The sequence below is a fragment of the Tachypleus tridentatus genome, chromosome 11 (assembly GCF_004210375.1).
Source record: "Tachypleus tridentatus isolate NWPU-2018 chromosome 11, ASM421037v1, whole genome shotgun sequence".
Lineage (NCBI taxonomy): Eukaryota > Metazoa > Arthropoda > Merostomata > Xiphosura > Limulidae > Tachypleus > Tachypleus tridentatus.
The window spans coordinates 3,093,281-3,237,459 of record NC_134835.1 but is presented as its reverse complement, the minus strand read 5'-3'; the positions used below and the strand labels follow the sequence as shown (position 1 = coordinate 3,237,459).

Sequence of the window (144,179 nt, the reverse complement as noted above, 5' to 3'; positions counted from 1 at the left end):
TTACCTCAACTCCTTAGTAATCTCCTTCCCTAAATTAAACTATACCTCCGATAACGAATTTATCATTTGCCAGATTCAAACCTTATCTACCCCCATTACACTAATCGCTATGTACGTCTTCCCACAAACAAAACCCGATACCACCACACTACAGCAAATTCACGATTCCTTTCCAAACTCCATTATAATTGGCGATCTCAATAGTAAACATACCGATTTTAACTGCCGAACAACCAACCGAAACGGAACCATTTTACACCAATTTATAGAACATAATAATCTTGTCACCCTAAACAACAACCAAACCACCCACACGCATATCAATGGAAACGAAGACATCCTCGACTTAGTAATAGCCCCAGCAGTCAGTCTAGATTTTTAACCAACTTCCAAGTCTTCCATGACATCGGTAGCGACCATTACCCAATTTATATACAAATTTATCCCAACACCTCACCGAAAACTAACGCACGCCCACCACTGCCCGACTACACCCGTGCCAACTGGAACCAACTTAACCAACTTATCGAAAAACAGTTACCTTCAGTTAAAACAACCGCCGTGTGTGAAACAGATATAGAAGATTATGCAGCTCAAATCACCAATACCATCCAAAAAGCCATATTAAATACCACACCTACCGCAACATACAATACCAATCCCAACTCCTGGAAAATCAACCCCGACATACACCAGGCAATAATCCAAAGACGCCGTCTACGACGACAGTTCATATCCTCTCGTAATCCAGCCATAAAAACCCAAATCAACAGCACCAACAACAAGATTAAAGCCCTGATAAAAACCCTCCAAACCGAAAACTGGAACAACCTATGTAATTCTATTGAAAAATCATACCCAAACCCATCCTTATTCTGGAGGAAAATCAAAGCCATTACTAACACCCAACCCTCCAACAATTACCCCGACATCATATACAACAATATCTCAGCAACCTCCGACCCCGACAAAGCTAAACTCTTCGCCCAGTATTTCACAAACACCTTTGTCACCCCAAATATCGCATCCTTCGATCAACCTCATTATCTTCGAACTACCCAAATAGTGAAATCAAACCCAACTTTGTTCTCCCCCCATTTTCCCATCACTCTCAAATCAGACAATCACCCCACTCTTACTACACTCGACCCATAACAATAACGGAAATCAAACTTATTCTTAAGAAAATCAAAACAAAGCTCCTGGACCCGACTGCATTAGTAACCAAGTTCTTAAAAACCTTTCCGACACTAACCTTAAGCACCTTGTCTCAGTCTTCAACCTTTCTCTACTCTCAGGATACTACCCCAACATATGGAAATCCGCTTTAATTAGAGTTATGCCGAAAAAAGACAAAGATCTTACTATTCCAAGTAATTACAGGCCGATCAGTCTCCTGAACACACTGGGGAAACTTATGGAAAAAACTATAACCAATAGGATTAATTGCTATCTCGAAACCAACAACCTAATCAGCGAAAATCAAAATTCTGGTAGGAAAACAGACAAACCACTGATCACCTCGCACGTCTCACAGAATCAATATTCAAAGGATTCAATAGGAAACAAACAACTGTCGCTACTTTTCTTGATGTCCAAAAAGCATTTGACTCAGTCGGGCATGATGGCCTTCGCCATAAAACCTTAACCATCGGCATCCCTCCTATCCTAGTTCGCTGGATATCCAGCTTCCTCATCAATCGTAAAGCAAGTATCAAGATAAACAACTCAATCTCACACCCTTTCAGTTTTAATGCAGGCGTCCCCCAAGGTTCAGTACTCAGCCCACTATTATATAATATATACGTTAATGACATACCTTTTCCCTCACTTAACTCAACCCTCATCTCACAATATGCAGACGATATCGCCATTTGGAGCACCTCATGTAATCCCCATACTGCATCCTCACGTATTCAAGCATCCCTGAATGCAGTATCCAAATGGTGTAATAAATGGCGTGTCATTTTAAACCCCTCAAAATCGTAAGCTATAAACTTCTATAGAAAAGCCAACAAGTATAAGAAAAATTCCAAAATATTAAACTCAACCTGAATAACACTGATATTGTTTTCACAAAATCTGTAACCTTTCTAGGTCTTACTCTAACTAACAATCTTTCCTGGACCCCACACTTTCAGGAAATCGCCAAACGAGCAAGCAATAGAATCTTTTTCTCGAAACGCATCAGTGGACCCAACAAAGGATGTTCCCCCAAAACCATAATCACCATATATAAAGCATTCATAAGACCACTTTTCGAATATGGTAACCCAACCACTTGTAACATGTCTGAAAAACAATATTCACTACTACAAAACTTGCAAAACCGGGTCATTAAAATTGCCTACCGTCTTCCCAACTACACTCCCCCAAGCTACCTCAACTCCCTAACCCAACTATCACCAATTAAGGACCGATTTACCAAACTCTCCAAAAACTATTATACCAAAGCTTATAACGGAAACCGCCAAACACGGCAATTATTTCAAATAGCAGATACCCCTCTTATCTGGACTAAGTATACTTCGCCCTTAAATTGGACCATTAACCATAGTGACCAATGCTAACTAACCAAGTGTATACATGCCATTAACACTTCTTTTATATTTCAGGTTGGGCACTGGGTGGGTAGATTTTTCGGCGCCCACCCAGTGAAAGTGGTTTTCTCCGGGTACTCCGGTTTCCCCCACACCAAAATTTTTTGCAACTAGGCCCTGAAAGGTCCGTCTATCCCTACACTTCTCTATCCATTCCTCCTATTCTTTCACTCTCATGCACTGTTCTCCATTCTTCAATTTTTCTTACTCTCTATAGCTACCTTTCTACCACTCTCTCCCTTCACCACTACTCTTGCCTCCATCTACGTTACTGGTCCCAAGAAAAAATGCAAGACCCGCTGCAGCCTCGATCTTCCTGCTCGTGATCCAGCTCTCCGACTAAAGCCTATCATCCTGGTTCTCCTGCTCCTCAACAACCAAATATCATAGTCACATCCTGACACATAACAATAAAATTGATATTCCCCCCTACACGACACATCACACCTAACTCATGTGTGGGGCTGAAGAGAAACAAAAGTTTCTGAGCGCCCCTGGTTTGCCTTAGGGATATCCCTAAGGTCTTTAAAACCAAAACTACTGTCAAGTCTAAAATAAAAATAACTCTAACACCGCCAAATTCCTTGGTGTTACAATCAATACAAGACTTACATGGAACTCCCATTTCAAAAACGTTAGAAAGAAAATGCTAACCAGAATCTCATACCTCTGTAAAATTAGTCACTTCAACCATGGTTGCAGGTCTGAATATGTGCAGACACACACTAAAATCTTACCAATTTCCACAGGTGTAACTAAACTTGCTTCCAAATACTTTAAAAAATCTACTCATCGTAACACACTCACTTCTGACTTTAAAAACATAGCAGCTACTCCTAAATCCTGGTGTAAATATTTATCGCCCTTTAATTTTATCCTCAATTTGTCTAAAACAATATAATTCTTGTTTCTCTTTTAAAAAACATCTTCAGTCTCGTTTCAGGTCCTATCCACCTCCCAAGTCCAGCATACTTCAAAGGCTTCTTTCGGTCCCGTTTATTGAAAGTGGGTTTTCTCGGGGTACTCCCGTTTCCCCCACACCTAATTTTGAGGTATTGGATCTTTAGATCCCTGCCAGGGCACTTTGATCCATCGATCCATGCCCGGCCCTGAAATGGCCCGTTTGGTTGTTATTTGTATTTATCCGACTTGCTTCTCGTCGTATTTCTCCGGTTCTCTTCTTCGGTGGGATTTGCTTTGCCTTCGCCTTGTTGCCTGCCACGCTTACCAGACAAGCATCTACATCTGTTAAATCAATCCATTAATCTGTCTATCAGTGTTATCCACAAACGCTATTTTATAAATTCCTATCTGGTGCGGAGTTGAAAGAGTACTAGTTAGTCTTCGAGCACCCCAGGGGATTAATGTTTAAGAAATATTAATTTTTAACCTAAACACATGCAGATATGTATATATATAGAGAGCGTAATAGTATCCGTCCACTAAGAGTACGGATGTCAAGTAACATACAATACGTCAAACAACACACTCCAGAAAATCCAAGTTCAACAGAACAGAATATTAAAATCTGCATTCAGTCTACCATCATTCACGCCAACAAATTATATACATCAAATTAGCAATTTACCAACACTAAGAGATAGAATAACGGAAATATCACTCAAATATTATCTAAAGGCAGAAAATAGAAACAAACTAACGGAATCACTACACAAATTATCAAGTGCACCAACAAAATACATTTCACCTTACAACATATTTCAAGAATCACCAAATTACTCAACAAAGAATCTAAATAAATAAATCCATGTCAATAATATGCATTCCTTTTTTTCAGATACCGGGCACACGACAGGCAAAACTTTCGGCGCCTGTCCTGTGAAAGTGGGTTTTCTCGGGGCACTCCCGTTTCCCCACAGCAAAAACTTAGGCATTGGATTTTTAGATCACAGCCCAAGTAACTTTATTGCCACTTAATCGTGCCGTTTGAATTGAATTGTATTCATGTTCACATTTGCTAGACTTCTTCCTTTCGTGACGGGTCCCGGCCATTCTTTCCGGTGTTGCCTTTGCCTACACCCAAAACAACATTTAGAGAGACATACTCCACCCAAAAAAAGAGTTAAAAAAATAAATAAATAAATAAAATAAAAACCAAAAAACTTATTCCTAATAAAATTCACGAAAGGGGACGAAGAGGAACCACAACGTTCCTGAACACCCCAGTTGGAGAGAGAACTTGTGATTTCTCTCTCTCTAAACCCCTGCCACGTTAGTTTGGGTTGTGAGCGTAACAGTAGGTCCGTTTCAAGGCCGCCGTCAAGCAGAGAAAACGTGTAAGTCGAGAGCTGCGAGACAAGGTATACTTTGTTGAAGTGCATAATTCCCAAGTTTTAATCTAAAAGGTTTACCCTTCGTCCTTATCAGGTGTAGTAAAACAAACAGGATGAAGAGGAGGAAGATCGCAACGCGATCTAACGGAAAAGCCCTATCAAACGAAGAAATAATTGAAATGCTCAACAAGGCAATCGAAGGACCAGCCTCATAATCCCTGAGCTGTTCGACAGAGAGTTCTGAAAGCGAATACTCAAGAGCAGAAGAATTATCGAGACAAGAATCTCAAGAAGCAAATGCGACCTCAAACAAGAAGAGGCTGAAGAAGAAAAAGGACAAGGTAAATATAGTTTCGGACAATACTACTAACCTTAACCTCAATAACACTACTAACAATACTAAAAATTCAAGTGTTAATAACGTAACCAATGTTAATAATGACAAAGCCACTAGTTCTAACAAAAATAACGCAACTAACCTGAATACTAACAGCACCGCTAACGCCACTAATTCTAAGAACACCACCACTGTCACACAAACACACGATTCTCCTCACTACAGAATCCCACCTCTGTTCATTGAGGGAGTAAACAACACAACACGAATCCCACAGATAGTCAAACAACTGAGGACCTATTACCCGGGCATCCGGTTTAAGGACATCAAACGCCTTCCTAATGGAAGAATCATGTTAAAGTGCTCTGAACCACAAGAATTTGCACATATTTTGGCCCACTGGCCCAAGATGCCTTCAGGGTCCAAGCCACCATTAGTACACAAAAAACAACACACCAAAATTAACTGTCATTATCAGAAGTGTCGATTTCGACATCGAAGATAACGAAATCACAGATGAATTAAAAACTCAAGGCTACGACATTGTATCAAACCGAATCGTATCCTTTAGAACGAAACAAAAAACGCCAATGATCAAGATAACCGTCAACAATAAAGACGATCAAGACAAATTATTAAAAAATGGTTGCTTCCTATTTTTCAAGAGACACACGACCGAACCGGAAAAAACACACCAAAAGCCCATTATTCAATGCTACAAATGTCAAAGGTTCGGACACACGAAAACCAATTGTATGGCCAAGGACAGATGTGCGAGATGTGGCGGACCTCACGAGGTTGCTCAGTGTCCTAACGAGCGTAACCAAGCGAGATGCGCAAACTGTCAGGGCCCTCACGCAGCCAGTTACAAAGGCTGCCCTAAATACACTCAAATACGTAATAGATTTATTTTCAAAACCACGAACAATAACAATCAATCCCACGGCACCCACATCACCAAACAACCTTTACTACAAACTCCGGCAGACTCACAAATCAAACACTCTCAACCTCAACCAACTCGTACTTTCGCAGACGTCACACGCCCGAAAACAACACAAGCATTCAACCCCACAGAATTCACCACAGACTTACTAGCAATGCTAATAGAATTGAGTGATCTCCCCACATTCGAATCGAGGCACGAGTCACTCAAGGCTGTTTGTAGCCTTGCAAGTTATTATTTTAACCTTCCTCACCTCAAACCACACCATCTTTCACTCAAAATTGATGCAAAGGAAATAAAACAACACAAAGATACAACACATTAAAATCTTACACATCAACTGCCAAGGAAATCTCAAAGACAAAAGGATAGAAATATACAACGTAAACAAACATATAAACGCCACATTAATCATCGTTTCAGAAACACTTTGCACAGAGAAACAAAACACCACAATCCCCGGATTCATCACGCACAGCATACCTCACTCAGAAAACAACAGAGGTATAATAGCTTACTTCAGTAAGAAAATATCGCATTTAATCTCGATAGAAGATTCCCCATAAATCTAACATTAATGAAAACCATTTTTTGCAATATACACTTTAACAACCGGCTAACTATTCCGATTCTAGCCATATATTGTTCACCATCTAAATATATATTTCCTTCAAAAATGTGTTAATCGCAAACCCAAACCAATTATTATTGGGAATTTTTATTCTCCGCATACAGAACTAAGGGGAAACAGAAACACACGCAGAGGTTTCTGCATAAAAAAATTTTCTTTTTAGTAATAAAATGCACCTAATTAACGACCATACACCTACACACTTTTCAGCCGCCAACGGCTCATACGATGTACTTGATGTCATCATAGCACCCAAGGACACAGTAAACAGAACCTCTAACTTTAAAGTACATGATGAAATCACTAGTGACCACTTCCCCATTCTGCGCTTGAAGAGGGTAAAGATAGGATGTACCTCTGAAAGGCTCTCGAAATTCTACGTGTATACAACCTATATTTTGCTTCATATTTTGTCGAGTTCTTACTATTCACTTCGAGTTTCACGCCAGTAGATACAAAGACAGAAGACCTTTTTACCATTTGAATTAGCCCGAGACAGCAAGTTCAACTTCGATAAACAACGGGGCGACATGCCGGCCGGGAAGTTGGAGATCAGGGAAAACGATATAGCGTCTGAAACTGAGGGAGCAAGCCCGTCTATATCAGGGACAAAAAGTAAGTTTAGTGACTGTGGCCATATAGAAAATTAAAATGTAAAATTAAAATATTTAATGTTTATAGCAGAAAAAGAATTAAAAGCAAAGTTAACGCCTATTAAAGAAAATACTGTTAGGACTAGAAAAAAAAGAAAACTAGTTAAAGATATTATACTTTCAGCATCTGAAGATAATGTAGCTAAGATTACGGATATAGACAATAATATGCCAACAACTAGCAGTTCTAGCAACCCAAACCCCACCCTGGATATTCCACAACAAAGAATTTCAGACAAAGACGAAGTTCTTTCTGACGACGAAAGCTTCACGCTTGTGCAGACTCGTAGTCAGAAAAAAACACATTAAACAAAGAACCACCACCACAGACACACGTACACAACTCGTACCGAAATTACGGAAGCATGCCATTATTATCCAAGGGATGCCTGGTAGTTTCAACCAGCCACAACTGGCAAAAGAAATATACAGGTGCAAACCTACCGCAACGATCACTAACATTAACTGTCTGCCTCCAGGGGGTGTTCTGGTTCAAGGAAAGGAACCCGCTGACTTTAACAGTCTACTAAAAGCTTGGCCTTCAGACGCATTTCAAACAGGACAAATTACAATCCACTTACCTGGTGACGGAGTAGACAGAGACGGACGACGAGAGCTAGTTGGATGAGACGGAGCTTTCACGTGACTCCTGATCAACTAGCTTACTTTTCAACAAGTATTCCACGTTACGTGAGTGGGAACTTAATCTTTACTCTTATCCCGTGTGTCTGCGTTTAGTCTCCTCAGCTGATACTACCTTTTTAATACAGATTTAAGCCCTTTTCAGGGCTTGTCTTAAAATTTTTTAAACGAGAACACGAGCCACCGGGTCGCCGCTTTCGGAAAACGGTAAATTAGTACTCCTCGAGTCTGCAGAAGCAGACATGCCTTCCTCTGAAAGTGAATCGCCGAACGTGTCAACTGACCTTGACACAAGCAGCTCTTCCGTCACTGGCACGAATTCCCCCGCAGGATCTCCAGGCTGTTTAAATGTCAATGAAAGCTGACAACAGGATTAAGTTAACAACCAAGAAACCATCCAAGCCATCAACATAGAAAATCAGTCAAGACTGGCCTCCCTACGCCGCTGGTCCGAATCACCCTGAATGATGTCGTTTCAGCTCATAAGCAATATCATAACCATGTGGTTTCTAAAACTTCACGTAGAGGAAACAAAACAACCCGCTGCAGTTACAGTACTGCAGTGCTTCAACTGTCAGAAATTCGGACACGCCAGGGTTGCCTGTAAAGCTACCCCTAGATGCGTAAGATGTAGTGGCACACACACAGTCAAGGATTGCCCAAAAAACCGGTTAGAGACATGCTGCGCTAATTGTGGAGGTCCACACGCAGCTTCCTATCGTTGATGCCCCAAATTTTCCAAAGTTATCTCCCTAAAGCGGAAAAAATTATTTAACTCAAACTATCCGGAAAACCTCAAGCCGAAAAATCCAACGAACAACAAAGACAGTCTGAACCCTCTGACAAACACTTATGTTAAGCCAACAACCCAGCCGAAAGACCACTAAAACCAGCCAGCCTCTCTCTCAGCCCCTACAACCCCCAAGCGAACTTACGCCGAGGCAACTGTCCGTAGTCGAGAAACTGCCCAGTCCACGCAGACACATCGACTATTCATCAAACATATAGTATCTTTCGTAACAGAGACTATACTTAGAGCAATGGGAGGCCACTACGACACCACTGATGAAGTGCTTGAAGGAATAGAAAGATCTTCACTCTACTATTTTGAGTTCCAACCCTACAGCCCCGAGAAACTTCGATATCATGTTTCAGAAGATAATGGAAGACCCACATCAAGTAAGTTCGTAAACATTTTAGCAGTTAACATTCAGGGCGACTTAAGTCACAAAAATATGAATTATTTAAATTATGTAAAAAATAAAGCATACATTTAATAATCATTAGCGAAACACTTCTAAATGATAATAGTAATTTTGGCCTACCAGGCTATCACTGTATCACCAAACCTAAAAGTCCCGATCGTAAAGGTATCGCCATGCTTCACATGAAACAACTCAATGTATCATTTCCTGATACCCACATCAACTCAACTAATTAATACATTCTAGCTACAATAAAACTATCGAACCAAATAAAAATAGCAATCCTAGCAATCTATACTTCTCCCTCTACCACTCCGGACACGAGCTTACTTTTTCAAGTAGCTAACAGCTTCCCGAATACAGTTAGCCTTGGCGATCTTAATTCCAAACACCGAAATTTCAACTGTAGAACAAACAATCGAAATGGCCTCATTCTCAATAACTTTTTTTCCCAGCATAACCTCATATTAGGTAACAACAATACCCCAACTCATACTCACCATGATGGGACCCAAGACATCCATGACCTTGCACTATACACGACAAGCATATTCCCCTATATGCAAGACTTCATAGTGCACAATGATATCGGAAGCGACCATTACCCCATATCTATAACTATAAATAGTGCCTACCCTCCACCCTCAAATACCCAACCAAGCATTTTTAATTACTCTGCCACTAATTGGAACTCTTTCTGGGAATATATTGACAGAACTTTACCACAAGTTTATTCTCGGGCAAATAACCCCAAATCTATTGATGATTATCTATTAGTCATCACTAACACGAAGGTGCACTGAACACAATAATTCCCAAGCACCGTATCAACAGTCAACCAAATTCGTGGAAACTCACCAGAGCAGTGCATTCACTGATTACCAAAAGATGCAAACTTAGACGACAATTTAAAACCCAAATAAACAGAGTAACGAGCCTCATCAGATGCCGAATCAACGAACAAAAAGATCAAAATTGATCCGAAGATTGTGCATCATTAGACAATTCATATAAAGATCTGGCTACATTCTGGAAAAAGTTCAAGAGCATATGCAATGACAACTCAATCAACAGGATTCCCAATTTAAAACACAATAGCAGCTAAGCAACTAATGACCTAGAAGAAGCCAACCTATTAGCCAATTGATAAAATTTTGAATTGTCAACAAATGATTGTGATCAAAGTGCGGCGAGTTGGGAGTGGTGAAAACCTGTTTGTAATAAAGATAATATAACATTATTCAGTTCGTATTTACCGTGCTATCTACCCCACAATGGTAATGTCCACATTACCGACCTCCAAAAACTAAGCAAACCAATAACTCCGGTTGATCTAAAACTAACAACCAAAACAGTGACCCAGGTGAAGATAGTATACGTAATATTATTCTCAGAAAATCATCTACCTCATTTTTAAGCCATCTAGCAGCCTTATTCAACCTCTTTTTATTCAGGGTACTACCCGCCTCAATGCAAATCAGCCATAAAAGTAATACCTGAAACGAACCATGCATCCAACAATCCCAAAGACTATAGACCCATCAGCCTAATTAATAATATTAGAAAATTACTGGAAAAAATGCTAGCCACTCGCATTACATGGTATTTGGAAAGTAATATGCCACTTTCTGAAATACAAAATGTCTTCCAAAAAACAAAGACAGACGGCCAATCATTTAGTTCGATTAACCGAATCAGTTATTCAAGGTTTTAATAGAAATCACACCACTGCCGGCTTATTTTTAGACGTTAAACAAGCCTTTGATTCTGTCTGGAACCAGGGGCTTAAATTTAAACTCCTTCAATTTAACCTCCCGTTCACTCTAACAAGATGGATAGCCAGCTTTCTTGACAATAAAACAGCTAAAGTAAGAATCAACAACGCTACATCCCACACTGTTCGCCTCTCAGCAGGAGTTCCCCAAGGTTCAGTACTCAGCCCTCTGTTGTATATGCTGTACGTTAACGATATCCGCTTTTCTGAGTTCAAATATACTTACGCGTCGCAATAAGCTGACGACAACGCTGTATGGAGTATGCCACGTGAAACCCTCCTCGCCGCCGCTAAAGTCCAATCCACACTAAATAGCATTACAACCTGGTGTAATACCTGGCGGGTAGCGCTTAATGCCACTAAATCACAGGCTATAATATTCAAACGTAGAATATTTCACCAGTGAAAGTGGGTTTTCTCGGGGTACTCCCGTTTCCCCCCACAAAATTCTTCTTACTTTGGATTTATAGATTCCAGCCCTGAAAAGAGGCCAGTCTGAGCACATCTTAGTCATCTCCAAATTTTAATATATTAGTATAAAATCACGAGTTTTTTACCAAGCTGACGTACTGTTTGCATCTCTCTGCTCACTCCACGTCAACCATATTTCCACTTTCACTACTCAATTCTTCGGACGCTTGTGAGTGTTGTGCTGAACTTTCCTCGTCGTCCTTCGTTCTCTCTCCGGCAGGCCGAACCGCCTCTCAGCTTTTCTTGACGCCCCTCCTATTTAAACATAATAATCTGTCAGCTTCGAAGTCATTCGTGACCATCGCTCACGATGGTGAGCGAAAAACAACAAACAAGCCACTCCAATTCAGTTAATTATCTCCGTAATCATTTGACTAATTTACTCTTGCCTTGTGTGGGGTGAAGAGAAACAATAGTTTCTGACCGCCCCTAATAAATTTTTCGTTCAACATTTGGAGAACGAAAGGATAATTTAACCTAAATACCTACCAAGTATTCCTTCCTTCCACTTACCTGGAGCTAAACCAACACCTAAATCATTTGTAACACGGGGTGTGCATTATTCAATAGAGACAGAAAACAAAGGGTGCGTTAAGTGCACCAAACATAAAACATTTCAGTGGACAGAATAATCTCACACATTACCAAAAAACCCACTAACGTCATCAAAGTAGTAACAGATAATAGCCAGATATTACACATTTCATCAATAATGGTATCACTATGTGGTACCAAAGGTACACGATTGAACAAAAAAAAACACCAGCAGTGGTTGTCACACAGTGTTACCAATGCCAAAGGTTTGGACATGTAGCTGCAGCATGTCAAGCAAATGCGCGTTGTGTGGGCTGTGGTGAGAATCACCAAATTTCACATTGCACTAAACAAAATCCCAAACCCAAATGCTGCAATTGTGGGGAGAAACATACGGATAACTATAAAGGATGCCAAAAATACAAGTCTATTAAGACACGTCAAAAACCAATGTTTTTTAACCTTGAATCAATTATACAAGCTTTAGACCATGAATTCTCAACCAGGGTTCACATGGACCCTAGGGGTCCATGGAATTTTTCTGGGGGTTCACAGGCAAAACATAACAAATTGGGGGTCCACAATGATATTTTGGTGGTCCATGAAGAAAACCAACTCAGAATTGTTTTTATTATTAAAAATTCAATTTCTATTGTAATTTTGGTTGGACCTGAAAAAAGTTGAAGTAGACATTCAAACGAATTTGGATGTATTTTCTAGATTTTGAAAAATTTCCAGAAAATTGCCTTGAAAGCAATAATAAAAAAAGAAAAAACAAGTGATAAGAGCTGGTTTTAAATATACGCCTCGGGCAGTCGGTTCTTTTCCTATTATATTGTCTGTCTGAACCTCGCCCTCCCATACTAATCTCCTTAGGGAATTTATTCCAGAAATACTTCGATCTGTCAAACCCTTCTAGGGGAAAATCTATTAAAATGTCGACTTGACCCAAGCAGTTCACTTCAGTTTAACGTTGAACTCCATCGTGAAAAGGAGAGAGATATTAAAAGTTCCTAGTGCAGACATTCTTTCGTATTTTTTTAATTTCTGCATTTCAATAATAAAAAAAAAATTATTGACCAGTATAAAAAGACTGAAGAGAAAAATGGAATATTTTTCCCGTTTTGAAACAAATTTCAAACATCAATTCATATCTTCGCAGTTATCTGATATAATTATCACCTTTGAGGAAGTTAAAAATGTCAATGGTAATGATAATAATGAATGACTTGTATAGTTATTTTTAATCATTCAAGTTATTTTAACTATAACATTTTTATTTACCAGTTTTACCTCGAACATTTACCATGCACTCTGTTTCTATATATGCGTTTTATTTGTCGAAAAATTTCTAAAAATGAATAGCAATATATATAGTTAGATATTATGAAATGCAATAATTGTATCACCAGCTGTATATATTTTTGCAGACATCCCATGGCTGTTCCTAGTAAAAAGAAGTGCCGACAGTACTCCGTTGAATATTTGTCTTACGGATTTATTCCAACACCACACAATGAAACGAAACCAATGTGCCTCATATGTATGGATGTACTTTCAAATGATAGTATGAAACCTTGTAAACTAAAAATCAATCTAGAAAAGAAGCACACAGGAGAGAAAGATAAACCAGTAGAATACTTTTAAAAACTTCGTAATAATTTCCAAGCTAGAAAAACAGCGTTTCAATTGTTTAATAACAAAGTGTGTAAAATGAGTGATGGTTTACTGGCATGATCCGAAATTAGCAAAATAATAGCAAAAGCAGGAAAACCCTATAATGTTGGTGAAACAGTAATTCTACCAGCAGTGTCTGTTATTATTTCGTGAGTTATGAAACAAAATGCAAGTGAAATTACTAATTCCATCCCTTTAAGCATTGATGAAGTGGCAGAGGATGTAGAAAAACAATTGATAGTCCATTTGCAAGTGAAACAGTTTGCCCTTCAACTTGATGAACCCACTTTAAGAGATAATGAGGCCATTTTATTAGCATATGTTAGATTTAACAATGATGAAGGACCCAAAGAGGAAATTCTTTTTGCTAGAAGTCTTGTGACAGACACAAAAAGGTGAAACAATTTTTAATGAAGTTGTTACTTATTTCCAGGAAAACAATATTCCACTCAAAAATATAATCGCTGTGCTACTGATGGTGCACTATCTATGACAGGCAGATACAAAGGTTTTATTGCACATTTAAAAAAAGCTGTCCCGGAAGTATTTTGTATTCACTGCGTGATACACCGTCAACACTTAGTTGCAAAGAAAATGAGTGCACGTTTCCATGATGCCCTTACTGTCGTAATACAAGTAGTTAACCATATTAAATCAAATTCTCTCCGAGACCGCCTTTTCATGAATTATGTAAGTAAAATAGAGAAGAGTTTGAGCGGCTTGTATTACATACAGAGGTGAAATGGCTATCAAAGGGGAATTGTCTTCAGCGTTTCATTGCACTTTGGGATTCTATTGTATCCTTTCTTGCTAACACACAACTTGGAGAACAGCTGCTTGCAAATAAATGTGATGTGTTTTTCTTATCAGGTATATTTGAAAAATTGAATTCACTTAATAAACATCTCCAAGGAAAAGATTCTGATCTGATATCTAGTAAAAGTGCTATTGCTGCTTTTCTGAGGAAACTAAAGTTGTATAAGAATAATATCAGTCGTCGTGCATTTGAACAGTTTCCTGGTTTGGCCTCTGTTGGCAGCGATTTGCAAGATGAAGATCTTGCATTATATGGTGAATATATGGAAAATGTGCATGAAGATATGCAAACTCGGTTTAGTGACCTACTCATGATGGTTATACCGACTTGGGTTTCAATTCCCTTCGAAGTTAATGTTGCCGATATAGACATATCTTTGCAAGAGCCTCTCATCAAATTACAAAGTGATGAAATAATGCGTGCAAAATTCAAAGATGGAAAGTACAATGTATGGAAGACAAATGATGTTGCTACAAAGTACCCTTTGCTCTGGGATAAAGCACAGCTCTACGTTATTGCTTTTCCAACATCCTATCTTGTTGAATCGGGATTTAGTCGTGTTTCTCAACTGTTATCAAAAGCTCGCAATAGACTTGACATTGTGAAAAGAGGTGATGTTCGACTATCATTAACATCGATGGAACCAGATATAAAGAAACTCGCCGAGCATCATCAACCACAGGGATCTCATTGAATAAATATGCTTATCTCTTTTTTTTTTTCTTATCACACACTTAACTTTAACTGGTTTATCGAAAATTTTAACCAGTGTACATAAATAAATGCTACAGTGAATTCAATTGCCTGAAGAGCTCTGATCTCCTTGGGCTTGACCATGGAAGAAACATGATAATATTGTAATACAAGATATTGGTAAGAAATTATTATTACAATAATTTTGATTATTATTATTATTACTAATTATCATTATTATAATTGTTGTAGAATACTTTATTTGCTTTAAATTAGTTTTCATTTAAAAATAAAGCTTAATTATATACTATTTCTTTGATTATTAAAACCTCAAAATTTATATTAGTGAAAATAGAATATTGTCTTCTTATGACCAATAGTTATGAAGGGGTCCACCAAGAAAAAAAGAAGGGAAAAGGGGTCCACGGGTTAAAAAAGGTTGAGAACCACTGCTTTAGACGAACAAGGCATTCCACATACCAATATACAGCGAATAATTTCAAAGAAAACATAAGCACCCACAAATCTTATACATATAAACATAGACGACAGTTACAACATTCTAAAACTAATTAATAATGGAATAACGCTTTGGTATCAAAAATACCAAGTAGAACAGCTAAAAACTCCGGCAATCGTAGTAACACAATGTTACAATTGCCAAAGATATGGACACGATTCTGCAGCCTGCTCAGCAACACCGAGGTGCTGCGGGTCTGGGGGTAACACCATATCTCCCAGTGTAAAAAAGATAAAGAAACACCCAAATGTTATAACTGTGGTCAAACCCACACAGTCAACTATAAAGGATGTGATGAACACAAATATATAAAACAACGTATATATCAGATAAGTACATCATCAGATCAAGAACAGCCAAGTACAAATAGGCAACCAAAAACAGACATATTAACAGCATTTATAAAACAATTAAAACCACAAATGCACAAATGTTAAAAGGAAAAAATCCAAAAACAGCACCACATTCCAAGAAACAAATGCTAACACACCTGATAAAACAAGCATTATTACTACCATAAAAATTTCCAGAATTTGTAACAGAATACACAAAACCGAACCAAACAACCAACTGCATCGATTTGCTGATTAATATGTTAAAAAAAAACACATTACACCTCATATTCCATACATAATAACAACACTTACCGGATACATGCTTACAACATAATGCTCACAGTTGCATATATCAACATCCAAGGTGCAACAGCTTCCAAAATACAGAAGATCGATGACCTTATACAAGAAACTAACCTCCAGTTATAATAGTAAGCGAAACTTTAATATAGAATAACAATAGTTTTAAAATACCCATGCACACATCAAGAAAGAAAGATAGAATTAACAAAAATGATAGAGGCAGTATGCTGCTCTACAAAACGGAACAATGAGTTATAGAAATTAGATTGAGCAGTAACAACGAACACGTCACAGTTGATATCCTGCAAAAAAACAAAAGTATCTGTTGCAGGAATTTACTGCTCACCAAATGAACAATTAAACACAGCATTACTCAACATCTTTTTCAACAACCATAACTATATATAGTTATTGGAGACCTAAATAGTAAAAATGTCAATTTTGGATGCAGATACACAAACAACAATGGAAGAAGTCTCCTACAGTTCATAGATGACAACAATATAGTCTTATTAAACAATACCACCCTTGACACTAACTCCAGTGACATACTTGAACAGTGCATTTGCACATATAATGCGAGCCAAAGGCGAATAAAATTCCAGGTGGGAAAAGATGTAGATAGTGATCACCTTCCAATATATTGCGTCTTCGATTAATTAATAAAGAAACAAACTGTCCTCCTACTTTATTTTTTGAAGCAAAACAAAAAAAAAGAATAAATACCATAGATAAAGCCAAAAAAATAATGTTAGGAAAAGACCGAAGAAAAATAATAAAATTCACTAATTCGTCAGAAAATTCAGAAAACGAAGAATAAGTAGGAGAAGCAACTAATACTGCGGTAGAGAAAGCTCCCAATACTAACAAATTAAATGTAATAGTAAACAAAACAAACCCCTTGGATGTTGGCATTACAATTACAAACAAAGAAAATTTCAATTATAAACTCCACAAACAACGAACTTGACACAGATGATCAAAACTGATTCACAATATTTACATCACAAAAAGAAAAAACACAAGGTAGCAATATAGCGCACAAAACCAAGCTTCCACAATACTCGATAATAATTTAAGGTATACCAGGCCACTACAATCACCCCTTCTTGCAACAGAGATTAAACGCTGCAACCCACAAGCATGTATTGCTAGAACCAAGGTCTGCCTCAGAGCAGCGTCCTTGTTCGAGGGTAAAAAGCCGCTGACCTTAATAAGTTATTGAAGGAATAGTCAGAAGACGCGTTTATATCTGGTAAAATGAAAATTCACCTATCTGGAAGCAAGCCCCAGTTTAAATTTATAATCGTAAGTGGGATGCAGTCTATAAACCCTGACACCGTTACACATGCGCTAGACAAACAAAATTTACCACAAATGCACGACAAATAATTTCAAAAAAATCATAAGCACCTACAAATTTAATACGAGTTGACAACTAAAGACAAACCTTATAAATAATTGAATAATGCTCTGGTATCAAAAAATATCACGACGAACAATTAAAACTCTGATAATTGTAGTAACTGAATACTACACAATCGCCATACTAGTGACAAACTAAATTTGTGTTTCAGAACATAACGAGCCGGAAACTAATTAAATTTCAGGTGGGAAAAGATGTCGATAGCGACCATATTATCAATATGTTGCATCTTCGATCTCGCCGCCCATAAAAATGCAACCTATAAAAGATAAACGTTTAATTACAATAAAACAAATTGGTAAAATTATGAAAAGGAATTAGACAATCAATTACCTAATAACGTTATAGGAGTAAAAATGAACAACATTCTGCAGCTTCGTGAAGAAGATTTAGCTGGTCTGAGTTGAATAATGCTTCACAAGTAGATCGGGAGATTCTTTTTCTGATCATCCTAGTTTGTTCTGACGTAAAATAAAAGTAATATTCAGAGTTAATGTTCAAAAATGCACGTGGGTATTCAGAATACCCGCGGACAATCACGTACACCCCATGAATTAAGGTCGAGATGAGATAAAGGCAGATATCACTAAACCGTTTTTCGCACTAACGCATAAAAATAAAACACGTCTGTTGATCACAACTTCTTAACTATAACTGAGTAAGATGCTTCAACAACCAAAAACTGGTGCAAACTAGGATTGAGAATCACAAGTTTTCGTCGAACGACGTCTCGACTCTAAATCCGATTTAATGGTTGGGAGAGCACGCAACAAGCGACCAATGAGAAGCTCTTTGATAGAAAGCGAAGTTTGAAAAGATAAACGAAAAGCAGGTGGGAACGACTCAACTGACCTAAATAAGTTTCTTAAGGGTGGCCGTAAGACGCGTTTAAACCACACGAGACTATTATACACCTACCTGGAAATAAACCACAGCCAAATCTGTAGTCACTCGTGGGGTCCATTACTCAATCACCACTGACGAGATACAAGAGAAATTAGAGGAACAAAATATTCCACACACACACGTAGAACACATTATATTTAAAATAACGCAAAAACTAACAAACCTTGTAAGAGTTGACACAGAACACAACATTTCAAATTTAATCAATTATGAAATTATACTCAGGTATCAAAAATACCAAGTAGAGCAAACACAAAATCCAGCAATTGTGGTAACACAATGATACAATTGTCAGAGATATGGACATATTTCATCAGCATATAATAATAATAAAATAGAGCAAAAGTAAAACAGGCCACCTACGTTCTAGACTTATTTTAAAAAATTAATAGTGATAATGATAAATAAATAAATTAAAAAAATATGACAACGTACAATTTGACAACATACTAAAAATCTACAAAACATATATTAGACCAGTAATAGATTATGCAGCTCCAGCACGGATAACTGTAAGCGACAAAATAATTAAAACCAAACTACAAACAATCCAAAACACACTCCTCACAACAGCATTCAGAGTACCAAGAACTACATCATCTCAATTCATACACAAATATTTGAACATACCAGCCATAGAAATATCTATACTATAAAGTAACAGATACTGTTGAACTCGTTAAAGTCGAGACAGAAATTCCTGTCTTTGCACACAACAAGTAAAAAAAGCACTTCACGTTATATTTTTAGTTAAGTACAAATCTAAACATAGGGCTATCTGTGATGTGCCCACCACGAGTATCGAAACATGATTTCTCACAGTATAAGTCTTTAGACATATCGATGTGCCACTGGAGGTACAATGCTTCACAAAGAAACGTCATTTTTATCTGTTTACTTATGGAGAAGTCTTATGGTTTACAAGTAATCTTTCAGCGACTTACGTGGACCAATTTATGATTCATACACATTATAACAATAGTAATTTGTAATTAAAATCTGTAATAGCTTGTTCTGTTTTGATTAAAACTATTGTATGTTACTTTATTATACTAATAAAAGCAACTTTCATTATAACGTTAAAAAAACGAAGTAGTATACGAACAAAGTGTAGATGTCATTCTCGTTATTTTATGATGACAGTAACACTTGGGAATAAAGAAGTGTTACATTTAGCAAGTACGTTGACGCAGTGAAGGGAGAACTCAAAAAACAAGGGAATGTACTAGTGAACTGTTATATTTTGCTTTAAACACGACGTTTCAAGCTTGACAGCACTTTGTACCATGTCGAATTTTCTGTCTCCTGCAAATGTGGGTAAAAATTGACTCTATAGTAAAGTATTCATTAATACAGGTCACTTAAAGACAGACAAACTTAACAATACTGCAATTTCAAGTTTTGTTGTTAATGGTGGAACGAAAACCAACTGGCTAATTTCTCTTTATCTTCCATTTCTATCCAGTTTTTTCTAAATATCAGGTAACGTCGGTATTCGAGGGAACAAGATCGCACTTTAATTTGTCTGCTCTGGTGCTGTGACTGCCGTGTCTGTTCCATATATGGACTATAGTCCTGTGTTCAAGGTTCGGCTCTGCGCCATTTGACAGTCGAAATGGAGTAAGCGACGTGATAACAAGCTTTTCCAGATCAGACCTTTTATTGCTTTTTGGCCATTTTGTTTTCCTAAGAATTCTGATAAGGTTACGCATCGGTTACAGTTTTTTTAACTCGTCGTTTTTCTTTATCTGCGACTAATAAATCAATGTGTAGCCTTTGTGACACTCATACCACAATAACCACGATTTACTGTCTTGTCGTCGTTACGACCGTGAATGACGGCACCATTTTAAACATGTTTTCCCACTGTATAGTGTCATTGGTGATGGTGACATTGTCCTCCTTACTTTTGCTTTAAAAATTTTAAGTGTTATTGGCCTTTTGAATTATTTACCCGAATTTTGGCCATTGCTTTATTTTAATTTGATATCTTTTTTACTTTTTATAATAGTTTTACTTTTATTTTATGCAAAATAAGTAAGTATGTCCACACTTTGAAACACTGAAATTTCTTTTTACTGATGGAGATTTCTTAAGACGACCTTGGACAAAGTCCAGGGAGGTTGACTGGCCGCTTCCACTGAAGAAAAGTGGCATAGTCCCAAACAGAAGGGTTTTCTCCCATTTCTCCTTCATTTAAGTAGAAATGGTCATTTTGATACAATGGAACTGTTGAGGTTTCCGTCTTAAGTTAGATGGCATTAAGGCCTTGATTGATTATTATTACACTAGAACACAACTTACCTCTCCGCAATAATGGTTATTTTACTTATTTTTATGTATATAGTCAGTCTTTAACTACTATTGATCTATCTATCTGTTTCTCTTTACTTTTCTCCCTTTTACCTCGGGTGAATAATAATTTCTTATAATTTTTATTGCGATTAGCTGTTATAAGTTCTACCCAATTCGAGTATCATGGAGATAGTTGGAGTGGTTCGTCTGTCTCTCTTTCATCTATCTCTTGGAACTCAATTCTTCTATTAGTTTTCATCTAATAACGATTTTATAAAGGCAGTAAGTGATTGTATTATTCAAGCAGCTGTTCACTTTCTTTCTAAAACCTCCATACCATTTTCATGGTACCTTTCCCATGGTGGTATCCCAGATGCTAGCAGGCATGTAAGGCTCAAATACGGGCTTTGAATACCTTTTGTATGTCACACTGTTTCAAACTGTATTATTTTCCAAGGCATCCATGTCCATGCTCGATAGGTGAGAAATAAGATGCACAAGAAATCTTGTATTACGTTCACAAGCAGCATCTCTTATTGTGCCAGTTCCAAACTCATTTGGAACAAAATTAGAAAGGTAAATGGTATGCATGCGTCCGACTATTTATCTGTGTTTCTCTCGGATGACATACAGTGATTTGCCAAGAATTTTCAGAGCCCTTTGCTTATATTTCCAGAACTTCTATTTTTCCCCCACCTTCTTGGCCATCAAATCTTGGACAGAATTATCACCCTCTTCCCTTTGGGCTGATCATCTCTATGATTACAATTACCACGTGTACACTAAAGGAGCTTAAGCTTGTTCTTCATTAGTCTGAAAGTAAATCAGTTGAAACTGATGACATTTGTTTCTAGATGCTGTGCCATCTCTTTTTTGCCTCTCCTGTTTTCCTTCTGGTTGTTTTCAATCAGATGTGGTAGGAGAACATTTTACCTATCGCCTGGCGCAAGTCTATCGTCCTACCCTTGTGAGGATGCGAAGATTTCTTCTAATTATTTTCAGATTGCCTTAACTAGATGCCTTTCGTAGGCCTGACAGAGTTTGGTTAATGCTTGTCTTTATAGTTCCTTAAATGAAACAACTTCCTCTTGCAGTCACAGTGAGGGTTCTATCGACAGCACTCCACCATGGACCACCTGATTCTACTTTAATCCTTTGTTAGGGAGGGTTTACTCTAGAGAACATATTTTTTATGTTTTATTTTGTCTTAAGAAGGCTTATTACATTACTTGAAAGTAGGAATTTTGCAGCACATACATTCTCATGGGCTGCATGGCCATTTGCCTATTTTTATTTATAATTGTTTATATGACAGTCGATTCCAAGTCTGTGTTCAATCCACCCATTACATAGCAATTTTTAGACCCTCAGGAATGTTGCCTGTGTTTTCAATGTGACAATCAATACTATGAATTGATAACTTCTTCTGACAGTTGCAAATGGCTTCTATTGTCAATGATTTCTACACACCGTGACAGTCATTAAACACGATATTATCAGCCTTAAACTGTCCTCAACTGCTTTTGAGTATACTACAACAAACGGGTTTACCATTTCTTCTCACAAATTATTTCCATATTATTTGGCAACCAATGGGGCTTACACCCCAATCACAATGTTTCAGTGATTGTTTTCTTCCCATGGTTATTGAGGCAAATTTCTGAAGGTGTTTTCAACCATATGCTTACTTTTACTTCTTATATCAAGCAGCTATATATTAGTGTATATGGCCACTGAAAATCTCTTGTGTCCTCTCTTGCATCTCTTGGAAGTGGACTGATGTTCTATGCTTAAGATCTATCGTGCTCTGAGTTGGTTGTAACTGGACTATGCATCTCTGCTTTATATTTTTGCCAGGGCCTTTGCCTTCAAGATGTTTAGTCCTATTCACCATCTTAGACATGAGGCTTTCCACACTTTTATTGACCAATGACTGTATACTGAGTTAAATGAACTTTCTCCTCACCTCTGCCATTCGCAACTTTTACTCCATAATCCTATCAAACTTCGATCCTTACAAAACTATCTCACCTGGGATTGTGTCTTCTTACATCAATGGGCTAAATTTTTCTACAATTTCTTATTTTGGCTCTGTCATTCGATTACTTTATTTTCTATAATAATCTGATATTCCTTTAGGACTAATTACAATCCACACATTTTACCTTTTTTTTGTCATCTGAGGAAGACGTATTCCCGAATGGAAGTTCCATCTTATCTTTGTCAAATATCTTTTCAACCATTCTTCTGTTCATTCTTTATGAATGGTTTAAAATTAAGTGACTCTGTGGGTTCTTTCTGCTGTGGTTTATTGTGGCTCGATTGTTACTTAAAGGATCTCCTTTACAGTTTTTGTGTTCACCGCTTCCTTGTATGTCATCTTTCTTGCTTTGGATCATGTAGAAACCATTCAGTACACCAATTTTACTATATACCCTCAATCTCTTAGCTGTCTATTGGAATTTCTTATGTTAGTTCTTACTCCGTTCTCGTCAACATTCAACAACAAATTACCTATTTTTCTTTATCTTCTGTTTCAATCCATTTTTTCTGGATACGTGACCATTTCAGAATTTAAAGGAACGAGCTTACTGATACTGCAGCTAAGTTTGTCTACTCTGGTGCCATTACAGCCATGCATGTCCCATATATGGACAATACAAGGCTTAGTTTCTTACCAGTTGGTAGTTTACTAGGGTGAACAACATCAAACGTGGAACAGTTAAGTTAATCAATGACTGGTAAAAGGAAACCGACGTTACAACAGTGCTATTCAAATAGAAGACAATGTAAGCGGAGAAGTGCGTGTAGAATAGCGAAGTGGAAGGCCAGTGTAATAAGTGGATCCCGTAGTGAAGATATGGTGTTTAGATATTTTCGACGTGATATCTGAGAGAAGATTATGCAACAAATAATGGTATAAAGTCAGAGGAAAGAAAACGTCGCTTGATTTCTCCAGATAGCCTGCGATTTGATGTGATATATGAACTTAATATAATAGGGTATTAGTGTTAATCTCTTAATTTGTTTTAATTATGGAATTTTCTTTATTATGGAGTGTTATGTAGCTAATGAATATTGTGTATAATTCAGTATGAATGAATGCGTTAAGTAATAATTATTACAACTATGAACAAGTTTATAATGAATACATGGTACACATACATATTTAAAGAAGATTGTAAATGGTGATGGATGTAATATGGAAACAAAGAGTTTGGCGGTGAAATTTTAAAAGTGGTAAAGTGAGGCATTGCAAAACACCTCAGGTGCTTCAGATAATATGCAATAAGGAGAAGTGTCATATGATGTACAGCTATAGAAGTGTCATACAGTGATGTACAGCTATAGAAGTGTCATACAGTGATGTACAGCTATAGAAGTGTATAAAAAATAGAAGTGTATAAAAAAACGAAATAATTACTTTGCGACAATGACTCAAGAGAAACATCTCGGAACATTCCGCTGTATGTTTAGAATATAACGAGCTGACGCTGTCAATCTTAGTAATAAGGATATGCAAGTTATGGACACTGCATTAATCGAAGCAGAACCAGGAAGAACCTTTGACCACTTGATAATGCAGTATGGGTTAAAGCTTCGAAGGTTTGATAATTATTGAGCTTAAAATTCCCAAAAAAGGTGTCATCCAGCACTTTGACAGAGCATCGAAAACAAGATTGTGATTTTAGAAGCAAGAGAATCTAACGATTCACCGTCTCCAGTTGTAACCAATAGAGTTGGTTTTCTTGTTCATTCTTGCCCACCGTCATAACGGAACTGTCCAATTAAGTATCGAAACTGCATGCCGGTACTTGTGCAATACCGTTTGATAAATCGAGAAGAAACTAAGGAAAATTTAAAATAAAACTTCATCACCTTAAACAAGACAAAGTAAAATATAGGTAAATTCCCAAGCAAAGTTAAATAATCTTTCACGTAAGGGGACGAAGAGGAACCACAACGTTCCTGACCACCCCTGATGGGAAGAGAATTCTTCAGACTTCTATCTCTCTTAACCTCTGCCAAGTTCGTTTGCGTTTCGGAACCGGCTTCAACTTACCTAACTTTATACGACTATAACCAGTACAAATTTTCGTGCCTCAGAACGTTTCACGTACTATGGCGAGTACCTTTACCATACTCTATCAAGGTGTAATTTACGTTTCGGCACTTTCTGAGGAATATGCCTTAGATGTATCCATTTAATTTTCCTACCAACTGGTTTAAATGAATAACGTTTTTCTTTCACCGTAAATCCGCCCAAACTCAACGCTTTACCAGATAAGTTACCAGATAAGAACGTACAACAAATGGCTGTGGACATTCAATTGAACCCTCTTCCGTATCTTTATGTAGCGCCGTATTTACGTCATACGGTAAAACTCGTTTTCACAATCGTAAAGTAAACAGAATTTTTCCGACCAATTTTAATATGATCCATAAGTTCCAACACAAGAAAGGTGTAATATCTCCATAACTAGATATATTAACTCGCCAACTAACCGGTGAAAATAAATCGAAGGACAGTACACCTCTAAAACCTTCGCATCTAAACTTGAACACCACGAGCTGTGATCGATACGAGTTAGTTGGAAAATGTGAGAATAATAAACAAACTCCGACCAAACAGTCCCTAAAACAAAAACTACCACTGTTATTAACACTACATAATCTTAGCGCGGCCCTCTCGCCGAGCTTCTCGTTAACTAGCGAAACTGTCGCCCACAAACTAAAACCATACACTGACAACTAAATAACAATCATCGAATTTTGTTTCGTTCCTCCTTTTCTCACACGATTATTTTATAATACCCCATCACAAGTCATTACCTTAAACAAGAAAAATACTGGCAAATTTCCAAGCAAAATGAAATAATCTTCCACGTGAGAGGACGAAGAGGAACCACAACGTTCCTTACCACCCCTGTTGGGGAGAGAATTCTTCAGACTTCTTTCTCTCCAAACTAAACCCCTGCCAAGTTCGTTTGCGTTGAACCCGTGACCCTCAGACTGCGAGTCGAACACTAGTTTAGTATAAAATAAACCATTTCATAACTGCTTATTATTGTTCATTCTTAAAATATAGTACGACAAATGTCAATAGAATCATCCAACAGTTATCTTTAAACATCACTGATTTCAACAATTAATTGAATAATTACTTGTAAAAAAAATATGTATTAAAATGAAAGTCCTGGAAAGAAGTTCAACTTCTTAATGTTTATGATTTCATGTTTCACATTAGGAGTTTTCAGGTTTTCCAAACGTTTTCTGCATTACGAACATATCAACAGATGCTGTGTGTCTCAGAAACTTACGCACCCTGTATTAAAGTGGTACCAAAGCCATCCGAGCAAGAATGGAGTCGGTTGGGAGGTCTGGCACACCAGATGTTTTATAATACAGAAGAACAGGCAACTCTATCTCACAACAGAATCTATATAAAAGGTATTCAAGACCAATTTCTGAGCTTTCGATGTCCACTGATAGCGGGAAAATACCATGGACGAGGATACTCTAATAAAGTTCTGGTGCTTTATCGTAAAAGAACAATATATTATCCTATCATAGATAGCAAAAATATTGTATTTTTTTTGTATAATTAGAATACAAAAGAATGGATTTCAACGGCCTGAAGCCTCTACTCGAATTGCTAGTTCTTGTTTTGGTGTTTTTATTTAATACACGTGATTATAGATATTATATCACAACGTGTTTGCCTTTTGATGAGCTTTAACAGGAATGTAATATATTTGTGATTATTTAAGTATTTTTTCGAGAAACTTGCAATTACTTGTGTTGTAACTAGCACACATTATTATCTCAGCGATGCTCAGGTGGTCAGTCGGCTCGGGAGTCACTGTGAGGTTCGCGCGTTCGACTTAAATACATTGTACAGTTCAGTCCTACTTCCATTCTGTTCTATCTTCGTTCGTTGTACGTTAGAGTTTTTCAATAAAGACTGTATTTTAGCCTGTTGAGTCATCTGGGAAACAGATTCTAATTATGGAAAGCAAGGAAGATCCTGAGTTGACGGCTGACTTGTCAAAGAAAACCACATTCACATCACCCCAGACTCAGAATTAAATAATGGAGATGTTCAGCCATCAAATATTGAGAAACATAGCACACGAAGTGCAGCAAAGTAAAATATTTGCATTAATGATTGATGGCACTCAAGGTGTTACAGGTGCTGAACAAGAAACAATATTTGTACGATACGTAGATGAGAACCTTGACGTCCATGAGACATTTCTTTGTTTGTACAATATTTTCAATACAACTGATGAAACAATATCCTCGACTATACTTGATGTATTGACTAGACTCAATTTACCACTGTCAGGATTGTAAATTGAACAGTCCACATAAGTGGTTGCAAAAATCATCTACCCATCGGGTGTAAAAAAGATACGCCTCTGCCTTAACAGGTACGTTCCTAAAGGATTTAACTTCAGGAGGAGTTTTCTAAGGTGTGGCAGTGATGTTTAAACTGCCATCTCTAGAACATATTTTTTTTATTTTCTCGGAAGAGCCAGCAGGCCCCTCTAATACCTTCTGGATAAAAAAAAAAGACATTTTTCCGGAGGCTTTCTCAGTCAAGAGATGTAAATTTGGAAAACGAGATTCAGGAATATTTTTGAGTGTTGACTGTATAATAGGAACTATATTTGGTCACTTATTAATAAAATGTTTTATGTATATTTGGAGTTGGTGGATCCATAAGAAAAAACATTCATTGTCCCCTAACTCTACTGATAGTCTTGTTAGGGGCTGCATTACTATGCCAGACAAGGGCACTGAAACAACTCCACGGCTTTGTGATCAATATACCGAAATACAAGCAAGAGACGTAATCTCCACATCACCTGTTGAAAACACCCAGTACTGGTACTCACTTCATTTTATCCCAACAGAGCCAGCTGAATGACCAGTCAAGAGGAATTCAAGGCCATAATGGTGTATTCAGGCATCCCCGACTAATTCTTCCTTTTAACGGGCCGTCCCACACGGAGAATACATAGATGGTTGTTCTGATCCCAGAGAGGGCAAACTGAAAGTACAAAATCTACGTTGGAGTTCACATTATTACATACAGGAATCCATCTGCAGGAGAAATTGAAAGAGACGACTATCTAATTAGTTTGTCGAACAGAAACAATTATAAATAAATTAAAAAATAAATAAAGCACTGATCACCTTGGTCACCTTACAGAAACAATTTTATATAAATTAAACAATGAGTAATGCACTGTTTCATATTTAAATCGTTATTTCACATTGGCTATTAGGCTTCTCATAGCATTGTCACGTCAATGTTGCAATTTGAAAAAATGCATCTATATCCTCAAGAAACTGATAACAACAACTAAATAACACAGTGGAATATGGCTCAAAATACCTAATCAAATTTTGTCCTCAAAATCAAGTAATAGTGTTCACAAAAGTAATAAAACTAAAACTGGACCCACCCAAATTATAAACGGACGGAAAACCGATCCAAACCACAACATCAGTCAGATTCCTAGAATTAGCCTATGATTCGAAATTGACGACATTTACTTATGTAAATAATATTTCTAAAAACGTTTATAGGAATAAAAATTATGTTAATAGTAACAGTGAAAAATAACAAAACCATAACAGACAGCATAATTAAAAGCTATAAAAGATACAAACGCCCAATAATATACTGTGGCTGTCCAGCGTGGCTAAAACAGCATCAATAACACAAATAAACTAAAGAGAATGCAAAACACATTACTCATTATATCAAACAAAGTAGCTCAAATCATTTTATCTAATTTCATAAAGGTACATAAATATCAAGAAAATACCCGACAGACTCCTACATAATTTACTAAATTATTTCACAAAAGAATGTAGAAATGGCATTGAGTTTACGAACTATGATATAGATAGCCCTAAATGCATCTCACAAGCTAATATTTGTATTACAAATGAACATTTAAATGCCCACCAAATGCCAGACTTAGAAATACACATTAGTTTAAGGTAAAAAAGACACCATTAAAAAGGGTATATTTTTATAAATCCTCTCTAATCAGAATAAAACTAATGAATGTTAAAGATATATGAACTCTTGACGAAATGAAGGACTATACAATAATGAAATAAACGAAAATGTATTATTTACATGAATATAAATGTTGGTACCTACAAGGATAAGCTCGTAAAATGGGGTAATAATAAGTGCGACCCTCAAGTAGTTTATATTCTATGAGAAAGAAACAGACAACATCCTTGAATAAGGGGAAAGAGGTCATATGCACCTGGTCCTCAGAGATCTTCAAGATCTAAATTCCAATGAATATATGAAGGGATGGAATCAAACCTTAACACTTCTGGTGTTAAGAAAGGTGACAATTTACTGCATATTATTTTTTCTCCATCTATTAACTATAGTTTGAATAATAGACGGCCATGCCGTACAATGTGAAATTCTTTAACATCAAGAAATGTAGCAACTGTTATATGTTTCCATGTAAACCCGAGATAAACTGGTTCATTAAGGCAAACCAAGTAATTCGCAATTTGTTGTTTACGTCTGGAATAATTCTGTATGTTAGTTATGATATTGTTTTTCTGTAGATAACAAGTGGTTTGAAATTATTTCTTCCAGGAATTTACCCATGTTATTTGGTCAGCTTTTGAGGCGGCAATTATTAGGGTTGTGCTATTCTGAATGTGTTTTAGGTATTTCATTTGTAATAGCTCATTTCCAGCAGATAGGATACTTTGTAATTATAAATAAGATATTATGAGTTTTCACAAGGTAATAAACATGTTCTTCTCGTGTAAAATTATTGATAATTGATCATCACTATGGCAGAGTTTTTGAGTGTTTTTATGGGTGTGTTTTTACCTGGTTACAACAGGTTGTGTTCTATTGATTGTAGTTGATGTTATTGTCAAGGTTTGAGTAGTTGAGATTAGGTGTGTATTGATGGAAATAAAATTGTGCAAAACTGTGAATGTTGTCAAACACAAAGACCATATTTGTTCCATTACTAACACGCAACTTGTAAATGCAATAACTGTATTAACAAATACTTTAATATAGAGCATATGTTTACACTTTTTAAAGTCTATCTTTCACTGCGTCTACGTATTTATTGAGCATAATACTTCTTTTTTCCCAAATGTTACTTATATGATAAATTAGCAAGGATTTCTCCGATATGCTGTTCGTTGATTTAACTTTATTATCTTATATGAAAGGTAACTTTATTATTATAACAAAATAACACACAATAAAGTTTAAATCCACCACAGACAGAAAAGGCTATCGCAGCTTTTTAATTGCAAATGACTATTATTGCAATATATATGTATCATAAATTAGTCCAAGTTAGTCGCCTGACGTTAACTTGTAAACAATAAGGCTTCTCCATAAATAAACACATAAAATTAACATTTATTTTTATGTGCAAAGAGTTATAGATTGGTTGATTTCTTGAAATTAAGTTCAAAGCTACACAATGGGGTATTTGTGATGCGCTCACCACGGGTATCGGAACTCGGTTTTTAGCGATGTAGGTACGTAGATATGCCACTTCTCCACTGAGAAACACGTACTCCATACAGGTAACAATATCACGGTTACCTTTTCCAAGAAAACTTTCAAAACAGCTCGGGTTTGTTCGTAGATGAGACCAGAGATGCACTTCACGCCGCCTATTAGAGCTAAATATCTATGGGTGGCTTCGTGATCTCCTGAATATTGTCTCTCAGTTCCTTATGGTGATGTCTTTTTTCACATTTTTGAAGCCCTTGCCATCTTTTCCGGTTGATTTTGTGTCGGGAAGAGTACTTACAGCAACACTGAATGCATTTTCAGTTACAATACTTAATTAACTTAAAACTAGTTTACCACAAAGGTTTATCGTATAAACCAGCTTACTGAATAATTGCAACAAGAGAAGGTAGGAAATCACCTTTTTCACTCCTGAACAATTGATTTAACTCTAAAGACACTAGAAAGAAATTTAGAATAGAAACACCATATTTTTATTATTAATTTTTCCTTTACACCGAATAAAGATATATAATTCACTTCTGTCGTCCTTTAACAGTGTACTTAATTTACCTGGCATGCTTAGATTAAACATATATGATATTGAGAAAATATGACCGAGAAAAAAAAATGTAACTGATACTTTACTACACATCACAATAAATAATCACAATACTACTAATAAATCACAAGTGACTTATTTATAAATTGCAACCTCTGCTAGATAATAAACACCACTGGCGTTACGGTCATTTCCCATGAGTTCAGAACTTATGTCAACCATAAGTAACCACATAATACACGTAACCAGACTCAATACCTCCAAAATTCTGTTGTCCGCCATGACTGACACAAAATGATGTGCTGCTTTTTGATTCAAAATTCTTCTGCTTGATTGGTATTTTCTATCTGTAGCCTCGTTTCTATCCCACCATATGTACTGCTCTTTAATATTTGGTTTACTCTCATTAGGTATTCTTCCATATATATCTTCGACAGTTTAACATGCCAACTTTGCGTTATACTTTATTTCATGAAGAACAATGTGAAGGGTATCAGATAATTAGCTGTTCACTATTTTTTACTGTTTCTCTTGCAGGTTCTTTTATAAATTACTTTACCTGGAACCCTAAATTATACCTTTAGAATAGTGAACTATTGTGTTTTGTGTTTAATATTTTCACATATCAGTTTTAATGACCAATCAATTATCCGCATTGCTACAGGGTGTTACTGTCGCCGAAGGAGGCGTTCTGCCAAGAATTCAGGTTGTCTTATTGCCCAACAAAACTGAAAAGAAGTAAGTTTGAAAATATCAACAATATATTTAATCAAACGGCCATTTTCAAGGCCACCACCTCCATCCTGCTGGAGAGATAGTACAGTTTCTTCACCATATATCTCATGTGAATAATTTGAAGAGAACACGTAACAAAAGGTATGTCTATTGTGTAGGAAAAACCTTATCCCACCTTCCATAATACACAAATATACAAACAAATATATAATCATTAAAAAATTTCACTGGGGTTCATGCGTTCGTACGATACACTATAAACAGTGTTCACTTTCGTATATACGTCATTACACGACGGTTGTCTTTCTAAGTTAACTGAGTATGTATGGTTCATGAGATGGTGCCACGTCATTACAACAAAAGGAAAACATTCCTCTATTTCTTTCTCTCTCTCCACGCCGTGGCCTGGCATGGCCAAGCGCGTAAGGCGTGCGACTTGTAATCCGAGGGTCGCGGGTTCGCGCCCGCGTCGCGCTAAACACGCTCGCCCTCCCAGCCATGGGGGTGTATAATGTGACAGTCAATCCCACTATTCGTTGGCAAAAGAGTGGCACAAGAGTTGGCGGTGGGTGGTGATGACTAGCTGCCTTCCCTCTAATCTTACACTACTAAATTAGGGACGGCTAGCACAGATAGCCCTCGAATAGCTTTGTGCGAAATTTCAAAACAAATAAACTCTCCACGCCGACACATAACTAGAACAGGCAGGATTTTTGAAAACCCTGTTCCATGTACATCGAGAGAGTGTAACAATTTAAAGAATGGAAAGTATTCGTTCGTTAACAAAGTAAAGAGATAGAAGCACGAGTAGACTTAATTCAAACATTATTGTAAGAGAAAAGACGGCTGCTTCTAAACTACAGCTCTTTGCATTTCTCATGTGCAAATTCAACTTGAAAAGATGTAAATTACTAACATAGTACAAGTAGCCGTGATGTGGTAGTGTGCGAATGGCATACTCTTTGTTCAGGATGTGGCGGGCCTGAAAAGGGCCGTTTATTTATTGGCGAGAGTAAGGTACAGTTCCTCTCTCCCCAATTAGGGTCGTTCTCCTTGAATTCTACGGGCGAGTTGGATGTCTTTCGGCCTGATGGTCACCCTCTTTGCATGAATGGCACACAGGTTAGTGTCTTCAGAGAGACCCACCCAGTGTGCCTTACTGGTCTTCTGTAGAGCCATGACAGCAGAGCTCTGGAATCTAAGGACAGTCTTGAAATCATGGGCAATTTCTCTCACCATTCTCTGGAAAGGTAATTTTCGAATGAGCAGATCAGTTGACTTCTGGTATCGATGGATTTTATGGAGGGTTACAGTTCCGGTCCTGTAACGATGGTTTTTTTTTTACACCTCCTCTACATGGAGGACTTTTGCGAGCAGTTTGCTTGGTGTAATTGCTTTTGTGGACAAAAACAACAACAATTATTTATATTTTTACTAGAGACTATACTATGTAACAATTTTTTAACACAAATGTTTCTTTTATGTTTAGTTGAGTTTGAATTAAAATGAGTTAATCAGTTACTCATTTAAGAGGACCTTTGGTAGATTTAGCCTGTCTCGCCTTCCTTGCGTGGGGTCATCTTTCTACGTGCAGGTAACTTGCAAGAAAATACTTATGAAACTTATGAAATTAGTTAAAGACACTTTGTGAATTAAAATATTTCTATTGTTCTCCATACCTTTTAAATTAGGTTTTAGAGTTCTTTGTTGCTAACACTGATTTGAAAGTTCGTATAACATAACAGTGGTTATTTCATACATTTTGTTGCTTCTTCAGTTCCTCACTATTTAATGATGGGGCGATCTTTTTCTTTTGATTCTGTTTCTTCCTCCCGTTGGTGTTGATTCCTGTATGTGCGAGGGAACCTCCTTGAGAGGGTTTCGTCCTTCCAGTTTACCTCCTCCAGGTTCTAAATACCCTCACACATGTTTGTTGTACTTGATGACAAGTTGAAGGTTGAGGAGTTCAACCCTAATGCACCACTCTGGTTTTCAATTCCTGTAGACAGGCAGCTTTGGGTGCCACTCCCAGGGTCAATCACGTAGGATCGACCCAGTACCAGTGTTGAATGTTCTCAACTGGTGTTGTAGATAATTTATCTTATACTGGTATTTGGGTATAGTGCTCACAAAACTCTGGCATTGCTGCATTGTCCCATTTTGGCAGTGTAGTGCATCCACTCATAGGACTCCATGGTGGGTGGGGTCAGTGGGCACTGAAACATTCTTTCTTTAGTGTGATCCTCCGAATCAATTTTATGAAAAAATAATGAAAATCAGGATTTGGGTAAATGACCACATCTTAAAAATTCTGAGCAGCAATGTTCAATTTACTGAACACATGTACCTCAATTTCTGATACTACATTGTTTAGCAAATATTTTGGGCAAATGTCTCCCTTTTTTATTTAGAAAGAAAAGATACTTTTGCTGGCTCTCCTTAGTCAATCAAAGGCTTTGTTCTTGTGACATAGTGGAGGAAGCATCCACTTGCAAATACAGTGAACTCCTCTTGCATTTGAGGGTCATTGGGGACATACCCATTGGTCTTACTCATCAGCTACTTTGAATTCGTCATGAAGTTTTATTATTAGAGATATTTAAGAACATCTCCGAGTCAGAGATCCTAGCTTATTTCACCGGTTATGTTCTGCTATGAGATGCATCTCCACTTGCAAAGATAGAATTATGATACCGATTAATATACTAATTTTAATATTTACATCACTATGTCCACCTGCAACCAAGTATGGCCACATATTCGAAACTGTCTCAGATGTTTCCAATTTAAGCAGTTCATGTCGTGGTTCTTTGACATGTTCTCATTGAAATGCCAAGGATCTCGATGCCCATGAGTGTGAATCCTCATTGTGTTAATTGTAGAGGTTTCAGCGGTCTTACTTTTGTTTATGCCCTAGGTGGTTGGAAGAAGAAGATATACAATGGTTGACACAAGGCTCGAAAGTTACTGTCTATCACTCGATCTCAGACATGTGTTGTTTCACTTCATTCCACTGTTACAATGGGAGTGTCTTCAAATAAATCATTCTCAAACTATGTTAAAAGTGTTTTACCTTCCATTATTAAGACAGTTTATGAATCAAAGTCAACATTCATCCCTGTCCCTAAAAATTCTTTCATCAGATCTCCAGATCCACTTCCTTTCATTCCAGGTTTGGGTATTTTCTCTAATTCATCTCCTTCTCCATCTCCGAGATGTAGAACAATTATTCGATCATTCTCTCAGTTGCTGGAATCTTCTTTTAATGACAGAGACCCGCCCACTCAATGCAGGATGGGATCCATGAAAGTTGATAGACCTCCTTTCAATAAAGAGAATAAAGAGAAGAGATGTCATCAATAACCGAAGAGGTGTCCACCTAATTCTTCTCCATGTAAATAAAAATGGCCGTTTTGATGCAGTGAAACTGTCGAAGTTTTTATATTAACTTTGATTTTATCAACGTGCTTATTTATTCCTATCATTCTCTGTGCCTTTTTTGACACAAAACACTTCTAAAACGTACTGATAGTCACCCATCAACAATTTTTTGTACAGAAATGACTAGTCGTTTGAAGTGTGAGGAGGGATGGTACTGCTTATCAATCAGGACGTATGTGCCTGCCCTGTACTTTGTCACTCGACACACCCTTGGAGGCTGTAGCCATTCATGTTTCCTTGGGTCACACAGTTACTGTTTTTTTCTCTACATATATCTCCTGGAAAGACCTCTGATCAATCAGACATTGATGCTCTCAGTTGCTGTCTTTCTTTTTAATCCTGGGTTACTTTAACAGAAATAACCCCTCTGAGGAAGTGCTCTTACATCAAAACCTTTCTCTCTTCATTACTGGTTCTTATACTTAGTGTCATGCACCTAGTTAGTCCTTTATTCATATTAATCTCTCAATCTGCTCCCCTACAATATTTTACCACTTTTCGTGAAGGCTGACAGTAACCCACTGGGTACTGATCATTTTTCTTTGATTTTGAGATATACTGGCCATGGGCAGTGCTACCTGACCTACTTGCACAGATGGAAGCAGGAACAAGCCATCTCGCCCTGTTTTAATTCTCTCATTAATTTGATGCTGCAGTCATCTGTAAGCCATCATTAGACCATTGCGTGGCAGCAGTATCTGACTATATTATCCATGCAGTTGCTTAATATATTTTTAATACCTCGACATGTCCTTGTCCATGGTGAAATCTTGCCTGTCACATGGTACGAAAAAGCTAAAAAAGGGCCTAAAATACCTTTCTATGTATCCCACACTTTCAAATTGCATTGCTTAGCAGGTAAGACTTCAAAGCCACAAGGAATCTTGGATTATATTCACAACCACCATCTCTTCTACTACAAGTTCCAAAGTCATATGGGACAAGATTTTCATGTTTACTTATCAGTATAATTCTGTCCCCCTTTCAATCTTGCTTTCTGATGGCCAGGAAGTTCCTGCAACTCCGAGAACTTTCAGCAAGTATCTGGTACTTCTGCTTGATCCTCCACTTTCTTAGCCAACAAAACTCATGCACAGTGATTACCTATTTCCATTCAGAGGTTTATCGAATGGCAGCTACTGATTACAATAAGTCAGTTACGGAAATGAACCACACCAAACGGTTATAACCTTTCTCTCTCCGAAACCATTTGCATGAACTTTTATTGCCATCAGTGTATTCACCTCAATCCCAAGCTTTGTCATTTGAGAAGTTGCAGTTCTTCTGGTTTCCCATACAAAGTTATTGTGGTTTATCTTTAATGTAAGCTGACATTTATACCACACATCAAGCAGCTATAAGTGAAATGTACAAGAGAAATAAACATCTTCCAACTCTTTGGTTGTGGATAATTGTTCTATGCTAATGATATATCATGCTTTCATTTGGTTAAGCTCGACTATAGTCTATGGCTCTGCTACGGCCTCGGTCGTGAAGATGCTACACCCAGGTCATCATCACAGGCTTCAGCTATGCACAGGGCTTTCAGCACTTCCCCAATCAAGAGTTAGTATACAGAGCCTCATAAACCTCTTCTAGACCTTTGCAATTAGCAATTGCCTTTGCTGTATGCTTTAAAACGTTGACCCTTTCCACAGATTCCAACTCAGGGTTGTGTTTTCAGAACATACGATCTGCTATTGTTCCTTTTGGCCTTGGTATCCAGGTACATTTGGATGCGTTCGGCCTTGTTTGGATGACACTGCAGTATCCCCTGGTCATCTCACCCCACCATGGATTATTACTATCCACAAATGTGTCCTTTCTTTCAGTCATCTGAAAAAAAACAGACACTTCTAATTGAAAGTATTATCTTTTATTTGCTAAAGATCTTTCAAACCATCCTTCTATTCCCGTTTCTACAGATGGTTCAAAATCAGGTGACTCTGCGGGCTCTGTCATGATTTTATGTAGTTTAGAAGTTGCACACAAAATCCCCTCTTCAGGTTCTGTGTTCACTGTCAAATGGTACACCATTTCTCTTGCCTTGGATTACATAGAACCTAAGCAATGCCCAAGTAGTACTATTTATATATACTAGAGCAGTTCTCAATTGGGCCTGGAATTGTTTCAGCTTAGTTCTCACCCTATTATAGACTGACCTATTTCTCTAACATCTACTTCTATGTAGTTCTTTTGGATCCCATGTAATGATGATATTGGAGAGAACAAGCTCCTTTACATCACAGCAAAATATGTCTGTTCTGGTGCTGTCACTGCTGTGCCTGTTCCATACATAGACTGTGGTCCTGTATTCAAGAGTCTGCTCGGCGCCTGTTGGCAGTGGACTTGGTGCGAGTAACGTGAAAACAAGCCAAAACTAGCCATTGGACTTTGGCTGTCTTTTTTCCATAAGAATTAGAAGAAGGAAGTTGTTCAACCTCGGCTGTGCAATGGTTACAGTTTTTAACCCACTATTTTCTTTTGTCTGGGACTGATGCACCAATGTATCGTCCACATTGTACGAAGTTAACGTCAGGTAAGTGTTAGGAATCTTGGCAAAGTCTGCAGATGTGTTTCGTTCATATGCAGTTTTGGAGGTTTTTTATGTGTGTTTTGTATTGTAAATACCGTTACTGGGTTTTAACCGTGTTTATTTTATTTGATATTTTGGGCAGTAATCTACCAACTTATTGAAAGGTTTTAGGATTTTTGTAACTGTGCACTTTCCCATACTGCTATATCATACTCGAATTGTGATGCGTAATTTTGGTCTTTTGATGATCTATTACTCATATAAATGAATAGAATAGGACTAACGACCCTTCCCATTGGAAGGCCAGCCTCTGATATTAATGGCTTTGATGAGGCTCCCTTTACATTTAGTGGGCTATTTATCAGGAAGTTACATCACCAGCAAATAATTCCCTGGCGTAGTTCAATTTCTTTCATGTGGTTTATTACTTCATTATGCAATTCTAAATCGATTTTTTTTTTATATCGAGAAAGCAGGCAACAGTGCAGTCGTTTTTATTTAAACTATGGAGAATTGTTTCTGTTTATCTTACCAGGTGATATGTAAACTGTCAATTTTCTAAATCGATTACGAATTTCTGAAGTTATTTCTAAGTATGTCTAAAATTTTACTTATTATTCTTCCGACAATGTTTCTTATACAGCTGGTTAGGCTAATCAGACAGTAACTCTTTGGTTTATTTGCTGGATTTTCTATTCTTGTAACAAGCTATTGCTTGCATCTAAGAAACTGGCGTATATCCAGAAATAAGTGATAAATTGAATATTTCTGATAAATGTTCATATAATCTCAGTGTCTTTTCGTTTTTTAGGAGGATATCTTGTATGCCATCTTCTTTTGGTGACTTTATGACTAGTTTAAATATTCATTTCCGTTATATTTTTGGGGAGGTGTTACATAATTCGATTCTCTGTACCATAAAATTTTTTTGATATAATTTACTAGGAACTTAGGTGTATACATAATTTTTGTTCAGTTGTATGAAGTTACTTTTTATATATAAAAATGTGTACATGTCTGGTTCATGGAGTATTTTAAACGTATTTTGTAAATGGTTTTTGAATACCTATTCTAAGTTAATGTATGCCGTTTTGTTGCGAGCTTTTAGTAGCAGGTATTCAGTGTCTCGGTTTCTGGTGTTAATGAATCGTTTCAGGCGTGTACAGAATACTTTAAAAGCGGTTTTCCAGTTTAGTTGTGAAAAGTTGTCCCAACTGTCTTGTTTCAGTTGTCAAACTTCATTTCTTAGAACATTTATTTGCGTCTTTAGTGCTGGATTTCTAATTTGTATGAATTGTCTTCGTAGATTTCTTCCTTTTATCATTGCTATTCTTTCTTTATGTTTCTTTTTTTTATGTGGTTGCCATGTTCATGTTCTTGTGACATTAGACAAAATAAGTGGTTGGTTCCGGTTAGCTTCAAATACTACTTGTCACAAGATTTATTTTACATGAAAATGTAGTGGGTAATGGAAAACAAACTTTATGCTTTACAGGTATAATAAAGAAATTTGAGATTAAGAATTAATTCATATTTTCATATACATTATAATTACATCCAACATACATACATAGTTAAATCTTTTCAGATGGATTAACTTTTTCAATTTTATTTACTTTAACTAAATATTCATTTCACACTATAGTACTTAATATGATGACCAATGCTTAAGAATAATGGCATTAGAATATTTACAAAGAGTTCGTGCGAGAAAATGTCTAATTAAGGCACTGGACATGTTAAAGTAGTGTCGAGAACTTGTGTAGAGCCTACAGGCTATTTCCTTCTCAGGAGAGAATTCTTTGTAAATAATGACAACAATTTGTTGTTGAGGGAGAACTTGTTGAGTCTGGAAACAACTTTTGTCACTGGAGAGCCGATGTTACGGCTGTTATATGAAGTTTCATTCGAATGTTTCCTGACGATCCATCAAATAACATGCACAACTAATCGCAAGTAGTTCTGATACTTAACTGATCATTTCTATCATGACCTTGGGCAGAACCTAATGACAAAATCAACTCTGACAATACACCGTCATTAGTTTCACTCTTCCTGTTGCATCAATATTCTATCAATGTGCAGCCTTAATTTCTTTTTCGTGAATTTTAGGCTCGACAATTATTAATCATTCACATCATTAGTACCAGCTGTCACGTTCTCAAAGGATCTTCCTGGTTCTAGTTCGTTAACGCAGCGTCCATAGCTTGCATATCCTTTTTACTGACATTGTTTAGAATATAACGAACTGACACTACCATACAGCAGAAAATTGTTCAACATGTTTTTCTTGAGTGATCTTCGTTATATAATCATTTCGTTGTTTTTTTTAAATATGCTTTTCTACCTATACTTCACTATAATCACATTTCTTATTACTTACAATTATCCGAGACATTTATGACATACAATGTTTCACTCCTCCCTATTTAAAAATAATTTTTTTTATTTCATAAAATTTACCACCAAATCTGTTTCATTATTTACACACAAGTCATCATTTACTATACTTTCATTATACTATTTCATTATCACGGAGGTGATTTGTAGACCTAATTATAGTGCAAAGGGATAGTTCTTCCTAGTTCATCATCCAAGTTTCATTCCATCTTTTAACCTTGAGAGCATCTAGTTCTTCCATTCTAAATATACAGCAGAAGTCTATCGGAGACTTTCTCCGAATGTCTTAAATAACTATTCTTTACCTTGATAGCGTCAGTTCTTGTTAAACTAGAAGTCATTTGATCATACGGCAACAACTTACTTGATATGGTTAGTTGTCAATATTCTATAAACAATTCTTCATAAACATATTTTGTTATCCTTCATTACTTCCCGTTTATTTGAATAATAATTTGAAATATCCAGATATCTAGCGATGCCTCACTGCTCTCTTTTTGAAGAAAAAAAATTCAACATTTCATCGCCAGAGCTCTTTGTTTCCATCCTTCCATTTACACATCGGTCATCGTTTGCTATTCTTCCATTAATATTATGTCTGTTACACATCTATTAAAAGCTCTACTCATTAATATTGATTAAAGTAACATATGAAATTACATATCTCTTAACTGCAACATTTAACAATATTCCTTTTAATAATAAACAACAACATTTAACTATATACTTTTTAATAATAAACAAAGGCAAATTAATAAAATTAAAAATATGAAACAAATTAGTATTAGTGCATTTAATATCACACTAGCTTCAATTTTGACAAATGATTAACATTCTTTAATTTACATGTACTTTCCTCGACATTCTGGTCAGAAATGTTGAAATATTGCCTCGTCGCTATAAACAATCCAATCAAAAAGGCAGTCGCTCTCCATTTTGCACAATGTTCATGTGGATACGAATAGTAAATACACATAACCGGGTCATTGATTCTCATCCTTTTATATGCTGGGCACTAAAAGTTCTCCAAATCTATACACGTTACTTCCATTACTAATGTGAGGGAAAATCATAATCACCATCTTTCCAAGTTGGTTCATGAAGATAAGTGGCACACAAATATACATCTTTGATCTTCACACAGTTTTTCCTTTGGAACTGGAGATTTCTAGCAAAATTTGTTGGTCCAACTGGTAGAACAGTTCAAAACAGATAGTTCTTTCAAGAAATATTTATCTTGTAATCGAAAACCTATCTACTATTATTGTGTTGGTTTTCCTGTAATAATTTAACTTGACTTCGGGTATCTAAAACAGCTTTAACTATGCCTCATTACAATATATCGGGTCATTACCATTTTTTTTTAATCACTTGGATTTCGTCATGGACTGAAGGCAATCAGTTACGCACTTCAATATTTTATACGTACTTTATACTTCTGTTTATAACCCCCGCTAGAACAGCGGTTGGTCTACGGATATGAAATTCTGAAATTAGGGGTTCGATTCCTCTGTGAGCTCAGCAGATAACCCCAATCTGGTTTTGCTGTAAGAAAACCAACACACTTGTCTTTATAACTCAATACTTTTCTGTTCACATTGTCTTTCTTGAACAAAACTTACTGTAGTAATTAAAAGTTTCCTTTTCATCTGTCATTGATCAACTGTTCTGTGATATTTCGCATCTCCTGTAGATAATTCATCTTGTTTCTCGGACACTGGTTCTCAAACATCCTTTGTCACATTGTATATCTTATTAATTTTCCTAATAATTTTGATCTACATATTTTATAATAAGCTCGCCTCGTCAATTGGTTAAAAAATAAATTTTGATATCAGCTATTATGAAATCACTCAACATCCAACTTCCGTGGCTTCTAACTAAGAAAGACAACTCTATTGTTGCCTGGCTCTGTTCTAATTTCATTTTTATTTTTGAATTTACACAGCCCATTTAACTTCCAAAATGTGATTAAAACCAATCTTTCACGTGCTGTATATAACACCACATTTACTAGTATTACTACTAAGCATAATGTTAACTGAATTAATCAACTTTCATTTATCTAACCTACTTCCTACTGATGTAGCTCTCAAGTGGTTTATATGTTGTTGAAATTCCTTGACACCTAACCCCACTCTCGAACAGTGCAAGTTTTGGATTTCATCTAATATTTTTGACAGTTCTTTAATATCTGAAATTAGGTTTATGTTACGAATTAATTGCGACTCTTATAAATCAGTAGCTCTTACCAATCAGGTAGTCTTATATTTAACGGAATTCCTGTATATTCAATTTTACTTCTAAAACTAGAGAATAATGTAATTCCTTAGCTATGAGCAGAACAATTTCTAGTTAATATAAGATATCTACTGTTCTTTAGTTTAATTACTTCATTTCGATAATCAAACTGATCTGCATTTGATTTAGAGCTTACTATTAATAAGTTCATCTTGTACATGAAATAACGAAGTTCCTTGCATATGTTTTTTCAAAGTAACATGATTTAGGGATAGTTATCTTTTTTAGACAATTTAGCTATTTTTAATTCCTGCAAATACTACATAACTCAAGCCATAATTGGAACTGAATAAATTGCTAATCTAGGGTAACATACTCTAATGGGTTCTTCTATACAATTTAGCATATCTTCTGTCATTTCCTCACAAATACGTTCACCACTTAACACTGCTACGTATGTGTGATTTTCTACAGTTAAGAGTCAATAAATGTTTAATGCTAATGGTGACGGAATGATTTTATATAATCTTAACATCCTGTCAGTTCCTTTCACAGGCATCTAAACATTCTTAGCGTATCCCTCACTGCTGGCTGTCTTCACATCAGGTCATGTACACTCAATTCTCTTGTGCAGAGGGAATTATCTTTCAATTTCATTTAATAGTTTTTCTAATTTACTTGGAGCTATAAAGTACGAACTCAACCTTCTACCTGCAGTTGCGTGTAATGCTTGTACTATCTCAATCCTATTTAACAACTGTAACTAATAATTGTTGTAAGTTATTCTGAATTCCAGAATTGAAAACTAATATTCTAAAGCCTGCTTTATGAAGCTGTGTCTTTTTCTAATATGTATCAAAGTGCTGAGTGCAGATAACATGTTACAGCTTCGTGAGTTAAATTTTATTTTATTCGATATTCGTTTCACTATGGTGAAATTTTCGCTATTCTTTACCCTACTGGACTCTAAGGAAGATGGGGCTAGTGAATAGCACAAATCTGTAAAATGTAAAAAAATGTAAAACAACGCAAAGACAAACATTAATTAAAATTCACGTTAAAAATTAAAATAACAATAAAATTATATTAATAGCAAAACTTCAAAGGGAATTATTTATTAATTCTCTTATACGTATTGTTTATAATTCTTGGATAATGATCAAATTGTCATTATATTTGATTGAAATATTTTTTTAAATGATTTGATATTGTTGTCATAGTATTCCTTTGGGAAGAAAATCAATGGATGGATTCATGGAATATCTGGTTGCCACTCATACATAATTTTGCAAGATTGCAATAAATTTCGTTTTATGTTCGACCCTGACATCCCAGCATGAGCAATTAAAGATTTAAATAAACTGAATTTTAAGTATTATCAGAACATACGTTATATTTAGCAATTTGTTTTTACTATAGCAACTCTCGTTCCACATTGTGGTCCCTTCAGTCCAGTGTTCTGTTCTAAATGGCACTTAAATATTTAATTTTTATACCATTTCAATTTCATTATTTAAATTTTTAAGTTATATTTTTAATGTTTCTGATATACTTTTAGTAAGATATAAGAAATCGACCACAAAAGTGACACCTGCCAAATAATGACATGTCCTATCCAGTCCAATCAACCTTCCAAGCAGCCCCCCCCATATCTTCTTCCAAGAATCTGCCAACCAGGTCTACATGCAGCCCGCCAGCCATAACCCAAGAAGGTGTACCACTGGAATACAGAGAGCATGACAACGCCAAGGAAATTAAATAGTCTTTTACAACCATTAAGTTCTTCGAGTTGAGACGCCTTCCTAAAGGTGGCATTAGTCAAAGCTGCCACCCCCATGCAATGTTAAACTTCTCCAACCATGACCTGATACTCCATTCAATGAGACAAAAAATCATCACACATGTTTCAGGTGCCACTCAGTCCAGATGCCACATCATAAGGAGAATTGCCTTAGATATTTACCTTAAAAGATGATAAGCATTAATCCACTCAACACTGAAAGAGTCAAATCCATCAAAACTAGCCAGCTGACTTCTCTGAACATCTCTACAGAAGACAAGAAAGACCCAAAACCAAACATTATCGGTAATGGTATGTTCGATTCACCAAGTACCCCACTGAACCCATAAAAGCCTCTCTAGCAGCTTCTGTATTATAATGTCACAATTTCCAAGGGTTCAGCCATACCAGATCCCTGGATAGTTGGCTGATGAATCGAGAGTTAACCATGTTATCGGGTATTGTGTGTACAGAGGCGAATCTTACATTTTCAGTTCTGAAAATGAAGTCCACTCTACGAGAAAGGAGACCCCAATACTCAAATGTATATTCCTGTCTCTTGTTTTGGCTTATATGGCTGGAGCACCAAACGAGCATGCAATATTGATAGGGCCACATACAGACTCAACCTTGTGAACTCGATAGTATGGGAGAATGAGCCAAAGTCTTTCACCTTACAACATATTTCAAGAATCACAAATTACTCAACAAAGAATGTTAATAAATAAATCCACGTCATTAACATGTATTACTTTTTTTTTCAGATACCAGACACACGACAGGCAAAACTTTCGGCGCCTGTCCTGTGAAAGTGGGTTTTCTCGGGGCACTCCCGTTTCCCCCACAGCAAAAAACTTAAGCATTGGATTTCTAGATCCCAGGCAACTTTATTGCCAGACCCTGAACCGCGCCGTTTGATTTGATTTGAATTCTATTCATGAATTGTATTCATGTTCACATTTGCTTGACTTTTTCCTTTCGGGACAGATCTCGGCCTTTCTTTCCGGGGCTGCCTTTGCCTCCACCCAAGACAACATTTAGAGAGACATCCTCCACCCAAAGAGTTAAAAATAATAATTAATTTAAATTAAAAAAAAACAAAAAAACTTATTCCTATTATCAATTCACGAAAGGGGACGAAGAGGAACCACAACGTTCCTGAACACCCCAGTTGGAGAGAGAACTCTTCTGATTTCACTCCATCTAAATTAAACCCCTGCCACTTTAGTTTGAGCGTGATGTTAGGAGATTGGAGACCAGACATTGTGATCATCAGACGTGTTTTTAGTCTGTGTTTTAGATAGAGTAAATTTGTTCATAATCCTATTTAGTGTTTAATAGGCCTACGTGACTAACGACAGGTATTGATACAACTATCCAGGTCCATGCACCTTAGGTTTACCAATACCAAATTTCAAAACCTACTCCCCAAAACATAAGAAAATGACAAGGAAAAGAGTCACTAGATCAACGAGTGAAGCTCTATCAAGCTCAGAGCAACTCGATCTCCTTCAAGAAGCTGCAGAATGTTGTTCATTCAGTGAACCTGAATCGGACAACATGCCAATTTCGGACGCCAGCGATAATAGTTCGTGCAATTCCCTTCAAAATAGGACAACCACCTCACAAGCAGCTGAATTCCCCGAATTACCATCCAAGTCCAAACACCAACAAACCTCGTCTCCTGCCAAGAATACCACTGACCCATCTCCCTCTACCAACACTCAAGCTCAACCAAAGCTACCACCAGCCGTAATCGAGGGAATCACAGCCACAGCAAGAATCTCTGAAATTGCCACCGAATTTAAAAAACTTTTTCCCCCATGTGATTTTCAAAGAACTAAGACGTCTCCCCAGAGGAGGTGTTATTGTCAAATGTGCCGACCCCCACAGCTATGGCACGACACTCAAGCCATGCCCAGTAATGCCTTTAAAGGCGCAAGTATTTCAATACGTGTTCCAGGTAACCAGCTTCCAGGCAAGGAAGTAGTCATTCGTAGTGTCCCTTTCGATATAACCCTAGACGAAGTCCAGGAAGAACTCGAAACCCAAGAAATAGAAATCAAAGGCTGAACCGAATTAAGTCACCCAAAACCGGCCTTCCAACACCACTAGAAAAATCAGCATCCCCAACGAAAAAACCGCCGAGAAAATTCTGTCTTCAGGAGTTATCCTGTACTATAATCACCATCAAGTAGAAAAAGTGAGAAACACTACCCCAAGAGTCATCCAATGTTTCAAATGCCAACGTTTTGGACACACTGCAAGTGCTTGCAGATTACTTATCCGCTGTGTCAGATGCAGTGGACCTCATCTAGTCACCGAATGCCCAAACGAAAGAGAAGCCACGCGATGCGCGAATTGCAAAGGACCCCATGCCTCTTCTTACCGTGGCTGCTCCACATTCCAAGCTGTCCTCAACGCGCAACAGCCATCGCCTGCCGCATCACAAATCTCCACCAATACCAAGAAATCAGTCCGTTTCGCCTCACCCTTAGTTCCCGAACCCACGGACACTATTACCAAGAAGAAGCCAACAACCCACTCCAGCACCTAACCCCACAACCAAGAAAACTTACGTTTCACGACGTCATTTAAACTATGGTGGTAATCATCACCGATGTCCTATCCGAATTACTTGGCGGTATCATCAACATGGATCATGTAGCTCTGCTAGCTTGTAAGAGCGCTAGCAACTTCCTACGCACCGACGAACTCCTCAACCCTGCACGAGTTGGTTTCCATCTCGAACAAATTAAGAGAAACCGAGGAAGACGCAAAAGAGCCTCCCAAGACTTCACCGAGTAATTTGGTAAGTACCCTCTCACCTTTCTTCAAAAATGGTAAACTTAATCCATATTAACGTTCACGGAGGTTTACATCACAAAAAGTACAAAATCTTTCAATTACTTGCAAAAAATAAAACAGAAATCCTATTTCTAAATGAAACCCTTTTAAAAGATAACACTAATTTTAGTCTCCCCGGTTATAACATAAAACACTCACCTCTTAACCACAATAAGCGAGGTATTACCGCTACTTTACCTCAATTCCTTGGTAATCTACTTCCCCAAACCAAACTATACTTCCGATAACGAATTTATTATCTGACAAATTCAAACCTCATCTAACCCCATCACACTAATTGCTATGTATGTCTCCCCACAAACAAAACCCGATACCACCACACTACAACAGATCTACAATTCTTTTCCAAACTCCATTATAATTGGTGATCTTAACAGTAAACACACCGATTTTAACTGCCGAACAACCAGCCGTAACGGAACCATTTTACACCAATTCATAGAACATAATAATCTTGTTACCCTAAACAATAATCAAGCCACCCACATGCAGAATAATGGCAGCGAAGATATCCTTGATTTAGTAATAGCCCCCAGTAGACAGTCTCGGCATTTAACCAACTTCCAAGTCCTCAGTGACATCGGTAGCAATCACTACCCAATCTACACTCAAATCTGTCCCAACCTCTCACCGTAAACAAACGATGCCTCTGAATAGGTAATCCCAAGAATTTCTTTACCTTCTTACATATTAATATACAAGGTGGACGTAATTACAAAAAAACGAACTTTTTGATTTAGCTATTAACTTAGATGCTTCTATTATTACAATTAATGAAACTTTACTCACCAATAACAACAACTTCGAACATTACAAGGTTATTTCTAAACCTAAAACCATTCACACCAGAGGTATTGCACTATTGCACAAACAGAACATAAACATCACCTTAATCGACCACAACGTACCAACTTTCCATGAAGATACACTTTGTAACATCAAATTACAATCACTGCCCAATACAACTCTTTTAGTCATATATATATCCCCTCAGGTTACCCCTGACACTACATTTCTATACTCCATTATTAACACATTAAACAATGTAGTTATACTCGGCGACCTTAATGCGTCGCATCCAACACTCCGCGGATACACTACAAACACTTCCCGCAGAATTCCAGCTAACTTTGTACTCGTACATATCTTAACTGTAAACAATAACTCACCGACACATACACATCATAATGGAACACAAAGTATAATTGATCTAGCGATCGCTACCCCATCAATTACTATGCCCTGAATCAGGTCATTTGTGTTCACATTTACTATTACAGCTGCCTTTCGGGACGGGATCTGGCTGTTTTCTCCAGTGCTACCTTAGTCTTGTTCATGAATGATATTAATTATGGCCAACTTCACTCTTTCACCCGAAAATAGTTAAAAAAACCAGCTAAATTCAATAACCTTCCACGAAAGGGGACGAAGATAAACCACAACGTTCCTGAAGACCCCAGTTGGACAGAGAATTCTTACGATTTCTCTCTCTAAACTAAACACCTGCCGGGGTAGTTTGCGTTTTGTAATAGTTATTCTTCTCCCTCCTTTTCGGTTGGGGTTCGTCTTGCCCTCGCTTTGCTGCCTGCCACGCCTACCAGACCAGACTAGCGTTTATACAAATAAAATTTATTTCCATCAATCCGATTATCCCCATCATCTATTCACTTTGTTATTCTCTTAATTTCTATCATGTGCGGGGTTAAGGAGGACTGTTTAGTCTTCGAGCACCCCTCGGGTTTAATGTTTCACTTGAAACATATCTTATAACCAAAAACCTGCCGAAATTGTGTGCGCGCGTAATGGTGAATACACACGACGAGTCATACAGTCACGACAGACGAGTCGAGTCACGACGACACAGTCTAAGTGAACGCTACTAGTTAACGTTTAGAGCAGCTAATTTTGTGAAGGTTCTCTACATTCCTAATTACTTCAGTCCTTTTCAGGGCTACATACTGTCTTTTTGTTCATACTAGACTCTTAATTAGAGCTTTATCGCAGGTGATATTTTCCCGACTTAGTCTACCAAAAACGAACGGCCAGGAAGAAGAAGATACCTAGGCCAACCACCCGCTCGCAGGGCCCCTCCCTTACCAACTCCGAGCGCCTGAAACTACTAGCCGCTGTTAGCACGGCTCTTTCAACCGACGAGAACCCGTATACATCAAGCGATTATCTGTCCACCCTCACTGCGACTTCAACTTCCTCGGCCAAAACCAACAAGTGCCCCGAACCACGTCCCATGGTAAACTCTAAAACTAAACTACCAATTCATCTAATTCCGCTACTACTAAAATGCCACCTGCAATTATCGTAGAAGGTATCCCCGCGACTATCAGACAACCAAAAATAGCTTCTAAACTTCGACGACTAGCTACGCTCGCGGTATTCTTAGACGTACAAAAAGCTTTCGATACAGTCTTGCACAATGGCTTAAGATACAAACTTAAAATTCAAAATACCCCCCCCCACTTTCCTTAGATGCATTTCAAATTTTCTATAAAACAGAACAGCTAAAGTCAGAATAAACTCAGTCATTCTCCTTTAACGCAGGTGTCCCACCGAAATCAGTTCTTAGCCCCCTACTTTTCTCACTCTTTGTTAACAACATTAACATTGTTAACAATGACCGACCACGTCATTCACCTATGCATCACAATATGCCAGCGACATTGCCTTATGGTCCACCTCATGGAACCCCCCCCCTTCACTAGCAGCTAAGAAAGTAAAAGAAGCTTTACATAAAATCATTCACTGATGCAAAAAATGGAGAGTCACACTCAATCCCTCTAAAACTCAGGCTATAATCCTCCACCGTAGGCTTAACAAGATATTAAAACGAGTAAATCTTTCAAAACTGTATCTTTATAACACCCCTATCTCTTTCTCTAACACCGCTAAATTCCTTGGTATTACAATCAACACAAGACTTACTTGGAACTCCCATTTCAGACATTAGGAAGAACGTGCTAACCAGAATCTCATCTCTGCAAAATTCGTCATTACACCCATGGTTGCAGGTCTCAAACTATTTTATACATTTACAAAACATTCATCAGACCTCTAATAGAATATGGAGCCATGGTAACATGCAACATTAATAAGAACCAATTACTACTCTGTAAGAGACTCCAAAATCGAGTTTTACGATTCGCACACCGCCTGACACTCTACACACCAGCACAATATTTTCAGAAACACTAAAATCTTGCCAATTTCCGTACAACTAATTAAACTAGCTACCAAATACTATAAAAAATCAACTCATCGTCTCTCACTCACTTCTGACTTCATGAAGAAACAAACATATTAAACTTAATTAAAAACAGTTTCACAGAGTTTATTACAGAATTAACTAAACCGAACCAATCCAATAATAACACCGACCTTTATTTTTTTATAAACAAAGCTAAAAAACATATACCACAACCAATAACAATTACTAAATACATGCTAAAATTATAAAATTTTACAGTTTTAAGTATCAACATCCAAGGTGCACTTGCTTCCAAGAAACACGAGATGGAAGACATAATAACAGATATAAACACTGATATTTTTATCATATGTGAAATATTAATTTATCCTAAAAAAATATTTAAAATATGGAACAATACTTCTGATAGTGGAGAGGGGTACGATTTATTTTCAGAATAGTGATGGGCCTTTTGTACAAATAAAAATAGATCAATGAATTTAGGGTTTACAAAACAATCGTTCTTGGTTGGTGTATTCCCCAGTGAAGGGGTAGGATTTTGTTTTTCGTGTGTTTTTCCCATCGAAAGATGCAGTCAATAACTGTTCTTCTCTGGAAACTGAAAATGGCTTAAATAGTTGGAAAAAAAAAAAAAAAAATTTCTGTACATAAGAATTCCCAAAGGATTCTTTCACAACATGGAAGGAAATGGAAAGGAGGCTGATAAAAAAAAGGTTTAATAGATGCACAGCTTCAAAATAACATTTCTAAAAAGAAGGAAAAATGGCGACAAGTACTTAAGAGGGAGTTATGCTGCATAATTATTTAGCCGCAGAAAATTTGGCCCTAAGTGGCCACAAAGTACCACTAAAAATGAAAAAAGAGGAGAGTCACAGAAACGCTGGAAATTTTATAGAACTCCTGGAGGTAGTTGAAGTGTTCATTCCAATCGTGAAGGGCCACCTTTTGTATGTGCAGCAAAAACCAGGATCAACTACGTACCTTTCACCAGAAATACAGAAGGAGTTCATCCAGCTTTTGGCATCTACAGTTGGAGAAAAACTAAATAAATTCCAAATACTATGGAATAATGTTTGATTCAACTCCTGATGCTGCTCACCAAGAACAAATGTTAGAGATCACTAGTTATGTAGATTTAAATTTCGAGGAAAGAACTGTACTTGTCAAGGAGACTTTCTTAGGATTCATTCAAGCCCATAAAAAAGATGCAGCAAGTATTGCAGACATTATATTGCAACAACTGGAGAACGATAAATTACCTTTCAAAGACTGTCGATCAGTGTTACGACAATGCCTCTGTAATGTTTGGCCACAAATTTTTCAGTAATGTGCAAGCTATCTACGTTTTTTTCGCGGTCAACTCTTCAATGGGAGAGACTAAAAATTGCTCTTGGTGTGTCAGTGAAGTCAGAGTCATATTCGTTGGAGTGCCAGAGTAGAAACTTAAACCGTACATGTTAAACTAAAACAATTGGTAGAACTACTGGAAAATATTGCGGATGATCAGGAGAAAAATTCAGATACAAGAAGTGAATAAGTTGAGTTGTTACATCGGATTCTAATATTTGAGTTTTTGGTTCTTTAGTTTTGGAATAGTGTAGTTCACAAGATTGACCGCGTTTAGAAAAGGCTTCAGGGACACCATGAATTTCCATTATGCTGCTCAAGATATTCAGGCTTGACAAGGGTATTTTCAAGAAAACAGTGACGCCATATGCAAGAATTTTGTTAAAGAATCAAAGTAACTGTGCAGTTCTTGTGATGTCCACATTGAGAGACAGCAAAGGAAGAAAACAAATGCCCGGATAAACAGCAGATCATACTGAACGTTGGAACATTTAGTGCCAGTTGTGAAAGGTCTTTCAGTAAGTTAAAATCCTGTCTTACCCGAGATCATCCATGGGACAGGAAAGATTGCCAGCCTTGGCTTTGCTAAGTGTGGAGCGAGAGGTTACCGACAGCATAAATTTTGAGGAACTAACCGATAAGTTTGCAGCAGCAAAGGCAAGAAGAAGTTTTTTTATGAAGTTACATAATTGCATCCAAATCATTTCAAACTATTTTCTTTACTTTGTTAACTTTTCAGGTTACTATATCCAAAGTAATGTTAAGTTTTTTGCAATGTTATATTTGACTATTATTTTAGAATAAACTAATTCTGTATTAAGTTGTTAAATGCATTCTTGTTCCTCATTCTGTCCTTCTCTGTTATTCAATAATATCTTCAAAGTTCCATTGTTGCCACAATTATTTCACTTTTTTCATTTCCTTTATACCCTTAAAATACTCCACGAAATGCAGGTTTTCATGTTCTAAAACTCAACTTTTCAGGAAAGCATGACGGACCCCTTATGGCTTACACGTTGTCAGGAAGGAAAGCAAAAACTATGTCCTTGGACCCTGAAACACTAGCTACGCCTCTGGTAAATACCTGTCAATAAAGGTTTTATGCAATGTGGCCAATAAACAATTGACAACATTTGATAAAGAAAAATATAGCGATTCGAGGTTGTCTCAGGATGGTGAATACACCTTCAACAATTTATGCTGGAATTCTTTGTTTGTTGCTAGAGCTAGAGTAGGTAGGTTTCAGAGAGTTTGGTGGTGATTTGGAATCGAGTTGTTGTCGTTAACGATATTAGAAGGTAAAACTTCGTTATTTTTCTTACCTCTTCTTCTCTTTAACAGTCTGAAAACCGTCATTTTCACTGTTATTATCATCATTGGAGGTGGGGTATCCGAGTTTGTGTCAGAGATCATGGACAGTTTTAAAGATTCCTCGTCGGTCACAGCGTTGTTAACAGCTCTTTCAAGTAAAAGTTCAAGTTAGGCACTAGTAAGCGGCGGTGCAGCAGAACGTGTCGTAACGTCTGGATTTTTTTCTGCATTATTCGACAATGTGGTATATTCTAGTCCTAATAAGGATCCTGTTTCTACTACAAGATACTACGAATTTAACGATTTCCTGGTAATATGACAAAACAAAGTGTACTATAGCTGTTGACTACCTATTCGAGGGAAAAATTTACTCGACCTCTCTCTTTCTCTCTCGCTTTATACACGAGAATGACTTGACTCATGATCATAACACTATTCACTCACTTACGTTTGGTACACTGTGACTTACAATCCAAAGTTATTTCAGCAACCAAACACTGGTATAAACTGGGATTCAGAATCACAAGTTTTCGTCCAATGGCGTTCCAACTCTGCATCCTGCCCATTGGTTGGCAGAGCACGTTATTAGCGACCAATGAGAAGCTCTCTGACGAAAACACAATGAGTGAACGACTCAGCTGACCTAAATAAGTTGCTTAAGGGGTGGCCAAAAGAAGGGTTTAAACCATGCAAGATTATTATACACCTACATAGATATATACCACTGCCAAAATCTGTTGTCATTCGTCAGGTCAAATTCTCAATCATCAGTGATGACATAAAAAATGAAATAAACAAAATATTCCACACACGCAAAAACCAACAAACCTGAACACACATTTTAAACTTAATCAATAATGGAATTATACCTTGGTATCAAAAATATCAAGTAGAGCAAACAAACACTCTAGCATTTGTTGTAACACAATGCTATAATTGTGAGAGATGTTTACATGCTTTAACAGCATGTAAACATTAACCAAGGTGTTGCGGATGTGGTGGGGAACATAACATATTACAGTGCAAAAAAGAAGAAAAACCGAAATGTTGTAATTGTGACAAGAACATACTGCAAACTATGAAGGTTGCGAAACATATAAACAAATAATTTACAAAATAAAAATACACCATTAAAAGAAAATGAAGCAACAGATAACAAAACACAGCAAACAAAACCAACTCTGAAACAAGACAAAATAACATATGCACAAACACTTAAAAAAGCTATCTTACAAATACCAAAACTAAACACAGAGTAAAAACCAACTTAAGCGATAAACAACAGCACTGAGATAAAACAGAACAATATCCACACTCAAAAACCACAAGACAACGATAACACTACCAAAGAAATAAACACTAAAAACAAAATAAACTTATTTATAAATATAAGTTACAAAACTAACACAAACAATAAATTGCTTTGAACTATTTATAAACATAGGAAAAAACACATGATACCTTACATCTCACAATTATTAACAACACTAACAGAACTCCTGCTTTCAACTTAAATTTACTGTTGTATATATCAACATCCAAGGTGCACTGGCTTCCAAGAAACATGAGATCGAAGACAAAATTCAACAAATTAACCCAGAGATTTTAATATTAAGTGAAATATCACTATACAAAGCCAGCAGATTTAAAATACCATACTACACAACCATCAGAAAAGACAGGTTAGATAAACAGAATAAAAACAGAGGAATGTTGCTGCTATACAAAACAAAGTTTTCAGTTTCAGAAATACAAATCAGCAGCCATAACGAAAATATAATTATCGATATCCTGTTAAGTAATTGCTCAACTGTCAAAAGTGAAGTTATTGTTCACCCACAAAACAAATAGATTTAAACTTATTAATAAACAACATCTTTTCCCACAGCCACAATATCATTTTAATAGGAGATCTAAACAGCAAACAAATTAATTTTGGTTGTAATTCAACAAATGTTAACAGAAGACTACTCTTACAAGTTATAGATGAACATAACACACCCTTTCTAAATGTTAATACTAGTGACATACTAGACGTATGCCTAAGCTTGCATATCATGAGCCAATAGCTAATAAATTTCAAGTGGGAAAAAGTGTAGACAGCGGTTATTCACCTATATGGTGTGTCTTCGATCTCACCCCCCTAACCATAAAAATACTATACATAGAAAAGAAAAATGTGATTACAGGCGTACGTATCTCCCTCTGCATACACCTATACCAAAACTGACTGGCTCACTTTCAATGCTACACTGGACACGTACCTTCCCCACCCAATTGAACATGCTAACAAGACAGAACTAGACAATTATGTAAATCAAGTTACAAAAGCCATACAAAAAAGCCATAAAAACACAATTCCTAAAACAAGAAGAAAGCAATCACATAATCAATGATCTTTAACACGAGAAATTCACGCACTGATAATCAAACGCCGACAATTAAGACGAATACACTACGTTACACGCGATCCACACATTAAAACAGAAATCAATAGAACAAATACAAAAATTAAACAAGATATTAAAAAAGCAAGAGAAAACAATTGGCAAAACTTCTGTAAAAACTCAAGAACAATCCAAAAGAATTTTGGAAAAAATTCAAGAGTATTGCTTCAGACAAAAATAAATCACATGCTACAACATATCACACACAACAATAAAATCGCAAGGACGGTCGTAGAGAAAGCTGACTACGACGAATTCTCCTTCAGCGACCTAAATTCAGTAGAATTTGACACAACAACAAACATCATGTCGACAACTTCATAAATATAAACGAAGCTTCATTCTCACCACAATTCCCTAACGAGACACTGGAAACATACCAAATTCCAAACATTATTTTGAAAAAAAGCTCTACTCTCCTATTACAACACCTCACAAACATCATGAACATTTCACTAACAATAAAATATTACCCCGATACTTGGAAAAAAAAGCCATCATAACCACGATTCCAAAGAAACAAACTAACAGGAACAATCCAGATAATTTCCGTCCCATCAGTCTCTTAAGCTGCCTTGGCAAACTGATGGAGAGGATTATCTCCAACAGTCTTCTTCACTTTTATGAAATTAATATCCTTCCAGAATCTCAAAATGCCTCCAGGAAAAACAGGCAAACAACAGATCACCTCACACGACTCACCGAATCAATCTACAAAGCTTTCAACAACAATCATGTAACCATGGGGGTATTCCTAGATGTCAGAAAAGCATTCGACAGCGTATGGTACAATGCCATCAAATACAAACTAAATCACCTGCAAATAAATCCCACGATAGTTAAATGGATTTCAAATTTCTTAACCAATAGAACAGCACAAGTAAAAGTCAATAAAACTATATCCAAATCATTTAATATAACTGCAGGAATGCCCCAAGGTTCAATCCTCTCTCCACTTCTATACATAATTTTCGTCAGTGACACACCTTTTCCAAATTAACATACACACACGATTCACAATACGCAGACGACATCGCTATCTGGAGCACCTCCAGAAACCCAGTGATGGCCATGTCTCGCGTGCAAGAATCACTAAATAACGTCTCAACATGGAGCAACAAGTGGAGAATCGTTAAATCCAACGAAAACAAGCAAATCACCTTCTATAGGAAATTAAAGAAGCAAAGAAAAATCTAGAAAAATTAAAATATCACTCGGAAACACAATCATTAACATGAGCAAAACATCACATTCCTTGGCATCACTTTCGACACAAAACTAACATGGAAAAAACATATAAACAATATGCACTCATCAATCAGAAAAAGGATTTCATATCTAAAGACTATAACTGGTAAACAATCGAAATGCTCACCAAACACCATTATACAAATATACAAGGCTTACATCCGTCCACTAATAGAGTACGGATGTCAAGTAACATACAATATGTCAAACAACACACTCCAGAAAATCCAAGCTCAACAGAACAGAATATTAAAATCTGCATTCAGCCTACCATCATTCACGCCAACAAATTATATACATCAAATTAGCAATTTACCAACAATAAGAGATAGAATAACGGAATTATCACTTAAATATTACCTAAAAGCATAAAATGGAAACAAACTAACGGCATCACTACACAAATTATCCAGTGCACCAACAAAATACATTTCACCTCACAACATATTTCAAGAATCGCAAATTACACAACAAAGTATCTAAAATAAATTCATGTCAATAATATGTATTCCTTTTTCTTTTTCAGATATCGGGCACAGAACAGGCAAAACTTTCGGCGCCTGTCCTGTGAAAGTGGGTTTTCTCGGGGCATTCCCGTTTCCACCCACAGCAAAAGAAACTTAGGCATTGGATTTCTAGATCCCAGGCAACTTTATTGCCAGACCCTGAATCGCGCCGTTTGATTTTATTTGAATTGTATTCATGTTCACATTTGCTTGACTTCTTCCTTTCGGGACAGGTCTCGGCCTTTCTTTTCAGGGCTGCCTTTGCCTCCACCCAAAACAACATTTAGAGAGACATCCTCCACCCAAAGAGTTAAAATAATAATAATAATTAATTAAAAAAAATACCAAAAAAACTTATTCCTAATAACAATTCACGAAAGGGGACGAAGAGGAACCACAACGTTCCTGAACACCCCAGTTGTAGAGAGAACTATTCTGATTTCTCTCTCTCTAAACTAAACCCCTGCCACGTTAGTTTGAGTTTTGAGTACTCTGGTTTGAAGGTCGTCGTCAAGCGGAGAGAACGTGCAAGTCGAGAGCTGCGAGAGACAAGGAATATTTTGCTTAAGTGCATTATTTTTAAGTTTTACTTTAAAAGGTTTACCCTTAGTCCTTGTCAGGACTAGTAAAACGAATGGGATGAAGAGGAGAAAGATCGTAATACGATCTAATGGAAACGTGTTAACGAACGAAGAGATAATAGAAATGCTGAACGAGGTGATCGAAGGACTAGCCTCAGAATCCCCGGGCAGTTCAACTGAGCTTGGAGAGCGACTACTCAGAATCAGACGATATATAACAAGACAAGAATCACAAAAAGCAAAAACTACCATGAACAAAAGGAGGCTGAAGAAAAAGGATAAGGTAAATATAGTTTCGACCAATACTACTAACCTTAACCATGGTACTAACAATACTAAACATTCCAGTGTCAATAACGCAACTAATGTAAGTAATATCAAAGCCACTAATTATAATGATAACAATGCCACTATTTCTAGCAAAAATAACGCAACTAAACAGGATACTAATAATACCGCTAAGAGTAATATGGACAACGCCACTAAGAAAATACCACAATCCCCGAATTTATCACGCACAGCATACCTTACTCAGAAAAACAGAGGTATAATACCCTACTTCAGTACAGAAATTTCGCATTTAATCTCGATAGAAGATTCCTTTAAATCTAACATAAATGAAACAATTTTTTGTAATATACACTTCAACAACCGGCTAACTATTCCGATTCTAGCCATATATTGTTCACCATCTAAATATATATATTTCCTTCAAAAAATGTCTTAATCGCAAACCCAAACCAATTATTATTGGGAATTTTAGTTCTCCGCATACAGAACTAAGGGGAAACAGAAAAACACGCAGAGGACTGTGCATAAAAAAAAAATTTCTTTTTTTAATAAAATGCACCTAATTGACGACCATACACCTACACACTTTTCAGCCGCCAACGGCTCATACGATGTACTTGATTTCATCATAGCACCCAAAGACACAGTAAACATAACCTCTAACTTTAAAGTACATGATGAAATCACTAGTGACCACTTCCCCATTCTGCGCTTGAAGAGGGTAAATATAGGATATACCTCTGAAAGGCTCTTGAAATTCTACGTGTATACAACCTATATTTTGCTTCATATTTTGTCGAGTTCTTACTATTCACTTCGAGTTTCACGCCAGTAGATACAAAGACAGAAGACCTTTTTACTATTTGAATTAGCCCGAGACAGCAAGTTCAACATCGCTAAACAACGAGGCGACATGCCGGCCGGGGAGTTGGAGACCAGGGAAAACGATATAGCGTCTGAAACTGAGGGAGCAAGCCCGTCTATATCAGGGACAAAAAGTAAGTCTAGTGACGGTGGCCAAATAGTAAATGATAATGTAAAATTAAAATCTTTAATGTTTATAGCAGAAAAAGAATTAAAAGCAAAGTTAACGCCTATTAAAGAAAATACTGTTAGGACAAGAAAAAAAAGAAAACTAGTTAAAGATATTATACTTTCAGCATCTGAAGATAATGTAGCTAAGATTACGGTTATAGACTATAATATGCCAAAAACTAGCAGTTCTGGCAATCCAAACCCCACCCTGGATATTCCACAACAAACAATTTCAGACAAAGACGAAGTTCTTTCTGACGACGAAGGCTTCACGCTTGTGCAGACTCGTAGTCAGAAAAAACAAATTAAACAAAGAACAACCACCACAGACACACATACACAACTCGTACCAAAATTACCTAAGCACGCAATTATAATCCAAGGAGTTCCTGGTAGTTTCAACCAACCACAATTAGCTAAAGAAATATACAGGTGCAAACCTACCGCAAAGATAACTAACATTAAGCGTCTGCCTAGAGGCGGTGTTCTGGTTCAAGGACAGGAACCCGCTGACTTAAACAGTCTACTGAAAGCTTGGCCTTCAGACGCGTTCAAAACAGGAAATATTACAATACACCTACCAGGAACTAAACCAACACTTAAATCGTTTGTGATACGAGGTGTACATAATTCAATAGACATAGAAGACATTAAGGAAGAGTTAAGTACATAAATCATATTTCAGTAAACCGTATAATTTCAAACACTACTAAAAAAACCCACAAACCTAATCAAAGTAGTCACAGACAACAGCCAGGATATTACACAACTCATTAATAATGGTATCACTATGTGGTATCAAAAGTACACAGTAAAACAAACAAAAACACTAGCAGTGGTTGTCACACAGTGCTACTGATGCCAAAGGTTTGGACATGTAGCAGCAGCATGCCAAGCAAATGCGCCTTGTGTGGGCTGTGGGGAGAATCACCACATTACACAGTGTACTAAACAGAACCCCAAACCCAAATGCTGCAATTGTGGGGAAGAACACATGGCAAATTATAAAGGATGTCAGAAATATAAATCCATTAAAACACACTTGTACGAAATTAAAAATCCCAACACGAACAAGCCGCCACCACCACGAACAATTAAGGAACCCACACCTACCACTCCAGCACCACAAAGTACAACTACACAAACAAACACTTACGCTGCAGTGGTTAAAACTTCATCCCGACAGGAAAAACCATCGCCATGTGAAGAGGAAATACCAAAACCACCTCAAAACACACAACCAACAACGATTGAAACCACACTGACATCTGCCATAACTTCCACTTTCTCGGAAATAATGGCAGAATATACAAACCCTACAAACACCAACAGTCTCACAGACATAATTGTTAAAATCATATTGAAAAACATACACAAGTTCCTGCCGCAAATTTTAACCTCCATCATAAACTCTACTAAACATGGATAACTTCACAGTTCTACACATCAATATCCAGGGTGCTCTTGCTTCCAAGAAACATGATTGAAGATACAACAAGCTCCATAAAACCTGATGTAATTATAATTAGTGAAACTCTCCTATATAACTACCATCGATTCAAATTAAACGGCTACTCCATTTTTAGACATGACAGGAAGGATAATACAGATCCAACAGAGGTATTTTATTATTGTATAAGACTGAACTTATAGTTCAGGAACTTAGTATCCCTTCCAGCAATGAATCTATAATTATTAATGTAAAAACGCAAAATCATACAGACGTTACTGTGGCGGGCATCTACTGCTCGCCTAGTACTGTGTTAGATGTAAATCTATTGAATATATTGTATAATAGCAATTCTAATCTTATTATAATCGGCGACCTAAACAGTAAACATATAGCATTCAACTGTCGCAATACAAACGCAAATGGCAATTTACTTTATCAATTTTTGGATGAATCAAACATGACTTTATTAAACGATGCAACACTAACACATATCTTGTACGCACACGACACCAGTGAAATACTGGACCTATGCCCGTGTTCGTCTAATACGAGTCGCAGATTCGTAAATTTTCATGTTTGTCACGGTTTAGATAGTGACCACCTTCCAGTTTGGTGTATCTTCAATCTCACCCCCCACTTAAATAAAATCATAGTGAGAGACCAACTGAACTACAAAAAAGCTAATTGGCCAGTTTTCCAAACTATATTAAATGAAACCTTACCTCCAGAAGTACTACATATTGCCGCGGACGCATCAGATATAGATGCATACTGTCATATCATCTCTGAGTGTCTAAAACATGCAGCCAACAGTTCGATACCGAAACAAAAACACTTCACAACAACTCATTCATGGCAACCACATAAAGATATAATACACTTAATTAAAAACAGACGTATACTCCGCAGACAGTACATTCAAAATCGCAACCCCACACTTAAAACACAGTTAAACACAATAAGGAATAAAATAAGAAACTTAATCAGACAACAAAAACAAGAAAACTGGGACACCTTCTGTTCCGATCTAAATCACAAAACTGATCCTAAACGATTCTGGACACACTTGAAAAGATTTACAAATACAGGAACAACAAATACAGTATATCCACTAAAAAGACAAAGAAAAAATCTAGAAAAAATAAAATTATCACTTGGAAATACGCCCATTAACATGAGCAAACATCACATTTTTTGACATCACTTTCGACACAAAACAACATGGATAAAACATGTTAACAACATACACTCAATCAGAAAACCTATTTCACACTTAATGACTCTAACCAGCAAACACTCGAAATGCTCACCAAATACCATTATCCAAATATACAAGGCTTACATCCGTCCAATAATAGAGTATGGATGCCAAGTCACATTTGTCAAATAACACTCCAGAAAATTCAAGTTCAACAAAATAAAATACTAAAATCTGCATTCAGTCAAAGAACGCCACTAGTCAAAGTAACCATGACAAGAAAGACGACCAGCACAAACTACTACAAGACGGTTGCTTTCTATTCTTCACAAACCACACGACCGAACCGGAGAAAACGCACCACAAGCCAATTTTACAATGTTATAAATGTCAAACGTTCGGAAACACAAAAACCAACTGCATGGCCAAAGACAGATACGCGAGATGCGGCGGACCTCACGAGGTTGCTCAGGTGTTCCAACGATCGTCACCATAAATAAATGGATATTTGGGTAGTTTCTGAAGAATGTCTTGAGGATGGTTGGATATAGTCATGTAGGAGAAAAACGAAGTCGGAGGAGAAAGGGAGGGACGACACATGAAGTAATGGAGGAGTGTAGAAAGATATAAGAATAGTACGAGGCAGGATAACGTACCTCTTTTCAGGGACTGGGTATAGACATACCCAATAATTTTGCTGTGGGGGGAAATGGGAGTGCCCCGTGAAAACCCACTTTCACGGCCAGGGCGCCGAGTAATCTACCCTAACCGTGCCTTTGGTAGCAGGGAAGTTTGCATCAAATGATTATGGAGGGTGAAACAAGGCCACTCGTCGTTGGAGAGGGGCTGCTCTTGTCGGAGTTTGGCATACAACTTTCTAAGCTTTGGTGAGTAACTTTGGCTCTCTAATCTATCAGCGAGTTTGAAAAGAACCATTTTTTGCTAAGGGGGACTGACGTATTTCTTCTGATCATGACCTGAAGTTTTGGTGAATTTCTTGGTCACTCACATCGGACTGCGATGAACATGGTTGCGGCGAATGAGATGATTGAACTTGTATAGGTAGGATATTAGAGTATTCCTCTATTGTTTGGAAAAATGTATGTCTTCTGGTCACTTTGGCTTTAGTAGCTTGCGAGATCTTAGAGGGCTTGTCTGTTGTGGTTGATTTGTCCTCATAGGTAACTTGAGAAGATTTTATCTGGGACAGGGTTTTCGGACGCAGTGGACTAGATAACGTTTGGGTGAGCTTGTTGAGATACTGATCTGTTTGTTGCTTGGATAGCGGAGATTTTATCGTTTGTCTGGGTGCGGTTATGGATCTTATTGGTGGAGATTTGGGTTGAATGGGAAGGCGGTAGTATAGGAAATGAACTGACAATAGGCTGTGGAAGGTGGATGCGTAGTTTAGGTGAAACTTTGGGCGTCAAAACAGGTTCTGGTTTCTTGGGTAGTCTAGGATTAACTGCGCGACGATGGGGACGTTCAGCACTAAAATGGAATATGTGGTAATAGCACCCATTACGCAGGATGGTATCGGCATACTGTTTCGTGGTCGTAACAAATTTCATGTAGTCGGTAGCTTGCTTGGTGGTTTTCGAGAATATTCGGTGCACGGCGTAGATCTGGGATTGTGTTCAGCTCTCAATGGCTTGTTTAATTTAACTTAGTTGAATTGAATGGTGAATTCCTTTCAGGAAGACAGTGAAAAGGTTAGTAGGGCTCTTGGTAGGTGAACATTTATTATTATATTGTGAATTCCAAGGTTTACAGAAATAGGATAGATCAGCAGGCGTTGACGGTTGGAGTAGAATTCCCCCTCGGCGAAGAATTGGTGTTCTGGAAGGGTCTAGGGAGGCGCCAGGCTTAGTCTGCGTGATGAACGTGGCGATTTGGAGAGGCGAGAGGTGGGGTTGCAAGCCGTCGACGATTACCGGCGGGACCGTTGGCGAGATGAGCACAGTAGGACCAGGCAATGAGTACGTCATTCTGGTGTAGCAAGAGGAGAAAAAACGCGTCTGACGAGCTCGGTGTCAAGGCTGGACTCCCAAGTAACTTGAGAATATTTATTTATTTATTTAGACTTGACAGTAAATTTGGTTTTAAAGATCTTAGGGAGACCTATAAGGCAAACCAGGGTCGCTCAGAAACTTTTGTTTCTCTTCAGCCCCGTGCATGATTGAGAGTTCAAGACCTCTCGATAAGCAAACTGGATCATTGGGTAGTTTCTAGAGCATGTTTTGAGATTAGTTGGATGTAGTCGTGTAGGAGACAAACGAAGTCGGAGGAGAAAGGGAGGGACGGTACATAAAGTGGAGGAGTGTAGAAAGATAAAGGAGAAGTTCGGGATAGGAAGACGTACCTCTTTTCAGGGCCTGGGTATAGGCATACCCAAAAATTTTGCTGTGGGGTGAAACGGGAGTGCCCCGAGAAAACCCACTTTCAGGGTCAGGGCGCCGAATAATCTACCCTAACCGTGCCTTGGATAGCAGGGAACTTTGTAACGCGAGGTTATGGAGGGGATAGGCATGGTAGTTTGTCATTGGCAGGAAGTTTTTCTCTTCGTTTAAATTCCGTGCTGCAGGATTGAAAAGTAGCCAATAGCGTTTTGGTTTGCGAATTCGCAGGGTCCGTCCCTTACCAGCGCCGAGCGCCTTAAACTACTTGCTGCCGCAAGCACGGCCATGTCTTCAGATGATGACCATAATACCTCTAGCGATTCTCTCTCTACTATCACGGCATTCTCAAAGAGCTCGGTTAAACCCAGCAAATGTCCCGAACCACGTTCCACGCAAACCCAGGTGCTTCTTCTTCCAGCTCAGTCACCACTAAAGCACCACCTCCAGTCATTGTAGAAGGTATTCCTGTAACATTCCGACAACCGCAAATAGCTGCCGAACTTCGTCGGCTATTTCCAACAGTCATATTCAACAACGTACGTCGGCTTCCCCGTGGAGGGATACTTGTTAAAACAGAATATTCCAAGGACTATACCATTCTCCTTAAAGCATGGCCAACTGATGCTTTTGGTGGCATCCCCTTAACGCAACGGGAACCATCAGACTCCCCGAGGAAGACCATAGTCATCCGGGGTATACCTCATGATACCTCGGACCAAGAAATTGACGAAGAACTTAACCTTCGTGAAGTCAAATTCTCTAACTTTACCAGAATAAAATCTGCAAGGACACAGCAGGTCACACCTCTCATTAAAGTCAGTATCACTGACAGCACTCAAGCCACCACCTTCCTGAAAACCGGTATTATTCTGTGGTTCCGTTGCTTTCGTGTTGAGGAGCCTAACTTCCCCGACAATAATATCCTACAGTGCTTTAATTGCCAGCGTTTTTGTCATACCAAAAACGCTTGCACAGCCAAACCAAGTTGTGTTCGTTGCTCAGGCGAACATGCTGTCAGTGATTGCCCTAAAGAAAGAGGTGACACCACGTGTAGCAGTTGTGGAGGCCAACATGCGGCATGTTTCCGTGGCTGTCCCAAGTTCCAGTTTGTTACCGTTATTAGGGCTAAATTTGCCAAGCCTCAGCGCGAGCAACCTGCCCCAGTACCTACCACCAAGTTTCCATCTTTACCTCAACAAACAACCTCTGTCAAACAACCTTCTACTAGCAGACAACAACAGACCCGTAGTTATGCTGACACGGTAAAGCAAACATCACTGCCACGACGTAAGGAACACGACCCATCTAAAGCCCAACCTGCCACTCTATCATTTATTAAACCGTCACATGTAATAGCTTTCATCGTTAAAGTCATGTTTGCTGCTAGCAACGAAAATCTTGACCGCGACCAGTTTCTTATCGCGTCATGTAAAGCAGCTCAGGACTATTTGAGGATCCGAGGTTTATCACCCGATACTCTCGAACAACGCATCATATAAGGGCTCTCCGAATCTTCCGAATAGGTAAGACCAAAAACTTCTTTACCTTCTTACACATTAATATTCAAAGTGGACATAATTATAAAAAATACGAGTTTTTGAATTAGCTACTAACCTAGATGCTTCTATTATTACTATAAATGAAACTCTACTCAAAAATAACAATTACTTTCTACTCCCCCATGATAAGGTTATTTCTGAACCAAAAACCACCAACACCAGAGGTATCGCACTTTTTCACAAACAGAACTTGAACATCACCTTGATCGACCACCAACCTTCCACGAATACATACTTTGTAAAATCAAATCACCGCCACTACCCGATATAACCCTCTTAGCTATATATATATATCCCCCAGTCTACCCCGGACATCGCATTTCTCCACTCCATTATTAGCACATTTAACAATGTAATTATACTTGGCGACCTTAACGCGTCGCACCCCACACTCTGAGGTTACAGTACTAATACTTCTGGTAGAATTTTAGCAAAGTTCGTGCATACACAAAACCTAAATGTAATTAATAACAACTCACCGACACATAGACATCACAATGAAACCCAAATTGTAATTGATCTAGCGATCGCTACCCCACCAATCACACATCCAATATATAACATCGGAGGAGATCACAACACTTTATCTTTTCAATTAAGAAATCTCAATTGGAATAATTCCACTAGAACCCCAATCACTGATACCCTAATAACTTTAACTTCTCAAAGACTGATTGGCCGTCATTTAACCGAACCCTAAATACACTCCTCCCTGACTATCTTAAACTCGCAAATACCAAAGACGACATCGAACACTAATACCAAGAAATTTCCACTTCCATATCAAAAACCAAACAAAATATAGTTTCTACCAAACCGTCACAATACACACCTAACTCCTGGAAACTCACCCCGAAATTCACTCCTAATTATTGCAAGACCAAAACTACGCCGCGAATATATCATTACGCACAACCCATTAGATAAGCCTCAAATTAACAAAATAAGAAATAACTTACAAAGCCTTATTAGAACAAAACAAAACGAAAACTGGAATAACTTTTGTAAAAATCTTGATCGCCTTAAACCTAATCCCGCCACCTTTTGGAAAACTTTTAAACATATTTGCCGCGAAAACTCTGACACCGGAACAATCACATACGATAATTCTACCGCTAATAGTGATAGGGAGAAAACCGACCTATTCGCCAAATATTTCCAGCGAACCTTCTGTACTCCACTACACACAAACTTCAACAAGCATCATGAGATGAAAGTAAACTCTACTGTCATAGACAATAACGAACTTTTTTCCGTTAAGTTTCCAGTAGACCTTACTTATACCCACACGACCAAAAGCACAACAACCCCAATATCTACACCGGAGATCAAGCTACACATTAGAGAACTCAAAATTAAAGCACCCGGGGAAGACTCCATTCCTAATGTCATTCTAAAAATGCCTCTAATGAATTCCTTTCACACCTTACTAATTTGTTTAACCTCTCCTTTTTCTCAGGCTATCTGCCTAAGGCATGGAAATCTGCCATTATCACTCTAATACCCAAGAAAGGATCCATTTCACACCACCCTAATGATTTTAGGCCAATTAGTTTACTAAATTGTATTGGCAAACTTATGGAAAAAATCATTACTTCCAAAATGCTTTGGAAATTATAAAATGAAAACCTCTTATCAAATATTCAGAATGCTCGACGCAAAAATAGACAAACTGCAGATCACCTTGTAAGGCTTGTAGAAACAAGCTTTACAGGGATCAACAAACTCCAAGCCACAGTCGCGGTATTCTTAGACGTGCAAAAAGCTTTTGATACTGTCTGGCACAATGGCTTAAGATATAAACTCAAAGTTCAAGGTACCCCCCACTTTTCTTAGATGGATTTCTAATTTTTTCGAAAACCATACGGCCAGAGTTAGAATTAATTCTAATCTTTCTCAGTCATTTACCTTCAACGCAGGAGTCCCATAGGGATCGGTTCTAAGCCCCCTACTATACTCCTCTTTGTCAATGACTTACCGCAGCCGACTACGTCATCTACCTATGCATCACAATATGCAGATGACATCGCCTTATGGTCCACCTCATGGGTCCCCCTCTAGCGGCTAATAAAATACAAAAAGCTTTAGATTGTATTACTCGCTGGTGCAATAAATGGAAAATCACGCTCAATCCCTCTAAAACCCAGGCTATAATCCTCCACCGTAGGCTCAATAAGAGATTAAAACGTGTGAAGCTTGCTAAACTGTATCTTTATAACACCCTATCTCTTTCTCTAACACCGCCAAATTCCTTGGTGTTACAATCAATACAAGACTTACATGGAACTCCCATTTCAAAAACGTTAGAAAGAAAATACTAACCAGAATCTCATACTTCTGTAAAATTAGTCACTTCAACCATGGCTGCAGGTGTGAAACTATTCTACATATTTACAAAACATTCATTAGACCCTTAATGGAGTATGGAGCCATGGTAACACGTAACATGAACAAGAATCAAATACTTCTATTACAAAGAATTCAAAACCGAGTTATACGACTCGCTCACCGCCTGCCACATTATACATCTGTGGAATATGTTCAAACACGCACTAAAATCTTACCAATTTCCACACGTGTAACTAAACTTGCTTCCAAATACTTTAAAAAATCTACTCATCGTAACGTACTCACTTCTGACTTTAAAACATGGCAGCTACTCCTAAATCCTGGTGTAAATATTTATCGCCATTTAATTTTATCCTCAATTTGTCTAAAACAACATAATTCTTGTTTCTCTTTTGATAAAATCTTCAGTCTCGTTTCAGGTCCTATCCACCTCCCAGGTCCAGCATACTTCAAAGGCTTCTTTCGGTCCCGTTTAGTGAAAGTGGGTTTTCTCGGGGTACTCCCGTTCACCACACCTAAGTTTGAGGCATTGGATGTTTAGATCCCCGCTTGGGCACTTTGATCCATCGATCCATGCCCGGCCCTGAAATGGCCCGTTTGGTTGTTGTTTGTATTTATCCGACCTGCTTCTCGTCGTATTTCTCCATCTCTCTTCTTGGGTGGGATTTGCTTTACTTTCGCCTTGTTGCCCGCCACGCTCACCAGACAATTATTTGCATCTATTAAATCAATCCATTAATCTGTCTATCAGTGTTATCCACAAACGCTATTATTTTATAAATTCCTATCTGGTGCGGGATTGAAGGAGGACTAGTTAGTCTTCGAGCACCACAGGGGATTAATGTTTCTTAGGAAATATTAATTTTTAACCTAAACACCTGCAGATATGTATATATGGAGAGAGCGTAATAGTATCCCGTCCACTAATAGAGTACGGATGTCAAGTGACATACAATATGTCAAACAACACACTCCAGAAAATCCAAGTTCAACAGAACAGAATATTAAAATCTGCATTCAGTCTACCATCATTCACGCCAACAAATTATATACATCAAATTAGCAATTTACCAACACTAAGAGATAGAATAACGGAAATATCACTCAAATATTATCTAAAAGCAGAAAATAGAAACAAACTAACGGCATCACTACACAAATTATCCAATACACCAACAAAATACATTTCACCTTACAACATATTCCAAGAATCACAAATTACACAACAAATAATCTAAATAAATAAAATCTATGTTATTAACACGAATTCCTTTTTTTTTCAGGTACTGGGCACACGACAGGCAAAACTTTCGGCGCCTGTCCTGTGAAAGTGGGTTTTCTCGGGGCACTCCCGTTTCCCCCCACAGCAAAAACTTAGGCATTGGATTTTTAGATCACAGCCCAAGCAACTTTATTGCCACTGAATCGTGCCGTTTGAATTGAATTCATGTTGACATTTGCTAGACTTCTTTTTTCGGGACGGGTTCCGGCCATTCTTTCCAGTGCTGCCTTTGCCTCCACCCAAGACAACATTTAGAGACATCCTCCACCCAAAAAAAGAGTTAAAAAAATAAAAAAACTTATTCCTAATAACAATTCACGAAAGGGGACGAAGAGAAACCACAACGTTCCTGAACACCCCAGTTGGAGAGAGAACTCTTCTGATTTCTCTCTCTCTCTCTACACTAAACCCTTGCCACGTTAGTTTGAGTTTTGAGCGTAATAGCAGGTCCGTTTCAAGGCCGCCGTCAAGCAGAGCAGACGTGTAAGTCGAGAGCTGCGAGACAAGGTATACTTTGTTGAAGTGCATAATTCCCAATTATTAGAGCTAGTAAAACAAACAGGATGAAGAGGAGGAAGATCGCAACGCGATCTAACGGAAAGCCCTATCAAACGAAGAAATAATTAAAATACTAAACAAGGCGATCGAAGGACCAGCCTCAGAATGCCTAAGCAGTTCGACAGAGAGTTCTGAAAGCGAATACTCAGAAGCAGAAGAATTATCGAGACAAAAATCTCAAGAAGCAAATGCGACCTCAAACAAGAAGAGGCTGAAGAAGAAAAAAAACAAGGTAAATATGGTTTCGGACAATACTACTAACCTTAACCTTAATGACACTACTAACAATACTAAAAATTCAAGTGTTAATAACGTAACCAATGTTAATAATGACAAAGCCACTAGTTCTAACAACAATAACGCAACTAACCTGAATACTAACAACACCGCTAACGCCACTAATTCTAAGAACACCACCACTCTCACACAAACACACGATTCTCCTCATTATAGAATCCCAACTTTGTTCATCGAAGGAGTAAATAACACAACACGCATTCCACAGATTGTGAAACAACTGAGGGCCTATTACCCGGGCATCCGGTTTAAGGACAACAAACGTCTTCCTAAGGGAAGAATCATGTTAAAATGCTCTGAACCACAAGAATTTGCACATATTTTGGCCCACTGGTCCAAGGATGCCTTCGGGGTCCAAGCCACCATTAGTACACCAAAAAACAACACGCCAAAATTAACTGTCATTATCAGAGGTGTCGATTTCGACATCGAAGATAACGAAATCACAGATGAATTAAAAACTCAAGGCTACGACATTTATCATCAAACCGAATCATATCCTTTAGAACGAAACAAAAAACGCCAATGATCAAGGTAACCGTCAACAATAAAGCAATGATCAAGACAAATTATTAAAATGGTTGCTTCCTATTTTTCAAGAGACACACGACCGAACCGGAAAAAACACACCAAAAGCCCATTATTCAATGGTACAAATGTCAAAGGTTCGGACACACGAAAACCAATTGTATGGCCAAGGACAGATGTGTGAAATGTGACGGACCTCACGAGGTTGCTCAATGTCCTAACGAGCGTAACCAAGTGAGACGCGCAAACTGTCAGGGCCCTCACGTAGCCAGTTACAAATGATGCCCTAAATACACTCAAATACGTAATAGATTTATTTTCAAAACCACGAACAATAACAATCAAACCCAAGGCACCCACATCACCAAACAACCTTTAGTACAAACTCCAACTCGTACTTTCGCAGACGTCACACGCCCGAAAACAACACAAGCATTCAACCCCACAGAATTCACCACAAACTTACTAGCAATGCTAATAGAATTTAGTGATCTCCCCACATTCGAATCGAGGCACGTATCACTCAAGGTTGTTTGTAGCCTTGCAAGTTATTACTTTCACCTTCCTCACCTCAAACCACACCATCTTTCACTCAAAATTGATGCAAAGGAAATAAAACAACACAAAGATACAACACATTAAAATCTTACACATCAACTGCCAAGGAAATCTCAAAGACAAAAGGATAGAAATATACAACATAAACAAACATATAAACGCCAACATAATCATCGTTTCAGAAACACTTTGCACAGAGAAACAAAACACCACAATCCCCGTATTCATCACGCACAGCATACCTCACTCAGAAAACAACAGAGGTATAATAGCTTACTTTAGTTCGAAAATATCGCATTTAATGTCGATAGAAGATTCCTTTAAATCAAACATTATGAAACCATTTTTTGTAATATACACTTTAACAACCGGCCAACCATTCCGATTCTAGCCATATATTGCTCACCAACCAAAGATATCGATATTAACTTCCTTCAAAAATGTGCTAATCGTAAACCCAAACCAATTATTATTGAGGATTTTAATTCACCGGATATAGAATTAAGGGGTAACAAAGACACACGCAGAGGATCGTGCATAAAAAATTTTATCTCTCGTAATAAAATGCACCTAATTAATGATCATACACCTACACACTTCTCAGCCGCCAACGGCTCATACGATGTACTCGATTGCATCATCGCACCCAAGGACATGGTAAACAGAATATCTAACTTTAAAGTACATGATGAAATCACCAGTGACCACTTCCCCGTGTCATGTGTGATTCACCCGCGCCACCCTGCCGTGGCGTACGTGACACCCTCCGCATACACCTACACTAAAACAGACTGGCTCACTTTTAATGCCTCTCTGGACTCATACCTACCCCATCCAATTGAACATGCTAACAAGAAAACAGAACTAGACAATTATGTAGATCAAAGTAGAGAAGCCATAAAAAACACAATTCCTAAAACAAGAAGAAAGCAATCACTTATTCAATGGACCCTAACACCAGAAATTCACGCACTAATAATCAAACACTGACAATTAAGACGAACACACTACGTCACACGCGATCCACACATTAAAACATTATAGCGTTTATACAAATAAAAGTTATTTCCATCAATACGATTATCCCCATCATCTATTCACTTTGTTATTCTCTTAATTTCTATCATGTGCGGGGTTAAGGAGGACTGTTTAGTCTTCGAGCACCCCTTGGGATTAATGTTTCACTTGAAACATATCTTATAACCAAAAACCTGCCGAAATTGTGTGCGCGCGTAATAGTGAATACACACGACGAGTTACACAGTCACGACGACAAAGTGTAAGTGAACGCTACTAGTTAACGTTTAAAGCAGTTAATTTTGTGGAGGTTCCTTACATTCCCAATTACTTCAGTCCTTTACAGGGCGACATACTGCCTTTTTGTTCATACTGGACTCTTAATTAGAGCTTTATCGCAGGTGATATTTTCCGGACTTAGTCTACCACCAAGCCAAACTCTCACTATGGGCATCTCACGGGAAAACGAACGGTCAAGAAGAAGATACCTAGAAGAACCACCCGCTCGCAGGGCCTCTCCCTTACCAACTCGGAGCGCCTGAAACTGCTAGCCGCTGTTAGCACGGCTCTTTCAACCGACGAAAACCCGCATACATCAAGCGATTCTCTGTCCATCCTCACAGCGACTTCAACCTCCTCGGCCAAAACCAACAAGTGCCCCGAACCACATCCCATGGTAAACTCTAACACTAAACTACCAATTCATTTAATTCCGCTACTACTAAAATGCCACCTACAATTATCTTAGAGGGCATCCCCGCGACTATGCACAACCACAAATAGCTTCTGAACTTCGACGACTAGCAACGATCGCGGTATTCTTAAACGTACAAAAGCTTTCGATACAGTCTGGCACAATGGTTTAAGATACAAACTTCTAAAGTTTAAAATACCCCCACACCCACTTTCCTTAGATGCATTACAAATTTTCTAGAAAACCGAACAGCTAAAGTCAGAATAAACTCAGTCATTCTCCTTTAACGCAGGTGTCCCACCGAAATCAGTTCTTAGCCACCTACTTTTCTCACTCATTGTTAACGACCTACCGCAGCCGACCACGTCATCCACCTATGCATCACAAAATGCCAACGACATTGCCTTATGGTCCACTTCATGGGACACCCCCCACAAGCAGCTGAGAAAGTACAAGAAGCTTTACATAAAATCATTCACTGATGCAAAAAATGGAGAGAGTTTCAAGGTCGCCGTCAAGCAGAGCAGACATGCAAGTCAAGAGCTGCGAGACAAGTACATTGAAGACTAAGTAACCGGTGAAGTGTATAAAGTTTTACTAAAAAAGGTTAGCCCTTAGTCCTTATCAGAACTAGTAAAACAATATGAAGCGAAGAAAGATAGCAACTCGATCCAACGGAAAAGCCCTTTCGAACGAAGAGATTATAGAGATGCTGAATAAAGCAATCGAAGAACCAGCCTCTGAATCACCGAGTAGTTCAACTGAGAGTTCTGAAAGCGAACACTCAGGAGCTGAAGAATCACCAAGACCAGAATTTCATGAATCAAACGAGACATCAAACAAGAGGAGGCTGAAGAAGAAGAAAAGGACATAGTAAGTATAGTTTCTGACTATTCTACTAACCCCAACCTTAACGACGCTACTAATAGTACTAAAAATCAAAGTATTAGTAACATAACCCATGTTAACGACGACAAAGCCACTTGCTCTAACGAAAATAACTTGATTACTAACAACACCAGCATTGCCACTGATTCTAAGAACACCATCACTGTCACACAAACACACAATTCTCCTAACTACAGAATCCCAACTCTGTTCATCGAAGGAGTAAACAACACAACACGCATTCCACAGATTGTCAAACAACTGAGGGCCTACTACCCGGGCATTCAGTTTAAAGACATCAAACGTCTTCCTAATGGAAGAATCATGCTGAAATGTTCCGAACCGCAAGAGTTTGCGCATATTTTGGCCCACTGGCCCAAGGATGCCTTCGGTGTTCAAGCCACTATCACCACACCAAAACCAACACACCAAAACTAACAGTCATAATCAGAGGTGTCGATTTCGACATTGAAGATCATGAAATCACTGACGAACTAATAATTCAAGGCTTTGACATTGCATCATCAAACAGAATTATCTCTTTCAGAACGAAACAAAAAACGCCACTGATCAAGGTAACCGTCAACAAAAAAGACGATCAGGACAAATTATTAAAAAACGGTTGCTTTTTATTTTTCAAAAGACACACGACCGAACCGGAAAAAACACACCAAAAACCAATCATCCAATGCTACAAATGTGAACGGTTCGGACACACAAAAACTAATTGTATGGCCAAGGACAGATGTGTTAGATGTGGCGGATCTCACGAGGTCGCTCAGTGTCCTAACGAGCGTAACCAAGTTAGATGCGCTAACTGTCAGGGCCCCCACGCAGCCAGTTACAAAGGCTGCCCCAAATACACCCAACTACGCAACATTCCTTTTCAAAACCACGAACATCAATAATCAAACCCACGGCTACCAAAACAACACCAAACAACCTTTACTACCAACTCCAACTGACTCGCAAATCAAACACGCTCAACCTCAACCAACACGTACTTACGCGGACGTAACACGCCCCAAAACAACACAAGCATTCAACCCAACAGATTTCACCACAAACTTGCTAGCAATGCTGATAGAATTGAGTGACCTCCCCTCATTCGAATCGAGGCACGAATCCCTCAAGGCTGTTTGCAGCCTTGCAAGTTATTATTTTAACCTTCCTAACCTGAAACCACACCATCTTTCACTCAAAATTCACGCAAGGGAAATAAAACAACACAATGATACAACACATTAAAATCTTACACATCAACTGCCAAGGAAATCTTAAAGACAAAAGGATAGAAATATACAACATAAACAAACATATAAACGCCAACATAATCATCGTTTCAGAAACACTTTGCACAGAAAAACAAAACACCACAATCCCCGGATTCATCTCACACAGCATACCTCACTCAGAAAACAACAGAGGTATAATAACTTACTTTAGTACAAAAATATCGCATCTAATCTCAATAGAAGATTCCTTCAAATCTGACATTAATGAGACCATTTTTTGTAATATCCACTTTAACAACCGGTTAACTATTCCGATTCTAGCCATATATTGCTCACCAACCAAAGACATCGACATTAACTTCCTTCAAAAATGTGTTAATCGTAAACCCAAACCAATTATTATTGGAGATTTTAATTCACCGCACACAGAATTAAGGGGTAATAGAGACACACGCAGAGGATCATGCATAAAAAAATTTATCTCTAGCAATAAAATGCACTTAATTAATGACAATACACCTACACACTTCTCAGCCGCTAACGGCTCATACGATGTACTCGATTTCATCATTGCACCCAAGGACATGGTTAACAGAATATCTAACTTTAAAGTGCATGATGAAATCACCAGTGACCACTTCCCCATGTCATGTATGATTCACCCGCGCCACCCTGCTGTGGCGTACGTGACTCCTTCCGCATACACCTACACTGAAACAGACTGGCTCACTTTTAATGCCTCTCTGGACTCATACCTACCCCACCCAATCGAACATGTAAACAACAAAACAGAACTAGACAAATATGTTGATCAAATTACAGAAGCCATAAAGAAAGCCACAAAAACACAATTCCTAAATCAAAAAGAAAACAATCACTTATTCAATGGACTCTAACACCAGAAATTCACGCACTAATAATCAAACGCAGACAATTAAGAGGAACACACTACATCACACGCGATCCACACATTAAAACAGAAATCAATAGAACAAATACAAAAATTAAACAAGAAATTAAAAAAGTCAGAGAAAACAATTGGCATAACTTCTGCAAAACTTAAAAAAACCAAGAACAATCCAAAAGAATTCTGGAAAAAATTCAAGAATATTGCTTCAGACAAAAACACAAATCACATGCTACAACACATCACACACAACAATAAAATCGCAAGGACGGACGAAGAGAAAGCTGACTTATTAGCTGACTATTACAAATCCGCTTTTAGCGATTTAAACTCAGTAGATTTCGACACACAACACCAACACCATGTCAACAACTACATAAATACAAACCAAGCTTCATTCTCACCAGGATTTCCCGGAGAGACACTAGAAGCATACTCAAATTCAATCAATAGAAAAATAACCATATCCGAACTAAAGATTAATATCAAAAACTTGAAGAATACTTCCCCGGACATGACCAAATACCAAATATTATTCTCAAAAAAGTTCCACTCTCCTACTACAACACCTCACAAACATCATGAACATTTCACTAGCGACCGGGTATTACCCTGACACGTGGAAAAAAGCCATCATAACAACGATCCCCAAGAAACAAACTAACAGAACAAATCCAGATAATTTCCGCACCATCAGTCTGTTAAGCTGTCTTGGCAAACTGATGGAGAGAATTATCTCCAATCGTCTCCTCCATTTTTGCGAATCAAACAACATCCTTCCAGAATCTTTAAACGCCTCCAGAAAAAATAGACAAACAGATCACCTAACACGACTCACCGAATCAATCTACAAAGCTTACAACAATAATCAAGTAACCATCGGGGTATTCCTAGATGTCAAAAGCATTCGACAGCGTTTGGCACAACGCCATCAGATACAAACTAAATCACCTACAAATAAATCCTACGATAGTCAAATGGATTTCAAATTTTTTAACCAATAGAACAGCACAAGTAAAAGTCAATAAAACCATATCAAAATTATTTAATATAACGGCAGGAGTGCCCCAAGGATCAGTCCTCTCTCCACTTCTATACATAATTTTCGTCAGTGACATACCTTTACCAAATCTAACATACACACACAATTCACAATACGCAGACGACATTGCAATCTGGAGCACCTCCAGAAACCCAGTAATGGCCATGTCTCGCGTACAACAATCACTAAACAACGTCTCAACATGGAGCAACAAGTGGAGGGTCGTGTTAAATCCGACAAAAACACAAGCAATCACCTTCTATAGAAAACTAAAGAAGCAAAGAAAAATCTAGAAAAATAAAACTATCACTTGGAAACACAACCATTAACATGAGCAAAACATCACATTCCTTGGCGTCACTTTCGACACAAAACTAACATGGAAAAACACAAACAATATACACTCATCAATCAGAAAAGGATTTCATATCTAAAACTATAACTGGTAAACAATCGAAATGCGCACCGAACACCATTATACAAATATACAAGGCTTACATCCGTCCACTAATAGAGTACGGATGTCAAGTAACATACAACATGTCAAACAACACACTCCAAAAAATCCAAGTACAACAAAACAAAATATTAAAATCCGCATTCAGTTTACCATCTTTTACGCCAACAAATTATCTACACCAAATTAGTAATTTACCAACTATAAGAGATAGAATAACAGAACTTTCTCTCAAATATTATCTAAAAGCAGAAAATAGAAACAAACTAACGGCATCACTACACAAATTATCAAGTGCACCAACAAAATACATATCACCTTACAACATATTTCAAGAATCACAATCCACTCAACAAAGAATCTAAATAAATAAAATCTATGTTAATAACATGAATTCCTTTTTTTCAGGTACAGGGCACACGACAGGCAAAACTTTCGGCGCCTGTCGTGTGAAAGTGGGTTTTCTCGGGGCACTCCCGTTTCCCCACATCAAAATCTTCAGGCATTGGATTTCTAGATCCCAGCCTAGGCAACCTTTTTGCCAGACCCAGAATCAAGCCGTTTGATTTGATCTGAATTTGAATGAATTACATTCACGTTCACATCTGCCCAACTTTTTTCTTTTCGGGACAGGTCCCGGCCTTTCTTTCCACTGCTGCCTTTGCCTCCACCCAAAAGAACATTTAATGAGACATTCTCCACCCAAAAAGTCAAGAATAATAGCGATAATTAATTTATTAAAATAATAATAATAAAAAAAACAACCACTTAATCTTAATAACAATCCACGAAAGGGGACGAAGAGGAACTACAAAGTTCCTGAACACCCCAGTTGGAGAGAGAACTCTTCTGATTTCTCTCTCTCTGAGCTGAGCCCCTGCCACGGTAGTTTAGTTTAGTTTAGTAAACAAGATATTAAAACGAGTAAATCTTGCAAAACTGTATCTTTATAACACCCCTATCTCTTTCTCTAACACCGCTAAATTCCTTGGTATTACAATCAACACAAGACTTACTTGGAACTCCCATTTCAAAGACATTAGGAAGAAAGTGCTAACCAGAATCTCATCTCTGCAAAATTCGTCATTACACCCATGGTTGCAGGTCTCAAACTTTTTTATATATTTACAAAACATTCATCAGACCTCTAATAGAATATGGAGCCATGGTAACATGCAACATTAATAAGAACCAATTACTACTCTGTAAGAGACTCCAAAATCGAGTTTTACGATTCGCACACCGCCTGACACTCTACACACCAGATGAATATTTTCAGAAACACTAAAATCTTGCCAATTTCCGTACGATTCATTAAACTAGCTACCAAATACTATAAAAAATCAACTCATCGTCATGCACTCACTTCTGACTTCATGAAGAAACAAACATATTAAACTTAATTAAAACACTCTCACAGAGTTTATTACAGAATTTACTAAACCGAAGCAATCCACTAATAGCATCGTCCTTTTTTTTATATGAAAGCTAAAAAACATACCACAACCAATAACAATTACTAAATACATACTAAAATTATAAAATTCACAGTTCTAAGTATCAACATCCAAGGTGCACTTGCTTCCAAGAAACACGAGACTGAAGACATAACAGATATAAACCCTGATATTTTTATCATAAGTGAAATATTAATTTATCCAAAGAAAATATTTAAAATATGGAACAATACTTCTGATAGTGGAGAGGGGTACGATTTATTTTCAGAATAGTGATGGGCCTTTTGTACAAATAAAATAGATCAATGAATTCAGGGTTTACAATACAATTGTTATTGGTTGGTGTATTCCCCAGTGACGAGGGAGGATTTTGTTTTTCGTGTATTTTTCCCATCGAAAGATGCAGTCAATAACTGTTCTTCTCTGGAAACTGAAAATAGCTTAAATAGTTGGAAAAAAAATCAGAAAAAGTTACTGCACATAAGAATTCCCAAAGGATTCTTTCACAACATGGAAGGAAATGGAAAGGAGGCTGATAAAAAAAGGTTTAATAGATGCACAGCTTCAAAATCACATTTCTAAAAAGAAGGAAAAATGGCGACAAGTACTTAAGAGGAAGTTATGCTGCATAAATTATTCAGCCGAACAAGAGTTGGCCCTAAGTGGCCACAAAGTACCACTAAAAATGAAAAAGAAGAGTCACAGAAACGCTGGAAATTTTATAGAACTCCTGAAGGTAGTTGTAGAGTTCGATCCAATCATGAAAGACCTCTTTTTGTATGTGCAGCAAAATCCAGGATCAACTGCGTACCTTTCAGCAGATATACAGAATGAGTTCATCCAGCTTTTGGCATCTACAGTTGGAGAAAAACTAAATAAATTCCAAATACTATGGAATAATGTTTGATTCAACTCCTCATGCTTCTCACCAAGAACAAATGTTGGAGACCATTAGATATGTAGATATAAATTTCGAAGAAAAAACTGTACTTGTCAAGGTGTCTTTCTTAGGATTCATTCAAGTCCATAAAAAAGATGCAGCAAGTATTGCAGACATTATATTACAACAACTGGATAACGATAAAATACCTTTCACAGACTGTCGATCACTGTTACGACAATGCCTCTGTAGTGTTTGGCCACAAATTTTTCAGTAATGTGCAAGCTATCTGCGTTTATTTTTCGCGGTCAACTCTTCGATGGGAGATACTGAAAACTGCTCTTGGTGTGTCAATGAAGTCAGTCATATTTGTTGGAGTGCCAGAGAAGAAACAGTTAAACCGTACATGTTAAACTAAAACAATTGGTAGAACTACTGAGAAATATTGCAGATGATCAGGAGAAAAATTCAGATACAAGAAGTGAATAAGTTGAGTTGTTACATCGGATTCTAATATTTGAGTTTTTGGTTCTTTAGTTCTGGAATACTGTAGTTCCCAAGATTGACCGCGTTCAGAAAAGGCTTCAGGGCCACACCATGAATTTCCATAATGCTGCTCAAGATATTTAGGCTTGACAAGTGTATTTTCAAGAAAACAGTGACGCCATATGCAAGAATTTTGTTAAAGAAACAAAGAAACTGTGCAGTTCCTGTGATGTCCAAATTGAGAGACGGCAAAGGAAGAAGACAAATGCAACATTTAGTGCCAGTTGTAAAAGGTCTTTTAGTAAGTTAAAATCCTGTCTTACCCGAGATCATCCATGGGACAGGAAAGATTGCCAGCCTTGGCTTTGCTAAGTGTGGAGCGAGAGGTTACCGACAGCATAAATTTTGAGGAACTAACCGATAAGTTTGCAGCAGTAAAGGCAAGAAGAATTTTTTTATGAAGTTACATAATTACATCAAAATCATTTCAAACTATTTTCTTTACTTTAACTTTTCAGGTTACTATATCCAAAGAAATGTTAAGTTTTTTGCAATGTTATATTTGACTATTATTTTAGAATAAACTAATTCTGTATTAAGTTGTTATATGCATTCTTGTTCCTGATACTGTCCTTGTCTGTTATTCAATAATATCTTCAAAGTTCCATTGTTGCCACAATTATTTCACTTTTTTCATTTCCTTTATACCCTTAAAATACGCCACGAAATGCAGGTTTTCATGTTCTAAAACTCAACTTTCCGGGAAAGCATGACAGACCCCTTATGGCTTACACGTTGTCAGGAAGGAGAGCAAAAACTATGTCCTTGGACCCTGAAACACTAGCTACGCCTCTGATAAAGAAAAATATAGCGATTTGAGGTTGTCTCAGGATGGTGAATACACCTTCAACAATTTATGCTGGAATTCGTTGTTTGTTGCTAGAGCTAGAGTAGGTAGGTTCCAGAGAGTTTGGTGGTGATTTGGAATCGAGTTGTTGTCGTTAACGATATTAGAAGGTAAAACTTCGTTATTTTTCTTACCTCTTCTTCTCTTTAACAGTCTGAAAAGCGTCATTTGCACTGTTATTATCATCATTGGAGGTGGGGTATCCGAGTTTGTTTCAGAGATTATGGACAGTTTTAAAGATTCCTCGTTGGTCACAGCGTTGTTGACAGCTCTTGCAAGTAAAAGTTGAAGTTAGGCGCTAGTAAGCGGCGGCCCAGCGGAACGTGTCCTAACGTCTGGATTGTTTTCTGCATTATTCGACATAGTGGTATATTCTAGTCCTAATAAGGATCGTGTTTCCACTACAAGATACTACAAATTCAACGATTTCCTGGTAATATGACAAAACAAAGTGTACTATAGCTGTTGACTACCTATTCGAGCGAAAAATTTACTCGACCTCTTTCTCGCTATACACACGAGAATGACTTGACTCATGATTATAACACTGTTCACTCACTTACGTTTGGTACACTATGACTTACAATCCAAAGTTATTTCAGCAACCAAACGCTGGTATAAACTGGGATTGAGGATCACAAGTTTTCGTCCAATGGCGTTTCAATTCTGCATCCTGTCCATTGGTTGGCAGAGCACGTTATTAGCGACCAATGAGAAGCTCTCTGACGAAAACACAATGAGTGAACGACTCAGCTGACCTAAATAAGTTGCTTAAGGGGTGGCCAAAAGAAGGGTTTAAACCATGCAAGATTATTATACACCTACCTAGATATATACCACTGCCAAAATCTGTTGTCATTCGTGAGGTCCAATTCTCAACCATCACTGATGATATAAAAAATGAATTAGATAAACAAAATATTCCACACACGCAAAAACCAACAAACCTTATCAGAGTTCACACTGAACACAAAACATTTTAAACTTAATCAATAATGGAATTATACCTTGGTATCAAAAATATCAAGTAGAGCAAACAAACACTCTAGCAGTTGTTGTAACACACTGCTATAATTGTCAGAGATGTGGACATGCTTTAACAGCATGTAAACATTAACCGAGGTGTGCGGATGTGGTGGTGAACATAACATATCACAGTGCAAAAAAGAAAAAAAACCGAAATGTTGTAATTGTGACAAGAACATACTGCAAACTATGAAGGTTGCGAAACATATAAACAAATAATTTACGAAATAAAAATACATCATTAAAAGAAAACGAAGCAACAGATAACAAAACACAGCAAACAAAACCAACTCTCAAACAAGACAAAATAGCGTATGTACAAACACTTAAAAAAGCTATCTTACACCAAAACGAAACACACAGTAAAAACCAACATAAGCGACAAACAACAGCACTGAGATAAAACAGAACAATATCCATACTCAAAAACCACAAAACAACGATAACACTACCAAAGAAATAAACACTAATAACAAAATAAACTTATTTATAAATATAGTTACAAAACTAACACAAACAATAAATTGCTTTGAACTATTTATAAACATAGGAAGAAATACATAATACCTTACATCTCACAATTATTAACAACACTAACGGAACTCCTGCTTTCAACTTAAATTTACTGTTGTATATATCAACATCCAAGGTGCACTGGCTTCCAAGAAGCATGAGATCGAAGACATAATTCAACAAAATAACCAGCAGATTTAAAATACCATACTACACAACCATCAGAAAAGACAGGTTAGATAAACAGGATAAAAACAGAGGAATGTTGCTGATATATAAAACAAAGTTTTCAGTTTCACAAATACCAATCAGCATCCATAACGAAAATATAATTAAATAATTGCTCAATTGTCACAATAGCAGGAAGTTATTGTTTACCCACAAAACAAATAGATTTAAACTTATTAATAAACAACATCATTTCCCACAGCCATAATACCATTTTAATAGGAGATCTAAACAGCAAACATATTAATTTTGGTTGTAATTCAACAAATGTTAATAGAAGACTACTCTTACAAGTTATAGATGAACATAACACACCCTTCCTGAATGTTAATACTAGTGACATACTAGACGTATGCCTAAGCTCGCATAACATGAGCCAATAGCTAATAAATTTCAAGTGGGAAAAAGTGTAGACAGCGGTTATTCACCTATATGGTGTGTCTTCGATCTCACCCCCCTACCCATAAATATACTATACATAGAAAAGAAAAATGTGATTACAAAAAAATCAAATTGGAAAGAATACCAAAAGCAATTAACCATCGACTGCCAAACAAATTATAACAGCTAAAAATAAAATAGATATTGATAACTACTGTCAATTAATCACGAAATGCCTAAAAACCGCAAAAAATCAGACAATATCAAAACAACAACGTAAAACCAAAAATAACACATAAAAACACAAACAACTGTTAACACTAATCAAGCACAGACGACAATTACAAAGAGAATACACGGAGACAAGAGACAGCAAATTGAAATCACAAATAAAGAGAATAAGAAACAATATCAGAGAAGAAGTTAAATTGTTAAAACAAGAAAGAGCACAATAATAACACAGCATATAAATATAAAGTAAAAATCCAATATATTCAAACAACTTGAAAACACGTTTAAAACAAAACGACCCAGAGATGAACACATACTACTATAATAAAGTAAATAACTTTATAATAAACAACAGTGAATTATTCAAAACACTCTTCCCAGTAGACTTAGACAATTATCAAACCAACAACACAAACGACTACACAAACACAATGCTTACAAACACAATTTCAGCACAAGAACTCATAGAAGCAATAACAAACACCAAAAATAAATCACCAGGAGAAGACGGTATACTAGACATTTAAAAAAAAAGGCACTCCGAAATTATTTGAACATCTTACAGCAATTTTTAATCTATCATCATATTCTGGTTATATCCCGGTTTCTTGGAAGCATGTAAATGTATTAATGCTCCATAAAGAAGGAAAGCCAGCCAATAACCCAAATGGCTACCGACCAATCAGCCTGACCAGCTGTGTAGGCAAAATTCTGAGAGAATAATTAGTAATAGACTCTCCGCATTTCTGGAGACAACATCAAAATTACCAGAAGAACAAAATGGTTTCAGAAAATTGAGACAAACGACAGACCACTTAGTTAGATTAACAGAAACAAGTAGATAGTTTTAATAAAAGAAAATGCACTGTCGCTTGCTTTCTCGATATTGATATAGCATTCGACGCTGTATCGTATAACGGTATCCGTTTCTGAATGCAAGAAATGGGACAACCGCGGGAAACTATTCGCTGGCTGTCAAACTTTATGGAAAACAGATCATGTAGAATAAATGTTGACGGGACCTTCTCTGGGAGTTTCACTCCAGATAGTTGTGTCTCTCAAGGAGGGGTAGTTAGCCCTATCCTTTTGATCATGTACGTGAATAATATGCCTCTAAAAGATCCAAATAATGGATACTCACAGTTCACAGATGATGTAGCAGTCCTGAAAAATGCACCAACACCAGAAATAGCAGCCACAAACATACAACCACAATTAAATAGAATAATAGAATATTGCCAAAAATATAGTCAAAATAAATACAACTAAAACACAAGCAATAGTATTCACTAGGTTAACTAAACATAAAAAAGTACAACCACAGATCTATATGAATGGAGAACTACTGCAGCCTGCTACATCAGCAAAATTCGTAGGACTTACGTTTGACTCAAAACTTACATGGGTAAACCACATATATAATATAAGAACAAAAAATTGGCGAAGAACAAACTATGCTGGGAGTCTAACTGGCAAAAACAGTGAAGCAACGGCAGACAACATTATGAAAATATATAAAACATATAATAGACCAGTCATTGACTACCAAGCCCCTGCATAGATAAATGTAAGCAAAAAACTACTTCAAACAAAACTACAAACAATACAAAATACATTACTTACAACAGCTTATAAAATACCCAGAACAACATCATCTGAATTTATGTATAAATACGCACACATGGAAACAATAACAGATAGACTCCTACATAGTACAAACACTATTTTAACAAAAATTGGAGAAAAAATGAACTAGTGAGCGAACTTGACAGGCATTGTTTACATGATGATGATAGACCTAAGCACCTTTCCCCAGTGAATATATATTTTCTAAATAAATAAAATAAAAAAAAACAAAAGGCCACCTGTTAATTAGAGTCCACATTAGATTAGGGATTAATTACAAAACATTGAAAGGGTTTTCTATGTAAACGTTTTCTGCTTAATACCTGACTGATGAAAGTGCAAATAATCTATGGAACAATAAGGTAAAAGTTTTATTTGCACCAAGTGTATGTATAGATTGTTTATGGACATGACAGGAACCTGAGTAAGTTCGGGTTACTTTGGCCCTCGCGTACTATATATAAATACGCTTGACAATTGTAAAACCAAAATTTGAAGGGAGGAAGAGGTTAACGAAACCTGACCCTCCTGAGTAGATGAACATCAATTCCCAAATACCCCTACAAAGTGAGAGAGAGAGAGCGAAAGATTTACAAAACAAAACCACTGCAAAAAATACAAAATTCAATCTTAACTCCAGCTTATAAAGTACCACGCAGTACTTCATCCGCATTCATGCACAAGTATGCAGACATAGAGACAATATCTGAAAGACTCTTGCATTATACATAAAAGTATTTTAATAAAAATGACTTATTGTGTGATTTCGACTCATACTACGCACATGATGAACCTAAGTAACTCTCTCCCATGAATATATATTTAAGAAATATAAATCAAGCTGGCCACCACGCACTAGACGCTTAAAACTACTATAATATGTATTTGCATTTTATTTTATTATTTTTATTATTATATTTTTTCCAATATTTGTCTATGGAAAAGAGGGAGAAAAATATAGAAGAATAAAAATGAAAGAATATAAATAAAATAAAAGAGAGGAAATATAATAAATAGATAAAGAAAAAAAAGGGCAATTCAAGACAATACACAGACATTGCCCTGAAAATTGCGGGAGTATTGTAGGATACTCTGGCCCAAAAGCACAAGAACAACAATATAATAGTAGCCGACATGAAAGCCAGGGATGGAGGAAGAGGTCTTGTGCACCCGACCCTTCTGGGTATTTAAAAATTCAACACACCCAAATAGCTTCAAAGAAGAAGCGAAGCGAACAATTTCGCCTGACCAGCTGTGCAGGCAAAATTCGTGAATGAATAATAAGTAATAGACTCTCCACATTTATGGAGATTACTTCAAAATTACCAGAGGAACAAAACGGATTTAGAAACTTTAGAGAAACAAAAGATCATTTGATTAGCTTAACTGAAACGAAAATAAATAGCTTCTATAAAAATATAATGCACTATCGCTTGCTTCCTAGATGTCGAGAAATCATTCGACACTGTGTGGCACAATGATCTTCGGTTCCGTATGAATGAAATGGGGATACCGCGTGGAATTATTCGTGAAATTGTAGAATACACGTAGAGAGAACTTTCTCGGAGTTATTCACTCCAGAAGCTGGTGTCCCTCAAGGAGGGGTGGTTAGTCCTATTCTCTTCATCATGTATGGGAATAATATGCCACTTAAAGACCCTAATCTTGGATACTCGTCACAGTTCGCTGATGATGTAGCAATCTGGAAATGTATATGCAAAAACGACTCGTTTCAGTTGAGAAAATATTTAACGTAGAAATTCGTAGAAATTTTACGTAAAATATTTTCTCAACCCAAACGAGCCGTTTTTGCATATATATTTCTCTACAAGTGGGTTTTCTCGACATCACTGATTAATCTGGAAAGGTGCCCCTACACCAGAAATTGCAGCCACTAACATACAACCTCAACTGAACAGAATAAGTGAATACTGTCAAAAATTTTGAATCAAAATAAACACAGTAAAGACACAATTAGTGATGTTTTCAAATTCAACGAAACATTAAAAAGCACAACCCCAGATTTACATTAACTGAGCGCTTCTCTAGACAACTGCAAAATTTTTAAAACTAACATATGATTCCAAACTTACCTGGGTAAAACATGTAAATAACATAAAAACTACAAAATGGCAAAGAACAAACGATGCTATGGGTCTCATTGTTAAAAATTATGAAACAACACTTGAAAACATCATTAAAATATACAAACATAAGACCAGTATTAGACTATGTTGCTCTTGCATGGATTAACGTAATTAAAAATAAACAACTGCAAACCAAACTACAATCATTTTACAACATACATTAATTACAAGAGCATACAGATTACCCTTAGCGCTTCCTCAAAGTTCATGCACAAATGACCCGACATGGCCAATCGTGTTAAGGCATGCGACTCGTAATCTGAGGTTCGCGGGTTTGCATCCCCGTCGCGCCAAACATGCTCGCCCTTTCAGCCGTGCGGGCGTGATAATGTGACGGTCAATCCCACTATTCGTTGGTAAAAAAGTAGCCCAAGAGTTGGCGGTGGGTGGTGATGACTAGCTGCCTTCCCTCCAGTTTTACACTGCTAAATTAGGGACGGCTAGCACAGATAGCCCTCGAGTAGCTTTGTGCGAAATTGAAAAAAAACAAAACAAGTAATTTGCAATTAAAATCTGTAATAGCTTGTTCTGTGTGGATTAAAACTATTGTATGTTACTTTATTATACTAATAAAAGCCACTTTCGTTATAACGTTAAAAAACGAAGTAGTATACGAACAAAATGTCGATGTCATTCTCGTTATTTTATCGTAACAGTAACACTTGGGAATAAAGAAGTGTTACATTTAGCAAGTACGTTGACGCAGTGAAGGTAGATCTCAAAAAAAAAGTGAATGTACAAGTGAACTGTTATATTTTGCTCTAAACATGACGTTTCAAGCTTGACAGCACTTTGTACGATGTCGTATTTTCTGTCTCCTGCAAATGTGGGTAAAAAGTGACTGTATAGTAAAGTATTCATTAATACATTCGTTCAAAGACAGACGAACTTAACAAAACTGCAATTTGAAGTTTGTTGTTATTAGTGGAACGAAAACCAACTGGCTCATTTCTCTTTATCTTCCATTTCTATCCAGTTTTTTCTAAATATCAGGTAACGTCGGTATTCGAGGGAACAAGATCGCACTTTAATTTGTCTGTTCTGGTGCTGTGACTGCCGTATCTGTTTTATATATGGACCATGGTCCTGTATTTAAGGTTCGGCTCTGCGCCATTTGACAGTCGATTTGGAGTAAGCGACGTGATAACAAGCTTTTCCAAATCAAACCTTCTGTTGCTTCTTGGCCATTTTGTTTTCCTAAGAATTCTGGCAAGGTTACACATCGGTTACAGTTTTCTTAACTCGTCGTTTTTCTTTATCTGCGACTAATACATCAATGTGTAGCCTTTGTGACACTCATGTCACAAAGCCACGTTTTACTGTCTTGTCGTCGTTACGACCGTGATTTACGGCACCCTTTTAAACATGTTTTTCCATAAATTTATTTTTGACACTGTTTTGTGTCATTGGTGATGGTGACACTGTCTTCCTTATTTACGCTTCAAAATTTTTAAGAGTCATTGGCCTTTTGAATAATAATCCAAATTTTGACCATTGTTTTATTTTAACATGATTTCTTTTTACTTGTTATATTAGTTTTACATTTATTTTATGCGAAATAACTAAGTATGTCCACACTCTGAAACACTGAAATCTCCTTTTACTAATGGAGATTTGTTAAGACGGCCCTGGACATAGTTCAGGGAGGTTGACTGGTCTCTCCCACTAAAGACAAATGGCATAGTCTGATCATCTATTTGATTACAATTGCCACGTGTACACTAGAGGAACTTAAGATTGTTCTTCATCAGTCTGAAAGTAAATCAGTTGAATCTAATATCATTTATTTCTAGATGTTGTGTCATCTCTTTTTTTGCCTCTCTTGCTTTCCTTCTGGTTCTTTTCAATTAGATGTGGTAGGAGAACATTTTACCTATCGCCTGGCGCAAGTCTATTGTCTTACCCTTTTCTCAGCTTGTAAGGATGCCAAGATTTCTTCTAATTATTCTCAGATTGCCTTAACTAGATGTCTTTCTTAGGCCTGAGAGAGTTTGGGTTATGCTTGTCTTGTATAGTTCCTTAAATGAAACAACTTCCTCTTGTAGTCACAGTGAGGGTTCTATCGACAGCATTCCACCATGGACCACCTAATTCTACTCTATTTCTTTATTAGGGAAGATGTTTACTCATACATAACATATTGTTTCTGTTTCATTTCGTCTTAAGAAGGCTTATTACGTTACTTGGAAATAAGGAATTTTGCAGCACATACATTCCTATTGGCTGGATAGCCATTTGCCCATTTTTATTTATAATTGTTTATATGACAGTCGATTCCAAGTCTCATTACATAGCAACTTGTAGACCCTCAGGAATGTTGCCTGTGTTTTCAGTGTGACAATCAATATAATGAATTGATAACTTATTCTTACAGTTGCAAATGGCTTCTGTTGTCAATAATTTCTACACACCGTGTCAGTCATTAAGCACGATATTATCAGTCTTAAACTGCCCTCAACTGCTCTTCAGTATACCTCAACAAACGGGTTTACCATTTATTTTCACAACTCATTTCCATATTCTTTAGCAACCAATAGGGATTACACCCCAATCACAATGTTTCAGTGATTGTTTTCTTCCCATGGTCATTGAGGCAAAGTTCTTAAGGTGTTTTCAACCATATGTTTACTTTTACTTCTTACATCAAGCAGCTATATATAAGTGTATATGGCCACTGAAAATCTCTTGTGTGCTCTCTTGCATCTCTTGGGAGTGGACTGACGTTCTATGCATAAGATCTATCGTGCTCTCATTTGGTTGTAACTGGACTATGCATCTCTGCTTTATATTTTTGCCAGGGCCTCTGCCTTCAAGATTTTGGATTTTTTTCACCATCTGAGACATGAGGCTTTCCACACTTTTATTGACCCATGACTGTATACTGAGTTAAATGAACTTTCGCAACTTGCCATTCGCAACTTTTTCCCCATTATGTTTTCTCCAAACTTCGATCCTTACAAAAATATCTCAATGGGCTAAGTTTTTCTGCAATTTCTTATTTTGGCTCTGTCATTCGATTACTTTACTTTCTATAATAATCTGATATTCCTTTGGGACTAATTACAATCTACACATTTGACCTTTTTTGTCATCTGAGGAAGACATATTCCCGAATGGAAGTTCCGTCTTATCTTTGCCAAACATCTTTTCAACCATTCTTCTGTTCTCTCTTTATGAATGGTTTAAAATTAAGTGACTCTGTGGGTTCTGTCTGCTATGGTTTATTGTGGCTCGATGGTTACTAAAGGATCTCCTATACAGTTTTTGTGTTCACCGCTTACTTGTATGTCATCTTTCTTGCTTTGGATTATATGGAAACCATTCAGTGCACCAATTTTACTATATACCCTCACTCTCTTAGCTGTCCATTGGAATTTCTTATGCTAGTTCTTACTCCGTTCTCGTCAACATTCAACAACAAATGACCAATTTTTCTTTATCTTCTGTTTCAATCCATTTTTTCTGGATACGTGACCATTTCAGTATTTGCAGGAACGAACTTACTGGTACTGCAGCGAAGTTTGTCTACTCTGGTGCCATTACAGCCATTCATGTTCCATATATGGACTATACAAGGCTTAGTTTCCCACCAGTTGGTAGTTAACTAGGGTTAACAACATCAAAATCTAAAACAAACTATTGTGTAAAAACAGGTTTCACTTATAAATAAAACATTTTTTTTCTTGTTTCACCTGTTTGAATGTTGATATGTTTAAATATGAATTTTTGTGAAAAGGTACTTTACGAATGATATCATTATTTGTAGTAAGCATGTTGTGATATGCTTTTTGGATGCTGTCTTTAACCTGTTTCAGTTTTTTAGTATTATGCCATGAAGTGAGTGAATTTGTTTTCATGATACATTTCAACATGCTTATATTTTCTTTCTTATTCGTGTCTGTTGTTGTTTGATTGCTCGTTTCTGCTTTTGTTTTTGACTCTTGTGGTAAGGCTGAAATGTTTATGTTTTTTGTCGGGTTATTTCTTTTGTTATTTTAAGTGTTACTGGACATGTAGGTTTGTTTTGTTGAGGTGTTGGTAGTAGTGATTGCTTGGTTGTTTTAATATTTATATTTTTATTCATAATACTCTTTTTAACGTCTAATCTTAAAAGCTTGAATAGTTTGTACATTTTGCAACCCTTATAAGCCTCATGTTTTCTTGGTATCAAAATTTGATCGGAGGGTTCGGTGTGTTTGACCTTTTCCTCCCTCCAACATATGTTGTCTTTTCCTAAGTATTGCTATTATAATTACTGCAAAGGGATCAGAGCTAATTTTGTGCATTTGTTCTAACGTCTTTCAACTCCACGTTCATGTAGGTAATTACGGTATGTATATGTTGCAAATAATACACTGTCACTTCGTTGGGTTGTATCAAGTTCTAAACTAAATTAACCTAAATCCTAACTGGTCAAAAGTTTAAGGCCAAACTGAAACGAAACGTTAATCGGTAAATTCGTAACGAAATTTAGTCATTTCTATTCAAGCATTAATGTTGTCAACATCTCCCTCTGACATCTCCTGCGTTACATTGGGTAAAAACATGGCACAGGCTAAAATGTTGACAGTTTGTACGTGGCAGAAATGTCGAGCTGCAAAAGTAAGGTATCGCTCAACGTGCCATCGCTGTTGAGATTGCAAATTTCTTAAAAGACCCTGAAGGATACTGAACGAAAATTGCAAGTAATCGACCCAAGAAAATTTCGCCGGCGTTAAGCAGGAGGATACGACGGGTTGTCCAACCAGATAAGGCCCTTACGGACGCAGAATGCAGCACAAGAACAATAAGACGGCATCTACGATAGAAAGCCTCCAAAAAACCTTAAACGTCTTCAAAGACCACGTTTCCTTTCACACCACAAAACCGCTTGGTTACACTTTGCTGAGAATCATCAAATACGGAACATAGAAAAGTGGACGAAGTTTTTGTTCTCTAATGAGAAAAAATTTAACCTGCATGGTCCAAATGGCTTCCAACGTTACTGGCACGATAAGGATATCCCACCAGAGACATTTTCTACACGACACAGTGGAGAAGGTTATATCGGGATCTGGGATTCTTTCTTCTTCCATGGAACAAAGAAACTTCAGGTTATAAAGGGAAGTCAAACAGCAGCTGGCTATATTGACATGTTGTAGAGATCTTCATTACTAATTGAAGGCCCTCGCTTGTGTAGAAATGACTGGTTCTTTCAGCAGAACAACGCTGGAAATCACAATGCCCGCAGGACAAAGGACTTTTTTCATGGCGAATAACGTGATTCTTTTAGACCATCCAGCGTGTTCGCCCGAACTCAACCCCATTGAAAATGTTTGAGGGTGGATTGCAAGGTAAATCTACAGAAATGGACGTCAGTTCCAAACAATGCATGATTTTTGTGAAGCTAGCTTCACCACTTGGAATAACATTCAAGCCAGCCTTCTGCAAATGCTTGTATCGACCGTGCCAAAGCGAATATTTGCAGTTATTTGCAATGACGGCCGTGCAACTCACTACTGAGGCCTTTTGTGGGGCATTTCCTGCCCTGTTTAGGGTTTCTTTTTGGTATGGTCTTAAACTTTTGACCAGCTGGTATTTAGGCTAATTTCATAGTGTTCACATTTTTCGTATTAAATGCAAAAGAAGGTTTTTTATTTTTATTTTACCTTTTGTTATTTTCATCTTTCAAAGTTGTACTCAAAAAAGTGGTTGAGTCTAACAACGCAAATATGCATATTTTTTCTTTATGGTCATTGGCCTTAAGATTTTGGCCAGTAGTGTATTATCTTTGAATCATATGTGAGACCTAAAAAATTGTAAGTGTAGCAGTATGAGGAAGTGTTCCATTCATATGAAGATCTAGTGGGTGTTTTTTATTTTTTTGGGCACATTAAATTTAATTTATATTTTTGGCTACATTCGATTATTCTCTTAGCTGAGCCAATAGATTTGTTGTTGATAGAGATGGGGTGGGAGCACTTTTCCAGAGTGCTGTGTCATCAGCGAACTGTGAGGAGTGCTTGTGATTTGGATCTTTCAGAGGCATTTTGTTAGCATACGTGATAAAGGAAATAGTGTTAACTACCGCTTTCTGATGGATGCCTACTTCCATATTAAATAGCTCTGAGAAGGTTCCCACATTTATTCTTCAGTTTCTGTTTCCAAAGAAGTTTGAAAGACAGCGAATAATACTGGGTGGCAGCAACATATCTAACATGCGAAACCTCAGGCCATTATGACGTAAACAGTGGAATGCTTTACTGCCTGACTTTCCTTTCTTTTGGTATATTAATATATTTGCATACTTTCAAGTAACTGGGATGTATCTTAAGTTTACAGATAAATTAAAAATCACCATTATACATTCAAGGGATTTCTAAGTTCCATTTCTTTTAAGAGGATGATTTGCATGTCATCATTTCATGTACCTTTTTATTTTGTTACTTTAATTGTGTCCCAGAATTCTTGTTCAGTTATTTTCTATGTCATCATTTTTATTGTATAGTCATATTCTCTATTATTATCTGTTGTATTATTGCTATTTATATTTACTTGGAAATATAGTTTAAATAGTTCATTGTTATTTTTTACGTAATTGTTTACTTTACTGTAAAAATATGTGTACGTATATGGTTCATGATGCGTTTTAAATGTACCTTGTACGTTTTGTTTGCCCCATAGTGGCACAGTGGTATGTCTGCGGATTTACACACTAAAAACCGGGTTTTGATACCCGTGGTGGGCAGAGCACACTTAGCCCATTGAGTAACTTTGTGCTTAATTCTAAACAGACAAACAAAACAAAACGTTTTGTTTGAAGACTTTGCGTTTATCTAGCTTTGTATGTGCTCTGGCGTTGCTGTATTCTAGTGGTAGGTATTTCAGTCTTGTGGTTTCTCTATTTGTTATTTTTCTAAATTAGACGTGACTAGAAACGTTTTCGTTCTTTCTTCCATTTAGTTAGCAGCAGAAGTGGTCCATTTTTTATTTTAAGTTTGATTTCTGTTCATAATTTAGTTCTTAGTGTGCTTATTTGTATTTTCACTGCTTGATCTCTGTTTTCCATCTTTTGTCTTGGTAATTGACTTCGTTTTTTGATGAGTGTGATTAGTTAGTTGTGTGTGTGGTTGTCAGGAACTGATTTTCATTGTGTAATTTGGTGACGATATTGTTTATTTGCAGCTTTTGTAAGACATACCATGATTCTTTGAATAAAACTTATCTACTCAAGATTGGTTACTACTCTTTTTATATTCATGCTAATCTGCTTATTTGTTGTTACATTTTAAATTTCGGTAAGTTAAGTTTTTACAGATACAAGATCTAAGACAAATAAGTAAACAGCCGGCCCGAATATATTTTCCCACATAACATTTTACAAACGTTTGGCTCATAGTATATAAATTTAGTCACAGATCAAGTATATTACTACTGTTATTCTCATACAATGTGTGCAACTGTGTTACATCATTTTGTAGAAGTATATTGGTATTGTTAATAAAGTCTAATATTCTTTTCAAATTGCATTTGTTTTTTGTCTAAAGTTTTTATGTTTACATTTTAGGTCACCTACAAAAAATGGAGTTTATGTTGTGAGGAAAAATGTTGTTAAGTGAGTCTACATCTATTGACTTTGCTGGGGAACAATATATTTTGGGTACTGTACAAGACATTTGATTTTTCAAGAATACTTCAGCTGTTACACGCACATTATTACTACATATTTGCATTTGAGATACCGACAGATATTTTGTGTATAGCAGAGCTATTCCACTCTTTGTTGGTTTGTGGCGCAAAGCAAAGCAACTGAGCTGTCTGCGTCAAACAAGCGGTAATAACGGAAAGTAAACGTCTATAAAGTGTGTTTGTTTGTGAAGTTAAGCACAAGGATACACAATGGGCTATCTGTACTCTGTGCACCACGGGTGTCAAAACCCGGGTTTTAGAGTTGTACGTCCACAGACATATCGCTGTGCCATTGGAGGTCTATAAAACATGCTTTTGTTTGAATTTCGTGCAAAGCTACACGAGAGTTATCTGCGCTAGCCGTCTCTAATGTAGCAGCGTAAGATTAGAGGGAAGGAAGCTAGTCATCAACTCTCACCGCCAACTCTTCGGCTACTCTTTTATCAATGAATAACGGGATTGATGGTCACTTTATAATGCTCTCACGACTGAAATGGCGAGCATGTTTGGTGTGATGGGGATTCGAACCCGCGACCTTCAGATTAAGACTCAAGTGCCTTAACTACATGGATATGTCAGGCCTATAAAATATGAAAACAAATCAAGTTAAAACCGAAGAAGTAATAAAAAGCAAGGAAAACACTTAAATGGAATTAAAAAGGCCAACGGGCTCGTAAAAAGTTAAAAACAGAATTATGTTGGACAGTGTTACCATCACTAATAACACCAGAACTCCTGTATTTGTATAACAGTTGTTTATTCTATATTTCTAATAGTTTATTACATGTATATTTTTAAATCTATTATTTTTATGTTTCATTTATTTGTACTATTTCTGTGTTAGTTTATTTAACTGCTTCTGCAATCTCAGAATTATGATACCGACCAATATACTAATTTTGACATTTATATCACTGTGTCCACCTGCAACCAAGTATAGCCACATATTTCAAACTGTCTCAGATGTTTCCAATTTCAGCAGTTCAATCACTCAAAGACATCATGTCGTTGTTCCTTGACATATGCTCATTGAGATGGGAAGGACCCATGATGCCCATGAGTGTGAAATAGACCCTCATTTTGTTAATTGTAGTGACTTTCACCGATCATGTAAATAAAAAATGGCCATTTTGATGCAGTGAAACTGTCGAAGTTTCCATGTTAACTTATATTTAATCAACGTGCTTATTGATTCCTATCATTCTGTGTGCCTTTCTTGATACGAAACACTTCTGAAACTTGCTGATACAGTCACCCATCAGCAGTTTTTGGTACAGAAATGACAGTGGAGTGCGTGGAGGGATGGCATTGCTGATCGATCAGGACAGATGTGCCTGCCCTGTACTTTGCCACTCGAAACACCCTTGGAGGCTGTAGCCATTCATGTTTCCTTGGGCTATATAATTGCTGTTTTTCTCTCTCTCTTTCTCCTGGAAAGACCTATGATCAATCAGACTTTGATTCATGCTCTCTTTGAACAGTTGCTGTCTCCCTTTTTAATCCTGGGTTACTTTAATAGGCATAAACCCTCTGAGGAAGTGCTCTTACATCAAAACCTTTCTCTCTTCACTACTGGTTCTTATACTTAGTGTCATGCACTTAGTCAGTCTTTTATTCCTATTAATCTCTCAATCTGCTCTCCTTCAATATTTTCCCACTTTTCGTGGAGGCTGACAGTAACCCACGTGGTACTGATCATTTTTCTTTCATTTTGAGAAATATTGGCCATGGTCAGCGCCACCTGACCTACTTACCGTGGTAAAAGCAGGAACAAGCCATTTGGTTCTGTTATAATTCTCTCATTAAATTTGATGCTGCAGTCATCTGTAAGCCGTCATTAGACCATTGCGTGGCAGCAGTATCTGACTGTATTATCCATACAGTTGCTTAATATATTTTTAATACTTCGCCATCCCAGCATGAGCAATTAAGAATTTCAATAGACTACGAATTTTAACAATAGTCTTACTAGAACATCCGTTATATATAGCAATATTTGATTTCAGTATAGCAACTATCGTCCAACATTTTTAACCAAATACTCAACATGGTCCCTTCAGTCCAGTGTTCTGTTCTAAAGGACACGTAAAATAATTTTTTTTACTTTTTCTATTTCTTTATTATAATTTTTTAAGTTACATCCTTTAATGCTTCTAATAATTTTAGTGATGTAATTTTTTTTTTACAGAACACAATGAACTTAGTTGTATCTGGATTTAGATACATTCGCCTCAAATTACACCATAACCAGAATTCTATTAATGCTAATTGTAACTTTCTAATTAAACAAGAGTGATTTGTTTCCCAGTACTTGATATCATTGGTATACTGGGCAATATTAATATTGCCATTAAGAAGTTTCGGACATGGTATTTCCGAAGTATATAGAATACAATAGGACTTAATACAATACCTTGCAGAACTTCAATTTGTGGGCTAAATTTCTCAGAGGTTATATCATCAGTTGTTTCTGCCACTGAAAAGTTTTTGATTAAACAGTCCTTAGCAGCACTTTTTGCCCACACGCCATGACTCGTTCTAAGAGTTTTACATGATCTTTGGGAGCAGAAATCACTCTGCAGAAACGTATAGCAACCTTACGTCGTGCTACCATGAAAGTCAGTCTCTAATGTCGAATCATATCTCCCCTCGTCAATTTCGGGCGATGAAGATGAAAACAACAATATGCAAATCTGTGCCTACACAACAGAAAAATAAGAAATCGACAACGACAGTGACTCCTGCCAAATCCTCTGCAGCAGACAACGACATCAATTCCTGTCCAGTCTCCATCCTCCTAGCCAGCAGCCCGCCATATCTTAACCAGATAATATGCCGACAAGATCTACATGCAGCTCGCCAGTCATAATCCTAGAAGGTGTACCACTGGAATACAGAGAGCATGACAACGCCAGGGAAATTAAATAGTCTTTTACAATCATTAAGTTCTCCGAGTTCAGACGTCTTCCTAAAGGTGGCATTAGGTCATTAGTTGCTGCCACCCCCATTACAATGTTAAACTTCTCCAACCATGACCTGATATTCCGTTCAAAGAGACAAAAAATCACAACACACGTTCCGGGTGACCCTCAGTCCAGATCTCATATTATCATCGTAAGGGGAACTGCCTTGGGCATTTTCCTCGAAGGAATCAAAGAACTCGTCTCAGCAAATCTAGAACCACTCACACCTCTCATTAAGGTCTCTATAGAAAACAAGACAGACCAAAACTTAATCAGTAATAGTTCACCAAATACAGGGATGAGTATTAAATTTTCAGTTCCATAAAGGAAGTCGATTCTTTGAGAAATGAGTACTGGGATTCTTTCCTACGTCGATTTCAGTCTCTTGTTTTGGCTTATAAAAACTGGAGCACCAAAAATAGTACACGATATTTATGGGGCCAAGAACGGACTCAATCTCGTGAGCTAGATTGTTTGGAACAATGACTCGTAATCACTTGGTATCGTTAAGATTAAATTCTGAATTCAAATGGAGTTCAGCCTCAGAATATGCACCATACTGCAAAGCTAATAGTTACAGTTAAAAATTGTATGTCATTGGCTCAAAGTACAATATATTGTACAGAAATAAGTGACAGCATAAGATACTGGAGGATGAGGAAGAATCTTTATTCCACTCAGTGTCAACAAAGCTTAGAGCCAACATTTGTGGGAAAAATGACGGTTATGTAAATAAAAGATAGGTAAATCTTAATGCCGGAAAGTAAAGTGTGTTTTCTACAGAAACATTAACAGTACTTATATATAAGTTTCTGTTTATATATATAAGTTAATGTTTCTGTAGAAAACACACTGCGTTACGATGAGTAGGTTTTTTTTTATATAATATTTGGTAGCAAGTTTAATGAATCGTTCGGAAATTGGCAAGATTTCAATGTGTTTCTGAACATATTCAGCTGGTGTGTAGAGTGGCAGGCGGTGTGCGAGTCGTATAACTCGATTTTGGAGTCTTTTTAATAGTAGTAATTGGTTCTTGTTAATGTTGCATGTTACCATGGCTCCATATTCTATTAGACATCTAATGAATGTTTTGTAAATATATAAAGTCTAGCAATAATAACGCCACTGACCATCATACTAATAATGCCACTAATTGTAACATTAACAAAGCCACTAACTCTAACAGGTCTAAGAAACACCAGCAACGACACTGATAACACTAAAAACACCACCACTGTCTCACAAACACAATCACACGATATTCCTCAATACAGAATCCCAACTCTGTTTATTGAAGGAATAAACAACACGACACGCATCCCTGAGACTGTAAGACAACTGAGGGCGTATTACCCGTGCATCCAGTTTAAAAAATATAAAACGTCTTCCCAAAGGAAGAATGTTAAAATGCACGGAACCACATGAATTCGAACACATTTTGGCTCACTGGCCCAAGGATGCCTTCGTGTTAAAGCCACAATCAACACATCAAAACACAACAATCCACAGTTAACTGTCGTTATCAGAGGTGTCGATTTCGACATAGAAGATAACGAGATCACTGAGGAACTGAAAATAAAGGTTAAAACATTTCTAAATCAGAAGGATTTATCTTTTAAAACAAAAAAACGCCACTAGTCAAAGTAACCATAAACAATAAAGACGACCAGTACAAATTATTAAAGGACGGTTGCTTTATATTCTTCATAAAACACTCGACCGAACCGGAGAAAACACACCAAAAGCCAATTTTACAATGTTATAAATGGATATTTGGGTCGCTTCTGAAGAATGTCTTGCGGTTGGTTCGTTATAATCGTGTAGGAGACAAACGAAGTCGTAGGAGAAAGGGAGGGTCGACATACCCAATAATTTTGCTGTGGGGAAACGGGAGTGCCCCGAGAAAACCCGCTTTCACGGTCAAAGCGCCGAATAATCTACCCTAACCGTGCCTCAGATAGCAGGAAAATTTGCATTGAATGGTTATGGAGGGGTTAGACATGGCCACTCGTCGTAGGAGAGAAGCTGCTCCTGTCGGAGTCTAGCAGATACCTTTCTTTGGTTTTCTCGTTTAACAGCGAGTCTGCGACGGCTTCTTACTAAAGCGGCTTGGCGTATTTTTTCATACCATGGTCAGAATTCTGGGTCATTTTCATGGTCGTATTCATCGGTCTGCGATGGGTATGGTTGCGGTGAATGAAGTGTCTGAACTTGTATAGGTAGGTTATCATGATATTCCTCTATTGTTAGGGAAGATTTATGTCTTCTGGACACTTTGGCTTGACTAGCTTTCGAGATGGTAGAGGTCTTGTCTGTTGTGGTTGATTTGTCCTCATAGGTAACTTGAGAAGATTTTGTCTGGAACAGCGTTTTCGGACGCAGTGGACTATATAACGTCTGGGTGAGCTTGAGATACTGGCCTGTTTGTTGCTTGGACAGAGGAGATATCATCGGTTATCTGGTAGCAGTTATGAATCTTATTGGTGGAGATTTGGGTTGAATGGGAAGGCGGTAGTACAGGAAATGAACTGACAATAGGCTGTTGGGGTGGAAGCGTAGTTTAGGTGAAACTTTGGGCGGCAAAACAGGTTCTGGTTTCTTGGGTAGTCTTGGATTAACTGAGCGACGATGGGGACGTTCAGCACTAAAATGGAATACTGTGCTAATAGCACCCATTACGCAGGATAGTGTCGGCATATTGTTTAGTGGTGGTAACAATTTTCATGTAGTCGATATCTTGCTTTGTGGTTTTCGAGAATATCTGGTACACGGGCGTAGATCTCGTATTGTCTTTGGTTCTCAATGGCTTGTTTAATTTCACTTGGTTGGATTGAATGGTGAATTCCTTTCAGGAAGACAGTGAAAAGGTTTGTAGGGCTCTTGGTAGGTGAACATTTATTATACTTTGAATTCAAAGGTTCGCAGAAATAGAATAGATCAGCAGGCGTTGATGGTTGGAGGAGAATTCCCACTCGGCGAAGAATTCGCGTTCTGGAAGGGTCTAGGGAGGCGCCAGGCTTAGTCTGCGTGATGAACGTGGCGATTTGGAGAGGCGAGAGGTGGGGTTGCAGGCCGTCGACGATTACCTGCGGGACCTTTGGCGAGATCGGCACAGTAGGACCAGGCAATGAGAACGTCATTCTGGTGTAGAAAGAGGAGAAAAAATACGTCTGACTAGCTCGGTTTTAAAACTGGGCTCCCAAATAACTGGGGAATATTTATTTATTTAGAATTAGCAGTAATTTGGGATTTAAAGACCTTAGAAAGACCCCTAAGGCAAACCAAGGGCGCTCAGAAACTTTTGTTTCTCTTCATCCCAACACGCGAGTTAGGTTGGACGTGTCATGTAGAAAGGGAGACCAATTTGACTGTTGTGTGTCAGGATGTAACTATGATATATGGTAGTTGAGGGTTGAGGAGCGGGAGAGCTGGACTGGTAGGCTTTGGTCGGAAAGTTTGATCACGAGTAGGGAGACCAATGCTATAGCGGGTCGTACATTCTTCTTCGGACCAGTAACGTAGAGAGAGACACGAGCAGTGGGAGAGGGAGAGAGAGAGAGATAGGTAGATAGATATAGAGAGTGAGAGAGATTTAAAGGGATAGCGTTATAGAGAGACTAGTGTTTGGAGAGAAAGGGAATAGAGGGGGGGTGGATAGAGAAGGGAGTAGAGATAGAAGATCCTTTCAGGGCCAGGGTGCCTGGGATCTATTAATCCAATGGCAAAATATTTGATGTGAGGGAAACCGGAGTACCCGGAGAAAACCACTTTCACTGGGTGGGCGCCGAAAAAAAAATACCCACCCAGTGCCCAACCTGGAATGTAAAAAGTATAAATGGCATGTATACACTATATAATATGTTCTATCATCACTGGTTAGTGTTGGTCACTATGGTTAAATAGTCCAATTTAAAGGTGAAGTGTACTTCGTCCAGGTATGAGGTGTATCTGCTATTTGAAATAACTGACGTGTTTGGAGGTTTCCATCATAAGCTTTGGTATAATAGCGTTTGGAGAGTTTGGTGAATCGGTCCTTAATTGGTGATAGTTGCGTTAGGGAATTGAGGTAGCTTGAAGGAGTGTAGTTGGGGAGACGGTAAGCAATTTTAATGACGCGGTTTTGCACGTTTTGTAGTAATGTATATTGTCTTTCAGTCATGTTACATGTGGTTGGATTACCATATTCGAACAAGGATCTAATAAATGCTTTAAATATAGTGATAATGGTTTTGGGGGGAAATCCTTTGTTGGGTCCACTGATACGTTTAAGAAAAAAAGATTCTTTTACTTGCTCGTTTGGCGGTTTTCTGAAAGTGTGGGGTTCAGAAAATGTTGTGAGTTAGGGTAAGAACTAGAAAAGTTATAGCTTTTGTAGAAAGAATGTCAGTATTATTGAGGTTGAGTTTAATGTTTTTTCATTTTTTCCTATACTTGTTAACATTTCTATGGAAGGCTATAGCTTGCGATTTTGAGGGGTTTAAGATTACACGCTATTTATTACACCATTGGGATACTGTATACAGGGTTGCTTGAACCCGTGAGGCTGCAGTATGGGGATTGCATGAGGTGCTCCAAATAGCGATATCTTTTGCATATTGTGAGATGAGGGTTGAGTTTAGTGAGAGAAAAGGTATGTCATTAACATATATATTGTATAGTATTGGACTGAGTACAGAACCTTGGGGAACGCCTGCGTTAAAACTGAATAGGTGTGAGATGGAGTTGTTTATCTTAATACTTGCTTTAAGATTGGTGAGGAAGCTGGATATCCAGCGGACTAAGATAAGAGGGATGCGGATGGTTAAGATTGTCAGGCGAAGGCCATCATGCCAGACAGAGTCAAATGCTTTTTTGCACATCTAGGAAGGTAGCGAGTTATTTGTTTCCTGTTAAATCCTTTGAATACTGATTCTGTGAGACGTGCGAGGTGGTCAGTGGTTTGCCTGTTTTTCCTACCAGAGTTTTTGTTTTCGCTGATTAGGTTGTTTGTCTCGAGGTAGCAATTGATTCTATTGGTGATAAATTTTTCCATAAGTTTTCCTAGAGTGTTAAGGAGACTGATCGGTCGGTAATTATTCGGAATCGAAAGATCTTTATCTTTTTTCGGTATGACTTTAATTAAAGCAGATTTCCATAGGTTTGGATAGTGTCCTGAGAACAGAGATAGATTGAAGATTGAAACCAGATGAGAAAGGTTAGTATCGGACAGGTTTTTAAGAACTTGGTTACTAATGCGGTCAGGTACAGGGGCTTTGTTTTTAATTTTTTTAAGTATAAGTTTGATTTCGGTCAGTGTTATGGGTCGAGTGTAGTAAGAGTTGGGGTGATAGTTTAGCTTAAGGTTAATGGGAAATCGGGGGGAGAACATAGCTGGGTTTGATTTCACGGTTTGGGTAGTTCGGAGATTGAGAGATTGGTCGAAGGATGAGATGTTAGGGGTGACAAAGCTATTTGTAAAATATTAATCAAATAGTTTAGCTTTATCGGGATCGGAGGTTGCTGAAATATTGTTATACATGATGTATTACATAAGTTGTTCCAATTCTGGGTTTGGAGTGTTTTAATCAAGGCTTTGATTTTGTTATTGGTGTTGTTGATCTGGGTTTTTTATGGCTGGATTGCGAGAAGATATGAACTGTCGCCGTAGTCGGCGTCTTTGAATAATTGCTTTGTGTAAGTCAGGGTTAATTTTTCAAGAGTTGGGGTTGGTACTGAAAATCGTAGTAGGTATGGTATTTAGCATGGCTTGTTTAATGGCATTGGCGATTTGGGTTGCATACTCATCTATGTCCGCTTCGCACGTGGCGACTGTCTTAACTAGAGGTATCTTTTCGATATGGTTGTTAAATTGGGTTCAGTCAACATGAAAGTAATCGGGCAGAGGTGGTCGGGTGTTTGTTTTCGGTGGGAGGTTCGGAAAATTTGTATGTAGATTGGGTAGTGGTCACTACCGATGTCGATAAGAACTTAGAAATTGGTTAAGTGTAGAGACTGTCTACTGGGGGCTATTACTAAATCAAGGATATCTTCGTTGCCATTATTCTGCATGTGGGTGGCTTGATTATTGTTTAAGGTGACAATGAATTGATGTAAAATGGTTCCGTTACGGTTGTTTGGCAGTTAATGTCGGTGTGTTTACTGTTGAGGTCACCAATGATAATCGAGTTTGGAAATGAATTGTATATCTGTTGTGTGGTAATATCGGTTTTTGTTTGGGGAGGGGGAAGACGTATATAGCAATTAGTGTAATAGGACTAGATGAGGTTTGAATTTGGCATATGATAAGTTCGTTGTCAGAAGTATAATTAGGTTTAGGGAAAAAAATTACCAAAGTTGAGGTATAGTATTGCAATACCTCGGTTATTATGGTTAAGATGTAGGTATTTCATATCATAGCCAGGAATACTAAAATTAGTCTTATCTTTGAGTAAGGTTTCATTTAAAAATAGGATATCCGTTTTAGTTCTTGTTAGTTGTTGGAAAATTTCATACTTTTATGATTTAAACCTCCACGAATATTAACATGGATTAAGTTAACCATTTATACTTTTAAATGCTTGTTTGTTTGTTTGTTTGTTTGGAAATTTCGCACAAAGCTACTCGAGGGCTATCTGTGCTAGCCGTCCCTAATTTAGCAGTGTAAGACTAGAGGGAAGGCAGCTAGTCATCACCACCCACCGCCAACTCTTGGGCTACTCTTTACCAACGAATAGTGGGATTGACCGTCACATTATACACCCCCACGGCTGGGAGGGCGAGCATGTTTAGCGCGACGCGGGCGCGAACCCGCGACCCTCGGATTACGAGTCGCACGCCTTACGCGCTAGGGCTTTTAAATGCAAGAAAGTAAAGGAAAAATTAGGAAGAACGCATCGTCCAGGAAGGATTTTTCTTGTTGCTTACGCTTTTCTTAGCTCGTTCGAGTTGGATGCCAAGACGAACAGAGTTTATGGCTGAATCAGTACCGAGGTATTGATTGGCACTCTTGCAGACTCGAAGGGCTACAGTGTCCGCATCGAATCTGTCCTCATATAGTTCGTTCAAGACTTCGGTGATGAAACCACTACTATTTGGATAGTGTCGTAGAACTGTTTTACAATAGAACTTTGATTATTACTGTCATTTCCATTAGTTGCCTCCGCATAGGTTTTATTAGTTATGAGGTTCGGTACGTGTACAAGAGTTGGACCTTTCTTGGAAGGTAGATTGTCATTGAGATCAGGAACTAATGGTGAGGCAAATCGGATGGATTTCATGGAGTTGGTGCAGATTTGTGGTGTGGCACGTGACAGTTGTTGTGTATGAAGGGCAGCTTGAAATGTGGGACAACCACGATACGATAAGGCATGAGGTCCTTTACAATTAGCGCATTGGGTGGCCTCTCTTTCGTAGAGGCATGCGGAAACTTGATGTGAGCCGCTGCATCTGACACAGCGGACTAGTGATCTGCATGCTGACGCGGTGTGCCCAAATCGTTGGCATTTGAAGCACTGGATGACTCTTGGGGTACTGTTTCTCACTTTTTCTACTTGGTGATGGTTGTAGTACAAGATGACACCTGATGACAGTATTTTTTCAGCAGTTTTACATTGGGGATGTTGATGTTTACTAATGGTGTGGGTAGGCCAGTTTTGGGTGACTTGATACGGTTGATTTTGTGGATTGCGATCCCTTTGTTTCGAGTTCTTCCTTAATTTCCTCTAAGGTAGTGTCGAACGGGACACTCCGGATGACAATTTCTTTGCCTGGCAGCTGGTTTGCTGGGACGCGAGTTGATATGCTTGCACCGTTAAAGGCATTACTTCGCCACGGTTTGAGAATTGTTCCATAGCTGTGGGGATGAGCACATTTGATAATAACACCTCCCATGGGGAGACGCCTTAGTTCTTTGAAAATAACGTGGGGTAATAATTTTTTAAGTTCACTGGCGATTTCGGGAATTCTTGCTGTGGGGGGGATGCCCTCTATAATGACGGCTGGTGGTAACATTGGTTGAGTTTGCGGATTGGCAGAGGGATCTGTAGCATTCTTGGCGGGGTCGAGGTATTGTGAGATATAGAGTTGCACGGTAGTTCGGGAAATTCGGCTGCTTCTAGGATGGTAGTGTTGTCTTGCTGGGAATTGCATGAACTATTATCACTAACGTCAGAAATTGGCATGTTGTCTCGTTCAGGTTCACTAAATGAAGAACGTTCTTCCTGGAGGAGACCGAGTTGGTCCGAGCTTGATAGTGCTTCGCTTGGACATCGAGTAATTCTTTTCTTCTTTGATTTTCGGAACAAACGTTCCGAAACGTTCCAAAAATTCCTTGCCCAAAAATTGATGGAAATTTATTTGCTATGGATACGTTTAACATTTTAACAAAGTTTTTCCTAATATCGGTCAAAATTATCTATAAAATTCAACTGTTAGACCATCAGGTCGTGATGACTTCTGTAAGCCCAACAAAGTTGCTGCTTCTTTTAAGAGATTACTAGTTTTCTCTAATAGATCTGTGTGATTTGGAAGAGAAGTCGTTATATTTTCTTATGTGGTAGAGTCCTGTCCATTTTCTGTATACGTACTCGGGAAATATTTATGAAAAACTGATGAATTCACTATTTCTGTGCACAGCGTTACCTAGCTCATTTTTTACAGGGTTAATACAGTTTGCATTTCTCCTGTCACGTTATTTGTGATAAAACCCCCATAAAAGGTCTTTTTAGCTTCCAATTTTTTGTTTAAAGCATATAATCTAATAGAATCCAATCGTTCATCATATGAAAAATATAATTGGGCCTATAGAGAATTAATAGATTCCAAAAAAAATCCATGTTACTTCCTGGCATTCTATTAATAGCACTATCTAAGTGGCGGATAGTACTTTTCCTCTCTCCAGACAAGTGAGATGCGAGAAACCTAGTCTTTAATAACGATCATTACTTTTATGTAGCCCCACGAATTATTGTCGAAATCATTGTCTTTTACGAGTTTCATTAATTCGTGGGTAATTTCGTTAACCAAAGTTTGTTGTAAAATCTCCAAATACTCAAACATCTTCTTTCCTGATTAACTTGTATAAAAGAAGAATGAGCGAGTAATGATCCGTAACATAGTTGTTTGAGTAACCCAATTCATGTAAACGAACGTACTGACAGTTCTGAATAATCGTGTCCGAAACCTAAAAGCCGTCATTCATAACTACTATTCCTGAATGACTCCAGAAGCTAACCCGAGGTTCCTGGTGATAATTGTTCCTCCAGATATCCTGTAAACAGAAGCTGTTACACAGTTTTAATTTGGTGACACTACTGTTGCTCTTTCCCGTACCACTCACTTTATCAATCACCTCCAGAACACAATTAAAATCCTCTCCTAAAATCACGTCGTGTGGGATAACAGACCATATTTCAGAACCCGAGAAGAGCTGATGTACGATACGCTGGTGTAGGTGCATAGGAGTTAACAATATGAAACTGATGGCCAATACAAGTTAAATCAACTATGGCAATTCGTCCTGACTCATTATGTCCGGAGGAAGTAAACCTACCCTTATATTCAGGGTGAAAAAAATATCCCCACTCTTGTGCAAGACTTCAAACAGATTTGGTATTAAATCTCTTGTTAAAATCCAAAATATCACCTATGGTGGTGTAATTAGTTTTCTGTAATAGAATAAGGTCCATTTTTCTCTCTCTCAACGAAGTCCATAACAAAATGTTCACTTACCTTCAGAAAATCCTGAGCATTCAAAACAACTACTTTCAGAAACATCTGTGGTATGTGAAATTTAACCAGGGAAAGCATAATGACATTCATTTAACTTTTTTTACTTTGCTTTGTTACACTCTTACTGCGTTGATTATTTTGTGATGGTCCCTCGTTCGAGGTATCAAATAAACGTAGGTTTCGTTCCAATCCCGATGTCTTTCCGTTCTAAGGACCTCGACTTCCCGGATATTTCCGGAGTAACAAACTTACAATGATATCATTGTTAACCCTCTCTGTGGCAACAGTATCAATGACGTTTCATAACTGGGTTCCTGTTGTGATGGAGGGTCGTTCACTGGAACCTTGTATCTCTCAAGGTCAACATCGGAAGTTTCAACTTCCTGAACCCGCTCGGAAATTTGGTTTACTATGTTAAAACATCACTACATATGTAGTTGTTCACATAACATTCTTCTTGAATTAGAGATTGATTCTGAGCATTGGAAGCATAACTTTGAATACATGTTCTATGTGGGTGGGGGGCACCGCACGTACGATAAACCTTATGACTCTCCATACCATATATGCTCCGCTAAACCACTAAGGCCGCATGTTGGTGTGGTACAATTGATAGACAGGTGGCCAGACACTTTACACCGACCACATAATTTCATCATCCCTAAATAATTCACCATAGCCCGAAACTGGCCTATGTTGATGAAATTAGGAACCGGCTTTGAAAGTTGGATGTCGAGGAAAGAGGACGTACAGTGAATAGCAGCGAGTATAGTATAGCGAATGAGTGTTTATTTGAGTTTATATGAATTTTAGTTGTACTAAAAAAGGCAACTCATAAGTCCTTATAAGGACTAGTAAAACTATGAAGAGCAGATCCAAGAACAAGGTTGTGATAAGATCCACTAGAGAAGCGTGAAGAAATCATCGAAATGCTGAACAAAGCGACCGAAGGACCAGCCTCAGAAATTTTAAGCTCCTCCATAAACGGCTCAGACAGCAAAAATTCGGACTCTGCACCTGAACAAACAACCAGCCAGGACCTAACGAAGGAGAACCATCCCCGGAGAAACGAAGACAAAAAAAAAAGGCTGTGGTAAGTAAGGTTTTGAATAACTCTAGTAGCTCTAAGAAACACGAAATTAACAAAATCACTGACACCAACAAAACCCTCACGATTTCAAACACACACTGATCCTTAATACAGAATCCGAAATCTCTTTATTGAAGGAATACAGAACACAATACGCATTCCTCAGATTGTTAACCAACTGAGGTTATATTTCCCAAGTATTTAATTTTAGGATATCAGACAACTTCCTAAATTAAATGTACACAACCCACACGACTTCGCTCACATTTTGGCACATACACCCATAAACAACACCATTCAACTAACAGCAGTTATCAGAGATGTCGATTTTGATATCGAAGACAATGAAATCACGGAGGAACTCAAAACACAAGGTTACGACATACAAAAACAAACAGAACAAATATCATTTAGAACGAAACAACAACTCCACTTCTCAAAGTAACCGTGAACACTAAAAACGATCAAAATAAATAACTAAAAGACGGTTGCTTCTTATTCTTAAAGTAACAACACGACCGAACCGGAGAAACCACATCAGAAACCAATGTTACAAAGGCCAAATGTAGGGACACACTAAAGTTAATTGTATGGCTAAAGACAGATGTGTGAGAAGTAGCGGACCTCACGAGGTCGCTCATTGCTCCAACGAGCACAACCAAGTTATATACGCAAACTGTTAAAGTCCACATGTGGCCAGTTACAAAGGCTGCCCTTAAAAAAACACAAAAAAACAGAATCATATTTAAAACCATGAACATCAACACACAGACTCTCAACACTCACTGAAAAACTTAAACCACAAAACAACCACTACTAGAAACTCCAACAGTTTTATAGACGACTAACACAACCACTCAACCACAAACAACACGCACATACGCCGAAGCCACACGCACTGTGATGACACAAACCTTCAACCTCACGGAATGCACTGCAAACTTACTAGCCATGTTAATCGAATTAGGTGAATTCTCCACTTTCGTGTCAAAACACGAGTCACTCAAGGCTCTCTGCAGCCTTGCCAAACATTACTTTCACCTTCCCATTCTCAAACCACATAATTTATCACTCAAAATTTATGCAAGGGAAGTAGCACAACACAATGATTCAACACATTAAAATTCTATACATCAACTGCTATAAAAACCACAAAGATAAAAGGATAGAAATTTACAACATATATAAACATATAAATGTCAACATCATCATAATCTCGGAAACACTTTGCACAGAGAAACAAAACACCACAATCCCCGGATTTATTACATACAGTATACCTTACTCTAAAAATAGAAAAGGCATAACAGCTTATTTTAATATGGAAATATCACACTTTATCTCTAAAGAAGAATCTTTTAAATCAAGCATAAATGAAATCATTTCTTGTAATATAGACTTTAACAACCGGCTAACAATTCCAATTCTAGCCATATATTGTTCACCCACTAAAGATATTGACATTAACTTTTTACAGAAATGTGTTAATCGTATTCCGAAACCAATTATCATCGGATATTTCAATTCCCCACACACAGAATTAAAAGGAAACAGAAACACACAAAGATGGTCAATTATAAAAAACTTGCTTTCTATAAACAACATGCACCTGACAAACGACCATAAACCTCCATACTATTCAGCCGCTAACGGCTGATACGACGTACTCGATTTCATCATAGCTCCCAAGGGCACAGTAAAAAGAATGCCCAACATGTACATGATGAAATCACCAGTGATCATTTCCCCATTTCCTGCATGTTTCACCTGCGCCACCCTGCTGCGAGGTACGTGACTCCCTCAGTGTTCACGTACACCAAAACAGATTGGCTTACATTCAACCCTTTAATAGATTCTTATCTACCCCGCTCAACTGAACATGCTAACAACAAAACAGAATTAGAATACGCAAACGATATTGCTATCTGGAGTATTTCTAGAAATCCACTAATGGCCATGTCACACGTTCAGGAAACACTAAATACTGTCTCGAGCTAGAGCACAAGTGGAGAGTAGTTTTAAATCCAACAAAAACGCAAGCAATCACTTTTTATAGGAAATTAAAAAGACAAAGAAAAATTCTAGAAAAAGTAAACATCTCACACGGCAATACACCTATCAACATAAGGAAGCACATCACATTTCTTGGCATCACTTTCGACTCCAGATTAACATTGAAAAAACATGTTAACAACATACACTCATCCATCAAAAAACGCATTTCACATTTGATGACCATATCTAGCAAACAATCAAATTACTCACCAGAGACTATCATCCAAATATACAAGGCTTACATCCGTTCGTTAATAAAATACCTATGTCAAGGTCAAGCCACATATAATATGTCTAACAACACACCACAGAAGATCGAAATACAATAAAATAAAATATTAAGAGCAGCAAACCGACTACCATCACACACACCTGGCAACCATGTACACAAAACTAGTAACCCACCCACCCTTAGAAACAGGCTCACAGAAATATAATACAAATATTATTTAAAAGCAGAACACATAAACCAACTAACTGAATCATTATGTAAACTAGCCAGTGAACCTACAAAATAGATTTCACCATATAACATATTTCAACAATCACAAATCACTCAACAATATACATAATCACAGATAATGTTAATTCATGTTTATATGTATTTCTCTTTCTGATCTGGGCACAGGACAGGTAAAACTTTCGGCGCATGTCCTGTGAAAGTGGGTTTTATCGTGACACTTTCGTTCCCCCTCCCACATTCAAATCTCAGGCATCGGATCTTTAGATCCTAGCCAAGGCAAATATTTTTGCCTAGCCGTGAATCGGGTCGTCGTATGTTGATATTTCATCGGCTTTTCAGACTTAGGGCTCTGGCCTGGTTTACTTCTCTTATGCCGCCCTTGTCTCGCTCCCCCTTTTTCACCAGTCATGTTTGTAATGACTCACTGCACTTCATCACCTAAAACAAGTCAAAGTAAAATACAGGTAAATTCCCAATCAAAGTTAAATAATCTTTCACGTTAGGGGACGAAGAGGAACCACAACGTTCCTCACCACCCCTGTTGGGGAAAGAATTCTTCAGACTTCTCTCTCTAAACCCCTGCCAAGTTCCTTTGAGTTTCGGAACCGGCTTAAACCTACCTAACTTCCAGTACAAATTTTCGTTCATGAGAACGTATCACGTACTATGGCGAGTACCTTTACCATACTCTATCAAGGCGTAATTTACATTACGGCACTTCCTGAGGAATATGCCTTAGATGTATCCATTTTGTGTTCCTACCAATTGATGTAAATGAATAACGTTTTTCTTTCACCGTAAATCCGCCCAAACTCTAACGCTTTGTTGAAAAAGTTACCAGGTAAGAACGTACAACAAATGGCTGGAGACATTGAAATGAACCCTCTCCTGTATCCTTATGTAGCGCCGTATTTACATCACACGGTAAAACTGGTTTTTCAATCGTAAAGTAAACAGAAATTTTACGACCTATTTTAATATGATCCATAAGTTCCAATAGAAGAAAGGTATAATATTAATATCTCCACAACTATACATATTAACTCGCCAACTAACCGGTGAAAACAAAACGCAGGACAGTATACCTCTAAAACCTTCCGCGTCTAAACTTGACTAGCACGAGCTGTGATCGATACGAGTTATTTGCAAAAATGTACGAATAATAAACAAAATCCGTCCAAACAGCTCCCAAAACAAAAACTACCACTGTTATTAACACTACATAATCTTAGCGCGGCCCTATTGCTTAGCTTCTCGTTGACCAGCGAAACGCCCCCCGCTAGTACAGCGGTATGTCTACGGATTTAGAACGCTAAAATCAGGGGTTCTATTCCCCTCGGTGGGCTCAGCAGATAGCCCAATGTGGCTTTGCTACAAGAAAACACACACACACCAGCGAAACTGTCTCCACAAACTCAAACCACACACTGACAACTAAATAACAATCCTCGAATTTTGTTTCGCTCCACTTTTTCTCATCAGTCAATTTTATAATGCCCCACCACAATTCATCATCTTAAAATGTAAAATACAGACAAATTTCCAACAAAAATTAAATAATCTTCCATGTGAGGGGACGAAGAGGACAAGATCACCACCAGAAAACAACCAAGGTAACTACCAATATTGCATTCATTTTTTGTTCAGCAGTACCAATTTCCCGACTAAATATATTCTCATAAGTTATGTCTAACCAACGTACACGTGTGGGGCTGAAGAGAAACAACAGTTTCTGAGCGCTCCTGATTTGCCTTAGGGGTATCCCCTAAAGATCTTTAAAATCAAAACGACTACCATGTTAATAACAAACAAAAAGGACGAAGAGGAGCCACAACGTTCCTGACCACCCCTGTTGGATAGAGAATTCTTCAGACTTCTCTCTCTCTCTAAACTAAACCCCTGCCAGGTTCGTTTGCGTTGAACCCGCGACCCTCAGCCTGCGAGTTTAACACTTGTTCAGTGTAAAATAAACTGTTTCGTAACTGATAATAATTGTTCAATCTTAAAATATAGTATGACAAAATGCAATAAAATCATCCAACAGTTATCATTAAACATTACTTATTTGAATAATTAATTGAACAATTATAGGTAATATGTATTAAAATGAAAGTCCTGGCATGAGGTTAAAGTTCTTAATGTTTATAATTTCATGTTTCACATTAAAAGTTTTAAGGTTTTCCTAACGTTTACTGCATTTCGAATATATCAACAAATACTTTAATATAGAGAATATGTTTACACTTTTTAAAGTCTATCTTTCACTGCGTCTATGTATTTATTGAGCATAATACTTCTTTTTTCCGAAATGTGACTTATATGATAAATTAGCAAGGTTTTCCCTCATATACTGTTCATTGTTTTAACTTTATAATCATATATGAAAGGTAACTTTATTATTATAACAAAATAACATACAATAAAGTTTAAATCCACCACAGACAGAAAAGGCTATTGCAGCTTTTTAATTGCAAATGACTATTATTACAATATATAGGTATCATAAATTAGTCCAAGTTAGTCACTTTAAGTTAACTTGTAAACAATAAGGCTTCTCCATGAATAAACACATAAAATTAACGTTTATTTTTATGTGCAATGAGTTATCGAATGGTTGATTTTTTTGGAATTAAGTTCAAAGCAACACAACGGGATATTTGTGATCTGCTCACCACGGGTATCGGAACTATGTTTTTCGCGAGGTAAATTTGTAGATAAAACAACTCGGATTTCTTCGTATCTGAGACCAGAGATACACTTCACGCCGTCTATTGGAGCTAAATATCTATGGTTGGTTTCGCGAAAAGGTGGGTACACTCTATTCAACTCGTATTGTTAGTTTCTGAGAAAAAGCGAAGGAAAGTTCTCCGGACGAGGCAAAGGTGGCAACGTGCAGGCCAATGCAAACTACAGTTCAAGAAGGTCTGGGTGGATACAAGTATGCTACACTAGCCTCCTGAAACACCATGACAGCAGAGCTCTGGAATCTCAGATTAGTCTTGAAGTCCTCCTTTTAGTCTCTGGGAATGTAGTATTTGGCTAAGGAGCTTAGTTGACTTCTGGTATTGATGGATTTCACGTAGAGCTACAGCTCCAGGCCTGTAACGTTGAGATTTCTTTACACCTGTAGATGGAGAACTTTTGCGAGCAGCTTTAGTGGCCAGTTGTTTGTTTTTTTGTCACCTTTTTGCCCGTGCATTTTCTTGCAGTTTGCTTTTATGGACAAAAATACAACAACAATTATTTATATTTTTACTAGTGGCTACACTATGTAAGAAGTTTTAACACAAATGTTTCCTTTATGTTTAGTTGAGTTTGACTTAAACTGATTTAATCAGTTACTCATTTAAGAGGATCTTTGGAAGATTTAGGCTGTCTCGCCTTCCTTGCATGGCCTCATCTTTCTTCGTGCAAGTACACTGAACAAAAATATAAACGACCCATGTCATGAGTTTTTATTAACATTAAGGACGTGCAATATATGAAATCAACCACAATTCATTTTGTTATTGAATAATCTTTAAATCACTGTCCATTACATCTTGATATTGGCATATGAACAGGACTGTCACTCCTTCAAACAAGGTGGGAGTCAGGCTGAAGAAATTCACTGTTCAGTGTCTTGTGTGTCCACCATTTGCTTCTGTCAGAGCAACACATCTTTTTCCCATGGAGTTCACCACGTTGTCTATGGTGGCGTGTGGGATGTTATTCCATTCTTGCTGGAGTGCCACACGGAGCTGACGCACATTATCCGGAACTGGAACACGGTCGCGAACACGTCGATCCAGAACATCCCAAAGATGCTCTATGGGCGACACGTCTGGCGAATACGCAGGCCAGTCCAAAATTGGAATGTGCTCAGTTTCAAGGAACTCTGTGCAGATCCTGGCAACATGTGGTCGGGCGTTGTCATGTTGGAAGGTGACATTATGCTGCCGGACAAACGGCACTATAATAGGGTTGAGGATCTCGTCCCGATATCGTTGCCCATTTAAGTTTCCCTAAATGAAGTGCAATTGTGTTCTTTGCCCATACACGATGCCTGCCCACACTATAACATCACCACATCCATGTGAACAAGGCGGATGTGGCGATCCTGTGCTGGAGTGGTCACAAGTGGTCGACGTGGATGAAGTCGATTTGTAGTGCTGCTCGTCTGTTGAAAACGAACTCTCAAACGTCCGATAGTGAACATTCAGTTGGACAGTGACCACTCTGGTGGACATTCCTGCTTCCAACATGCTAATAGTACGTTCCCACATGACTGGAGTTATCTGAGGCATTGCTGCTTTTGTCAAAATTTGACATTTTGGGGTGGCCTATTATTTTCCCAAGTATAAGGAGTGTCGGAGTACTGCTCATTCTGTATGAGCAGCGTTTGGATATGCCACACCAATGCACTCAGTGAAATTAACGCATCACTGAGCAAATGCTCATAGGCAGTGGTAGACTCAAATTTGGGACACTAATCAAGAGAAATGTCCATTTTGTACAAGTAGGAGTATACACTAACTTTGGGTGATACTCTTCGTGTGAGAACAATATTTCACATGGGGCGTTTATATTTTTATTCAGTGTAACTTGCAAGAAAATACTTATGAAATTAGTTAAAGACATTTTGTGAATTAAAATATTTCTATTATTCTCCATACCTTTTTAAATTAGGTTTTAGAGTTCTCGGTTGTTAACACTGATTTGAAAATTCGTATTAGATAACAGTAGTTCCTTAATACATTTTGTTTCTTCTTTAGTTCCTCACTATTTAATGACGAGACGATTTCTTTTTTTATTGTTTCTTCCTCCCGTTGGTGTGGATTCCTGTATGTGCGAGGGAACCTCCTTGAGAGGTTTTCGTCCTTCCAGTTTACCTCATGCAGGGTCTAAACATCCTCACACATGTTTCTGTGCTTGGTGACAAGTGAAAAGTTGAAGAGTTCAACCCCAATGCACCACTTTGGTTTTCAATTCCTGAAGACAGGCACGTTTGGGTGTTACCCCCAGAGTCAATCAGCTAGGATCGACCAAGTACCAGTGTTGAATGTTCTCAACTGGTGTTGTAGATACTTTATCGTATGTTGGTATTGGGATATAGCACTCGCAAAACTCTGACATTGCTGCAGTGTACATGTTTGACAGTGTAGTGCATCTACTCATTGGACTCCATGGTGGGCACTGAGACATTCTTTCTTTAATGCAAATACTCCTAATCAAATTTATCAAAAATACTTCAAATCAGAATTTTGGTAAATGACCACATCTTCAAAATTCTGAGCAGCAATGTTCAACTTATTGAACACATGTACCTCATTTTCTGGTATTACATTCTTTATCAGACAAATATCTCCCTTTTTCATTTAGAAAGAAGAGACCCTTCGGGTGGCTATCCAAAGTCAATCAAAGGCTTTTTTCTTGTGATTTAGTGGTGGAAACATTCACTTGTAAATACAGTGAACTCCTCCTGCATTTAATAACTATTGGGGATATACCCATTGGTCTTACTCCTTATGCTACTTTGAATTCGTCATGAAGCATTTTTATTGAGAGGGATTTAAGAACATTTGCACAGAGATCCTAGCTTATTTCACCACCCAAGAATGTTGTGCAGTGAGACGTATCCTTACTCGCAAATATAGGATAATGATACCGAACAATATACTAAGTTTGACCTTTACATCATCAAGTGTGAACAAATATTCCAAACTGTCTCAGATGTTTCCAATTTAAGCAGTTTAGTCACTCAAAGACATCTCGTCGTGGTTCCTTGAGGTGTGTTCATTGACATAGCAAGGACCTTGATGCCAGTAAGTGTGAAATAAACCCTCATTGTGTTAATTTTAGTGGCTCTCACCAATCTTACTTTTGTTCATGGCCTAGGTGGTTGGAAAAACAAAAAATACAATGTTTGAAAATGGCTGACACAAGGCTCAAAAGTCACTGGCTATCACTCCATCTCAAACATATGCTGCTCCACTTCATTCAACTGCTACAGTGGGAGTGTCTTCAAAGTAATCCTTCACAAACCATGTGAAAAGTTTTACTTTTCATTATCCAGCCAGTTCATGAATCAACGTCAAGGCTCATTTCTGTCCCTAACAACCCTTTCATCAGATCTCCAAATCCACTTCCTTTTACTTCAGCATTCGGGTATTTCCTCGGACCCATCTTCTCCACCTCCGAGATGCAGATTAATTATTCGATCATGCTTTTAGTTGCTGGAATCTTCTTCTAATGACAGAGACCTGCTTACTCAACCAAGGACAGGAACCATGAAAGTTGACTAACATACTTTGAGTAAAGAGAATAAAGAGAAGAGATATCACTAAAAACAGAAGAGGTGTCCACCCAATTTTTTTCCATGTAAATGAAAACGGCCATTTTGATGCAGTGAAACTGTCGAAGTTTCCATTTTAACTTAGGAATCATTCAGCACTTTGGTAAAATCTATCATTCTGTGTGCCTATCTTAACCCATCAGCAGTTCTTTGTACAGGTCATACAATTGCTGTGTGTTCTCCCTATCTATCTCCCGGAAAGACCTATAATCAATCAGACCTTGATGCTGTTCTTGAACAGTTGCTGTCTCCCTTTTTAATCCTGGGTTACTTTAATGGACATAACGTCTCTGAAAAAGTGCTCTTACGTCAAAACCTATGTCTTCAGTACTGGTTCTTATACTTTATTGTAATGCACCTGGTCAGTCTTTTATTGCTACTAATCTCTCAATCTGCTCCCCTTCAATATTTTCCCAGTTTTCGTGGAGGCTGACAGCCACCCACTGGGTACTGATCATTTTGAGAGATATTGCCCATGGTCAGCGCCACATGACTTAGTTGCCCTGGAGGAAGCAGGAACAAGCCATCTAACCATGTTTTAATTCTCTCATGAAATTTAATGCAGCAGTCATTTGTAAGCCATCATTAGACCACTACGTGGTAGCAGTGTCTTACTATATTATCCATGCAGTTTCTCAATATATTTTTAATACCTCGACATGTCCTTGTCCATGGTACAAAAAAGCTAAAAAAGAGCCAAGAATACCTTTTTATGTATCCCACACTTTCTAATTGCATTGCTTCTCAGTGGTCCCGTGCACATGTTTGGCAGGTAAGACTTCAAAGCCAGAAGAAATCTTGGATTAAATTCACAACCACTATCTCTTCTACTACAAGTTCTGAAGTCATATGGGGAAAAAATTTGATGTTTAGTTTTCAGTATAATTCTGTTTCAATTTCGATCTTGCTTTCTGATAGCCAGGAAGTACCTGCAACCCAGAAAACTTTCAGCAAGTGTCTGTCACTTCTGCTTGAACCTCCACTTTCTCAGCTAACAAGACATAGTCACAGTGATTCACCTCTTTCCATTCAAAGGTTTATCGAATGACGGAAAAGAACCCCAGGAAAAGGATTCAGCTTCTTTCTCTCTCTGAAACCATTTTCATGCACTTTTATTGCCATAAGGGTATTCACCCCAATCCCAAGCATTGACTTTGAGAATTTGTAGTTCTTGTGGTCTCTGATACAAAGTTATTGTAGTTTATCTTTAACGGAAGCTTACCTTTATACCACACATCAAGCAGTTATGAGTGAAATGTACAAGAGTAATAAACATCTTCCATTTGCTTAAGCTCGACTATACTCTACAGCTCTATGGCCTCGGTTGTGAAGATGCTATACCCAGGTCATCATCACAGGGCTTTCAGCACCTCCTTAGTAAAGCGTTAGTACACAGAGTCTCATAAACCACTTCTTGACTGATGCCATTAGCACCTGGCTTTGCTATATGCTTCAAAACGTTGACCCTTACCACAGAATCCAACCCGACGTTATGTTTTCAGAACAGACGAACTGCTATCGTTCCTTTTAGCCTGGGTATCCGGATACATTTGGATGAAATGGGCCTTCTTTGGATGACACCACAGTATCTTCTGGTCATGTCACCCCACCATGGATTATTACCATCCACAAATGTGACTTTTCTTTCGGTCATCTGAAAAACGCAATTGAAAGTATCATCTTTTATTTGCTAAAGATCTTTCGAAACATCCTTCCATTCCTGTTTATACAGATGGTTCAAAATCAGGTGACTGTGGGCTCTGTTATGGTTGCACACAGAATTCCCTCTACAGTTTCTGTGTAAACTGCCAAAGTGTACGCCATTTTTCTTGCCTTGAATTACTAGGAGTTAAGCAATGCTCAAGTTGTACTATTTATACATGCTCGAAAAGTTCTCTTTAACATTTACTTCTATCTTGTTCATTTGTATTGCATGCAACGATATTCGAGGGAAGAAGCTCGCTTACATCACAGCAAAGACTGGTGCTATCACTGCTGTTCCTGTTCCATACACAAGACTGTGGTCCTGCATTCAAAGATCTGCTCGTCGCCTGTTGGCAGTGGACTTGGAACGACTAACGTGAAAACAAGCTTCTTCAGATACAACAATCTATTGTACTTTAGATGTCTTTTTATTAGAAGAAAAAGATGTTCTAACTTCGCTACAGATTGGTTACAGTTTTAACCAACTATTTTCTTTTGTCTAGGACTTATGCACCAACGTGTGGTCTGTGTGACCAGTCTGCAGCAGGTTTCAAAGTGCATTGTGAATCTCGGGTAATTTAGAAGTTATTTAAAAATCTATCACTAATTATTCTTTTGAGAATTTTTCTGATACACATGGTTAGACTAATCAGTTAGTAACTGTTTGGTTTATTTACTGGCTTTTCTTCTTACGGAACAAAGACTCTTGCATGCGTCTAAAAACTTGGATATATCCAGAAATCAATGATAAATGTTCATATAATCTCAGTGCCTTCTTTTTTCCAAATTTAAACTTCCATTTCTGTTATGATAAACTGTTCATATAAACTCTCCGTTATGTGTTATGTTATGGTTTTGTTAAACTTCCATTTCTGTTAAACTTCTTTCATTTCTGTTATGATTTTTGTTAAACTAGTTTAAACTTCCATTTCTGTTATGGTTTTGGGGAGGTATTATACAATTCGATATTCTGTACAATCAAACTTTGTTGATATAATTTTTGTATTTACTGGGAATTTCGGTGTATACATAATTTTTGTTTAATCATATAAAGCTGATTTTTCTATTCAAATGTATTCATGTCTCCTTCGTGGTGTATTTTAAACGTCTTTGAAAATGTTCTTTGAATACCTCCTCCTTTTCAAGAGTTAATATGTGCCGGTTTGTTGGGAGTTTTTAGTGGCAGGTATTCCTTGTTTGGTTTTCCAGTGTTTATGAATCGTTTTAGGTATGTTCAGAATAGCTTTAAAACAGTTTTCTAGTTTAGTTGGGAACAAATGTTGTTTCAACTGTCTTGTTTTAGATCTCGAAACTCTCAGTGTTTATACAGGTCTTTAGTGCTGGATTTCTATTTTGTATGAATTGTCTTCACAGATTCCTTCTTTCTTTAATCATTTCTATGATTTCTTTATGTGGTTGCCATATTTATTTTGTTGCTTGTTTTAGTAACATTAGGCAGGCTGAGTGGTTGGTTGGGTTGTGGTTAGTTTTTGGAGCTTCAAATACTACCTGTCATAAGATTTATTTATTTTACATAAAAATGTACTGGGCAAATGGAACGCATACTTTATGCTTTAAAAGGTATAATAAAAGAAATTTCAGAGTAAGAATTCATTCATGTTTTCATATACTTTATAGTTACATCCAACATACATAGTTACATCTTTTCAAACAGATTAACTTTTTTAACTTTTCTTAACACTTTTACTAAATATTCATTTAACACTATAGTATTTAATGTGATGACCAATGTTTAAGAATTATGGCATTAGAATAGTTACAAAGAGTTCTTACGAGAAAATGTCTCATTAAGGCACTGGACACGTGAAAGAAGTGTCGAGAACTTGTGTAGAGCCTACAGGCTATTTCTTTCTCACGAGAGAGTGCTTTGTGGACAATTGTAAGAATTTCTGTTGTTGAGGGAGAACTCGTTTAGTCTGGAAACAACTTTTGTCACGGGAGAGCATATTTTTCGGCTGTTACATGAAGTTTCATTCGAATATTTCCTCACGATCCATCAAATAGTATGTACAACTACCCGCAAGTAGTTCTGATACAAAGTTGATCACTTGTATTATGATCGTGGGCAACAACTAATGACAAAAACAACTCTGAATATGCAATGGTCACAACTAGTGACGGTGTATAGTCAGACTCTTTCTCTCGCATCAATATTCTATCATAGTGCAGGCTGCCTTCCTGTTTTGTAAATGTAAAGCTCCACAGTTATTGTTCTTTCTGATCATTAGCCCCAACTGTCGTCAAGTTCTCAAAGATTCTTCTTAGTTCTGGTTCGGTAATGCAGTGTTCATAGCTTGCATATCCTTTTTACTGACATTGGTAGTGTCAGTTTGTTATATTCTAAACATACAGCAGAAAATTGCTCAACATTCTTCTTTTAACTGATCTTAGTTATATAATAATTTAAAATATATAAACACAAACAAGTGTTTTTAAATACTTCTGTACCCATATCTCACTGTATTACCCTCCTTATTACATTTGATTGATATATATGTTTCACTCCTGCCTACTTAATAAATATTATCTCATACCATATCTCAAAGTTTCATACCATCTTTTAACATTGAGAGCATCTAGTTCTTCCATTCTAAATATGCAGCACAAGTCTATTGACGGCTTTTCCGAATGTCTTAATTAACTATTCTTTACCTTGTTAGCGTCAGTTCTTGTTAAACTAGAAGTAATTTGATCACATGGCGACAACTTACGTAATATGTTTAGTTGTCAATATTGTAAAAACATTGCTTTGTAAACATATTTTGTTATACTTCATTACTTCCTCGTTACTTTAATAATTATTTGAGATATCTAGTGATGCCTCACTTCTCACCTCTTAAAAGAAAAAAATTCCTTAATGAACATTTCATCGCCAGAGCTCTTTGTTTCCATCCTTTCATTTACACATCGGTCATCGTTTGCTGTTCTTCCATTAATATTATGTCTGTTAACATCTGTTAAAATATCTACTTATTAATATTGATTATAGTAACATAAAATTACATATCTCTTAACTGAAACATTTAACTATATACTATTCCATATTAAACAAAGGAAAATTCATAAAATTAAAAATATCACAGTAGCTTCAGTTTCAACATAAATGATTCTTGACTTTTTTTCTTTTATTAATATATACTTCTTGTGCCTTCCTTGAAATTCTTGTCAGAAATGTTGCAATATTGTCTCGTTGCTATTAACAACACAATCATAAGGCCATTTTGCACAATGTTCACGTGGATACGCATAGTAAATACACATAACCGGGTCATCGATTCTCATCCTCTTACATGGTTCTCTAAATTTATACACGTTACTCCCATTACTTTAATAATTAATTTCTTTTCTAAATCCTTCGTGCACACTTAATCAAGAATTTGACACACGTCCTTATATGGAGCTATTATTTGAAAAAAATCATGCACACAGTCTTTCCAAGTCAGTTCATGAAGATAGGTGGCACACCAACCTACAAGTCTTTCATCTTCATATTGTTTTTCCTTTGAAACTGGAGCTTTCTAGCAATAATTATCGGTCTAAGTGGTAGAACAGTCCAAGATAGTTCTTTGAGGGAATATTTACCTTCTATCTCTACTATTATTGTGTTAGTTCTCCTGTAATAATTTTACTTGATTTAAGGGATCTATAACAGCTTTAACTATGCTTCATTATAGTATATCGAGTCACTAACAACTTTTTGAACCATTTGGACTTCTTTTTGGACTTATGACAGTCGCACACTTCAATATTTGATACATATTTCATACTTCTGTTTATAACTCCCACGCTGGTACAGGGGTAAGTCTACGAATTTGTAACGCTAAAATTAGGGGCCCGATTCCTCTCGGTCGGCTCAACAGATAGCCCCAAAGTGGTTTTGCTGTAAGCAAACCAACACACTTCTGTTTTTCACTCAACACTTCTCTGTTCACATTGTTTTTCTTGAACACTCGTACTGTCGTAATGTTGGTTTCCTTTTTATCTGTCACTGATTTACTTCTGAGGTGATATTTCATCACTTCTCTTGTAGATAATTAATCTTCTATTCTCGGACATTGGAACTCAAACTCTTCATTTGAGTTCTCTAACATTCTCTATCACATACATCTTATTTATTTTCCTAATAATTTTTATCTATATATTAATTTTATAATCAGCTAACCTCTCCAATTGGTTAAACTAACTGAATTTTGATATCAGCTATTATACAATCACTCTGTATCCTAATTAAATGGGTTATAATCACATAATTTAAACACTTCGGTGGCCTCTAACCAAGTAAGACAACTCTATTGTTGCCTGGCTCTGTGCTAATTTTATTTTTATTTTTACACAACCCATCTAACTTTCAAAATGTCATTAAAACCAATCTTTCACGTACTGTATATAACACCACACTTACTAGTAGTACTACTAAGCATAATGTTAACTGAATTAATCAACATCCATTTATCTAACCTACTTACTACTGATGTAGCTCTCAAGTGATTTATATGTTGTTGAAATTTCTTGATACTTAACCCTACTCTCCAACGGGGTCAGGTTTCGGATTTCATCCAATATTTTGGACAGTCTTTTAATATCTGAATCTACGTTTATGTTCTGAATTAATTTCGAGTTTTATAATCAATATTCTTACCAATCAGGTACTCTTATATTTAACGGAATTCCTGTATATTTCATTCTACTTCTAAAACTAAAGAGTAATGTAATTCCTTGGCTATGAGCAGACCAATTTTTAGATAATTTAAGATATCTACTGTTCTTTAGTTTAATTACTTTATTTCGATAATCAAACTGATCTGCATTTGATTTAAGGCTTACTACCAATAAGGCAAGTTCATCTTTCACATAAAATAACGAAGTTCCTGGGGTCTTTCCAGAGTAAAACTGTTTATGGATAATTTTCTTTTGAGATAATTCGATTATCTTTAATTTCGGCAAATATTCCATAGCTCAAGCCGTAATGGGAACCGTACAAATTGCTAAACTAGGGTCACATACTCTAATGGGTCGTTCTAAACAATTTAGCACATAAATACGTTCATCACTTAACTCTGCTAATGCTAATGGTGACGGTATGATTTCATATAATCTAAACATCCTGTCAGCTCCTTTCTCAGGTATCTATAAACATTCTTAGCATATCCCTCACTGCTGGCTGTCTTCACATCAGCTCATGTACATGTAATTCTCTTGTGTGGATGCAATTTTCTTTCAACTTCATTTAATAGTTTCTCTAATTTACTTGGTGGTATAAAGTATGAACGTTCTACCTGCAGTTCGTGCAATGCTTGTACTAACTCAGCGCTACTATTTAACAACTGTAAATGATAATTGTTTTAAGTTATTCTGGATTCTAGAATTGAAAACTACTATTTTAATACTTGTCTTATATCAGAATAAATTTATACTTATATTAACAACAATAAAACTCAAACGAGTCATTTATTTAGTCTTTTCAAAGTATTTTTTCTTTATAATTCTTTGATAATAACCAAATTGTCCTTATTATAATATTTAATTGGAATATTTTTTTAAAATGATTTGATATTGTTGGCATAGTATTCCTTATAAAGAAATCAATGGAAAATCTGGTTGCCATTCTTATAATATATAATTTTGCAAACATTGTAACAATTTCATCTTATGTTCGACCCCGCCATCCCAGCATGAGCAATTAAAAATTTCAATAGATTACGAATTTTAACAATAGTCTTACTAGAACATCCGTTATATATAGCAATATTTGATTTCAGTATAGCAACTATCGTCCAACATTTTTAACCAAATACTCAACATGGTCCCTTCAGTCCAGTGTTCTGTTCTAAAGGACACGTAAAATAAATTTTCTACTTTTTCTATTTCTTTATTATAATTTTTAAGTTACACCCTTTAATGCTTCTAATATTTTTAGTGATGTCAGTTTTTCCTACAGAACACAATGAACTTTATTGTGTCTGGATTTAGATACATTCGCCACAAATTACACCATAACTCGAATTTCAATAATGCTAATCGTACATTTTTAATTGATATTAAACAAGAGTAATTTGTCACCCAGTACGTGATATCATTGGCATACTGGGCAATATTAATATTGGCATTAAGAAGTTTCGGACATGGTATTTCCGAAGTACATAGAATACAATAGGACTTAATACAATTCCTTGCAGAACTTCAATTTGTGGGCTAAATTTCTCAGAGGTTATATCATCAGTTGTTTCTGCCACTGAAAAGTTTTTGATAAAACAGTTCTTAGCACCTCTCATTCAGATTTCTATAGAAGACAAGACAGACCAAAACTTAATCAGTAATGGTTCACCAAGTACAGGAGCGAGTCTTAAATTTTCAGTTCCCCAAAGGAAGTCGATTCTTTGAGAAAGGAAAGAACCCCAGTACTCAATGTCTTTATTACCGTCTCTTGTTTTGGCTTATAAAGGCTGGAGCACCAAAAATAGTACACGATATTTGTGGGGCCAAATACGGACTCAATCTCGTGAACTAGATTTTTTGGAAGAATGACTCGTAATCACTTGGTATCGTTAAGATGAAATTCTGAATTCAAATGGAGTGCAGCCTCAGAAGATGCACCATGCTGCAAAGCTAATAGTTAGTTAAAAATTGTATGTCATTGGCTCAAAGTACAATATATTGTACAGAAATAAGTGACAGCATAAGATACTGGAAGATGAGGAAGAACCTTTATTCCACTCAGTGTCAACAAAGCTTAGAGCCAACATTTGTGGGAAAAATGACGGTTAAGTAAATAAAAGGTAGGTAAATCTTGATGCCGGAAAGTAAAGTGTTACTTATATATAGTAAAAAATTGAAACAAGAATTACGTTGTGTTAGACTGATTGAGGATAATATTATATGGAGATAAATATTTACACTAGGATTTAGGAGTAGCTGCTATGTTTTTTGAAGTCAGAAGCGAATGCGTTACGATGAGTGGGTTTTTTTTTTATAGTATTTGGTAGCTAGTTTAATGAATCGTTTGGAAATTTGCAAGATTTCAATGTGTTTCTGAACATATTCAGCTGTTGTGTAAAGTGGCAGGCGGTGTGCGAGTCGTATAACTCGATTTTTGTGTCTTTGTAATAGTAGTAATTCGTTCTTAATTTTGCATGTTACCATGGCTCCATATTCTATTAGAGGTCTAATGAATGTTTTGTAAATATATAAAGTCTAGCAATAATAACGCCACTAACCATCATACTAATAATGCCACTAATTGTAACATTTACAACGCCACTAACTAATAATATTACCAACGCTACTAACTCTAATACTAATTACGCTAGTAACTCTAATAGGTCTAATGAAACACGAATCTAAAAACACCAGCAACGACACTGATAACACTAAAAACACCACCACTGTCTCAAAAATACAATCACACAACATTCCTCAAAACAGAATCCCAACTCTGTTTATTGAAGGAATAAACAACACGACATGCATCCGTCAGATCGAAAAACATCTGAGGGCTTATTACCCGGGCATCCTGTTTAATGAATTCGAACACATTTTAGCCCACTGGCTCAAGGATGCTTTTGGGGTTAAAACCACTGTCAACACACCAAAACACAACACTCCACAGTTAATTGTCGTTATCAGAGGTGTCGATTTCGACATCGAAGATAACGAGATCGCTCAGGAACTGAAAATACAAGGTTATGACATTTCACAATCAGAGCGAATTATCTCTTTTAAAGCAAAACAAAGAACGCCACTAGTCAAAGTAACCATGAACAATAAAGACGACCAGGACAAACTACTACAAGACGGTTGCTTTCTATTCTTCACAAACCACACGATCGAACCGGAGAAAACACACCACAAGCTTATTTTACAATGTTTTAAATGTCAATGATTCGGACACACAAAAACCAATTGCATGGCCAAAGACAGATACGTGAGATGCAGCGGACCTCACGAGGTTGCTCAGGTGTTCCAACGATCGTAACCATAAATAAATGGATATTTGGGTTGTTTCTGAAGAATGTCTTGAGGATGGTTGGATAGAGTCATGTTGGAGAAAACCGAAGTCGGAGGAGAAAGGGAGGGACGACACATGAAGTAATGGAGTGTAGAAAGATATAAGAATAGTACGAGACAGGATAACGTACCTCTTTTCAGGGGCTGGGTATAGACATACCCAATAATTTTGCTGTGGGGGGAAATGGGAGTGCCCCGAGAAAACCCACTTTCACGGCCAGGGCGCCGAATAATCTACCCTAACCGTGCCTTGGATAGCAGGGAAATTTGTAACGCGAGGTTATGGAGGGGATAGGCATGGTAGTTCGTCATTGGCAGGAAGTTTTTCTCTTCGTTTAAATTCCGTGCTGCAGGATTGAAAAGTAGCCAATAGCGTTTTGGTTTGCGAATTCGCAGGGTCCGTCCCTTACCAGCGCCGAGCGTCTTAAACTACTTGCTGCCGCAAGCACGGCCATGTATACAGATGATGACCATAATACCTCTAGCGATTCTGTCTCTACTATCACGGCATCCTCAAAGAGCTCGGTTAAACCAAGCAAATGCCCTGAACCACGTCCCACGGCTAACCCAGGTGCCTCTTCTTCTAGCTCAGTCACCACTAAAGCACCACCTCCAGTCATCGTAGAAGGTATTCCTGCCACGTTCCGACAACCGCAAATAGCTGCCGAACTTCGTCGGCTATTTCCAACAGTCACATTCAACAACGTACGTCGGCTTCCCCATGGAGGGATACTTATTAAAACAGAATATCCCAAAGTCTATACCATTCTCCTTAAAGCATGGCCAACTTATGCTTATGGTGGCATCCCCTTAACGCAACGGGTACCATCAGAATTCCCGAGGAAGACCATAGTCATCCAAGGTATACCTCATGATACCTCGGACCAAGAAATTGACGAAGAACTTAACCTTCGTGAAGTCAAATTTTTAACTTTTCCAGAATAAAATCTGCAAGGACACAGCAGGTCACACTTCTCATTAAAGTCAGTATCACTGACAGCACTCAAGCCACCACCTTCCTGAAAAACGGTATTATTCTGTGGTTCCGTCGCTTTCGTGTTGAGGAGCCTAAATTCCCCGACTATAATATCTTACAGTGCTTTAATTGCCAGCGTTTTGGTCATATTGCCAGCGTTTTTCGGCTCATACTGTCAACGAAAAAATGATACGCTGTAGCAATTGTGGAGGGCAACATGCGGCATGTTTCCGTGGTTGTCCCAAGTTCAACGTTCTACTAGCAGAAAACAAGAGACCCGTAGTTATGCTGACACGGTAAAGCAAACATCACTGCCACGACGTAAGGAAAACGACCCATCTAAAACCAAACCTGCCACTCTATCATTTATTAAACCGTCACATGTAATAGCTTTCATCGTTAAAGTCATGATTGCTGCTGGCAACGAAAATCTTGACCGCGACCAGTTTCTTTTCGCGTCATGTAAAGCAGCTCAGGACTATTTGAGGATCCGAGGTTTATCACCCTATACCCTCGAACATGCATCATTGAAAAGTCTCCGAATCATCCGAATAGGTAAGACCAAAAACTTCTTTACCTTCTTACACATTAATATTCAAGGTGGACATAATTATAAAAAATACGAGCTTTTTGAATTGGCTACTAACCTAGATGCTTCTATTATTACTATAAATGAAACTCTACTCAACAATAACAATTACTTTCTACTCCCCCATTATAAAATTATTTCAAAACCAAAACCACCAACGTCAGAGGTATCGCAATTTTTTACAAACAGAACTTGAACATCACCTTGATCGACCACAACATACCAACCTACCACGAACAGATACTTTGTAAAATCAAATTAACGCCACTACCAGATATAACCCTCTTTGCTATATATATATATATATATCCCCAGTCTACCCCGGACATCGCATTTCTCCACTCCATTATTAGCACATATAACAATGTAATTTTACTTGGCGACCTTAACGCGTCGCACCCCACACTCCGAGGTTACACTACAAATACTTCTGGTAGAATTTTAGCAAAGTTCGTGCATACACACAACCTAAATGTAATTAATAACAACTCACCGACACATACACATCACAATGGAACACAAAGTGTAATTGATCTACTGATCGCTACCCCACCAATCGCACATCCAATACACAACTTCAGGGCATATGATAACATCGAACGAGATCACAACCCTTTATCTTTTCAATTAAGTAATCCCAATTGGAATAATTCCACCAGAACCGCAATCACTGATACCCCTAATAACTTTTTTAACATCTCAAAGACTGATTGGCCGTCATTTAACCGAACCCTAAATACACTCCTCCCTGACTACCTTAAACTCGCAAATACCAAAGACGACATCGAACACTATTACTAAGAAATTTCCACATCCATATCAAAAACCATACAACATATAGTTCCTACAAAACCGTCACAATACACACCTAACTCCTGGAAACTCACCCCCGAAATTCACTCCCTAATTATTGCAAGACGAAAACTCCGCCGCGAATATATCATTACGCGGAACCTATTAGTTAAGCCTCAAATTAACAAAATAAGAAATAACTTACAAGGTCTTATTAGAACAAAACAAAAAGAAAACTGGAATAACTTTTGTAAAAATCTTGATCACCTTAAACCTAATCCCGCCACCTTTTGGAAAACCTTTAAACATATTTGCCGCGAAAACTCTGACACCGGAACAATCACATACGATAATTCTACCGCTAATAGTGACAGGGAAAAAACCGACCTGTTCGCCAAATATTTCCAGCGCACCTTCTGCACTCCATAACACCCAAACTTCAACAAGCATCATGAGGTGAAAGTGAACTCTACTGTCACAGACAATAACGAACGTTTTTCCGTTAAGTTTCCAGTAGACCTTACTTATACCTACACGACCAAAAGCATAACAACCCCAATATCTACACCGGAGATCAAGGTACACATTAGAGAACTCAAAAATAAAGCACCCGGGGAAAACTCCATTCCTAATGTCATTCTAAAAAATGCCTCTAATGAATTCCTTTCACACCTTAATTTGTTTAACCTCTCCTTTTTCTCAGGCTATCTGCCTAAGGCATGGAAATCTGCCATTATCACTAATACCCAAGAAAGGATCTCTTTCACACCACCCTAATGATTTTAGGCCAATTAGTTTACTAAATTGTATTGGCAAACTTATGGAAAAAATCATTACTTCCAGATTGCTTTGGAAATTAGAAAATGAAAACCTCTTATCAAATATTCAGAATGCTGGCCGCAAAAATAGACAAACTGCAGATCACCTTGTAAGGCTTGTAGAAACAAGCTTTGCAGGGTTCAACAAACTCCAAGCCACAGTCGCGGTATTCTTAGACGTGCAAAAAGCTTTTGATACTGTCTGGCACAATGGCTTAAGATATAAACTGTTAAAATTCGAGGTACCCCCCCACTTTCCTTAGATGGATTTCTAATTTTCTCGAAAATCGTACGGCCAGAGTTAGAATTAATTCTAACCTTTCTCAGTCATTTACCTTCAACGCAGGTGTCCCACAGGGATCGGTTCTTATCCCCCCTACTATACTCCTCTTTGTCAATGACTTACCGCACCCGACTACGTCATCTACCTATGCATCACAATATGTAGATGACATTGCCTTATGGTCCACCTCATGGGACCCCCTCTAGCGGATAATAAAATACAAAAAGCTTTAGATTGTATTACTCGCTGGTGCAATAAATGGAAAATCACGCTCAATCCCTCTAAAACCCAGGCTATAATCCTCCACCGAGGCTCAATAAGAGATTAAAACGTGTAAAGCTTGCTAAACTGTATCTTTATAACACCCCTATCTCTTTCTCTAACACCGCCAAATTCCTTGGTGTTACAATCAATACAAGACTTACATGGAACTCCCATTTCAAAAACGTTAGAAAGAAAATGCTAACCAGAATCTCATACCTCTGTAAAATTAGTCACTTCAACCATGGCTGCAGGTCTGAAACTATTCTACATATTTTCAAAACATTCATTAGACCCTTAATGGAGTATGGAGCCATGGTAACATGTAACATGAACAAGAATCAAATACTTCTATTACAAAGAATTCAAAACCGAGTTATACAACTCGCTCACCGCCTGCCACATTATACACCTGTGGAATATGTGCAGACACACACTAAAATCTTACCAATTTCCACAGGTGCAACTAAACCTACTTCCAAATACTTTAAAAAATCTACTAATCGTAACACACTCACTTCTGACTTTAAAAACATAGCAGCTACTCCTAAATCCTGGTGTAAATATTTATCGCCCTTTAATTTTATTCTCAATTTGTCTAAAACAATATAATTCTTGTTTCTCTTTTAATAACATCTTCAGTCTCGTTTCAGGTCCTATCCACCTCCCAAGTCCAGCATACTTCAAGGGCACTAAGCGGGCTTCTTTCGGTCCCGCTTAGTGAAAGTGGGTTTTCTCGGGGTACTCCCGTTTCCCCCACACCTAAATTTGAGGCATTGTATCTTTAGATCCCTGCCAGGACACTTTGATCCATCGATCCATGCCGGCCCTGAAATGGCCCGTTTGGTTGTTGTTTGTATTTATCCAACATGCTTCTCGTCGTATTTCTCCGGTTCTCTTCTTGGGTGGGATTTGCTTTGCCTTTGCCTTGTTGCCTGCCACGCTTACCAGACAAGCATCTACATGTGTTAAATCAATCCATTAATCTGTCTATCAGTGTTATCCACAAACGCTATTTTATAAATTCCTATCTGGTGCGGAGTTGAAGGAGTACTAGTTAGTCTTCGAGCACCCCAGGGGATTAATGTTTCTTAAGAAATATTAATTTTTAACCTAAACACCTGCAGATATGTATATATAGAGAGAGCGTAATAGTATCCGTCCGCTAATAGAGTACGGATGTCAAGTATTATGGATTTTTAGATCACAGCCCAAGTAACTTTATTGTCACTTAATCGTGCCGTTTGAATTGAATTGTATTCATGTTCACATTTGCTAGACTTCTTCCTTTCGTGACGGGTCCCGGCCATTCTTTCCGGTGCTGCCTTTGCCTCCACCCAAGACAACATTTAGAGAGACATACTCCACCCAAAAAAAAAAGAGTTTAAAAAATAAATAAATAAAGTAAAAAACAAAAAACTTATTCCTAATAAAAATTCACGAAAGGGGATGAAGAGGAACCACAACGTTCCTGAACACCCCAGTTGGAGAGAGAACTTGTGATTTCTCTCTCTCTCTCTAAACTTGGGTTTTTAGCGTAATAGTAGGTCCGTTTCAAGGCCGCCGTCAAGCAGAGCAAACGTGCAAGTCGAGAGCTGCGAGACAAGGTATACTTTGTTGAAGTGCATAATTCCCAAGTTTTAATCTAAAAGGTTTACCCTTCGTCCTTATCGGGACTAGTAAAACAATATGAAGCGAAGGAAGATAGCAACACGATCCAACGGAAAAGCCCTTTCGAACGAAGAGATTATGGAGATGCTGAACAAGGCAATCGAAGGACCAGCCTCATAATCCCTGAGCAGTTCGACAGAGTTCTGAAAGCGAATACTCAAGAGCAGAAGAATTATCGAGACAAGAATCTCAAGAAGCAAATGCGACCTCAAACAAGAGGAGGCTGAAGAAGAAAAAGGTCAAGGTAAATATGGTTTCGGACAATACTACTAACCTTAACGACACTACTAACAATACAAAAAATTCAAGTGTTAATAACGTAACCAATGTTAATAATGACAAAGCCACTAGTTCTAACAAAAATAACGCAACTAACCTGAATACTAACAGCACCGCTAACGCCACTAATTCTAAGAACACCACCACTGTCACACAAACACACGATTCTCCTCACTACAGAATCCCACCTCTGTTCTTTGAAGGAGTAAACAATACAACACGCATCCCACAGATAGTCAAACAACTGAGGGCCTATTACCCGGGCATCCGGTTTAAGGACATCAAACGTCTTCCTAATGGAAGAATCATGTTAAAATGCTCTGAACCACAAGAATTTGCACATATTTTAGCCCACTGGCCCAAGGATGCCTTCAGGGTCCAAGCCACCATTAGTACACCAAAAAACAACACGTCAAAATTAACTGTCATTATCAGAAGTGTCTATTTCGACATCGAAGGTAACGAAATCACAGATGAATTAAAAACTCAAGGCTACGACATTGTATCAAACCGAATCGTATCCTTTAGAACGAAACAAAAAACGCCAATGATCAAGGTAACCGTCAACAATAAAGACGATCAAGACAAATTATTAAAAAATGGTTGCTTCCTATTTTTCAAGAGACACACGACCGAACCGGAAAAAACACACGAAAAGCCCATTATTCAATGCTACAAATGTCAAAGGTTCGGACACACGAAAACCAATTGTATGGCCAAGGACAGATGTGCGAGATGTGGCGGACCTCACGAGGTTGCTCAGTGTTCTAACGAGCGTAACCAAGCGAGATGCGCAAACTGTCAGGGCCCTCACGCAGCCAGTTACAAAGGCTGCCCTAAATACACTCAAATACGTAATAGATTTATTTTCAAAACCACGAACAATAACAATCAAACCCAAGGCACACACATCACCAAACAACCTTTACTACAAACTCCGGCAGACTCACAAATCAAACACTCTCAACCTCAACCAACTCGTACTTTCGCAGACGTCACACGCCCGAAAACAACACAAGCATTCAACCCCACAGAATTCACCACAAACTTACAAGCAATGCTAATAGAATTGAGTGATCTCCCCACTTTCGAATCGAGGCACGAGTCACTCAAGGCTGTTTGCAGCCTTGCAAGTCATTATTTTAACCTTCCTCACCTCAAACCACACCATCATTCACTCAAAATTCATGCAAGGGAAATAAAACAACACAAAGATAAAACACATTAAAATCTTACACATCAAATGCCAAGGAAATCTCAAAGACAAAAGGATAGAAATATACAACATAAACAAACATATAAACGCCACATTAATCATCGTTTCAGAAACACTTTGCACAGAGAAACAAAACACCACAATCCCCGATTCATCACGCACAGCATACCTCACTCAGAAAACAACAGAGGTACTTCAGTACGAAAATATCGCATTTAATCTCGATAGAAGATTCCCCATAAATCTAACATTAATGAAACCATTTTTTGCAATATACACTTTAACAACCGGCTAACAATTCCGATTCTAGCCGTATATTGCTCACCAACCAAAGATATCGATATTAACTTCCTTCAAAAATGTGCTACTCCACTAATTAGTCCACTAATAGAGTACGGATGTCAAGTAACATACAATATGTCAAACAACACACTCCAGAAAATCCAAGCTCAACAGAACAGAATATTAAAATCTGCATTCAGCCTGCCAACATTCACGCCGACAAATTATATACATCAAATTAACAATTTACCAACACTAAGAGATAGAATAACGGAAATATCACTGAAATATTATCTAAAAGCAGAAAATGGAAACAAACTAACGGCATCACTACACAAATTATCCAGTGCACCAAAAAAATACATTTCACCTTACAACATATTTCAATAATCGCAAATTACACAAAGTATCTAAAATAAATTCATATCAATAATATGTATTCCTTTTTTTCAGATATCGGGCACAGAACAGGCAAAACTTTCGGCGCCTGTCCTGTGAAAGTGGGTTTTCTCAGGGCACTCCTGTTTCCCCACAGCAAAAAAACTTAGGCATTGGATTTCTAGATCCCATGCAACTTTATTGCCAGACCCTCAATCGCGCCGTTTGATTTGATTTGTATTCATGTTCACATTTGCTTAACTTCTTCCTTTCGGGACAGGTCTCGGCCTTTCTTTCCGGTGCTGCCTTTGCCTCCACCCAAAGAGTTAAAAATAATAATTAATTTAAATTAAAAAAAAAAAAACTTATTCCTAATAACAATTCACGAAAGGGGAAGAAGAGGAACCACAACATTCCTGAACACCCCAGTTGTAGAGAGTACTCTTCTGATTTCTCTCTCTCTCTAAACTAAACCCCTGCCACGTTAGTTTGAGTTTTGAGTACTCTGGTTTGAAGGTCGTCGTCAAGCGGAGAGGACGTGCAAGTCGAGAGCTGCGAGAGACGTACTATAGAGACAAGGAATATTTTGCTTAAGTGCATTACTTTCAAGTTTTACTTTAAAGGTTTACCCTTAGTCCTTGTCAGGACTAGTAAAACGAATAGGATGAAGAGGAGAAAGATCGTAACACGATCTAATGGAAACGCGTTAACGAACGAAGAGATAATAGAAATACTGAACGAGGTGATCGAAGGACCAGCCTCAGAATCCCCGGGCAGTTCGACAGAAAGCTTGGAGAGCGACTACTCAGAATCAGACGATGGAAAAACGCCTTGGAACGATAGATAATAGGACGTTCTTTGTCTGGCTCTTGTTCAAAGCGATTTAGGCTTAAAAGAATTTGAATTGAAAATATAAGAAGAAGCATGTAAATTTATTATATATCTTATCAGGACAGCACATTACTTGAAGAAATCACAGAGGACTGCTGAAATCGGGAACAGAAGAGCGGGAAACCGCAAAGATAACAACTACGGGTCCAATAAGACCGGCAAAAGAAATGGCGGGAAAAGCCGTTACGGCTCAACAAAAGACTAATGCAGGTAAGTCAAGCGTAACTGGTGGCAACGATATTAATAATTCCCCATTGTTAACTCTTTGTACTCTGGCAAAAAGGGAATTAAGTACCGTTAAAAAAACAAAAAATGTCATTAAAAAAAAAGTAAAGCTAAGCGTAAATTAATTAAAGAAATTAATTCTTCGGAAAACTCAGAATGTGAAGAAGAAGCAGAGACGGCTACTAATACTGAGGTAGAGGTAGCTACCCCTGCAATTAAAGTAGGGTTAAGTCCCAATAATGTAACGGTAAAAAACAGTAACACCAAGGATGTTGATAAACATAATAATGAAGAAAAAAATGACAGTGATCAAGAATTGGAAGACCAAGACTTTATCACTGTCATATCAAAAAGAAATATAAAAAAAACAAACTAACAACCAACAATAATACAGTGACAAAAACAAGACCACCACAATACGCAGTTATAATAGAAGGCATTCCGGGTCAATATAACCAACTTGTGCTTGCCACAGAAGTAAAGAGATGCAAACCAAATGTTAACATAGTTAACATTAAGCGTTTGCCTAGAGGCGGAGTACTGGTGCAAGGGCAAGATGTAGTCGATCTTAACCGACTACTTAAAGAATGGCCAACAGATGCCTTTTAACCTGGAAATATCAAAATCCACCTTCCGGGAAGTAAGCCGCAACCAAAAGCAATAGTGGTAAGAGGGGTTCATCAGACGATTGACCTGGACCTAGTTAAACAGGCACTTGACGAACAAAACATACCACACACCAAGACAGAAAGAATTATTTCTAAAAAAACACAAACACCTACTAACCTCATTAGAATAGACATTGATGACAGCTACAACATTCAAAATCTAATAAACAATGGAATATTGCTCTGGTATCAAAAATACCAAGTTGAACAATTGAAAACACAGGCAATTGTTGTAACACAGTGTTACAACTGCCAAAGATATGGACATGTTTCAGCAGCCTGCTTAGCATCACCGAGGTGCTGCGGATGTGGCGGGGAACACCATGTCAATCAATGTAAAAAAGAAAAAGAAACGCCTAAATGTTGTAACTGTGGTCAAACCCACACAGCAAATTACAAAGGCTGCGAAAAATATAAACAAATAAAGCAACGCATTTTTCAGATCAGAACACCAACAGAACAGAATCAACCGAAAACAAACAGTTTACCTAAAACAGACACACCAACAGAACAGAATCAACCGAAAACAAGCAGCTTACCTGAAACAAGCACATCAACAGAATACAATAAAACAACAAAAACCACATATGCAGAAATGTTAAAAGGAAAAGAACCACATAAACAACAAGTACAGAAGACTAATACACAGAATAAGAACACATTAACACAAAAACCAAAAGAAAACAACATCACCATACAAGAAACGAATATTAACACAACAAACAAAGCAAGCCTGTTTTCAACAGTTTTCAAAAATGTAATAAACTGATTTTATAACAGAATATACTAAACCAAACCAGACAACTAACTGTCTAGAACTACTGATCACTATTACCATAAAACACATCATACCTCATATACCCTACATTATAACTACACTAACAGGTTACATGCTCACTGCACAATGTTCACAGTAGTGTATATCAACATCCAAGGTGCAATAGCTTCCAAGAAACATGAGATCGAAGATCTAATAGAAGAATTAAACCCCCAGATTATAATAATAAGTGAAACTCTAACATATAATAATAGATTTAAAATACCATATTACTCGACTATTAGAAAAGACAGAAAAAATAAAAATGATGAAAACAAAGGCATTATGCTGCTTCATAAAGTAGACTTATCTGTAGAAGAAATCGAATTAAACAGTAGCAATGAACATGTTACTGTAGATATCCTCCAATCGAATAAAACTAAAATAACCGTAGCAGGAATTTACTGCTCACCCAATAAACAATTAGATACAACTTTACTAAATAACATCTTTTCCCACAATCAAAACACTATAGTCATGGGAGACTTAAACAGTATAAATGTTTCCTTTGGATGCCGAAGTTCTAATTCAAATGGTAGAAAATTAATACAATTTATTGATGATAATAACATAGCTTTATTGAATGATACCACCCCAACACATACATCCTATTCCACTAACTCTAGTGACATACTAGATCTGTGTATGTGTACATATAATTTAAGCCAGAAATTAGTAAAATTTCAAGTGGGAAAAGATGTAGATAGTGATCATCTCCCAATTTTTTGCGTCTTCGATCTCACCCCCTATAAAAAATATAACATATAGGAAAGAAAAATTTAATTACAGTAAAGCAAATTGGCAATGCTATAAACAAGAATTAGATAATCTGTTACCTAATAAAATTATTAAAGAAGTTAAAACGCATGTCGAAATGGACAACTATTGTCAAACAATCACGGATTGCCTTCAGAAAGCAGCCAAGTTAACAATACCAAAACAACACCATAAAACAACAATCAACACATGGAAACCCACCACAGAAATAATCAACCTAATAAAAAAGCGCAGACAACTGAGAAGACAGTACATGATTACAAGAAACAGAGAAACTAAAACACAAATAAACAACATTAGAAATCACATCAGAACTCAAATAAAACAACAAAAACAAAATAAATGGGACAATTACTGTAATAAACTAAACGACATAACTGACCCGAAAAAATTCTGGTCACATCTTAAAAGATTCACAAATGAAAACACGAACACAAAGAAATATCCTCCACTTGAGCATAATAACACCATTGCACATACAAATAAAGAAATAGCCGAAGCTTTCAAGGATCAACGCCAAAATACATTTAAAACTCACACAGATCCAGATATGAATACAAACTTCTACAATAAAGTCACTAATCACATAGCAAACAATAAACATCAATATGAACCAATATTTCCAGTAAACATAACTGATAGAAATACAAGTTCTAACACTGATTATGAAAGCACATTACTAACAAAGGAAATATCCTTACATGAAATACTAGAAGCAATAAAAAACACCAAAAACAAGCGCCAGGAGAAGATGAAATACAAGCTATTCTCCTAAAAAACGGCACTCCGAAATTGTTTGACCACCTAAATTCACTATTTAACTTATCGCTATCCTCAGGATATATACCAGTTTCTTGGAAGCTAGCAAATATATTAATGTTCCATAAGGAAGGAAAACCAGCGAATAAACCAAATAGCTACCGACCAATCAGTCTGACCAGCTGTGTTGGCAAAATTCTCGAAAGAATAATAAGTAATAGACTCTCCACATTCTTGGAGATAACATCAAAATTACCAGAAGAACAGAATGGATTCAGAAAATTTAGACAAACGACAGATCATTTAATAAGATTAACCGAAACCATAATAGATAGTTTCAACAAAAAAGAATGTACAGTCGCTTGCTTCCTCGATATCGAGAAAGCATTCGACACCGTTTGGCACGATGGTCTAAGATTCCGAATGAATGAAATGGAACTACCGCGAGGAATTATTCGCTGGTTATCTAACTTTCTGGAAAACAGAAAATGTAGAGTAAACGTAGAAGGAACTTTTTCCGAATACTTTACTCCACTAGCTGGTGTCCCACAGGGAGGGGTGGTTAGCCCTATACTCTTCATCATGTATGTAAACAATATGCCATTGAAGGATCCAAATCATGGATTCTCATCACAGTTCGAAGATGATGTGGCAATCTGGAAAAGTGCTGCAACACCCACGATAGCAGCTACAAACATACAACCACAATTAAATAGAATTAGTGAATACTGTGAAAAATATAGAATTAAAATAAACACAGCAAAAACTCAGCTGGTACTCTTTACGAAATCGACAAAAAACACAGAAAACAACAGCTAGAACTATATATGAATGGCACTCTACTCCAGATTGCCCAATCAGCAAAATTTTTAGGTCTGACTTATGATTCAAAATTAACTTGGATCAATCATGTCAACGAAATTAAAAATAAAATTTGGCGAAGAACCAACTATGTTAGGAGTCTAACTGGTAAACACAGTGGAGCATCTACAGATAACATTTTGAAAATATACAAAACATATATAAGACCAGTAATAGACTATGCAGCTCCAGCATGGGTAACTGTAAGTAATAAAACAATCAAAACCAAACTACAAACAATACAAAACACACTGCTCACAACAGCATACAGAGTCCCGAGATCAACATCATCTAAATTCATTCACAATTACTCGAACATACCAACCATATCAGATACTCCTAAATATTACAATTAGATATTTTAACAAAAATTGGATGAAAAATGATTTATTATGCGAACTAGATAAGTACCTCATACATGATGAAGAAAATACTAAATACCTCTCCCCAATTAACATATATTTTAAACATAAAGAAAAATAAAGTAAAATATGTATGTATATAAACTTTAAATCTTATATTTATAGTTTACATATTTATGTATTTTAAAATAATAATCAGATAAAATAAATAAATTGCCACCAGCTAGCTTGACTACTGTGAATAATAGACTATAAATGGACTTTGCCCTAAAAAGGACCTAACATACAAACAGTTAGGGAAAATAAGTTCAGGAAGGAGGAAGAGGTCAAAGTGAACCTGACCCTCCAGGGCAAAATACCCAGATACCATTGGAACGATACTCAGAATCAGAAGATATATAACAAGACAAGAATCACAAAAAGCAAAAACTACCATGAACAAAAGGAGGCTGAAGAAAAGGATAAGGTAAATATAGTTTCGAACAATACTACTAACCTTAACTACTAACCATGGTACTAACAATACTAAACATTCCAGTGTCAATAACGCAACTAATGTAAGTAATATCAAAGCCACTAATTCTAATGATAACAATGCCACTATTTCTAGCAAAAATAACGCAACTAACCAGGATACTAATAATACCGCTAACAGTAATATGGACAACGCCACTAACAAAATACCACAATCCTCGGATTTATCACGCACAGCATACCTTACTCAGAAAAACAGAGGTATAATACCCTACTTCAGTACAGAAATTTCGCATTTAATCTCGATAGAAGATTCCTTTAAATCTAACATAAATGAAACAATTTTTTGTAATATACACTTCAACAACCGGCTAACTATTCCGATTCTAGCCATATATTGTTCACCATCTAAATATATATATTTCCTTCAAAAAATGTTTTAATTGCAAACCCAAACCAATTATTATTGGGAATTTTAATTCTCCGCATACAGAACTAAGGGGAGACAGAAACACACGCAGAGGGTTGTGGATAAAAAAAATTTATTTCTAGTAACAAAATGCACCTAATAAACAACCACACATCTACATACTTTTCAGCCGCCAACGGCTCATACGATGTACTTGATTTCATCATAGCACCCAAGGACACAGTAAACAGAACCTCTAATTTTAAAGTACATGATGAAATCACTTGTGACCACTTCCCCATTCTGCGCTTGGAGAGGGTAAAGATAGGATGTACCTCTGAAAGGCTCTTGAAATTCTACGTGTATACAACCTATATTTTGCTTCATATTTTGTCGAGTTCTTACTATTCACTTCGAGTTTCACGCCAGTAGATACAAAGACAGAAGACCTTTTTACCATTTGAATTAGCCCAAGACAGCAAGTTCAACATCGCTAAACAACGAGGCGACATGCCGGCCGGGGAGTTGGAGAACAGGGAAAACGATATAGCGTCTGAAACTGAGGGAGCAAGCCCGTCTATATCAGGCACAAAAAGTAAGTCTAGTGACGGTGGCCTAATAGAAAATGAAAATGTAAAATTAAAATCTTTAATGTTTATAGCAGAAAAGAATTAAAAGCAAAGTTAACGCCTATTAAAGAAAATACTGTTAGGACAAGAAAAAAAAAGAAATCTAGTTAAAGATATTATACTTTCAGCATCTGAAGATAATGTAGCTAAGATTACGTATATATACAATTATATGCCAACAACTAGCAGTTCAAGCAACCCAAACCCCACCCTGGATATTCCACAACAAACAATTTCAGACAAAGACGAAGTTCTTTCTGACGACGAAGGCTTCACGCTTGTGCAGACTCGTAGTCATAAAAAACAAATTAAACAAAGAACAACCACCACAGACACACATACACAACGCGTACCAAAATTACCTAAGCACGCAATTATAATCCAATGAGTTCCTGGTAGTTTCAACCAACCACAATTAGCTAAAGAAATATACAGGTGCAAACCTACCACAAAGATAACTAACATTAAGCGTCTGCCTAGAGGCGGTGTTCTGGTTCAAGGACAGGAACCCGCTGACTTAAACAGTCTACTTAAAGCTTCGCCTTCAGACGCGTTCAAAACAGGAAATATTACAATACACCTACCAGGAACTAAACCAACACCTAAATCTTTTGTGATACGAGGTGTACATAATTCAATAGACATAGAAGACATTAAGGAAGCGTTAAGTAGACAGAACATAAAACATATTTCAGTTAACCGTATAATTTCAAATATTACTAAAAGACCCACAAACCTAATCAAAGTAGTCACAGACAACAGCCAGGATATCACACAACTCATTAATAATGGTATCACTATGTGGTATCAAAAGTACACAGTAGAACAAACAAAAACACCAGCAGTGGTTGTCACACAGTGCTATCGATGCCAAAGGTTTGGACATGTAGCTGCAGCATGCCAAGCAAATGCGCCTTGTGTGGGCTGTGGGGAGAATCACCACATTACACAGTGTGCTAAACAGAACCCCAAACCCAAATGCTGCAATTGTGGGGAAGAACACACGGCAAATTATGAAGGATGTCAGAAATATAAATCCATTAAAACACACTTGTACGAAATTAAAAATCCCAACACGAACAAGCCGCCACCACCACGAACAATTAAGGAACCCACACCTACCACTCCAGCACCACAAAGCACAACTACACAAACAAACACTTACGCTGCAGTGGTTAAAACTTCATCATCCAGACAGGAAACACCATCACCATGTGAAGAGGAAATACCAAAACCACCTCAAAACACACAACCAACAACGATTTAAACCACACTGACATCTGCCATAACTTCCACTTTCTCGGAAATAATGGCAGAATATACAAACCCTACAAACACCAACAGTCTCACAGACATAATAGTTAAAATCATATTGAAAAACATACACAAATTTTTGCCGCAAATTTTAACCTCCTTCATAAACTCTACTAAAAATGGATAACTTCACAGTTCTCCACATCAATATCCAGGGTGCTCTTGCTTCCAAGAAACATGAGATTGAAGATACAACAAGCTCCATAAAACCTGATGTTATTATAATTAGTGAAACTCTCCTATATAACTACCATCGATTCAAATTAAACGGCTACTCCATTATTAGACATGACAGGGAGGATAATAGAGATCCAAACAGAGGTCTTTTATTATTCTATAAGACTGAACTTATAGTTCAGGAACTTGGTATCCCTTCCAGCAATTAATCAATAATTATTAATGTAAAAACGCAAAATCATACAGACATTACTGTGGCGTGCATCTACTGCTCGCCTAGTACTGTGTTAGATGTAAATCTATTAAATATATTGTATAATAGCAATTCTAATCTTATTATTATCGGCGACCTAAACAGTAAACATATAGCATTCAACTGTCGCATTACAAACGCAAATGGCAATTTACTTTTTCAATTTTTGGATGAATCAAACATGACTATTAAACGATGCAACACCGACACATATCTCGTACGCACACGGCACCAGTGAAATACTGGACCTATGCCCGTGTTCGTCTAATACGAGTCGCAAATTCGTACATTTTCATGTTGGTCACCATTTTGACAGTGACCACCTCCCAGTTTGGTGTATCTTCAATCTCACCCCCCACTTAAATAAAATCAGTTAAAGACCAACTGAACTACAAAAAAGCTAATTGGCCAGTTTTCCAAACTATATTAAATGAAACCTTACCTCCAGAAGTACTACATATTGCCGCGGACGCATCAGATATAGATGCATACTGTCATATAATCTCCGAGTGTCTAATACACGCAGTCGACAGCTCTATACCGAAACAAAACCACT

General features: G+C 37.4%; 1 protein-coding gene and 1 pseudogene across 1 annotated transcript; one reads left to right on the top strand and one right to left on the bottom strand.

Moving 5' to 3' along the window:
• The first annotated feature begins 13,920 nt into the window (after positions 1–13,920).
• On the top strand, positions 13,921–15,275 carry LOC143232643 (zinc finger BED domain-containing protein 5-like). Its single transcript, XM_076468296.1, has 2 exons — positions 13,921–14,137; positions 14,635–15,275. Exons 1-2 carry the CDS (start codon positions 13,921–13,923, stop codon positions 15,273–15,275), a joined length of 858 nt encoding a protein of 285 aa, XP_076324411.1.
• Positions 15,276–32,935: 17,660 nt separating this feature from the next.
• On the bottom strand, positions 32,936–114,566 carry LOC143232642 (histone H3-like; annotated as a pseudogene).
• Between the last annotated feature and the right edge of the window lie 29,613 nt (positions 114,567–144,179).

Bases quoted from the DNA above. Each gene is read 5' to 3' on its own strand.
- LOC143232643 (XM_076468296.1), top strand. From the start codon at position 13,921: ATGAAACAAAATGCAAGTGAAATTACTAATTCCATCCCTTTAAGCATT. The intron at 14,138-14,634 runs GTCTTGTGACAG...TTTTCTTATCAG, and splicing joins GGAAATTCTTTTTGCTAGAA to GTATATTTGAAAAATTGAAT.